The sequence below is a fragment of the Cajanus cajan genome, chromosome 7 (genome assembly GCF_000230855.2).
Source record: "Cajanus cajan strain Asha chromosome 7, NIPB_CcT2T_4, whole genome shotgun sequence".
Lineage (NCBI taxonomy): Eukaryota > Viridiplantae > Streptophyta > Magnoliopsida > Fabales > Fabaceae > Cajanus > Cajanus cajan.
Window position 1 is genome coordinate 843,961 of NC_138523.1, and position 144,179 is coordinate 988,139.

Below are 144,179 nucleotides of genomic sequence, written 5' to 3' on the forward strand. Positions count from 1 at the left end.
TTAGTATTTAGTGGGCTTTAGGAGATTAGGTGATTTAGGTGCTGTGAACAACAGCTGCAAATTTGGGTGCAAAGGGTTTGTCAATTTGATGGGTTCTATGGATAACGGAAGGAACTGAAGGAAGAAATAACTGGTTTTGTTGAAGCAATTTTTAATGCTGTTTGTCATGAATACTAGATCTGACTAAATTAGTAAAATTCCTGATGTTTTTTTTTTTTCTTTCTTTCTCCCTTGAGATGTACTAACATTATTGTTATACATTTATAGATGTGTTTTCAGTGAACAGACAACCAACTGCAGGCTACCAAGATAATGTTCAAGGTCATTTTCCACATAATGGATTTTCCTCTTGGCCTGTCCATTCTCCCCCAGGTGCTTTACCAATGTTGCATCCATATCCAGTGCAAGGGATACCCTACTATCAGACTTATCCAGGAAACAGCCCATTTATGCAGCCCATTCGTTCACCTATGGAGGACTCCAGACTAAATGCTGGTCAAAATATGGGACATAGAAGGCACTCCATGGACAATGGACAAAATACCGAATTCGAAACTCGGGATGAATTGGATATGGAGAGGGAGGGTTCACAGACTGTAGAACGACGGAAGAAGTCTGGCCGAACAGGCAGGCAGAAGTCTGGCATGGTGGTCATTCGGAACATCAATTACATAACAAAGACAGAACATACTTCTGGAAGTGGATCATGTTCAGATTATTCCTCTGAAACTGATGAAGATAAAGATGCTCAGGAATCTGTCAAGACCTCAAAAAGAAGAGAATCCAGTAACAAATCTTTTAAAAGATTGAATTCATCTGAAAAGGAAGTAACAGAATGTGGGAGAGATGCTGATGGAGGACAATGGCTAGCATTCCAAAATTGTTTATTGAAAGGTGTAGATGAAGATAGAAAGGCCATCGACCAGGGCCAGTTTGATCATGTGAGAAGGAAAAAACAGGTTGCAGGCAATGATCCTATAGATTTTACTGAGCGGAATATGCATGAAGTTCAAGGAGGTGGAGCTACAGATGTGCATAGCATTAGCAAGGGATTGTCCCGCATGCCTAGGTCATCCAATGATGATTTCTTATTGTCTAGAAGGTCAGGACAATCTGTTAATGCTAGGTCTGTGGATGATGTGCAGTCTTTAGAAATAGATGGAAGGATTGGTGGTTATAGGAGGGGGGCCAATGATGATTTCGTCATTCTTAAACAAGATAGTCAGTGTGGTAATTTACAACATTCCTCAGATGTAGCAGCTGTCAATGGGCAAGGTTATTCAAGCAATAAATTGGAAAGGAAGTTGTTTCACGACATGAATGATGACTCCTATATAGTTGAAAGTAGGTCAGTCAGAGTCAGTGATTCAGGAAATCTTGAGAGAAATGCTATTGACATGGACTCGGAGTTCCCAAAGGTGCATAGGAACGAAGAAAAAACTTCCAATTATCAGCCACATGAGTTGAGCTTGATGCCTGAACGAGGAGCAGAAAAGGGGTTAATGTTTTATGACCCTGCGTTAGATTATGAAATGCAGGCTCAGGCTGGAGGCAGTGCTTCACAAGATAAAAAGAGCAAGGGTCACATGAAACCAGGGTCTAAGATGTTGGATAAAGATCTGAAATCAAAACCTACTCCAAATAGTTCTGATAGTAAAAAATCTGTTGGGCCTATAAGGAGAGGAAAGACTAGTAAACTGAGTCCATTGGATGAAGCACGGGCACGTGCTGAAAGACTACGGAACTACAAAGTTGATCTCCAGAAAATTAAGAAGGAGAAGGTAATCTATGTTCATATTCCCCTAGCTACACCCTTTTCCGTTTCATGTTTATGTTGCATATGCTTAACATAAAATTGAAGTAAACTTAACATTATTTTTATTTTGTTTACATTTAGATTAATGAAAGATTCATGTTTTCAAGGTCATTCACCTGTTTTACAAATCTATTTATTTCTTCTCTTTTATTTATAATAACTAGGAAGACGAAGAGATGAAACGCCTCAATGCTTTAAAGATGGAGAGGCAAAAGAGAATTGCTGCCAGGAGTAATTCAATTGCTACCAAGTCACCCATTCCATCACAGCTAACCAAGAAACAGATTCCAACGAAACTTACGCCCAGCCCTTATAAAGGATCAAAATTTAGTGATTCAGAGCCAGGTTCATCCTCACCCTTCCCAAGATTTCCCATCAGAACTGCTGTTGGATCCAGTGATTCTTCAAAAGTCAAAAAAATCAGCAGATTGAATACTGGAAGCCATTCAGTTACAAACAAATTAAGCCGATCAGCACCTTCTCTGCCTCAATTCAAGCGAGAGAAGAGCGATGGTACAGCTAATACTAAGGCACCAATGGCAAGACTTAGAAGATTGTCAGAACCTAAAATGAGTACCATTCGTCATACTTCCTCTACCTCCGTTAAACCACAAGGTGCTAGGACAAATTCAGTGACTAAAGCAGCTAATGAGACTGAGATCAGGAAGATTTCTGCTATTGTGAATCATGATAAAAGTATGACTGCAACTCTCCCCGAACTAAAAATCAATACATTCAAAGCAATTGACATCGTCCAAAACAGGTCATCTTTGAATACACCGAAGCTGAATGTTAACAAGTCCTCTTTGAATTCAGAAGGTACCTCACTGAAGAAAAATGAATTTGGAATTACGCCAAATGATGATGGAGATGACAATCCTATAATTGAGAAGACTGTTGTAATGCTTGAGCGTGAGAAACCTCGTGCCCCCAATATTAATGATAAGTCTAAAGAAAAAAAAGGGATACCAAAGAGACAGTATGACAGTGAGAAACTGATGGAGAAAACTGAGACTGTGTCGAGTTATGTTGCTTTTTGTGCACCAGTTTCAGTAGATATAGAAATCTCGGAGAACAAATCACATGTGAAACCCATATCGTCCAAGGTGTGTTTTCATAAATTTATTAATAATTAACTGTCATGACTGTAATCAGTATGCATAAAAGAATAAAAAGTGTGAACATGATCATGAATTATTTATGAACATTCTGCCTGTCTGATAGCTTATTATATTTTAAATAAATTAACACTAAATATGAAATGTTGCAATCAACTTGGCCTTCCAGTTTCATTTTATTGTGTAAGGCTTGAAACTGCAGCTAATATGTTTCCTATAATTTATGCTTGGTGAAGCACGAGCATGCACTGCCAACTTTACATCCGTATTGTAAATTGTGAAAGTATGGCATTATAACATAGCATCAAAAGCTGATACACATTCTTAAAATTTTGCTTTTCCACAAATTCTTATTTGTATTCCGACATTTTGTGGGGGAAGAGAAGTCTATGTTCAATTCTATGATTAGGAGAAATTTGCCAATATTTGACTTTTAATTTCAGGAATGATATTTTATTTTAGACCTGTAACTGAATGAGCAAGCAAATGTTAATCTGATTTGTTGTTATTGTCATGCACTCATACCTGTTGTTTGTGAATGAGTACCATTCGTTATACTTCCTGCGTTCTTTATCTGAATTCTACAAGCATGAGAGAAATTCTTATACATCAGTTAATTTTTTTTGTATATATTCTTCCAAAATCAGGTTAAAGCAAATGATACAGAGAAAGAACCTTCAAAATCGTCTAGCATTCATATTACTGAGGAAACATATCATACCACACATGCTCGAGTTTCTTCCTTGGAAGATCGTTGCACACGAAACTCTGAGTACAGTAAAGCACCTCCCACAAGCTTGGACAGTGCATCAATTGGTATGGAAACTTTTAAATCACGCGTGTCTGAATCCAGAAACTCAACACTTGAGAAGATTCCCGAGGTGATTGAGAAACCTCAGGTAAAGGAATCATCTAAAGGGTTGAAACGGCTGTTAAAGTTTGGAAGGAAGAGTCATGACTCGCCTACTGGTGGATGCAACATGGAATCAGATAATGCTAGTATTGACGGTTCTGAAGCAAATGATATTGGAACTAATGGTTCCTCTAATGAAGGTAACATGATCCTTAGGCAACAAACATATTACTATATCATATATTAGGAATTGCATTTCACTTCTTAGATATATGGTGCACTTTCACTTCTATATGACCTCATTTTTAAGATAATATTTTTGTTACTTGATACCATGACCCATGCAGCACTCAGCTGCAGTTCATACCAATTTAGTTTAAAGCTGAAAATGCCAAACACCACTTTGATGTGTCTTTCAAGGACTAAACTGTGAAGTCCAAACCCATTAGTTCAAAGCTGACAGTACCTAAATGTGTTCAGGAACCTTCCTCCCACAAAATTCAACATTGAGATGCACTCTCCTTTCCTTTCTCATTTTTAGTCCTTTAAAGGCCATAAAAAAGTGAAATATAGAACATTTTTGGTAACATCAAGCTATAGCTTTGAAGCTCCAAGATTAACATTCAGTATAGCATCTAGTAAAATAATTTTTTTGAATAATAATATAAAATAAAAGTATATGCTTAATGTATTCTCATGACATGTGCATTTACCTAAACTACATTGCATGAAGGTTAAGCCAACATCATTTCTGTTGCTGTCATGGATTGCCATATTGATCTGGTGTTGACTTTACTTGCACCAAACATTCAGAAAGGATTTGCTTTCTCAATATTAAAAACTGCAAGTTATTTGAGTTAGTAAAATGAACATAAATATCTAAGACTGAAAGAGAGTTAATCATTGCGTAAAAACACAGGTCTAGTAATTTGCATTTGGCATGTTTTCTGTTTTCATTTTCAGCGGATATATTTTTACTGACAATTACAAAAATGCCACATTGTTTTCATTTTGTTTTCTATTTTCTCAGATTGGCATAGGAAACGGTGAAAACATTTTATTTGTTTTCATCACCTCCATTGTTCTTGAAAACACTGAAAAAAAGTGAAAATTCTCAGTGGAAATATATTAACTGAAGATGAAAAAAAAAAAAAAACACAACCCAAACTGTTCTTTTTTAAAAAAAAAAGACATAATCATCTAGATATTTTACTAGAAAATTATAGCTTTTGCTTTGTCTCTTCATATATTTATCCTTGCTCCTTTTAATAAATGTCTTGTGAATATTATTGTCATGTGACAATTTGAAAGGTCAAACCATATTGAATTTGGATCTTGTTTAAATACAAGTTAGGAATATTTTTTAGAGCTTCTTTACTGAAAATAAAGAGTTATTTCCAACAGCAAAGTTCTCGAAAACATTTTTAAGTTTGTATTTAAACAAACTTTTTAATTGAACATGAGTGATAGACTCAAGCTAACCATCATATTGGGATTTGCTGTGTCTTAGTTCATACTCTGAAGAATTTAATCTCAAGAAATGAAGCTCCCTCAAACAGTGCAACTCCTCCGAAGTGTAAGCACTTGCTCAACTTAAAGTGAACATGAATAACTTCTACTTTATTTTATCATATATTCTGAATATGGACATGTTTAACATATCATTCTTATGCAGCTTCTCGCTCTTTCTCCTTGTTATCGCCGTTTCGAAGCAACAAAGGAAAAAAGATAATGATGGCATGACAGAACTTATGCTGTTTGAGGTTGACACAGTGACCATTTACTTGATTCTTTTCATTTTTTTCCTTTTATGGGGGGGGGCCTTAATGGTCCTGTGTTATGGTCTAGCTGAGAATAATTTGGTGTTGGAATGATCCACCTCTTAACCAGAAGCAATTTTAGGCCATCTTTTTGACAGCCCTTGAGTTTCAAACCCCTCACTTTTATTGGAAATCTGGATGGGGAGATAGATTCTGAATCCTTGAGGAATTGGTTGGTTCAGCAGATGGTAAATTGGTAATGTAAATTAAGCCCCTATATTTTTTGATGTTGGGAAAATCAATTATCATAAATGAAAAACAAACGGATCAATGTACATTTATTGTTGACTTTATTCTATTTTTTATATATCAGAATTGCAATAATAATAATCATATGATAATTCCTTCCTCACTAGGCCCACACTAATAGTTTACGGTTGTCATTAGTTTGGATATAAATTTGGATTACTTTATGTTTTAAAATTAATCAAGTTTAATTTTTTTATCTTGTCAAAATAAATTATTTTATTGACATTTAAAATAAACGGTTCTTAATTATTTTGAAAATATGAAGATCGCCACATTATGTGATCCAAGGGAATCATGAAACGTAATAGGTTTTTAAGTTATGCTAGTACATTTTTTTTAGTAACGTTATTATTAGGAATGATATGATATTCTTTTGTAAGCTTAAGACTTGTTTACTAATTGTTTTCAAAGGATTTTTTCAATTTTGCCTCTATTTTTATTTTTATCTTGAATTTTGTCCTTCTATTAGTCGGCTATTAATGTATCAACGTTGATTTGACACTACGGTGGATTGATGATGTAACTTTGAAAATGACGTGTGTAACTAAGAGCAAAATGTCTAGAACGTTATTATATCCTTTGAATTAGATTATGAATCGGTCTTCAAATAATTAAAATATTAATATTTTTAAATAAATTTATTATAAAATAATTATGTAATTTAATATTTTATTGTTTAAATCAATTTTTTAATAATTCGAAAAAAGTTTTGATATATTCATTCGAAAAATACAATATTTTTCAAATGTATAATATTTTGAAAGTATGGAGGCAAGATATATAGTTATTTAAAAGTATGAGACCAAAATGTGTAATATTTTAAAGTATGGAGGCAAGATATATAGTTCTTTGAATCTTGCCAAATTAATCTAACCTACAAGCACTACCACCCAAATTACCAAATTATGTTATTGTCAATTGTAAATTATCATTTGACTCTTTCCAATCCATTCCTACAACCCAAAGTGCAATTCCACAGCAAATAACATAAATTGTTTAACTCATAACATTCATTGAGTTCCTTGCATCGCAATCATAGTCATGAGACTCTGCGTTTTAATCTTTTCACATTCAATCCACAACTAGCCAAGTATTTAATACATAATTTTTCAAAAAAAATTCAAAATTCAGATGATAGAAGGAAAACTAAAAGTGGGAATAAGATTAAGAGTTGTTAACTAGGACATGTTGATATTTTTCAACATATGCTCGCCTATTTGGCTCTTTGACTAATGTGAGGTTATTTTGGAAATTATCAACCAAATTAATTTTTTTAAAATTTATTTTCATTTAGGAATACTCAACACTAGAAAACACATGTCAACATTGCACTTTTCATGTCACATAGATTTTTTTTATATAAAAAAGATATCTATCTTTTATGTATGTCATATGAAAGATACAATAATTTTCTGTGTTAATTAAATATACAATGACTTGCTTTGTCATCTATATAAAAAAAAGTGTTAATTGCGTGTAATAAACACAATACCTTGTTGCATTTTTTTTTTAACCTTTATCAGTAACATATTATTAATTTATTTTTTTATTTTTTATTTTTTATATATATATTTTTTTTTACATTTTTGACAAAGTATCACATTGTATCATTTGTTTTCATGCACACATGCCATGATACTTCATGATGGGTTGTTTAGTTGAATTATATTTTTCAAGAGGAGTATGATATCTTGTTATATATCACAAGTATTTTTATATTGATATGATAGTGTTTATTTTATGTTTAAATCTTGATTTATTTTTAGTAATTATCCAAAATGCTTCATACTAGTGAAAATTTTGTGGGTATGAACTCATATTCACCCTCTTATTATAACACTGTTGGACTTTATTTTTATTTTAACCTTTTTATGTCTCTAATGTATAATTGATTTCACAGTTATTGTTTCGGACTTCCATATTCTATTTTGAGAACATGAGAGGGAAAAAATAATTTTAAAACGCAGTTGTGTGACAAAATATCAAATATAGGGAATAGTCAACAATAGTGAGAGAGATAGAAATATGGAAATAGTCACATATCTAATATAAAATATCAAAAATTAAGTTGATTACATTTCTAACAAGTGAATAAACCGTTTTCAAACAAAAACAATACATACTTTTCTTCCTTTGATATTTTCCATTAACGTTTGTTGGTTTTTTTTTTTTCCCTCTAAACTGATGTCAACTATTTAAAATTTATATCCAAAGCCACCTACCATTTTAAAAGTGTGAAATAAGCATGACTTGATTGTAAATGGCATTGATCGTAGTATTCAAGATCAAGGTCCTTTAACATGACTTGATCCAAAGTTAATTGGGCTAGGTTTGAATTCTAATACGGATTTCTGATAATTTATAAATATACTTTTTTTCCTTTTTTTATTATCTTTTCATAAATATGCTTATATTTTAGCGTGTGTTTGAATTTCATTTTAGAACGTAATTTTTTCTTCTCTCCACGTTCAACAATGAATTTACACGGAAGCTATTATTTGTTCCTTTTACTCAAACGTGAAAATCCACGTTTGGAATCCAATACAAACACGCACTTAGTTTCATTGATTTTTATGGAACCACTTTTTTACTCACAACGTACCCCTTTCTCCCACCCTTTTTCTCTCTCTTGTCTCACTCCCTCCATCACTCATGTACCAAAAATTACTTTTTAAAACAAGTTCATAGAATAAAAATAATAAAAAAAATCAAAATTAAAAATTGACTAAAATTCAAGGACTAAAAATATATAGTTATTTCTTAACCAAATCGAATTCCAAAAAGAAAACAATACTTAATTAATATTGTCATCAACATATGGCATTGGCCAATAAGCTCGGTTATTATTTTTCCCTATTGAGTTTTGACAAAATGAAGGTACAAACACCTAGATAACCTAGTTGTATTGGACTCTTCACACTGTAAGGAGCAGTAGTATACTTAGATTTCACCAAGTGTGGTGGCATGAGCATGATTCACAAAGCATAAGGATACATCCTTATGGGGAGGAATATAATCAGTCAAAGCGAATGACTAAGCATGAAATGTTGCTTTTGCTCATCCTAATCATAGCTTCCTTTGCCAAGCACTCAGCTGCTTCTTGTGGATCCTCTATGTGTCTTATAAGATTCACAGCCTCTTGGTTCTTCATCACCTACAAACATATAATGAAATTTGATCCACTATTTTCCTTTTCATTATATTTAAGAAAGGGCAAATTAACAACACATTCTTAAATTATATGTAAAATTATTTAAATAAAAATAAAATAGCTCAATCTATTCCGGCTTGATGGACCAATGAGCTAGAGAAAATAAAATCCTTACAAAAATTAGGTCAAGTTTGATCGGCCCATTTATCACACTTAGTTCGATAGGTCAAACTTACCATTTGACAACTCTAATTTCTGTTAAGTTTAAAAAGGTACGGTTATGGTGTGAAATTTCAACAAAGAGGAATGTTTGTGTAATTAGCTCTTTAAAAAACCATTGTAATGACCTACTATTTGAAGTTACATATTATCATGTAGGACTTACCTCCCATATGCCATTGCTTGCTAAGATCAAAAATTCAGTATCAGAGTCGATCCTGTCACCTCCCAGCACAAGTTCTGAGCCTTTAGAATGCTTTGCACCTGTTTTATTGCCTGATTCACATGCTATCATGCGTGCTTTTGTGCAAATGCATAGAATCCATTATTAGATGTGTGAACCAAAAATATGGATGAGCAAAAGAAACAAAAATTGTGATACTTGTATTGTTGAAATCCCAATTGATTGCCGAATAAGAAAAAATAAGCTAGTGCAGTATAGCAATTTTTTGTTGTAATACTCAATTGGCTCTTTCAAATGAGTGTGTAGTCACTCTAATTATGAGAAAAAGATGTGAATAATTGATAATACCTGAAAAGAGTCTGCGATACCAATGTCTCTTGGCAGTTAGATTGTGTCTGCCACTGGTCTGATAAGCTACACCATTTCTGCACAGAACAGTTCTGTAATCTCCCATGTTGGCTATCACAAGGTTTTCTCCATTTATCACCATCACTGATGTTGAACCTATTCTGTATGTCTCCTCCTCTGGCTTGTATGCCTCTCTGATCTTTGTTCTTACACCTAAGTAAGCTCTCTTCATTGTTTCTTTGGTTTTTCTCCTCATATGACACTAAAATGTAATTGATACATCGGAAACACAAAAGAGACCACAAATATTAGTTGAACCTTTTTTAATAAATCTAAGATAAACTTTGATATAATCTTGAAATGTTAGTTTGAATCATATAAAACTAGCTTGAAAATTGAGGATTGACTCCCTCTTACAAACTCTATTTTAGTCATATTTTTAACTGATATGAGACTTAGATTTTTCCTTATAATTATCAAAGTGAAACTCTAATTTTGATCAGAAAATAACTAAAAAAGCGTTCATTATACAACATATAAGTTTTTTTTTACTTTTAATCTCTTCGACACAGTTTGTCACAAGAATTTTAATGGAAACACAATATAGTATAATCATCAATCATAACTCATAAGCATTATTGCTTTGGTTCAGCAAAATACAGAGTATACCGGAGAGAAGCAAACACAACATTGATTGATTACCTCTTTGAGCTTCTTGCCAAAGAAATGAGATTGCATGTACTTGGTAACTCCATCTCCAACTACAGCATCAAAGATTCCAAAGTACCACAGTTCTGTGTGATCCATTTGCTCCCTTTGTATCACAACTGAATCAAAGTCTGAGTCAACAGAACCACCTTTGATTACATGATGCTCCACCACATGATGACCATGTGATATTGGAAGCATCCATGAAGGCTTGGTTGCATTCCATTTGCTTCTCCTTCTACCAAAGAAAAATCGTTTCACCCGGAATGCCTGCTCATTTCAATGGAAAGATTAGTTGCTCACGTCAATTATTAATCATTCATATGAACAAGTAATTTAGCAATATCATGGTGAAGAAAATCTCAAAAGGGGCATCATCATTCTTTTCCTAGTAACATTTTTTTTTACACCCTTGCATGGTTTTAAATTGGATTCCGCAAGCACGACCAGAATTTAGAACCATGCACCCTTGTATTAGGCATATAAGATGAAACTCAGATAAGCATTTAGCAATGTAGTGGAGAAGAAAATCTCAAAAGGGGCATGATCATGACCATTTTTTTTATAATAATAGTAACATTTTCTTTACACCCTTGTATTAGGTTCATAAGACACAACTGAGATGTCCATTTATATGTTTCTCATGAATTTCAAAGAACCTGAATGTAACAATGGAATAGGGAGTTACCTTGAGCTTGATGTGAAAATCTCTTATTCCCATGTTTTTCTCAGACTAATAGATTAGACCCTTAGAGAATATGTGGCTTCTTTAGCAGATGCTGATCAGATACTACAAAATCACCATTTTGAGATAGAAAATTGATAGGATTCTATTGTTATGGCTTGGTGGCTGCATATTCAATAGAGGTGTTGAGTCAGGTAGAAGTAGCTGCTCAATTTTAAAAAATTAATTGGTTTTGATTATCCGTTAGGAGGAACTTTTGAATAAGAAGTAACCGTCATGCTCTACTTTTTTTAAGTTTTAAATTAACAAAAAAAAAAAAAGGATATCAATTTAAAGAATAAAATAAACTCCTTGGTCCCACAGCTACAAATGTACCCATTATTTTTTTCAATTATTTTTATATTTTGTGGTTAATGTATTTCAGTGTTTGTCTATGATATATTATATTAACTCCTTTTCAATTATTAAACAAATAGTATGAGAAAGTAAATACATATTTATTGTTAAAAGCAACGTAAATATATATATTTTTATTTTCATTTTATACGTATACATTTATTCAATTCATTACTAGTTATTTATTTTATACAAATGTTACAGAATGTGCGGATCAATTGATATGATGTAATTTCATTTTAATCAATGATCTTAAGTTTCAGTTTTGCTTTTTATAGTAATTATATCTAACTCAAACAAGTTGGTCTTATGGAGGTCATATACATATGGTTTTAGGTTATAAATCTTATAGATAAAAAAAAAAAAAACAAACAAACAAACAAGATTACCTTTTATAAAAAATATATATAATTTGTAAAAAAAATATTTATGTGGAATTTTTGTTGTTGTTATTTATAGGAATTATAATAAGAATAATATAATTTGAACGTAAAATTTTGCACATCCTACTTCTACCTCATCATTGTACCAACCTTAATAATTTATATGTATCTATATATGTTGCAAACAAACAAAAAAGAATATATCATTCATATATAATTTAACTTCAAAATAATACTAGTATCGTCTAACTATATATATATTTTTTTATGAGGGATAATCTCACACTTACTGAATGCGGTCAAAATAAATATATAAGTGAAAACAACTTTCACAATTATTTTTGTAAGATTGAGATAATAAAAATCTTTATTATTATTATTATTATTATTATTAATAAGTAGAATGTGTAAATGAGTGTTATAAATCCATGGACACCGAGTTTCATTAGTAATAAAAAAAGTAAGACTTATTGCTCAAACAAATGTTAACGTTAAGCTGTCAATTTTAAACACGTTTAAATACAGATTAAAAATATTTTTAAGAGCTTCTTAAATAAAAATAAAAAATATTTTCTAATAAAAGAACTCTTAAAAATTCTTCATTGAAATAAATATTTTATGACATTAGTGAAGTTACCTCAAAGAGTTAAGCAGAGTTGCTGATTGCGTACAAAAACAGTACTAGTTTAATGCTATTATTTAGATGCAACAATTAAACATCCATCAGCAGGTGCTCTCTTTCTTTTATTATGTTTGTTTTAATGCATGATGTAACTTCTTCTCAAACTTATCATGATTTATCTCTCTACCAAAAAAAAAAAAAAAAACTTATCATGATTTATCTATGCAGAAATTAGATATTAAAACCGTACCAAAGTTTTCGGATAATCCTCACTATATATTTCGACTTTTCCACATAATACAGTTGATTTAAATAAATTAATCAGACTAAATTGTTTTTTTACTTTTATTTTATTTATTATTTTTATTTTTATTTTAAAATATTCATTTTACCTCTCAATGTTCTAAATTTGGGATCAATTCGGTTATTTTGAGACGATAATTATTTTAGTTTTTAGATATGATTTAAAATTTATTTTTGACTAATTCAAGACTTTAAATTTGTCTCATTAAGGATTCATGTATTTGAAAAATATTGAATGTAATTAGAGTTCAAATAAAAAAATGTTACAATACGGTGAAAATTGCATAAAAGTAAGTTAAGGAGATAATTAAAAAAAATATAATTTCATACTATTTTCTAATTGCTCATGAAACATATTTTTTACATAATTTTTACTGTGTTTATAAATTTTTTGAATTTCAACATCAATTGAATTTTATAGTCTTTATATAGTTGAATTTAATGTTAATGTTACAAGTTTGACATATTGGATTAATAAAAAAAAGTGATTAAAAATTGTGTCACAAAATTAAAAATTGTTATTATTTTAAATGGATCAAATCAATCCAAATATAAAAAATATTTTAACATATAAAAAACAAATGAATCTAAAATATAAGATATTAAAAGATTAAAAATATAATTTAACCATAATTATATTATAAACTAGTAATTAATTTAGTCCATGTGTTTACTGAAATTTTATTTTATATAATTAATATTTATAATAAATAATTTTTGAAATATAAAAATATTATAACTTATATTTTTGATAAATAAATATTTTTTAACATATACTAGCTAGGGACAAGTCCAAGCATGCACAATCTAATTCAATCATTTTTGGTAATTTTTTTTAATGTTTTAGTCAAATCCAACTCATCTTGTTTAAACATATTCATGTGTGAATTAGGCAACAGATTTTAATTTTCAAATCTAATCTAATCTAACTCATACATATGAAACATTATTAAATTTATTATTATTATTATTATTATTATTAATATATATATATATATATATATATAATATTTTAAATTAAAAATATTGTAAAATTGTGAGTTTTGTTAATCATTGTGTTTTACCAATAATTATACGTTATGGTGTTCTAAGGTGTGGTGTTTAGAGATTTTAGGAGTTAAAGAACTTTTGAAGAGTCTTTAGATATTTTAAATGATTTCTTTGGACAAAGGTCTAGTTTGACCCTGAGAAATAAAGTATATAAGATTTCTTTTGATACTTAAGCCTCTTAAACTAATTTCTTAGAGAACCTAGAGAAATAAACTAAAGAGAAAAACTTTGGAATCCCAATTCTTCCTTTCTTCTTCCTAGACTCCCTAAAGGAATAGGAGATCATTGTTGATCAATAAAGTTGTGATTTGAAGTTGTTAAAGCTAAGGATTGGTGTTGGTGTGAAGCTCCTATTTTCTCTTCTTCTACCTCGGTTCGGTTTGACCTTGAGGTAAGGAAAGCTAGATCCTTGAATCTTGTTGGATTATTGGGTTCCTAGTGGATTGATTGTATGATTTAGATGTTAAATAGTTACAATTGTATTGTTGAATTGCATGATTCTAAATGTTGATAGTTGAACTCAATGTTTTTGGGTTTTAAAGAGAAAAACTTGGTGATTTGGAGAATTGTGGTTGCATGTTAGAATTCTTGTGCAAAATGGGTTGTTGCTAATCTATACAAGTGTTATCTTGCTTTGCATGTTGGTGATTTTCTGGATTTCAGGTGGTTTGAACTAAATTCATGAGTCTATAAGTGTAGAACTCATCATTGCACTAAACAAACCTTCATGGTGTCTAGCATGGCGCAAATCAAGGAGTCTCTATCTTGCTCACATTGGACGTATGACTAGTTACATCATATATGAGGAGAGAGAAAAGCTTTTGACTTAGTCACGTTGGGCATAATTTGAATGGTGTTAGGCGTGAGGTGGGAGAATTGGCTATGTCTGGTTTGGCATCGAGTATCAAAGGAGTGACGTTGAATGTGAGGAGAGAGATCCATCTCTATCTGGAATGGAGTTGAGTGTGGGCTTTTGCCATGCCAAGCGTGAAGCCTCAAAGGTTCCCTACGTGTTCCATTCTAGGTGTGGGTTGAGTCGTGTTGAGTGTGGATGAGGTAGAGAGCTCCTTGCTTCAATGGCTTCAAGCATAATATGTGGCATTGCGTGTGGTTTACTTTGGAAAATTCTAATTGTTTGATTGATGATATGATGAACATAAATAGGTTAGGTGAATCTATTACGTGTTGTATGGTGATAGAGGATTATTGGTTCTATATATTGATTTGGGATAATATATGTATGAATGATTATATAGTTGAATTGTTAATGTGTGATGCTGAAAATACTTTAAGCATGATATGTTGCATGATTGTTAACCTGTTGAAGTGTTGATCTTGAGAATACTATAGGCATTTAGGCATGTTGATTGACTTAGGACTAAAAGAGAGAGTATTTTTGAAAGCTAGATATCCAATAATGTGGGTATTGGTGTGATGTTCTATGAGTCGAGTTGTTGAAAAACCCTCCTTGAGTAGGTGTTATCTCTTGGGATGGATTGTTGAATCTCCTCTAAGTCTTTAGTTAATATTTGAGAAAGGTATGAAGTTGAGAGTTAAAACCCTTAACTAATTAATGGAGAGGTGTGTGGTATCGCGAGGATAGTTAGCAAGTTAAATCCATAGGTGACTTGGTTAATGCATTCCATGGTCATGGTACGCCCATCCCCAGTTATGTTACACTTGATTATGGTACTGAAATTTTCTAGTTTAAGTGACGATATATGAGAAATCATGTTATAGGGATTGGTATCCCAATTCGATTGTTGATTTAACAAGTGTAAAAAGATTGGTTGGTTCGATATGATTAAACCACTTAGATTGCTCACCTTGTTGTAGTAGATCTTCGTTGGTGAATGCGTGACGACGAATTAGTTGAGGTATTAGGCATATGATGTGGTGATTATTGATGTTCATATGTTGCTAGTTTTGGTCGTTGATGGCATGATTGTTGGTGTATTGATGAAATTATTGTTCCTTTGTAAGGTATTGGATGTCATGTAGAGGTGTTTTGTTGGGTTGATATGTTGTAGACCATGAGGTTCTTTATTGTTGGTTTACATGTTGGTGTTAGTGATTAGTATAGTCATCTTTATTTTTATACCTGTTGAATGAATATTCTTTTGATTCTACCTTATCCTTGCATGTTTCCTTATGGTTAAATTGAGATGATCATGTTTTAATGGAAGAAGGATAGGGTTATTCAGAGGCATTTTGTGATTTGTGAGACCATATTGATGGATGTTTTGCTATTGAGTTTGTTGGGTTACTCCAATGTAACTAGTTGTATAGTTTTTATTTGACCTGCAACCTAGGATTACTCTTTATAGCTTTTGGGTCATTGTATACACACACACAACACATATATAGTTGATCATGCAACCATTATGCATGTATGTATATATTGTTATTGTGACTTCTAGGAACTATTTATATGTTAATCTTAGGAAGTTAAATTCTTTTCCACTACTAGTCGTTGATTCCGTAAAGTGTAGTGATCATGGTAGATCATTACAACTATAAAAGTGTTTAATATATTAACTTAATCTCCAACTGTCTTTATGCCTTACACAACACATGGATACATAGAAAAAGAAACTCCTAATTTATTTTCCCATCAAGTCTCAAATTAGGGTTCATAATAATCGTCTTCTCTAGCTTGTTGCTCCCCACTGCCATTAACCAAAACGTTCATTTGATGTTCAGACCAAGCCAATAATTTTTATCATCCTCTACTTTTACGTCATCCTAAATCTTTTTCTTGGTAAAATGGAAAATAAAAATTTATTATGCCAACAATTTTTTTTTATCAATTTTAATTATTACAATAAAGTCATTTTTTCCATCTTTATATATATATATAACTTTCAAATAATTAATTTTTTACACAAAATATTTAAAGGTTTCAAACATATTTGAGATAAAAATGATTTGAAAGGTTAAGAAGTCAATTTTTTTATTAAAAGTGAAATTATGGGATATAAGATTAATCTCATTCATGATATTGTAATTTTCGTTGAAAAGTTGAAAACTTGTAAGTTAATTAATTGAATTGAATATTTGGTAAAATTAGTTGATAAACTAATTAATTAATGTAAAATGACATATTTACTTATTTAATAATGAGAATGAGAGAGTAAGATATAGAAAAATGATTTCTAAATTAAAATAAGTAAAAAAAGAATTTAAGTAAATTAATGAGAATTAAAAAAAGTTAAGAATTTATAAGTTATAAGTTACTTGAGTTAACTTTTGTCAATAAATTATAAGTTCATGATAAAATAGGCTCTCATAACAAACAAACTTATTTTTAATTAAATTAACTTTTAAATTAGTCAAATGAGCTTATCAGCTCATCAAATGTCTTATAAGACATACTCTAATACTCTCTTACTAATATTTTCTTTATTATTTATTGAATTTTTCAGATTTTGATGGATCCTAATCCTTTTATAAATCAAGAAAAACTTACTAAATGAGATGTGTAACATCTTAAATACACACCAAAATATGGGATATCAGAGACTATATATATAAAAGATTGTATAATACTACCACTAAAATGTCAAATCTAAAAAGATATATGATCAACAAGACTTGTGATTTTAATTAAAATTTAATCAATAATAAAAAGTGCATTAAAGCGACTATTGTTAACATTTTTTAAAATTAATTTTAGGCTAAAAACTTATTTTGGTCTCTTATAATAATTATTTTTTTCAATTTAGTCCCACTTTTATTTTTGGTCTCAATTTAGTCCCTAATAAATTAATTGGTTGTAATGTCGGACTTCTGTCCAAATTATTTAAACAGAGTTAACTGTTGGCCACGTGGATGCCACGTAGATACATAGGTGGATGCCCATTCCAAGTGCAAAATTAACACACCAATATAGTGCAACCAGAACGGGCTATTCTGGTTTCAGAACGGGTCGTTCTGGTTCTAGAATGCCAAACACAAACGGTCGATGATTATAGTTCACGGTTGTGAATCGTGCAAGAAAAAAGACCCAAGGTACAAAACATTTCAAACACTTGATTTGGTAATATTGTCAATGGGGATTGATAACTTCAATTACTAAACATTTGGGTTATATAGTGTATCATTAAGGACAATGCAGTGTATCACTAATGGTAGCAAGTTTTATTTCATTATTGGTCAAATTGGAGTGAACTACTTACTACCAAATTGATACTATATAGTCAAGGATGAAACGACACGGTATTTTCCCTTGAAGTCATTGACCGATGTACCCCAACAACAACAACCTGTTCTTGAGGATATACAACCTGAAGTAAAGGAAGAGGATACACAAGACCAACATTTTACCACACAACCACATGTACAGGTAGATAATGTTGATATCCTATCAACCATTCAGTGTTATATGATGGATAAGATGTATTATTGACACCTTCAGCGTTATCCAAATGATTTCCCTTCTTAGTAATTTCTTTGAATTTTTTTAGTATATGTTATGTTATGTTATGAATTTTTGTTTTCAATCTCTGAACCATATTTCTATCTTTGAATTTATGATATGTTATGAATTTTTATTTTCAATTCTTGAATCACATTGCGCCATTTTGTTGAACGTACGTATGTGGTTGGCATTTTAGAACGGCCCGTTCTGAATCCTGAACGGTCCGTTCTGGTTTTAGAACAGTCCGTTCTGGTTTTAGAACGGCCCGTTCTACTGCACTCGTGGTGTGTTAATTTTGCATATGGAACGGCTCGTTCCAAATTCAAAATTAACACACAACATGTGCAACCAGAACAGACCGTCTGGGTTCTGGTTTCAGAACGGACCGTTCTGGTTCCAGATGCATTAATGAAATTTGGCATCCACCTATGCATCTATATGGCATCCACGTGACATCCACGTGACCAACAGTTAACTCTATTTAAATAATTTGGACGGAAGTCTGACATTGCAACCAATTAATTTATTAGGAACCAAATTGAGACTCAAAATAAAAATGAGACTAAATTGAAATAAACAATTATTATAAGAGACTAAAATAGGTTTTTAGCCTTAATTTTAACTTATAAAAAATTTATTTTAGTGTTATTAGTGGATATTATTGTCATATAATATATTATTCTCTGTGAGCAAAATGGTACTTGATCCAGAAATCTTGTTTGGTTTGACGTGTTTATTCTTCTACCAACAATCACCGTATTTCGCGGATTGGTACAAAAAAATGCTGTCTCACCTAAAAGTGGCTCATTGGATACAATTTTAAAGTCACACCAAATATACAATTATATGTCTAATCAACTCTTATATAAACAAATATTATTAGTGAGAAAGTTTTTATAAACTTTTTTCGATAACAGAGTTTTTAAGGAGTCTTATAATTTTACATCTAATTCAATTTTTATTTATATAATTATTTATAAATTAAATTTTAATATTTTAAAATAAATTATCAATAAATATAAAATAATATTATGTTACAATATAAATTATTTATCATAAGTTTAAAATATAATTTATATATTTAAATATATAATTTATTTATATACATAATTTATTTTAAATTTTAATTATATATAATAAGCATTTTATATGTGCATTTTACATCATAAAGTTTTGAAGCAGTGGAGCAACCAGAACATCAATTTTTCGTGCCTTAGTGGTAAGCCTTAATATCAAGGATAGTCATAACAACCTTGTTTTTAATTTTATCTGACTCCTCAACGAATTAGTGTGATAGCTAACAAGAACCATTAATGCATTGTTTAGACAATAAAAAATAAAGTTTTCTTTTTATAGAAAACGTGTTAATTGTCAACACTTTTTTTACCATGATTTCTAAAGCAATATGTAACACCATAATTTTCTACACGCTATGGTTAAAGAATAAGAAAAACATAAAGTTTACACAAAAGTGTTCCCAAACTTATTTTACCATGATTTACAATATATATGCAACATGTAACGCCCTAAATTTCCGAGCTAGAAATTTTCAAGAATTATTTGAAATGTAGAGATGGACAAAGGATGACAAGACGAGAGCTTTATGTTATTTTAAAAGAATTTTCTGAGTTACGGATGAAATGTTAACAATTGCATGTTTGTCCCTCAACTTTTCTGTAATTATAAATTTATATTGTCTTTACCTATAATTTCATTGCTAGCGTTGTTGGCATGGAATCTGGGTTGGGGGATTAAAGTTTATTTAACGTACATCAGTTAGACATATTAATACAAAAGTTTAGTTCAGAGTATGAATGCTTAAAAAGTTACAAAAGTAATTAATATACTGCAATATTATATTAATATTAATTAATATATATCTTTTTTATCCCTACATTATTAGCAATAATGTGTGTCTTAGAAGGTGTGTTTTCATTTGAAGAAAAAAGAAGAAAGGGAGGGAGAGCTAGCTTGAGGAAGAAAAAAAAATCAAATAATACATTTTAAGGTGATTGAAGCATCTAAAACCCATCCTCTCCTCCTTCTTTGCTTTGTCCATCCATCTCTTTTTCCTGTTGAAGAATAACATATGGGGCTTTCATGATTTGATGTGTTTGTCAGATATTTGTCACTGAAATGGGTTTATATTACTTTGAGATCTCACTTGTCCTCGAAAGTAACTAGTTAGGAACATTGATATTGGGTCCTTTTTAATGTTATAGTGTTGTGTTGTGTTTGAAATGATAGAATACGGTGTTTATCATGAAAACCTTCAAGTATGAAAGAGAGATTCACACTAACTTGCTAGGTATTAGATTGCTAGTGTTTAAGCATTGAGAAATTATCTAGTTGTCTTGGATTACGTATTTATATTCTTGAGAAATCCCTAAGTGACATATTTAAGTTTTTTAATTTACAAAATAAAAAAAAATAATGATAACATATCATATGAAACCTAGACATTGAACCTAAAAGTACAAGTGCTCTCAAATTCTAGTATCAAAGCAATAACAGTTAATCATTAGGCTGGATAAAAATTAATGTAAATTTTGTACTTATTAAGATGCAGAAGAATTGATGTTTGATTCTAATCTAATACAACATTTGAATAGACAATGATATATATAAAAGTTATTCGAAGTGATAATATACAAATTTTATATAATCAAATGATATGTCAACCATATTATTTGTGATACAAGATTTATTTGTTGATAAATTTGTTTTGCATGATAAAGAATAATTTCGTTGTACTTACATTGCACTTAAATAAATAAATGAATTATTTGATATGTTAATATTATGTTTAATATGAACAAACATGACACTTATATCTATATTATAATTGACAAGTAAACAAGGGATGGCTCCCAAAAATTGGGACAACTTTCTGACGCGAGGTTTGTCTAGGAGATTTGTTTAATGATGTTAAAATTAAGGAATCATCATGATTCATATAGAAAATCAAAGGGCCATTTTTGCATTAATAATGAGCTCAAACCATAAGTAATGGCAATCTTACAATATTAGCATAATCATTCATAGAATTCAAATATACGGATTCATGTCATGAAATTGATATCTAGCGTCATTGAAAAAATTCTGAGAAAGTACTAAGACCTTGTATTATTATGATATAAACCTACTTATATAAAATCATTACTTTAAGAACTATTTAAGAGACTAAAGGATAGTTTCCTTTATAAAATACAACAAATTATTAAATGTTAGTGCGAAGCTTGTTTAAGTGTACATCAAATCAAATTCTGCAGCATAATGATCATGATCAGCAGTTACTGTTAGTTTCAAATAAGAATTCTTCAAAATGGATGGTTCAAAGACGTCAATTTAAAGGTTTTGACTCATTAACATGGAGATTAGCCTTTATCTTGAATTCAACTCACACAAGTTCATTCAATAATATGCTAAATTTTCTGTAATTCATTGTTGTGTTTGCATTCGTAAGTTCATTCAATGATTGTGAAAAATAGTGTAAGTTTAGCTTCCACTTCCTAATTTTAAAACAATTTGTGTATGTTTATGCTTGCTTAGTAAATACCACTTTGCTCTAAAATACTCTTGCATGTGGCGTGTTTTGGCTTCAGCACCTACAACATTTTAGCATAATTCAAATTTTTTCATTCATCTCAATTTTTTTTATCTATCAAACCTCTCCACTAGACCAACCTAGTAGTTGCATACATCTCAATATACACAAGTTACTTTCCATATTCACTGCCCAAACCAGTGGGGGCATGTTATGATTTCGCATTAACTAAGACAGTTCATAGCAAAGTCACTTTCAAAATATGCTAAATTCACTTTTCGAATTAAGATGCAAAAACCACAATCAATTTCCTTTTAACCATAACCAATTGTATAAAATCAAGATGATCCAGAATCAAATTTGAAAATGCTCCTCTTAAACTTAATTACAGAGTATGTCTTTGGTGTGTACCACAACAACGAATTGTACCAACCATCAATTGAAAAATGCATATAAAAATTTAAAAGGATTATAAAAAAAATATTAAAAAAATCAATCGAATCAGAAGACCATCATAATGAGAAAATTTAAAAAGCAGTTCCTGCTCACATTTGCATAATGCAGCTTAAGATTTTAACAAGATAATAAAAACCAATATTCAAATGTCTGCAAGCAAAAGCCAAAAAAGGACACCCGATATTCTAACAATGAAATTGGGAGAAGAACAGGCATCAATCCACTAACACAGAAGACCTCGAAATAAACATTCCTAGGATGTCTCTCAATGATACATAAAAAGTCATGAAATAACCAAAATGTACTAACTGAAAGAAAATTCATAACAAAATTTGAAAATTGCACATGATATCATGCCTAAGATGCGGTTTTCTTCAGCTTAGCAAGTTCTTGCCTAACAACAGATGCCCTCTGCAAAATTAAAAGTTTGTATTTTAGCTTAAACTCCAAAAATATTACTATGATATATCAACACAATAGAACATTAAACTATGATATATCACCAAATGCGAGAAGGGTAATACCAAAATTGAAAATTAAAAAAGAAAAAATATATATAGGCATGTAAATGAAACAAACCTTAATCTTTGCCAACATTATCTTGAACCTATCAAAATCATTGAGGGCTGCCCTCCTCTTCTGCACAATCAATTTTCTGCCCCAAGAACTCTTCTCCCACCTGTTCTTGACATCTGTTCAACAAAAAAAAAACAATGAACAAAAAGGAATGCTTCCAATAAAATAAAGATTTCTTCACAAAAACTTGTACCAACCAGCAGCCTCCATGGCTTGAATGAGGTCCTTCTTCTTGGGGACCCTCTTAATATCAATCTTAATGTCAGTGAGAGAGAGCCTCTTGAGGTTCACTTGGGATCTCACCATATCGGGAGCATCAACAAGAGCCTGTCAACATATCGTAGTAGAAAAATTATGATACACATTATCAACATCAAAGACCCATAGCTGTACCAAGCACATCCAACTTTTCAATAATGTGCACATCTCAGACACAGGCACATGTGTACAAATCCTTATGACCCAGTTTAAATACAACTAACCAAAACCACTAGCTTCACAAAAGAAACAAATCAAACAGAAAAAGAAAACCCAAAACCATCCATCATACTTATCAGCAAGATGGACAGCTCTAACTCCTCCAATGGAACTTTGTATTATTACTTGCACATTTGCACCAAGACCCAAAATTTGAATGATGCTACACAAACACAATTATACAATGCCTTATGAGTTACAGACCAATTAAAATACAACCAAGAACAGCTTAAAAAAAAGCAAAATAAAACATAAAATCATCCATCAAACTCATAAATAAGGTGGGCAACTATAATTCAAAAAGGTTAACTTGATAGAATTACATACCAAACCGATACCAATTGATCCAAAAACAAAAAAATATAACCACATATTAAATGAATACCAATACCCAAAATTTAGTTCTTTTTACACACATACAAATAATAACCTTATAACTCAATTAAAATACATCTAGCAGAACTTACAGCTTCAAGAAACCTAAACCCTAAAACCACAATGAAATCCACGACGACAATTTATCGACACCCAGATAGAAAAAAATCTAATTTTCTTGCTTCAACCTAACAGGAAATCAAAACAAACAAAAGGGCACGACACCACGAACCTAATCCAACGAAACGCAGCAAATCAGAAAAAGAAAACGAAAGGGGCATACTCTAGTTTGGTCAATGACATCGACAATGACCACGAGCCTCCCATACTCTTTGCCATAGTTGATCTGAGCAACCCTTCCAATCTCAACGAACCTCTTGAAAGGCTGCAACACAGATCAGAAAAGAAGGGGAAAAAAACAGAATTTTTCAGTTAGAACCAGAAAACCCAGATGCGGAAACGCATAAGAGTGAAAAAAGAGTAAAAGGGCTGATCAATGGGGACTCACCATTTTCGGGTACGGAGTTTCTGTGACTGCTGAAGAGGTTAAAAGAAGAGAGAAGTTTAGGAGTTAGGGTTTTTGTTGAAGTTGCAATTTTATAAAGAAAGGAACAGGTGTTGTGATGGGGAACACACATGGGCCAAACCATACTAGGGTCATATGCTTGTGTCGTAAAAGAATGTTGTGTTGGGTTTAGAATAAGCGGGTTATAGGGGAAGAAAGCCCAGCAGGCCCAAATCTTATATGTGAATTTAGTAAACAGTGTTTTTATAATGTTATAATTTTATAAATTTAAGTTTGATAATATATTTTATCAAATAATTTTTTTAATGAGTGATTCATTCTTGAAATAAAATGTAATTTACTAGTGTATATTAAACACGAATGACTATTTCATGAAAGTGTTTGTAAAATTTTCTTTGATGAAAATGTTTTTAGGTATATTTATTTGACTAGTATTTTAATTTGTATAATAAAAATATATAAATAAAATATCTCTTTTTAATCTTCACTTGTTTTTAGATAGTTATACCATGTTATTATATTTTTTTCACCAACATATTTCTTCAAGTTAAAATAGAAAAAAATGTATATAAAAAATAATTGTTTATTCTATCAATAATAACTATTCATTTATTTTGTAACTATTTTTTTAAGAGTATTTTACTCTTAACTAATTATACATATCTCACTTAATTCACATGTTGTAACTTTTACTATATCTTTTTTTTTTTAAATAAAATTTGTAGAGACATGAAATACCTCTATACTAATAATATAAAAATAAATATTTTATTTAAATATATATAAATTATATTAAAAAATTGTATAAATAAATATTTTCAAATGTGAACAATATTTTATTTATGATAAATAAATTATACTATAAAATAAGATTATTTTTAATTATTGATAATTTATTTTAAAAATATTAAAATTAAATTCATAAATAAATAGGGCAAACAAAATTGAAATAAAAAAAATATATATAAAGGAATTCCTAATACCCCTTCCATCAAATTAAAAAGTGGTGAGGAATTTTAGAAATTAAAAGAATTTGAAATTTTTGAAATATAAATTACTTTAATTCTAATTTTTATTATTATTTAAACATTTTTTTTTATCGGTAAATTGAAATTCCTTAAATTTTAATTTTTTAGTTTAGACATAATTTCACTATATTGATTTCTATCATGGTAAAATTGATTTTATATATATATATATATATATTGAAATTTTAAGATTCAATTTTATAAAAATAAATATTAGCCAAATTTTAAATATTTAATAATTTTAAACATTAATATCATATAATATTTTATAATCTTAAAAATATTTTTGAATATTCAATCATTAAGAGCTAGGAGAGAGAGATAAAAAGGTATATAGGTGAGATAAGAAATAAAAAAATATATATAGAAAATTTTAAATTCTTACTTTTTAAAAAAAAATTAAATTCTACAATTTTAAAGAATTTCACAAATGCTTTAATTTCAAATTCTTTGTAAATTATTCATCCAAACAAAATATTTAATCATAAGATATTTTAAATTTTATAAAAAAATAAATTACTCATTTAAATTTTTCATTCAAACACATTCTTAAAAAAAAATTCCTAAAATCCCTTCCATCAAATTAAAAAGTAGAAGATGAAAAATAACACACAAAACCAAAGAAAGAGAGAAATCAAGTGAGTAATCAATAAATTGAAAATGAAAATATAATTTAAACTAAAGATAAATGGATAATAAAAAAAATTCAATTAGGATTATTTAATTTAATTTTTTATCTCAAATTTTTTAAAATTACAATTCTAATATCTATGTTATTTGGTGGTCGATTAAAAAAAATTAATTTATAGTATTTTATAAAATAAAAATTTTATAAATCTTTACAAAATTTATAATCGCATGAAAAGAAAATCAAAATAAAGAATATCTTTATATAATTGTGTCACCAACTTGATTTTAACATGCATTTGATAATGAAAATAGAAAAAAAAAGTAGAATGAAATTGTAAAATCAATACCAGTTTATTCTTTTTTATTTGTTAAATATTTTTTTTTATTAAAAAATAATTTATAGAGGTAACACTATCGTTTATTCATAAATATTATATAAGTAAAAAAAATGAAATGTCATAGGGGCAATTGCTATTAGGACTGGGCAAAAGTTTTTTACCGATCCGAAATCGATTAAACTGACGCTCAAATTTGATGAAATTGATTGTTTCTCATTTATTTCAGGTTTTCCCAAGTGTAAATTTTAGGTTCAAACGAGTTTAGACAATTGGGCTCGGTGTTGGAATTTTCTCATCTGATATACTCGAACCCGACCACTCATCTTTTTCATCTTCATCTTCATATTTTTCATCGTTTATCGTCTTCATCTTCTTTATTGTATTCATCTTTTTCTACTTTTTCTTGTTCTTATTTTCTTTTCTTTTATTTCACTCGCAAACATCCTTTTCTCTACAACCTTTCCCTGCCATGGCCTTCGCCGCTGAGAAGCTCCTTGTTCCCTACTATGGTTGATGAGGGTGGTGATGTGAAGATCTAAAACTAAGCAATTTCCTCCAACGAAGTAGTGACGGAGACTAACGAAGGGCAATGATGGAGGGCGGCACGAGGTGTAAGAGGAAGCTTTTGAAATCGATGAACCCATCTATTTAACTCGCAACCCGCACGGATTAAACCCACCAAAAACTGAGACCTTCGTCAATTAGAGATGACTCTTGATTTTTCTTAATCGGTTTCGGGCGATTTTAAAGATTTTGGTCCGAAACTGGTCGTGGCCGACCAATGCTCAGGCCTAATTGCTACTACACTTGCGTGGCTATTAAATTTAGTTATAAAACAAAATATTTCTTTTTTAATTGTAATTTTGGTTAGAATTTTAAATTAATTTTATTTTTTAATTAAAAAGGTAAAAAAATACACTAAAAAGAAATTGTTACTAGTTTTTTTAGTAATCTTAATTTTTACATGTAACATAATGTAAATAATAATAATAATATAAATTTGTTAGCTTATTTCATTTATATAAACTAGTAGAAGAAAAAAAAACACTTTATACCTTTTAATTTTTGAAGGGTTTTAGAAGAAAATGGTTGTAAACATATATATTAAGATTTGAATAATGAGAGTGAAAAGTTTTTTTTTTTTATCATCAAGAGAGTATATTTTAAAGTTACATAATGTGTGGAAGAGTAAAAATGTCTAATAAAAAAAAATTGTTCCGATCTTAGAAGGTGACTAGGATTTTTTTTTCTCTAGCTTAACCACCAAAGACAGAGCATTCGAAAAGTATCTTTTGTGGTCTTAGGTCTAGGGTTCGAGATTTTATTATTACTTGTTCATGGGTCTTATAGATCCCAAAAATCTTGGGATTTTCTAAGGTAGTTTTAGTATTATGATATTTTGTTATTAAAGATAAGATTTTATTCCATATATGACTCTTTATATTAGATTTCTTCAAATATCCTTTTGGGGAGGTAGTGTTCATTAGGAGGTCGGCCTCCCCATGATCCTTAGGCATCCCCTCTTGACTCAGCTTTCATGTGTTCGGCCAAAGATCTCAACTAAGATCTCTCGGCAAAATCATCTCGAAATTTATCCGAGATGGTACACTTGCCCCCCAATCTTAAGCTTAAAAGGCGAAAGGGCTTGAGTAACGATTACAAAGCTTGACTTATTTGGTCATTTATTGATTTTGTTTAGGCATGTCTTTTCATATTATAACGAAAAAGATGTGCATGTATTGCAATGTCATTTTTGTAGAAAAGGTAATTGATCTTCTTGTCACATGGCATAATGTAAGCACAAAGTGAAGTGTGGAGCCCCCAAAATGTCAGTAGATGCGTCATTTCACGCGCACACTTATTGAAACTTCTCATGCGTGCCTCTTCACTCTTATAAATACCTTGATGTAGGGATGTTGCATTATTCATTTTCCTTATTCCCCTACACATTTTCTACTTCGATGAGCCAAAAGTTTGTATTTGGTTCTCGTTCTAGTGGTTTGCGATGGTCTTTTAGCGTGTCTTGTGATGGAGATGAGGATAACATTATTTGTGGACCTTATGTAGATAAAGAACCTGTGTGCATTAGCTTAGCCCTTAGGGTGAAAGTTTTACCTTTTGTTATGTGATTCTAATTGTCAAGCTTAAGGTTAGATGGCCCTTAACCGAATGTGAAAAGGGGGTACTTAGGGCATTAAATGTAGCATTAACCCAACTACACCTCAATAGCTAGTATTTTGTTAGATATTTTGAAATTTCGTGCCTTTGGCTTGACATTACCCCGATTGTGGACAATTTTTTCTACTTTTTTCAGTGTCATTCCAACAAACGAAGTAGTTAGGTTTTTATTAGTTGCAGGTCAAGGGATGTTATCTTTATGTCAATCATCTTATAAAGATTTCAAAAAATCATTTTTTCAAATTCGTTGCACGTTGGGCAACAAACATTTACTCGAGGGGTTTCCTCTTTATTAAAGTCAGAATCCAACATCGTATGGTAGTTTTGATTCCAAGAGGATTTCGGAGAATGACCAAGAGGATGTTAAAAAACTTGAGGAGCTCAAAACCATTTTCAACATAGCCAAACTACTAGATTTAGAAAATAGATCCAATGAACTAAAAGTTATATAGGTACTTAACATCTCTTTAACAAAAATCATTATTATTTTACTTATACAAGATATCGATATTTAACCCATCTTTACATGTTCTCCTAATCTCTTTTGTTTATTTGTTTTGTTGTAGAAAAAATGACGAGCAAATCCAAGCAAAAGTTGATGAAACTAAGGGAGCAACAAGAGGCTTCTAAGGCCATCGGTGTTGAGGGATTGGTTGTCGGGAAGGTTGGAGAAACCGGTTCCTCTCCTTTGCAAGGAAACAAGGTGGGCGAACCTTCTCATAATGAAAATGATAAGCCTATATCGATCATGAATTTGGATACAAGGATCGAGACAGAAGAACCCGAGGATGAAGTGGAGGTCCAATCTATTGAGAAGACCATAAGCATGTGCATTGGGAAAAACTAGGATCTCGTAGATCGCAACACCAAGCATGGTAAAGCCATATCCTTCTAGGATGAAAAATTTAACCACTCGGCCCATATCCGAGAGCCTAACTTGCTCAAAGGGGATAAAGATATCCTAGGGAAGATGAGGGTCTTCTCGATCGCCAAAGGTGTTAAATCCTTAACCAATCATCTCTTCGTTCTCCCCTTGATCAACGAGGATAAAATTTGTAGCATGGCTAGGGAGATCAAACTCCAAGGGAAAAAGATCACTACCCTAGAGGAGAGTTTGAGCAAAGAGAAAGCTAATTTAAAATGGGTTACCACTCAGAGAGACAATTTGATTGAAGGCCACCAAGGTTTTGATGAAGATAAGAGAGTTTGGGTAGCCGAGAAAGCAAGAATAGAGAAGAAGCTTGAAGAAACTCATCTCGCTCGAGACACAAATATTGATGCTACCCAAGTTTTTGAAAATGAGATCTTTTCATTAAAGCTTGAAATTGAAAAGTTATAGACCGGTCTCTAGGCCATTAAAATTAAGGCCATGAAAAAGTTTGTTGAAGGTGTTGACGTGGTCATGAATCAAATGAAGTCCTTTCATGCTGACATCAATGTCGGAAGCGTCAAATACTTCAAAAAGATCATTAATGGAAAGCTAGTAGATCCCTTAGAAGATGATTAGCCATTTGTGTAATGCCTCCCAATCGTTTAAGAAATAGTTTTTTTTGGCGTAGGAGAAGTTTTATCGTAGTCCCACGATGGCGCCAAAATGTTTCGATCCTGAAAGGTAACTAGGGCTTTTTTTCTCTCTAGCTTAGCCACTAGAGCCAAAGCATCCAAAAAGTATCTTTGGCCGTCTTAGGTTTAGGGTTTGAGATTTTATAGTTGCTTGTTCATAAGTCTTGTGGGCCTTGAAAATCTAAAGATTTTATAAGGTGGTTTTAGTATTATGATCTTTGGTTATTAAAGATAAGATTTTATTTCAGATACGACTCTTTATATCCTATTTTTTTCCAATACCCTTTTGGGGAGGTAGTGTACATTAGGAGGTTGGCCTCTTGGGTGCCCCCTCTCGGCTTGGCCTTCAACATGTTTAGCTAAAGATATCAACTAAGACCTCTCGAAAAAACTATTTTAGAATTTATTTGGAATGGAACAATATTATATGTACATATGTGTAAATATAGTAGAAGAAAAATTGTATGTTTGCATTTTGTTTTGAAAAATTGTACTTTGTATAAAATCACCTATTATGCTCAAATTCATGATCAATCTTATTTTGATAGGAGTAATTGATAATTAAATTTACATTATTACTTTTTATAATTTTATTTATTTTATCTTTTAATTTCTATAGTTTAGAATAGACTTTTTAATACATATATTCTTTTAATCTTTTTTAATTTCTATAGTTTAAGATATATATATTTTTAGTTTTAAATTTTCATGTTTTTAATTCTTTTATTTCCTTTAGTTAATTTTTTTTAACGTTGTTTGTTTTGTGTTGATATGATAGGGGTATTTAATTTTGTGAAGATATAAAAAATAGTCTCTCAATAATAAGCATGACATGTGAGGCACAAAAGAGGCACATAGAGAGACTAATTTAGAATAATTATAACAAGATAAATTTGACATTATACACAATTGAATTAATACCTTTGTCACATCAATATGATAACATTACAAAATAACATTAACGATAAGGATGAAAGTGATTAAAAAATTACAAGTATAAGGATTAGAAAATATTTATCTTAAATTATAAGAACTAAAAAAAGATTGAAAAAGACAAGTATAGGGACTAAATAGGTTTATTTTAAACTATCCGAACTAAAAAGTAAAGTAAGTGAAATTATAGGGATTAAAAAATATTTTTAACCTAAAATTTATTTATTTTCATAATTTAGTGTGAAAATAAAATATAAAATCCAAATTGTTTTAGTGTTGATGTAAAATTTTAGAAATCATGTTGCATATCATTTTTAACTAGTATTTTAGTATGGATATTTCACAAGTTAAATGTTTATTATATATAATTAAAATTTACAATAAAATATATATAAATAAATATTTTATTTGGATATATAAATTATATTTTAAATTTCTATATTTGTATAAATAAATATATTTTTAAATATATAAATTATATGTAAGATAAGTAATTTATATGACAACATAAGATTATTTTTAATTATTGATAATTTATTTTAAAAATATTAAAATTAATTCATAAAAAAATGTATGATAAAAAAAATTGAATTAAATAAGAAGTTAGAAATTTTTTTTAAAAAAGCTCCCATCGAATAATGGTCTTTAAAAATACTCTTGTACAAAATAATTATTTTCATTTAATAATAGATGTTGAAGGTTATTTTAATTCATGAATAAATATCATAAATAAAAAACTAAATTATATAAAAAGTTAACAAAAATTGCTACAAATACTTATGTAGAAAAATAACCCATAAAAACATTATTGCAAGATAGTTATTCGCTTTTTATATTTAAGAGTTGATATTTCTACTATAATATATCTAAACTTATCTCTCACACACATGATAATTTAGTATTAAATGACAATGTGAAAATTAAGAAGCATAGCTTATGATGTAATATCTGAAACTAATTATCATCATGAAATGAATAATAATGAGTAAGGCTTGAGTCAATTTGACAGGATATGGAGATGTTATAAACATTTGTAGCTTTTTTCTCTTTAGTTTACTGAGTTTGGATATCGAGTTCACTCACAGACTAACAAATCTTGTGATCATAATTTAGACAAGATCATAAATGATATTTCTCATCTCAAAGATTATTATTATTATACACCTTCATGTATTATTCAACAGATTTTAGTGAAATTGTATTAAGTATATTTTTATATATAAAAAATAATAATTTTAAATTAAAATTTTAAACAAATAAATATTTTTAATATATATAATTATATCATGTTTATAATTTTCAATAAATAAATATTTTGTAATCATATACATTATATTTTGAAGACTCTTTTAATGTAAGATGCAAAAAATTAATATCAAGTAATAAGATAAATTTTTTTATTAATATTTGTATCTTGAATTATACAGGTCTATTTCTATTTAACGATTTTTTATTTTTACAAATATACATATTTAACGTTAATAAAAAAGAATACGGAAATTTGTATTTTTAAAATTAAGCAACGAAGGAGGAAAAAAGAGAAAAACTTGGAATCCAATTCTCACATCTTAACTTGAAGTCCAACAACACCGTTGTCATTCAGATCACAGTCCCCTTGATTCCTGCTACCACATACTCTGTATGCACACCATCTCTTTCTTCCACTTCATAGATCAATGCATTTTTTTGTTGCTTGAGATAAATGGAATCAAAGTTTTGATTCTTTTGCAAAATTAGCAAATGGGTATTATATTCTTCTTTTTTCTGAACTCAGTTTCAGTTTCTGGGCTAGTCCATGCTACTTTCTACGCCAACGGAAAAGTTCTATTTTTAATTTTTTTATTATTATTACAGACCATAGTTCAGTGAAGTTGTCATCTTTTGACTAGGCATCATAAAGGGCATCTCATGTAGAAATCTAAGGCTTCAAACTCTTGTTCATTAAAATTTCCCAATCTCAGTGGGTAACATAGTATGTGCGTTAGAAAATCAATTTATGATGATTTCATAGGAGTTAGAACCACTAGTTGTAACCATAGTTTAAGCTTTTGATGTGTCATGAGTGCAATCAAGTTTAAATTTGCTGTTCCTAGAGTGATTCATTTGATTTATTTATTTATTTATTTTTGGATATTTCTCACAGTTAATTTTAATTTTTTTTATTTCTTCACTTTAGAAATTGTTCAATTGTTATAAGAAAAGTATAAAAAGGATAGATTGTTATGTATAATTTTAGTGACTTATGTATAGATTTGATCTCTGTTAAGCTGATGCAAATGTATTTGTTTCGTCTTATTCTTGTTATGTGCAGCAAAACCTGAAAATGGAGGGGACTGTCTTTGGTCCTGCACTGCAAGAACTTGAGCATGTAAAGTCTGAGCAAGGAGAAATTCTGACCAAGTCTTTCTTGGATGCGTGCAAGCACATATTGCCTGTAATAGGTGCGTGCTCTAGTCTAGGTTCCTTACCTTTTTTATTGGCACAAAGATAATGAAAGAAAGGAGGCTATGAATCTATTATGTTATTTGGATTTATTGTTGTAATAGGTTACCTTATTCTCGGCAAAAAAATGATAAAAGAAAAGAAGACTATGAACCTATAATGTTATCTGGAATTTGGACATTTTCCAATATTTCCTCCATTTCTTTTGTCTTTCTGTAATGGCAAGGAGCAATTTTTTTAAAAAAATATACAATGTGTCCAATGATATTACTTTCCTCTTTGAGAAATTTGTTTTTTAATGGTTAGGAGCAATTTTATTTTATTTGTTTCCTCCTTAGTATTATATTTGCTAAATCTTATTGAATTGTCCCCTCTGAGTCAGATAAGATGCATGAAAGTGTTTTTTTATTTTTTATTTTATTTTATTTTTTATAATTGACTTCTCTTAGAATTCATTCTCCTGTTTTTTTTTTGTTTAATCACAAAAATGTGAAAAATGTTTTTGATTGCATTTGATTTATCTTTCTTGGTCACTTAGATATCTATGTTTTAATTTGTAAGGATAAAATTCATTGAAAAGAGAACACATGTACAAAACAGAATGATCAAGGATGTTTCTAAATCAGAAACTTGTTTGTGTGTTAACAGTCGAGAAATGTAATTTTTATTTTAGAGTCTCTCCTACTGCAGCATGTGCAACAAAATAGATTGTGAACCTAAGCATTAAATGAATATTTATATCATGGTTGAAAAGAGCTAACACTTTTCTTATGGCAGATAAGTTTGGAGCTGCTATGGCTCTTGTTAAATCTGACATAGGTGGTAACATATCGGTATGTTTTTGCCAATTGTTGTATCTTACTCTTACTTGACTATACGCTTTGTCACATACTTTCTTTCAGCTTTGGATTTGTAATTCCTTTCTTCTTCTCGTAACCTGGTATTGTTATACCGCAATGTTTGGTTGTGATTCATTTTGTTTTAATTTGTGAGTTTCTACCTGACTTGGATTAGAAGTCTTCATTTTAACTTGTTTAACAATGATAGGTTTGTAAATTGCGTAAATTTTAATAATACCAGGATCATATACTATGTGTTCTAACTCTATTATATTGATTTTCACGGCAGAGATTGGAAACTATGTATTCCTCCAATCCATCCAGATTTAACTACTTGTACAGTTTGGTGCAAGTAGAAATTGAAACTAAAACAGCTAAATCATCATCCAGTTGTACCAATGGACTTCTTTGGCTGACAAGGTACTGAACATCATGCAGTTGCGTTTAACTGGTGTTTCATATTGGTATAACATTCCCAATCTGTTATTAACTTTTTCTATAATTTGTATTATGTATGGAATTAGAATGACAAACAGGATATATATTAGATAACTAAAAAACTATACATCTATACCAGAAGCGGATTTCTGGAAGAAGTCTCGTTAAAGTCATTTGGGGTGTGATTTCCAAATTTTGGATCATAGTGTGACATGAAACTTGCCATAATTAATAGAGATTATATAGAAACATTATTGTGTGTAATCATAATTCATGCCTATGTGGATGCAAGAATGTTTAACATTACAAAATGTGTCTTGGTACTCTTATGTAACTTAGTTGTAAATCAACAAATACCATGTCTGTCTCTTTCTTCTAAATGATCAAAAGCCAGAACTCATTTCTGAACTGTTTGGAATAAATGGTAAACTTAATTGTGGACAGAAGCTTTAGAATCATTGATTTCCGATTAAGTAAAACTGAACAGATGGAATGCAGATTCAACCAGACAAAAGCTAGAACAAGCTTTGAGGTGAAAATTGGAGGTCATTTCATACCACAAATTACATGGTTTAGGTACCTGGGTTCTTTTGCATAAAGGGATAGAAAAATAGAGGGAGATGTAAATTATCAGATTTAAAGTGGGTGGGTGAATTAGAGAAATGCTTTAGGTACTATTTGTAATCAAAAGTGCCTATCAAGTTTGTTGAAATTATGGGATTTAAGGTATGGAGGGAGGAAAAGGAGAGAAGAAAGGCAGTGAATAATATGCTCTTGATACTGTGATGTTTTACAAACTTCAATGTGATGATGTTGTTCATAAAACCTAAAGCACTAACCCTTATTTATACTAATCATGATCCTATGTAACTAAATAAGAAAACAAATGATGAGATCTTAAGAAATATGGCAACTAAGAAAATAGTTAAACTAGCCCTAAAGAGATAATCTCTAAGATACCCTAAAATATTTTAAGATACAATCTTGATATTATTAGATACTCTAAATAATTCTATGATACTCTATAGATATGATCAAGATATTATAGGATATTTTAATGCATTATAACAAATCTCTAGGCAATATAGTGTCAAAAAGAGCAGAAGTTGCTGAAATGAGAACATTGCTGCCTTGCTAGAGATGAGTGGACATACCAGAAAGGGTAAAATCACGAATGGATATATTAGGGAGAAAGTAGGGTAGCATATATTAGGCAAAATATGATAAAATTTTGCCAAGATTGTTTGACCATGTGAGAAATAGAGCAATAGAAGCTCTGATAAGAAGATCTGATCACATGAAGACCAATAGAAGCCCAATCAATAGAGGTTGAGAAAGACCAAAAAGGAACTCTAAGTGTAACCTTAAAAAGGATGTATATTTAGATGGCATTTTTGAAGTTGGATGTTGTCATAGTACAATGATGATCATGTTGCATAGCCCACATAGTAGGTAACAACTTGTGTTGTCATTGTATTTTTCTGCACTTGATGAATCATTTACACCTGCTTCAATTAGACTTCTTTTATTTCTTTTGAGATAATTATAAATCTTCAGCTAGTTTAGCTCATCTTTTGCAAGGTGTTGAGGCATATTTGCTGATCAGAGACCTTTGCTATTGATTATTTGTTCATACAATATTATTTATGATACATTTATTTCTGTACAATATAAAATCTCTAGAGCAATGGATTTCTTGGTGGCTTTGTTCCGAAACTTAATTGAGCATGAAGATTGGCCAATGTCACAAGCCTGTACAGATTCCTATAACAAGACTCTGAAGAAGTGGCATGGCTGGCTTGCTAGTACAAGCTTCAGTGTAATGTTCTTTATTATGCTTTGTTGATATGATCTTGAAAGCATTTTTTATAGAAACTCAGTTATTCAAGCCATGTAATATAATGTTGTTTCATATTGGGCTAAGTATGTGGAATGTGAATGACTGGCATTGAAATAGTAATCCTAGAAAATCCATCGAGTTTACCATTTGCATCATTGTGCTGCTATCAACTCTCTACTATCTTTGCTCTTGATCATATGAATGTAGCATGAGATATACATTTGACTACTTAAATTATTACTTTATTTGTGCTAATTTTTGGTATTTAGGCACGTAGCATAATATCGTGAATAAATGAGCATAATGATGTTGTGCGGTCATTCAAAGAATTTAAATACTGATGATATAATAAACCTACATCTTCTATTTTCTTCTAAGGGAGTAAGTGGCCCGAGTTGAGTCAAGTTTGGTATAATTTAAGACCCAACCGAGTGAAACATAGTAAGGTTGAGATGGATTAGGTTCTCTATTCTTGGTAAAGCAAACTGACTACCCGACCTTTATCAGGTTGGTTTGGGTTGAGTAATTGGGTTGACGGATAATAATATATGTGGAAATTTGAAAATGGAAGGGGAAGGGGAACAACAAACGAAATGACTGAAATGAAAATGAATGATAAGTTACTAAAATGCAAAAGAAAAGAGGGGAAGTGAAGGGTGGTTCATGGCTGCAATGGTGGGGAAACGGTGACAAGCATGAGGCTTGGACAGTTCGAAGAGCGGCAGCAGTTCAAAATTGATAGGGTTACGAGTCTTCATGAAAATGGTCTCTGGTCTGGCTGTAGGGTTACACATACTGATAAATGATTGAACTAAAATAATTATTATTTTATTAATTATTACCAATTATAATTAGATTAGCCAAAATAAACCCAAACTAGGGTTGGGTTGGGAACTCATTACCCATTATAATTGGGTTAGACTTAGCCAAAATAAACCCAGACCAGCACGATGAAATGTAGTTGTATTGGGTTGGGTTGACCAGGTTTGTGAGTTGATTTCGACCAGCTTACAGCCCTATTTTTTTTGCAATAATCTATTTAATCTTGATCAAAGCATTTAAATACCATGCAGTGTTACCTTTTCTGACTGTCTCTATCATTGTTCCCTTGTTTTGTGTTATTTTATTGGTTGAAAAGATAGTATAGTATATATAGTAGTATATGGAACTGAATAAGGTTTTGGGATGTATTAAATTTGAGCTACAGGTAGTCATGAAGCTTGCTCCTGACAGGAAGAAGTTCATGGATGTTATAGGAGGCACAGGTGATATCAATGCTGACATTGAGAAATTTTGTTCAAACTTTTCTCCTCTCCTTGAAGAGAATCACAAGTTTCTGGTAAGAACTAAGATGTCTTGGATCATTTTTATGCTTAATGATCATTGTTTAATGACATTGATTTGAATGAGCTGGAATGTGGCATTGTCAATGTGGGTTGAGCCATATTCTGGTAGCAATATATATGAAATTAAAAGCATTCAAATATAGTTTCATTGTTAAATAGTTTTGAAAACTGGATCAGACCAACTGGTTCAATAAGCCGGTACAATCGGATTGAGAACCAGTGTGAACCAATTACGAGACTAGTGAAAACCAATTTAGAAAATCGGTTTGGATTGATATTATTCAAAACAATATATATTTTTAAATTTATTTAAAATATTTTTATGATAAATAAAAAACATATTTAGTAAGGATTACAAATTGGAATAAATTATTTTATTAATTATTTTTACTAATTTTCTTTTAAAGATATAATTTAGTCTTCTGTATTAATTTACAATTTTTGATATCTTGATATTTTTGAATTTTATCTTATATTAATTTGACATTTTTTTACTCTAGATGTAAATTTGCATTGTTAATAAACATTGTTATATTAATTAAAATTTAAAATTAAATAGTATATTTGAACTTTACATGTATTTTGAATGTTAAGAACTTGTAAAATGTTTTTTTTTTATTTTAATTTTAGTGTTATAAAATTATTATTTATATATATTTAATATTGTTTTATGTATTATTTAAATATCATTATTATTTTATTAATACCCGTCGATCCATTGAACTTTAAACAAGTGTCTTGATTGGTTCATCAATTCATTGATCAATCTGATTTAAAAACATCGATTGTTTTAGCTTATTCTAATTATAACCCTTGTCAATTGATTCCATGAGGAAAATACTTCTATGATAGTTTAAGAAGTATATATGTTACTTGGTAATGACAATAGGTGAAATCAATACTCAATTTACTAAATAACTATAGAAAATTGCAAAAAAAGTAAAATGAGTGACTAATAGTGTGTAGGAGCCAGCATTTACAATTAGATGATCTTGATTTTTCAACATTGATTTTGGCTAAAATTGAGTTTGAAGTTAAGTGATTTATATTTGAAAAGTTGGTATAAGAGTTTCAATCAATGCAACAGGTAGCTTAAATTTTCTTTTTTCACTTTCAGTCGAACAGACTTATAATCATGTTTAGTTGGAAAAACTAAACATGATCTTTTGAATGCTTTGTTGAACATAGCTTAAATGATTCTGAAAGACATTTGCTCTTTGAGAGTACAAGCAAGAAGAGAAAACAAAATAATGATAATATGGAGAACAGCAAAAAATATGGTTGATGATCATATAAAATGTAAAGAGAATGATGTTAGTTGGTTACAGAAAGTAAAAGGTTTATTTGGGAAAGACAACAATCTTATTCTTAGTGGAAGTCATCAATATTAACAGTGTTAAATTATAGTTTTTTTACACTCGAACTCAATAAACATGTTTTGTACAGGCTCGTTTTGGCTTGGATGATATGAAGGCATCATAAATGACATTCATGGTCAAAACTGATGAGTGACTCTTGCATGCTCACCCTCATTTCTTGTTGACTTTGTAAACCTTGTCATCTAGCATGATAAATAAGCATCCACTTTTGTACCGCTAAGTACTCTAATCATAGTCTTTCTTTGTGATATCAAAATTTGTTACCATATATTACGAGGTTAAGACTAATGACTTTTTCTGCAATACCATGTAGAATATCTTGGCCATTATGTAATTGGCTAGAACCAAACTTATTCAACTTTGGCTCAGCATATGACCGTGATTATATAATTTTTTTACATTCAATTATAATATTTATAACAACTGTTTATGAAATAGAGTGATAAAAATTGTCACCTACATTTGAGTCAAATCAAATTGCACTTTCCAGAAATTTGGATTTTTTTCATGTAGTATGATCCCAACATTTTTGTTCAGGATATTGTTCATGATAATTTGATTGGTATGAAGCTATGCTGTGTGACAATTGCACGGACATGCATGCTGAAAATTTTACGCAATGAAATATTTTCATATAAAAGAAAATTGATTGTATGTGATGAAATTTTAGTAAGTGAAATCAATGATTTTATGCGAACTCATTTACAAAGTTGTATCATTTAATTATTTAGTTAGCTAAATTATATATTTTTTATTTTATTTGTTAAACTCATTTTAGTCCTTTATCTTTTAAATTATTCATTTTAATTATTTATTTCTTAAATTCAAACTAATTTAATCATTTTGAAATAATAATTGTTTTCAATTTTAAGACATAATTTTGAATTTTTTTTATTAATTTAAAACTTAAAATTTGTTTTATTAGATTCATTTATATGTGAAAATAATTGAATAAAATTGAAGTTCAAACAAAAATAATGACAAACATGGTAAAAATTACATAAAATAAGTCTAAAGGGAAATTAAAATTTTTAAAAAAATATATAATTTCATACTATTTTTTATTGTTTATATAACTTATTTTTCAATATATATATATATATATATATATATATATATATTGGATTCAAACGTCAATTGAATTTTATAATTTTTCTATAGTTGAATTTAATGCTACAAGCTTCATGTATTGAATCGGTCAAAAATTGATTTAAAATTGCATTACAAAATTAAAAAATATTTTTTAAGAGGACCAAATTGATCCAAATATAAAATATAAAAGATCAAAATGAACATTTTAACGAATAAAGGACTGAAATGAATCTAAAAAATAAGACAAATAATAAAAATATAATTTCACCTATTTATTTTAACTTTATTCTTTTCCTCTCCAACTATTATTTGTTTTAGGCATTTATGTTAGTTTTTTTTTTTTTTTTTTATAAAAATGCTTGTATAGATTAATATTGCTATAAAAAATGAAAACACAAGATTCCCTAAAGAGGGAGGCAATAATAATTATAATACTATTTTTTAATAGGCTTAATTGTATTTGTATCCTTTTAAATATTATAATTGTGTGATTTTGACTCGTCAAGTTTTAATTGAGCAATTTTAATCCTTCAAGTATTGCAATTGTACGATTTTAGTCCTTCAACTTAAGTATCGTAATTATATAATTGTTGACCCATTTAAGTTACATATACTATAATTTTCATTCATGTATTAGATGATATATATTTATTATTATTAAATTAATAATACATTTAATTTAAATAGGTAACAAATTATATAATTAAGATACTTGAGTGACTAAAATCACTCAATTGTGATCGATACTTGAGTGATTAAAATTGTTTAACTAAAATTTGAGAGGCCAAAATTGCACAATTGTAATACTTGAGAGATTAAAATTGTTCAATTGAAATTTGAGAGACCAAAATTGCACAATTGATACGTCGCACTAAAAAAATTCTTTTTATATTATATATATATATATATATATATTTTATGAGTATGGTATTGGTATAAATTCATTATCAAAATTAATCTCCATTAAAGATCGTGAATACACACAAAATAGATATTTCGCTTCCAACATAATTTATTTCATATTTAAATACCAAAATTCAAACTTTGGATAACTTGATTAAGAAACCTAAATTACTATCACTTGTACAAACCAATCATTACAAGAAATGTTATACACAAAAAGTGAAATAAAAAAGTATTACTATAGATACAATATATGTATAAATCTATTTGTCATATAATTACACATAATTTTAATATTGATTTTGAGTGAGATTTAACAATATATATTGTATGTCACTATAGTCTATATCTACAATTTTTAACAGTATACCAACATATATTGCATCTATAATGTAAATAAATGTAATTTTAATAACAAATATTATGTTATTGTAGGGTGTCACTATATATAACAATTTTTTTTGTAGTGAATGCTTTATCATAACTTTTAATAATGAGTAATCTCTAAATTATTATTTATTTTCAAATTTTGTTCATGTTATATTTTTTCTGAATCACAATCACTTATATTATTAAAATAAGAGTTAATCACCTATACACTGTCAGTGTAAAGATTTTTTACATTGACAACCAATTATATTTTTTAATTGTGTCATGTCATTGTTAAAAGAATTTATTTATAGTGACATGACACAATTAAAAGATATAATTGATTGTCAGTGTAAAAAAACTTTACACCGACAGTGTATAGGTGATTAACTCTTAAAATAATTAGGTTCAAGCTTTTTTTCACCCCAAAACTTCACTTACTTGTATTCTTAACTTAATTCTTTTCAAATTTTATGCTTCACATTGACATTTACTCTTTCTCAAATCTTATATCATTAAAATAATAAGTTTCAAGTTTTTTTTCCCTAAAACTTCACTTACTAATATTCTTAACTTAAATCTTTTCAAATTTTATGTTTCACATCGGCATTTACTCTTAATACTCCTCACTTAGTTAAATTACAGTATATTATTTGGTCAATAATTTAATTATTTAGTTTACTCTTCTCTAAAGAATGACACTAGTTATTCTTAATTTTTATTTTTAAATTTTTTTATTTAAATTATTTCAATTAATATTGAATATTTTTTATGATTTTAATTAAAAAAATTTCAAGTCAATCCCACCTAGTCGGATAAAGCTTTGTTTTTGTTGTAATTTATAATTTTTTTAATTTTACTTGACTTAGTTGTATATACATTTCTTATAATTTTGAATATTTTTTTGTATTTTCTTTTTAATTTTTAAAAATTTAAAAATTTGTACAGTCATTAAATTAGATACTTAATTAACAATATATAATGGTGTTCAAAAGTATTTCTCTAAAAAAAACATTGGGAGCATCATGGAGGAGTGTTTTGAGGGCTGTTGATCGACACGGGGATTCATTTTTATCAAAATTTTCTTCATTTTTATGTGATTTCTTTTCTTTTTCAAATAGGGTTTTGACGAATACATGAATTTGGTTCTTAATGATGCTGAGGAAAGGGTCTCCATTTCATTTTATTTTTCTTTAAAAAGTAGACGTCAAATTTACAATTTCCTTTCTTTTGTGAGGTCATGGATAGACACATGATGTTTGTTGAAAGATATTATTCTTAAATAAATATAAGTATTTTTAAGAATTAATTTTTAATGTTTGATTAGGAGATATTTTAGTTTAAAAAAAAAACCCACCCAACTCAGTTTTGGTAACAAATAATTATACATACATGTTTTTCTATAATATTAATTAGTTCAATGGCATATACATACAAAACATACAAATAATCATGAACTTTTTTATCCGAATTTTAAGAATGCAAAGCTTCCAACCCAACAATTCTCTTATTAATAGAACTGGTTTAGCTTTTGTATGGTTGACCAATAAATTATGATTTCTGAACCTTGTTTGTCGTGGTTTCAATAATTAGAAAAGAATCCAAATATAGGGTTTGTACCTACATATGTGGAAATTGAGCTAAAAATACGTTGAGCTAGTGGTGGATCAAAACCACTGCTCTCTTTGTTTTCACTTTTGAGATTTTTCCCCACCCTGAAGACTCCCTCTTCTTGGTTGGTTTTTTCTCCTACACAACCAGCCAAGAACCATGCACATTCTTTTCTCTGCATAACTTCTCTCTCCCACCTTCCCATCTTCACATGCATGCATGCATGTCTTCTTCACTGCTACATGCTTCAGCTTTTCTGGTTTCATCATTAACTATAGAGGGCTTATAATTATATATTAATTTGTTCTCAAGGTAGCCAGGTAGGTGCTTTCTTCTAACCCTTTCTCTCACTTCTCATTTTCCCTGTTGGAATTAGTGCTTGCAAACAATGGAAATTCGAAAGAAATTAAACATCCACAATATTTGTTCTTTTTCTTTTAATACAAATGTTTTATTCATCATTTAGATTTCAAATTTGTTTATTATAATAAAATAAAATAAAAAATAGAAAGGAAAGTTAAACATTTAAGTTTTTTTTAATTGTTTGTTAGCTTATTGCCTGCCTTATTCCATTTGGAGTTGGTAGTTTGGTCTGCGTGATTTCTAATTGATTAATTTACGATGCATTAAAATTAAACTTTTTGAGTTTTTTTTTAATGGTTTAGTCATTACTATGTAATGGGGTCATCAAATGATTAATTGGTACAGTGAAGATTTCTTATTTGATCATCTGGCTTACTTTTTCTTTTCCTCTTCTTTTTCTCCTGAAGATCTTAGTTGATTTCATTGAAGATTGATGCACCAGCACTAGCACCATTGGTGTAAATGTCGACCAAGGTGAAAGGCCTCCTTAAAGGACTTAAACACATATCCCAACAAATATTCGGTAAGTGCAATTAATCTCCATTCTCATAAAGAAATTAAAAATGAAAAGTACATTTTCTATTTGACCCCAAGAAAGTAAATTTTATTCAACATTTAGATTCTATTTTTTCCTTCAAAGAGTATATGTTTAAAGAGAAGGACACTCATTTTCCTTTTAGAGCAGAGGAGGAAAATGGGAGGTAGAGAACTGATGGAAGAAAACAATTTTATGTAGAATTTTGATTTGGCGTTTATTGATATATTGATAGTTTTCTAGTTTTGTTGCGTCTTTTCCTTGATGATGAGAATTGTTCAAGGGATCACAAATACAAGCATTCAAAGATTATTTTTCATGACTTTAATTGATAAATGTATTTAAGAGTTTTTCACTTTATTATTGATAGCAGATTAATTTGATGTTTTCTGAGTTGTTGTAAATCCCATTGCGAGGATAAAAGAAAGATTAATTTGATGTTTGATGGCACTAGTTAAAAAATGTGAAACTACATGCTACTAATTTTGCTCTAATTATCTCTAATTTGAATAAAGAAAACATTGAAAAGCCTGTTTTGCGCTTATTGTTAGTTTAAATATAGTTACAATTTGAAAGGTTCAAGTTACAAATTGTAACTGTGTACATTATTTTGCAGATGAGAAAGAAGAAGAATTTCAAATTGGGTTACCAACTGATGTGAAACATGTGGCACATATTGGATCAGATGATCCATCAGCAAATGCACCAAGCTGGGTACTATTCTCATTCTCTCTCTATCATATATTTTACTTAGCCGATAACTGTTCCTCAAGAAACATTAGTTTGTGAGCAATGTGAAAACTTATGCAGATGACAGAGTACAAAGGAGGAAAAGAACCCCCATCAGGAAACGCTAAAGAAGGTTTGCACATATTTCTCTACAAAGCATATAAATTGCTTGCTTTTAGGATTTTCAATTTCATTATATCAATTTCAACTCCTATACTTAATCAGAAATTGCTTGCTTTTAACATTTTCAAATTCATTATATAATTTTAATTCCTATACATTAAACACAAACATTTATTTTAACTAAAGTATTTTTAAAAATTTCTTTTCAATGAAATAATTTGTAAAAATTTATTAATTTTTTATTCAATTCAATTCAATTTTATTTAAATTATAAGTTAAATATTAACATTTTAAAATAAATTATCAATACTTAAAATAAGATTTTTGTTATAATTCAAATTATTTTTATAAATTTTAAATATAATTTATAGATTTTAAAAAATTATATATATATATATTAATATATTATAAATTTTAATTATATCTATACTTGTTAATAAGGGAATTAGAATATGTAATCATTTTATATCTTTACTTTTGAGTGAATCATTATATTTTTCATATATATATTTTTATTTATATTTTATCTAAATAACTATCCATAATTTTCTAATATTATATTTATGTGTAATTATTAAAGACACGAAATACTTTGACTCATTTAGTTGAAAAGGGATCTGTTTACTTCAAGAATAAGTCTACTTAAACTTACTCCGTTCAATAACTTATATTTTACATCAATAACTCATGTTCTACATCAACTTTCATTAATTTAACAGTTCAATTTAAAATTTTTAATATATAAATTAAATCTGTAAATTTTTAAAAAATTTAAAACGTATTTAAAGCTTACTCGTGGAGTAAACAGATTCGTTTAGTCTAGTTATATAAATAAAGATGTGGCATTTCACATGTTAAGATATTAATTAAATTAAATTTCAGGCGAGAACGATTCATCACAAAACTCGAAAGGTACGAAATCTCGGCACCTGCTTCCGAAGTCTCGGCACCATTCATCGGAGTCGGAATCGAACGGGACGAAGCAAAGGACGACGCGGCGCCACCAGCGGTCGTCGGACCCCACGGCGGACTCCTCGAGCCAGGAATCCTCGACGGGCGGTTCCCGGCACCGGCGGCACCGGCGGGGGTCGAACCACGGGTCGAGCCACGGGTCAAGCCACGGCAGCGACACGGCGTCGCAGGAGATGCCGCCGAGCGGCGCGAGACCCCGAAGGAAGTCAAAGAACTCTGAAGACAAGCCCTCGTCTCGTCGATCCTCGAAAGGAGACTCCTTAAGTGATATTTCCGTTTCAGATTTTGGGTCTGAGTCTGGGCGTGGGCCCGACTCCGGCATCGCGGCCCAATAGGGTTTTAATTGGAGTGTTTGAGTGAGAGAATATGCTATTCGCCTTTGAAAAGCTTTAGGGAGGGAGACATGGGAAAATAAATTGTTTACTATTTTGCAAGTTGTAAATTATTACAGTTTTTTGATGCAATCCTTTTATTATTTATCTATGTTTGAAGGCCTCACCACCCTCACTTCCTGTCTTTGCCTTCTCATCTTGTATTCAGATGCTTTTTCTTATTCCAATTTCAATAATATTCATTAGTTATTTGCTTTTACCATATTAATCCTTGCCTCATCTTTATGTAAATATTTAAACAATATACTACCATGCCTCCTCCTATATTTTTTTTTAAATATAAAATAAATTGAACAATTAAACCCTAAACTCTACAAAATAAATTTTGTAGAGTTTTAGCATATGCACCCCAAGGGTTGGTCATCTCAAATAGTTGCTCTAAGGTGGATGTGTTGTGCAACCCTTGGACATTGTCATAACTAAGTACAAAATGAGACCATGGAATATTTGACATATAAGCCATGTGGTGCATATTACTCCCATAATAAGGAGGCATTTGGCAATGGGTGGTGATTTGCCATGGTTGAGTATGAGCTCCTTCATATAAGGATCAAGTCCAAAAATTCCCATATTAAATTATTTTTCCATCTTTGAAAACAGTCTTTCATGCTTGTGAGCATTTTGGTGCCCCCCATAGCTTGACATGTTGAGAATTTCTTATTGCAAAACTTGCAGGACAATTGGTGTTTCTTAGAAATAATCAATTGATTATTAGCGTTTTCATTTAGTTTTTGAGCAAAAATCGGTGAATCCTTATGTTTGATCAATGATTTGCAAATGAAATCAGAAGAGGATCCATCAACCATTTTGTTATATATTATCCAAACTTGACAACTTTGAATCTTCAACATCAGTGAAAGATGCCTCTTCAATCTTACACTTGAGTTTCCTAATCTCAACATCCTTATCAGAGAGTTTTTCGACATTATTGTGATAACCACCTCCAAAGAATGTGTATATTTGCTAAAAATTGTTGTATAGTTACGTGACGTTGAATAAGGGGTATTTTTTTTATGAGAAAATTAAATATTACGTATTTCATAAAAGGAAATATAATTGGGATAGCTGCATAACGTAACCTTGTATATAGTAACAAACTTATTCATAAAGGAAAAAAGATAGAATTCAACATTTAAATTTTCCGAACATGTATAGGGGTCCCATATGCTTAGCACCAAGGTAAAGAAGAACAAAGTGTTAGCCTCCGCAAGGATATGAAGCTTCGTGTAGTAGCTGAGTCAAGTTCTTCAAGCTAATGTGAAGATGGTGATATACTGATATCACCAAACACTTTGATGATCTCTCAATTGAAGAATTAATTATGACTTTGAAATCATAGTGACATTCTAGTACACCATTATGATGTAATAGTCATGATAGTTTCATTTTGATGTAGTCTCTAAAAGAGGTAACATTTGATATTGACTAATTTTTCAGAGGTGAACATCTTCTTCATCATTTGATGAGCTTTGCAGGTTTCTTGTTTTTTCTTCTCCTTGGAACTCACGATTCTAAACTATACTTGAATTTGCTTATTTTGAGTTTATTTACTAAAATACTTAGTAGGAATATTAATTTAAATATTGTTTCATCATTCTTATGATTTGCATATCTAAGTGTTTATCATAATTAAAATCATTGGTCAGTTTTGGATTTAAAAATTTCTATGCTAAGCATTAGAGTTAAACGTGTTTGGTTGTGTCAAGTGCCACTTGACAAAAAGGTTTTATGATCACGGATGCCAGGTGATAATGAGTCTCACTAAGTGTTGTCACCATAATGAGCAAGAATGCGTTAAGTATGAAGGTAACAAAGAGTTACTCTTTCTCTTAGTGTCTATGGTGTTAAGTGTGGGATGTTCCACACTAAATGTAAGTCCCTTGAACATATAAGTGTGATATTGAATAATTAGTAGTGAGAATTGAGCCTTACCCTTAGGACTATAACCAAGACATGAGAATAAATGTGATTTGAGATCTCAGTATTGAAATTTGGGACATGAGTTATAAGTGATGAGAATGATGTGAATTATATATATATATGAACATACTTGTATGAAACACACACTATATGCATAAAAACTGAATTTTGAAGTAACTCATCAAATAGAATTTAGGGATCATAGGAGTGAATCCTATGTTAGAGTTTACATCAAGAATCTTTGGATTTGGACCCTAGGTCTACTAGGTATGAAATCTCCATTTAGCTAAAATACATAATAACATTAATTTAAAAAATATTTTATTGCAATCAATCAATTATTTTTTTCTTAACCCTAAACCTAAAATTAATTAATTAAATTAATTTATTGTTTAATTACTTCCTGACTTGATTTGATTTTTAAATTATTTACATAAACTATTAACAAATTAATTTAATTTTTTAAAATCTTTCTAACAATACAATAATAATAGGTTTAAATATGTTATTTGTCTCTCAAGTACAATAATTATGTGATTTTAGTTTTTCAAATTTTAATTGAGCAATTTTAGTTTCTCAATTTAAGTATTCTAATATTGTGATTTTAATTTCAAGTATCACAATTATACAAATTTTTACATATTTAAGTTATATGTATTAGTAATTTTAGTAATAATATATATACATACACACACACATACATATATATATATATATGTATATATATATGTGTATATATATATATCATTTAATACATGAATAAAAAATTATAATATATATAACTTAAATATGTCAAAAATTATATAATTGTAACACCTGAAAAATTAAAATTGTTCAAATAAAAGTTAAAAAATTAAAATTGTAATTGTAATACTAGAGGAGTCTAAAACACAATTAAACTATAATGGCAATATATAATAAAGATAATTTTGACTTGAGTTTTTAAAATAATATTGTTTAAATTATGTAAATAATTGGTTTTTATATTAAATTAAAAATATGAAATGTTTGAAAATAATATTTATTGAATGACATTAGTATTTCTTTATTGCTTCCGATTTGTGAAATAATAAAAAAATTGAGAATAAAAACAAAATCATATCTATGTTTCCATGTATAGAAGAATATATATATATATATATATATATATATATATATATATATATATATTAAAAAGTAAATCCCGATACTTTATATTTCAATTTTTTAGAATCTATTGAATAATCACACAAACATGTTCCAAAAAAAATTATATGAAAACAACAGGTTGATGCACAATATAATAAAATCAAATAAAAGAGGCACTAATATTGTTGTAAAACTTTTCTATTAAAAAATATTTTGAATTTTTTTTTGAAAATTCACTAAAATTTGTATGTTATATCAATCAAAGAATGAATTAAAACAGAAGGTTAAATCAATTAAACCAAATAAAATAATTTAATTGGCTCTCATAAATATGTTAAAATTATTATATATATATATATATATATATATATATATATATATATAAAGATATTATAAATCATATAATTATTTTTTTAATGATTTGGATTTAGAGTAACTCTTTTCAACTTACACATGTGTTATTTTTTTTTGTTTTTCCTGGAGTATCCACCGCAGATAGCGGTGACTAATCTCCTTACTACGTTGGAGACACCTCAAAGGGTGGGATAACTGGCCTCAAGATTTAACGCAGCTGCATACACAAGGTAGGATTCGAAGCCCTAACTTTGTTTAAGCGTGAATCAACCTCTACCGCTGAACCACACGCCTGGAGTTTACACATGTGTTATTTGATTCTTTTCAAAATAAAATATATAAATAAATATAAAAGGATTATGGTTTGAGATATTCACGTAAGAAATTGTTACTTATCAAATCAAATTAACTTCAAAAATTAAAATTAAGAAGTATGTTTGAAAGAATAAATTAAGGGATCTAACTTACTTAATTGAGTAGATTGGGTATATGTTATAGACTCTTTTAATACTCATATTTAATTTTCATAGATAAAAATATATTTAAAAGAAATAAAAAATATATTTTTTAAAACAATGATAATTATTCCTATTCACATGTCATAACTAAAATTTTATGAATAATTGTTTAGTGTGTGAAAATTTTTTAAAAAAAATTTTCAAAGGAGAAGTTTTTGAAGCTTTTCTTTGATAAGAGAGTTTTTAGAATTCTTTTTAGTCTCTTTGTCTATTTTAATTTATAATTATTTTTAAATTAAAATTAAAAGTTATCAATAATTAAAAAAATTCTTTTACTATAATATAATTTTTTCTCAAATACAAAATATTATTTACATGTTTAAAAAATTTACTTATATAAATTTTAAATTAATATAATTTATATATATATATATATATTAAAATATAATATTATTTATACGTAGAATTTATTAGAAATTCTTATTTATACATAATAAACATTTAGCCTATACTTTACACGGACTATAATACTAGTTATAAAATTAAATACTCACTCAATTTTTTTAAACTTCTTTCCTCTCAATATTTTATTTCAAAAAACATGTGTGTCTCTTTTCCTTAATTCATCACAAATTTAAAATATAAATTACATATTTAAAATCATTTATTAATTATGAATTTTAATTATAATTTATCTTATTTATTAAAAATTAAGCTTAAATATATTTTTAGTCTTTCAAATTTAAGGTAAATTTATTTTTAATCTCTCAAATTTAAAATTATTTTTTTAGTCATTTTTTCAAAAATCCTATTTAACCTCTCATGTTACTTATAACATATTTAAAAATGACAAATTAAAATAGTTATGCAATATTATTTAAGTTTAATATGATATTTTATTAACAAGGATATTCATAGGTAGACTTTATGTGACAATATTTAACAAATTTTTAAACAAAATTTGTGTATAAAAATTAAAATAATTTTTTTGAAATTGTAAAGACTAAAAAGATTAGTTTCAACTTTGAGAAATAAAAAAAAAATTTAACTTAGAAGAATTAAAAATATATTTAAATTTAAATTTTTTTATTTATTATAAATTTAAATTATATAAAACAAAATATTTATCCTTTATATTTCACATATTGAATTCCTAGTCATTTATCAAATGCAACTTGTTTCCTTCTTTCATAATAATAAATAATAAATAGCTTTTTAACACAAAACTTATTATTTTTACGTTAGCGTAAAAAAAAGTACCTCATGCTTTCGGGTGTTTTGTTTTAAAAACGAAAATAAATGATAAAATAATAAAAATTAAATATATGTGACTGTTTAATTCTCATAGAGTATGGATAATTTTTAGTAATTATTTAGCAAGTGTATGAAACTTGAAAAATAAATTTACAAAAATTTAGAGAAAAAATATATAAAAATTAAATAAAAAATATAAAAAACAAAGATATTTCTTATATTAAAAAAAATGTCAACAAAATATATATATTAAAACTCGATATATCACTTTTATTAATAATATAAATATAAAAAAAATAAAAATTTATAAGAAAATAGAGAAAAAAGCATTAATAAGAGAAGAAAGATATAAAGTAATTCCCGGTTGAAGAATTTGAAAAATGAAAAGCCGAGTGATTTCCCGCTTATATGCATCCACTGATTCTACTCACCTCAGTCAAACCCTTTCCCCATCGCCAAATTTCTTCCTTTTCCATTAATTAATCCCTCAGCCATGTCCACTCGCCGCGCCGCCGGAGACGACGGCGCCACCCTCCGTCCCCGTCCCCTCTCCGCCTCTCGCAGGTTCCCCTCTCCCTCCCTCTCTCTCCAAAAAGAAAACTCCAACCCTCGCCGCCCCACCCTCCCTCGCGGCCGCAGCTCCAGCCCCTCCGATCTCCCCCGCTCCCGCCCCTCCCTCGACCGCTCCTCCTCCCACAAGCCCACCCACGACCCCACCCCTAAACCTAAGCCCAAGCCCAAGCCCAAACCCACCGCCCCAAACCCCAAACCTTCCACCACCACCAGGTCCACCATCAACAATTCCCAAGACACCACAACCACAACCACAACCAACGCCAAATACCCTAGCAAACTTCACGAGAAGCTTGCTTTCCTCGAAGGCAAAGTCAAGAGAATCGCTTCCGACATAAAGAAGACAAAGGAGATGCTCGACCTCAACAACCCCGACGCCTCCAAGCTCATTCTCTCCGACATTCAGGACAAGATCTCCGGCATCGAGAAGGCCATGGTCCATGTCGTTCCAAACCAAAACGACGCCGTTGTCGAAGCCGTCCAGAGCGAGCCCTTGCTCAAAGGTCTCAAATTGAACACTCATGAACTCGAGGCGCGTTTGTTCCCTCACCAGAAACTGCTCCGAGATCGGGTGGTGGGCAAGGAAAACGACAAGGACTCTGCGCTGGAAGCTAAGGTGTTGAGTCCGGTTGATGATAACTCGGTTGCGGTTCAGTTCTTGGCTTTGATTGATAAGGAGAATGCAGGGGGAGAAGTGAAGGAAAAGGGTGGTGGGAGTGGTGCTTTGAGTGAAAGGAAGTGTGGCATTGATGAGCTGCTTGAGGCGGATGAGAAGCTTGAGGAGTTTGATGATGATCAGGAGAATAAGGAAGGGGCGGCTATTGAGGAGGAGATGGATGAGGCTTTTAATTTCAGGCTCAAAGGGATTGGTGACAAGGTTGCCTCCAGCGGGTGGTTCGTGTCCGAAGGCGAGGCCGTCCTCCTTGCTCACCATGATGGTTCTTGCACCTATTATGATATTGCCAATTGTGAGGTATGTGTTCTTAGTTTAATTGTAGTTGAATTGTGGTGTGGTGTTAATGATGTTGACTATGAGTCTGTTTGGATGTAAGTTAGAAGTATTTATGAGAGCTTCTCTATTGAAAATAAAGAGTATTTCAAATAAAGAAGTTCTCAAAAGTGCTTTTAAGCTTGTATCCAAACGGTCTCTGTCTTAATGTAGGTGGTTCATGTGATGGATGATTCTGATCTTATGTTTTGTTCTTCATTTAGTTTTGTGCTTAATTAGATTTAAGTGGTATGATGTGGAATTATGAATGTTTTCCATGAAGAGGAATGTGAGTTGATATGAATGGTCTTCTTAAAATGTTAACAAGTGTCATTATTTGGTTTTCCCAAGTTCATTTTTGATTTGAATGTAGATAGTTGAATATGGAGGTAGGTCATTGATGAGATGGTTGTTTATCATCTCTTTATATTGTGCTATCAATTTGTTGTGTGTCGATTCAGTTTATTTTGGAAGGATGAGATGCTTTGACATTATTTATTTTGGAAGTGCTTTTGAGAAAAAAGTAATTTGTTTTTTCATGTAAAGGTTTCCAAACCGGTGCAAAGAAGCTAAGGCATGACATGAATGTTTAGTTTACCATTAAAAGGAATGATAATTGATATTTGAAATTGATGCAAGAATGAAAAAGCAATTTCTTGCTGAAAGTTTGTTTTTCCTTCAGGAAAAATGTCTTTTGATTTGCATATAAATAGTGCTGAATATTGAGATGGCTGATTCTTTTGATGGTTAATTATCTTCGTGTAATATGTTGTTACCCGTTTAGATTTAAGTGATATGATGCGAATGTTCTCCATAAGGCATAGTAATGGTTCATATGGATGTTCTCCATAAATGTCAGTGAGTGTCATTAATTTTTTTCTCATCAAAATCTTCTTTTGATTTGAATGTAGATAGTGATGAATATGAGAAAGGTCATTCATATGATTATTGATTACCATTTTGTAAGAATAGTATTTTAATTTTTGAGGGCCTTCTAAAGAGATTTTGAAAAGAAATAAAAGCATTTTTTTCAGTTATAAAAGTTCTTCAAAAGGTGCAAAGTAGCCGAGGCATGATATGGCATAGATGTTTTCCTTGAAAAGGTAATAATAGTTCATATTTGGAATCGGTAAAAGAATGAAGAAGCATTTTCGAGCTGAAAATTTGTTTTTCCTTCAGGAGAACAGCGTCTTTTGATTTACATATAAATAATGCTGAATGTTAAGGTAGCGGATTCTTTTGATGGTTAATTATCTTCGTTTATCCGTTTAGATTTAAGTGATATGATCTGAATGTTCTCCATAAAACATGTAATGGTACATATGGATGTTCTCCAGTGAGTGTCATTAATTTTTGTTTCATTAAAATCTTCTTTTGATTTGAATGTAGATAGTGATGAATACTGAGAAAGGTCATTCATAAGATTATTGATTATTTTTGTAAGAACATTAGTTTATTTTTTGAGGGCTTCCTAAAGAGATTTTGAAAATAAAAGAAAAGCCTCGTTTTTTAGTTAAAAAAAGGTCTTCATAAGGTGAAAAGTTGCCGAGGCATGTTATGGCATAGACGTTTTCTATGAAAAGGTAATAATAGTTCATATTTGGAATTGATAAAAGAATGAAGAAGCATTTTCGAGCTGAAAGTTGGTTTTTCCTTCAGGAGTTTTTTTTTGTTTTTTGATTTACATAAAAATAGTGCAGAATATTGAGGTAGCGGTCTCTGTTGATGGTTAAATATATTCGTTTTATAAGTAGTTACCTATTTAGATTTAAGTTAGATTTTAGATATGATATGAATATTCTCCATTAAACGTAATAATGGATATTCTCCATAAATGGCTCTAAGTGTCATTATTTTTTGTCTCATCAAGATCTTTTGATTAGAATTGTATATAATAATGAATACTGAGAAAGGTTTCATAAGATTGTTGATATTATTTTCTAATAGTAGTTTATTTTCTGAGTGCCTACTAAAGAGATTTTGAAAAAAAAATAGTTAAAAAAAGTTTTCGAAAGTTGCAAAGTAGCCAGGGCATGATATGACAAAGATGTTTTCCATGAAAAAGTAATAATAGTTCATATGTGACAAACAGAAGCATTTTTGCGGCTGACAATTCATCATTCTTCCAGGAAAAAGTTGTATATATGCCTCCTCCAGAAGTTTCACCTAATACATGGAGAGATTGTTGGGTGATTCGTGCCCCTGGTGCAGATGGTTGCTCTGGAAGGTTTGTTGTAGCTGCATCAGCTGGGAATACTATGGATTCAGGGTTTTGCTCGTGGGATTTTTACACCAAGGAAGTGCGAGCTTTACACGTTGATAATGGAACAACCACCTCAAGAACTGCACTTAGACCCTTGCCTAACAACATTGTGCAAAGAAGAAATTCCACATCTAGCATTGTGGCTGCAGAAGCCAAGCAGTGGTGTTATAGGCCCTGTGGACCTCTTATCATCTCTACTGCCAGCTCACAGAGAGCTGTGAAAGTTTTTGATGTTCGTGATGGAGAACAAATCATGAAATGGGATGTTCAGAAGCCTGTTCTAGCAATGGATTATTCCAGCCCTTTGCAATGGAGGAACAGAGGGAAAGTAGTGGTAGCTGAAGCTGAATCTATTTCTTTGTGGGATGTGAACTCACTTAACCCTCAAGCACTGCTCTCTGTTCCTTCAGGTGGTCGAAAAGTTTCTGCTCTCCATGTGAGCAACAGTGATGCAGAATTGGGTGGAGGGGTTAGGAAAAGGTGAGTTTGGTTTTAACCTTAACTTCTTGCTTATAGTCTTTACCAAACATGTTCTGTTTCTGCATTTCACGGTTTTCCTCTTAACAGCTTGGTGGCATGGTGCCGTATTTTTTATTCAGTAAAACTATATCTAAATTACTTACTGTAATCATTCTATCTGCTAACAGCTGAAACCCATGTATCTGTACTCTTATTGTAGTTATCTTGTCATCATAGGAAAGCTCCTGGCCCAATATTACCATTTCATCTCATTATTTATTAAGAATCTGGAAAGGACCAAACTTAGGACAAATTCATTGTGTCCTAGCTGTCAAGTTCTCCAATCAAATAATGATATGTGGATAGTTTTTAAAAATTCTGCAACATGCATTTAGTGAAAGTTATTCAACATTGGAAAGAACATTGACTAGTCTTCATGTAATTGGATAACTAGGGGCAGGAATATAAAGAGCTTGATAATTTTCTTTAGTGCTTTGAGATTCATGCATTTTTAGTTCACTATTATCTTAACCCTACTTGTAACCTGGTTTAGAAATATAATAATGCAGAGTAAGCTCATCAGAGGCTGAAGGAAACGATGGTGTGTTCTGCACCTCAGATTCTATTAATGTCTTGGACTTTCGCCAGCCATCTGGTGTAGGCCTTAGGATATCAAAACATGGTGTCAATGTACAATCTGTTTTCTCTCGTGGGGATTCTATTTTCCTTGGATGCTCCAGCTCAAGTTCAATGGGAAAGAAGCAACCCTCATCACTGCTGCAACAATTTTCACTCCGCAGACAAGGCCTATTTGCCACCTATGCTCTTCCAGACTCCAATGCACACTCGCATCATGCAGCAATCTCCCAAGTTTGGGGTAATTCTGACTTTGTCATGGGTGTTAGTGGCCTAGGGCTATTTGTGTTTGATGCACTAAAAGATGATGCACTAAGGGTTCTCAACATGGATTACTCCAATGCTCAAAGTTCTAGAGAAGTTATTGGCCCAGATGACATGTATTGGCCTTCCTTTGATTATCTAGGATCTCGTGCTCTTCTGATATCAAGGGATCGACCAGCTATGTGGAGGCATTTAATAGCTTGATAGTTATGATTTTCTAGTAACTGCAAGCTTTACTTGTGTACAATTACGAAACAGGAATTTGCTTATGGCTTAAGGATGTTTTGCTGCTTTTGTTTTTACTTGGTATGCTTTTTAAGGACTTTAGTTTTGTTGTTCATTAGAGGAGACCATGTTAGATGTGGATGCTTGGTGTTAGTATTTTATGCAATAGCCTCATACTTTTCCAGGGTGACCGCTTGTTACTGAACAGTCTGCTAAAGCTGAAAGGAATATATATTTATGCCAACTCACTGTTCTCTGATTCTGTACATTGTCATATTCAATCTATTTCGAAATAAAATGATCACCCGAAAAACTTCGGTTACATCCGTAATAGCAAATGTAATTCTGACTTTACATTTGACTTGTCAGATGCATACTAAATGAGCTTAATTTGTGTGCGTGTGTTGTGAAAGTGATTTTTCACCAGGGTGAAACCTTTAAACTTGTTACATCTTCGTAGTTAATTTAATTTGATTACCAAAATATACCATTATCAACTTGATATTGTGTTTTCCAAAGGATCAGTGCGCGGGGTTTGACACTTATCTGTGTGTGAATAGTGTTTTTTCAGTCGGGTGAAACTTTAAAATTGTTACATAATCACATAAAATGTAGATCGATTGATATCCTTATTTTTAAAATAGGATGATATCAATATTTGAGTTTTGTATTACAAATTTTCAATGTATAGAGAGCTCACATTATACTCCTTTTTATAAATATATCTGTACAACAATTTAATACAAAATAGAAATTCCATCATAACCAACTTAACTTCACATCAGGACTTTAGACTCAAAAATATGTTAGGCCAACTAGGATATGTGCGTGTAGAAAGGTGTTGATGTTCAGAAAGAATTTGTGCTTCAGAAAAATAAAGAAAAATACATGCACCTTTAAATTCTATTGTAATGTGTAATATCAAAAATACCACAAATCGCTAAACGAATATATCGTCTGAATCTATTGTAATTAAACTTAGATACAAATTGAACATATAAAAAGAGATAAAAAGTGATTTACTTTAATGGCGGCAGTAAGACAAACATTGATCAACACAGGATGCAGGTACTTACAGACATCGATGTTGAGGAAAGATTTAGAAAAAAACATGACAATGTAAATAGACGAAAACCATTTAGAAAAAGTTGGTGCTTTGGTTGAGGGTGTTGTTAATGACAGCTGTGACAGTAGGGATGATACATTTTTATAATATTGTTTTATGCACTTACATGAAAAAATATAGAATTATTTGTTTTAGAAACTAAACACGTGGTTCACTATTTTTTAATTACAATTTACAAAATATTCAATACAAGACTTACAAATTGGTTATTAAAACCATTTCAACAGAACAGAAATAGATGACAAAAGAGGAGAAAATAATTCTTTTTCTTCTTCTTTTGCTGCTTAGAATGTTGATCTAGAACGTGATGAAATCCAAAGGCTGAGCCAATTCATTGGACAAAATGGCATCTGTTACGCATTTTCTTTTGGGCATTACAATTGGTTTCTGCTGATACTTCAAAATTGGTATCCAATGTGTAGTGAGGGATGTCACGTTCAAAATTTAGATAAAGTTTCTTAGTTGCAGCCGGTAATATTCTCAATTGAAGTTTTATAACTTCAATTGAGAATAACACCAACCGCATCTAAAACCTGTAACTAATAAGTTTTATCCAATTTGGACTTATTCCCTTTGCGCTATTGTCTACTCTTTAACTGTGAGAACACCCTCAGCTGTCTGAGTCTATCTCACAAAATGGTAGTGGAACTGCCTTCACTGCCCGGAAATGACCTACGTTGTTTATATGCTCATTCTCCAACCTTTTCAAAAAAAGTTGTTTAGTTCATAAAAACAAAGATTAAAAGTATAAAGTTTTAAGAAGATACATAATTTAAAGTTTAAACATAATTCCAAAACCCTTATGTTCGAGTAGTTTAGAGTTCTATTATTGCTTCTCTCATTTTCTAGTTACGGTATTATTGGCTATAAGCTTTCCGTTAGTTTGCACCTAACTTAGCCTTGTGGGATGATTTGGTTGTTTACAACTACAAGTACCAACAGATTGTCACTTTAGATGTGATATTAGAACAACACATCTTATATTATAGTCGTGAGCAAACAAAATTGTTACTAAAAACATAAAAATTAGATTTTTTCCCCCTCCTTTCTTCCGGAGTGATCTCACGTGTAAGATAAATATAATGATGTATATAACTGAAAATACAAGTCAATTTTATTAAATTAATTTAGATTCATAATTTACTTCTTAAAACGTAATATTATAGTCTACCTTAATGATATTATTATTAGATCTATTAAATTATTTGTTATCGAATAATTATTAAACTATTTACATATCTTTAGTTCTTAATATAAGAAATATGTATTAAATATCTCATATCGATAAATGAAATGACTATAATAATATATATAAATAAAAAATGATATTCATTTTATATACTAGTTTTATGAAAATTAAGTTAAATTCGTAATTTACTATTGTAAGATCTTTTGTTTTATTCTTTAATTAGAAATGTGGTTTTAATTTAATAACTCATGTAATAAAACTTTGCAATAAAAATCAACATAGGTTAACGAAATAAATTTTCAATTTTGATTATGATTAGAAAACAACATTAAAAAAGAAACACTTAAAAAAGGAATTGTACTTAAGTTATTTTCATCATAAAAATGAATGAAGACATTTTAAGCTCTTGTAAAAAGTTTAGAATGTACCTGTAGAAATTCCAATGTCCTCGTCGAATAACCTCTAGTGAAGCCAACAAAAAGTCTAGTAGCCTTGTTTGAACAGGTCCCACTTTGAAATGCATGATAGTCTCCACCCAAGCCACTCTCAGTACAACATTCAATGCCTGAAAGGTGAAATGAAATCCAACACCCTTTATGATTAAAAGACTAACTTATGATTGTAATTAATATTCATATTGCAAAGATGTTATTAAAAGATAACTTACAATAGACATGTAGTATATGCTTTTATTCTTTAGAATTAGATCATCTCTGAGCCATGTGTTTTTGGAGTTGGGTTTGAAAAACCCCCAGTCCTTGACAAAATCCCAATACAATTGATAAGCTGTGGCAACCACAGAAGTGGTCAAGACTATAGCAAACCATAGATTGTTATCTTGTCTGCTATATGTGACTCTAGCTCCTGCTGCAACCATTGCTGAAACATACTTCCCCATGTTAGCCAAATGGTTAACATCACCATCATCAAACCATCTTCTTGCACACTGGTAATGTCATTCAAGTAGCATGTGTTAGTTGGAAACATATAAAAAAATATTCTTATAGCAAATATGTTATATCCCTAATTCCAGAAGCAGTTGATTAATTTAATAGGTTGCTGTGTCAATAAAGAATCTAAATTACCAAGCAGCACAAAAATCATACCTGCAATGCACGCCACCAATATGGCAAAAATGAGATGAGATATGTTATTTCTACATATAGCCTTCCAGAATGGCAGGCCTCAGGGTGGGGTGACTTGAATGCTCTAGCAAAAATGTGACAACCTGTTGTTTCCAAATGCCTTAGCAATGGAATCTGCAACCAATAATACAATTTAGAGTGTGTTTGGATAATATTATTTTTAGACTTTTGGTTGTTTGTGAAATAAACTGGTTGTCTAAGACAACAATTGAAATTTGAAAATGGTTTTTTTTTTTCATTTAAAAAAGTTATTTTTAGAATTTTAAAGTTTGAAACTTATGACTACTTTTTAAAAATTTTTTTATCAAAAAACTTATTTACTACATAAAAATTGATATTTTGATGTACTTAAACGAAATTAAATGTCTCAAAAATCATTTTTCAGCAATTTTACCTTAACAAAAATTTATTCTTGTTATAATCAATTATAATAACGAGTAATGTCGATTATGATGCATATTGAGAAGCAACGGGAAACTAAATAAACTTGTAGAATATATAATAAGGTCACCTGACTAGTTAGTTGGTCAGCCATAAAAAAGTCTACCAGCAGAACCTGTAGGAATATAATAGTAAATTAAATTAAACGATGAAAACCTCAATTTGTACATGGCTACATGCAATTTGGCACATCAATGTATCCAACATGTTCCAATATATGGAAGAAGTTTACCTTATAAAATGGAGAGCAAGCTATGTTACGAATAACACGAATGAAGCAGAAACGAGTAGGGCGATAAAAAATGTCAAATGGGCAAATGAGAAGACCAACAAAGAACTGAAAAATAGCAGTTCATAATTAGCCAAAGATTTAACTTGAACACTATAAATTCTACCAGAAATGTTAACAATACTCTTTCTAACACTCTCTTTATTATAGTTTTAAATTTGTTAAAAATCACAAATTTTATAAATATTACATTTCTTTTGATAAGTCTTTCTCTTAATTTAGTGGTAGGATTCATCAAAATTTATGAATTTCAACTAACAGTAGAGAAAATATTAGTAATTAAGAAAGCGTCACTAGAATATTTCTTGACTCTATTCTAAACCACTTTCTGGAATTTCAAGCAAACCAAGTTATTTTATCTTTGAAGTAACATGGATAAGTAATAATCATTTGATTTGACTAACCATAAAAATAATTCCAGGAATGGCATCAACTTGGACAGGAGAAAAACCTGCAGCCCTTAGGAGCAGGTGTATCACCATTGCCCCAAACACAGTTGTCATTAGGGTAGTGCACATCAAAAATGCATCTCTGTGTTTCAGTGCTGTGCTTGGTGAGAATTCAAATATGAAATTATGGTTGATTCTTGTACTCTTCCACATGTACAGGTTGCATCCATACATAAACAAGTGTAGGCTTAACAACGCAAACACACTGCAACAAAATTATTGTAACCATTAGTATTTAGTGCAGCTATAGCATATATAGGTGTTTTTGTTTTACATTCTACAGCTTTGATGTTTAAGTCAGTTTGCATTTATGTGCAGTTTAATGTTTTTTGATTACAAAAGTGAGTTAGAAAAGATGAGTATAGCTGAAACTAAAACAGGAAAACTTTATTTATATATATATATATATATATATATATATATATATATATATTAAAATTTGTGTCATGTACATCATATATATTCATTTTATATAGCTAAAATTTATAATAAATAAATAAATTTAAATATATAAATTATATTATAATTAAAATTTGTAATAAATAAATATTTTAACATATAAATTAAATTTTAGGCTTATAATAAATAATTTATACTGTGATATAAAGTTATTTTGAATTAATGATAAATTTTTAAAATATTAGAATTTAAATTAAAAATAAAATAATAAATTAAAAGAGATAAGAGACTCAAAGAATTATAAAAAGGTTTCCACCGAAGCAAATTCCAAGCATTCATTAAAGAATTTTTTTTTTAAATTGTTCAAGATAACTAATCCAATTTATATATAGAAAATGGATACGTGTTAGAAATTGACAGTTCATATTACAAATCTTTATGTTTAAATAGAAGGAAGTAGGATGTTGAATAGTCTTGATTAAAATAGTATTCATAAAAGTCATTTTTGAAGTACATTAAAATTGGAAGCATGCAATGTAGCACCTGGAAACAGGGTAGACAACATCCATATAAGCTGGCTCTGTACTTGGAGAGAATATACCACACAAATGAGCCAAGATTACGTATACACAAAACAAAGATACAGAACATCCTGTAGACAACCCTGTAGAGGAAGTAACATAGAAGCATCAATCAAATGTTAACATAAGGGGAAAATAAAATTGATTCCAAAATAAATAAATAACTAAATAATTGACCTAAAAGCTTAGTGGGTTCACCACACTTAGTGGCCACTGGCTGGTTGCAATACATGAAAATTTGGCTCATGTGGTAACATCATATAATGCATTATTATGAAGTGATGCAGCTATCATTAGGCATAAAATATGATGAGATTATTTTATGGTATTTGTTTGATGGAATATTTTATGAGGGTTATTTTTATAAGGTTATTACACAAATATACTTCACAATGATGAGATATTGTTCGTTTTGGGCCTTAGCCCTCACGGTTTTGCTTTTGGTCATTACCCAAAAGGCCTCTCAATAACCTTCATACAACGGAATCTGTCTTTATATAACACATTATATGTTATGAGTTATGGGATTATTGGTTGTCACCGAATTCAACCTGCGACTCTGATACTATTGATGGGGTTATTTTATGGTATTTGTCTGAGGGGATATTTTATGAGGATTATTTTTATAAGGTTATTGCACAAACATACTCCACAATAATGAGATATTATCCGCTTTGGGCCTTAGCCCTCACGGTTTTGCTTTTGGTCATTACCCAAAAAGCCTCTCAATCATTAAAATATGTTTGTATTATATAAATTGTTATTTATTGTCTTATTTTATCGATGTGTGACTTGTTTGTATCTCAATAAAATATTATATGGTTTTGACTTTTGAACACAGTTAGGAAATAAGTGGATACTATAATGAACAATCTTTCCTTTCTGTTATATATTTATATGAATTTGATTAGGCGTGACTTTTTTATATTGACACCCACTCAAAAATTATTGGAGAAAATGTTAGTATCATATTAGCAAGAGACATATAAAGTCCAAATAAAGAAGGATAATTTTGATAGAGTAAACTGAATTTGTAAAATTGAGTTATATTTAAATTACATTCTAAGATAGTATATATGAAAGCTTATATCATATTTATTAAAAATGGTTATCAATTATTTATTTACCAAACTAATATTACATGGTGTGAAAGAGTGTATTAGAAAAACTCTTTCAAGTTTCATATTAATTAGAGATAAAATTAAAATAAAATATAATAATTTTCATCTTACAAATTAATTTGTTAGAATTAAGTTAGGTTTAAATTCACATTTAATATAATATCAAAATCTATCTTTTTTATTAAAAAAATCACTCACTATTTATTCAGTTTCAAACTACTCACATTTATTCATATTCCAAGATAAATCATTAAAATAAATAACTAATATGCCATACTAATGATACATTGTAATTAGTTGATAGTGTAAAATTCCTTTAAATATTAAGAGTGCATAACTATTAAACTCTTATAATTTAATTATCTTAAAAAATCTTCTAAGGTACATCTTAATTAAGTGTGAGTTTCTTTTATAATAAGAGAAAATAAATTATGTAAAATAATTTTACATTATTATCCGATTGCAAATTATTATATATGACACATTTGTTGATTTTTATAATAAATAGCTAAAAAATACTCATGATAAATTATAATTAATTGATAATATAAAAAATATTTTACATTGTCATTGCATAGTGAATAAACTCTTACAATAATATTCTTAAAAATCATATAATATTGACCATATTTATTTGATGTATTGTGTAAAAATATTTAGACTAAACAATGGATGATAATTAAACTTTATTTACATTTTAGGAGTTAGGAAGAGAGAGAAAAGAGCATTACCAACAAGGAAGGTGATCATATGAGAAGCTTTTGGCTGTTGGGGTCTTAGAAACTTCATTGCCTTTTTCCTATCATTGTTTGCGAAGTGCGTTGTGAATATGGATTCCACTTCGTCCATTAGTCTAACAACCTTTAGTCAAAATATTATATTGGATGTATATAATTAACCACCAATTATTAGAAAGCCATGTAGTGTAATGTAACCCATTCTCCTCACCAAGAATACACATTAGAGAAGGATCAAATCAAAACTATGGAAATTTGAATATACATGTTTGTTTCTTTTTCACTCTTGGATTTAAGGGCATACCTTATCAGAACTAATGAAATGGGATCTCTTCACTTCTTTTAAATAATTTACGGAGGCTTTTTGACAAGATACCTGATCAAATGGCAACAAAATTTCATTTTCATATCAAAAAATGAAAATGCTAAGCTAAAATTATAAATACTTTGTGATAGATAAATTATTATATTACGTATCAATTATCAAAGAGGTGAATTAAGTAGTTTAATGGATCGTCATAAACACGAAAATAATGCCGAGTGCTACTTGAATTGGCATCATTGAGACATGCAAAATTTGAGTAGAGGATAAAAATCTCTTAGTTTTCAATTAATTAGAAATCATTTTATATATGTTTTTAAAAATATTATAAATTTAATACGTGACAACCTGCGATTAAATAATATTGTTAGAAAACTTTACACTATTAATTAGGTATTCTAATTAAATTCTAAATTTATTAGGTAACATGACAATTTTAATAAATATTGCTAGATGCATGTCTAAGACATTTTTTATTACACTAAAAGTACGTTTAAATCAAACTATAAACAAATATTAGCAATATTTAGCTTTCATTGTATTATCTATAAATAAAATAACTTCGACTTACTGTGTTTTATATAAATGAAAAATACTAAATATGCTCAATGTGAGTACTTATATTTATAACTCTATTTGAGCTAACTATGAACAAACAAGGTTCTTCCTTTAATTTTTTTTTTCATATTGAAAAGGAGTCATGACTTTGAGCTAAAAATGAAAAATGGAAAATGTTTTAAAATGGACAATGCTAATATAATATATAGAAGCACAATCCCTTTGTGGTCCTGAAGAGTCCAGAATGCCATATTTGATTAAAAAAAATGTCCTCTAGCTAATAAATGATTGTTTAAGAGCTACACACCTGTCTCATGCCCACACATGCATGCCAACAAATTATGTTAAGTTGATATATTTGGCCAAACACTAACACTGTTTATGAATTAAAATTCTAATACATAGGAGTGCCCCAATAACTACAAAGAGTAAGCAGTAACTGCTTTTGTGTGAGTCGTCACATATTTTGTTTGGAAATTAGGTTTACCTTTTTTGATTTTTACTTTTAATCTTTTATATTTAAATAGGAAATTTTAAAACTTCTCACTCTTATTAATAAAAAAAACTATTCACTCACTAATTTACATGATTACCTTTTTTCAAATCTTAATTTTTTTTTCTATAATTATAACCTATTAATAAATATAGAAAAATAAATAAATATAAAGAGGTATGAGAGTGTCTCCTTTCTTACCAGTGTTTCTAACGACTTTCATGTCAGAAAAATAGCCCACAATTACAAGTTGGTTTGAAATGTGATGAATTATGTAACTAATAAGTCTGAATTGTAATGTACTTCCATTTATCTTTAATTTATTCTTGCCATAATAACTACGTTGAGTACGACCAATCGACCATAGACAAGTACTAACACCTAAAAGATTTATGCTTACATACACAAAAATGTAACCGAACAAGGAACAAAAAAAGAAAAGAAAAAAAGACATATCCCAAATTCCTCAATGTACTGTTGCATCATGTTTCATATATATAATGTGATCATGCATTTGTAGGCGAAGATATAATATTATTTGAAGCCATATACCTTGTCAAATTTCTTGAGTATCTTTGAGAATGCTACCATATTTAATGAGCTGCAAAGAAGATAGAATTAATATGTGGTTAGAAATTATTTATCAGTCATAAAAAAGGGTATTGTAGACTGTAGTAGGGTATGGCCTATGTAACCTTCCATCCAATGAAAACATGCATAATATATTACGTAAAGGAATGAAAAATCCAGCGTTGTGACCAATTAAAAAATGAAATTGATACGTAATAATTCTTTCACACGAAGAGAGTTTCTTATTCTAATTACATTTTATAGCATGTCATTGGTCTCTTCATGCATCATCTATGTCATGTAAAGTTGTCTCGACTAGTCCCACAAAAGAAGCATGGCTTTTATGCACTTTCCCCCCCTCTTTTTTCTACCCACGTATGTTATTGATTTTAAAAGCACTTAACAAAGGATTCCTCAAAGTATAATATAGATATTAGAAATATGATGATAATAATGATATTAATAATAAATAAATAAGTTGGAAAGGATTTCAAATTTTGTATGGGAAGTGAAATAATTAACAAAAAGGTTAAATTATAAACTTGAAAAGAAAGATCTCCAATTTGGATCACTTCTCTATTATTTTGAAGCATGCATGATTGGATTAATTAATTAGGGTGGCAGTTCACATTTGCCTTAGATCCCTATAGAAACGTCTTGGCCCATATAACCCAGCTATCACACCAACCTCCCTTTGCTATATCTATCCACAATCTTTTTCTTACGTGCTGTAGTGAAACTCCATGCAACTACACATTCGATTAGCCTCATTATTCATTAATATAGTCTTTATCCTTCTTCATCCTAATTCTTTCCTATGTTTTCCTTATAATAATAAAAAGTTGTTGGTTTGAGCAATATTAAACTCAATTTTTTTAAAAATAAATTAGATTTAATTCAATTTTACAAAACTTATTTATAAGTTGATGATTATTTTTTATTTATTATATGCATTAAATCAACTATATTACTAATTAATGTGAGATCTCTTTAATATTTGTTAAGTAAGGTTTTAAATCTAAGTCTTGTAGATAAAAAATATAATTAATAGAAGAGATCATACACTAAATACAATCAATCAAGATTTCCAGAAAATATTAGTTATTGAAAAAATTAATAAATACTTTATATCAATAACATGATTATTAAAAAAATATCACTACATATGATAACATGATATAATAATAATAATAATAATAATAAATGAATGTAATTAAATAAATAATAACCTGTAAGTTTTGAGAAGGCCAAGACCTTTATAAAGCTCTACAAATGCACTTCTAATCATCTTCTCAGCACATTGAATTTTTCTCTTGTTAATGTACTCTCTTCCATACCCTGGTTTTATTGGACTATTCACTAAATCCTCCCACAACATGGAAGTAACAGCCGTTGGTGTGGTGGCTGGAATATCGATTCTTATTGCCATCTGAGGCTTCCCCTTCTTTGTCTTTACCCTCATTGCTGAATTCACAAAACTTAGACCATTTCTTTCCAACGTTGAAATTACTTCATCCATTTCTGAACTATCATCATTCGATTCTCCAATACTCTCTGCACAAATAATTACATATTACACGGATGAATACTTACACATATATAATGTAATATTTTATAAATTATTATTGTGGATAATTAATTATTTTTATGATTCTACGTACTGTGCACTATATATATGTTAGCTGTTAAATTGAATAGATGGTGAAAAAAAAATTAAAAACTTACATGCACTAAGGATAAATAATAGATCTTAGTATCCTGAGAGGAAAATATTGTCTAATTTTTATAAGAAATCTTCAAGTTCTATGACTAATTAATAACTAACGTGGCACGTGCACATATCTTAACAATTTTTTCTTCTACTTTTATTACTCAATTAATTGAAGCTTTGCTTGTTTTTCCAATTCATGAGTAATTTTAAATATAACAATAAGAGTATAAACAAAAGAACTGACCTGAGTAATTTGAACCCTGGCCAGGAGAATGAGGAAAAATTCCGGTATTAGAAGGCTTTGGCGACGGATTTTTCCTGCGACGGTCACTAAGAACTTGTTTAAGGTCTAACAATATGTTAAGTTGTTTGTTCAACATTTCTCCTCTCTCAACAAACTCACTCTCTTTCTTCTTGTAGAATTGGTTCACCTTGTTAAGCTCTCCATCAAGCTCTGCAAAAAACACTTGCATTTCATCTTCTTCAGAAAACAACTCAGCCAACTCAGTTTCATACACTTCTTCACACTCCTCCGTTGTTTTCCTCTTCACCTGTAATAGTAATATATATTATAGAAAAAACCACAACAACAATAACAAAAATTGAACTTAAATTCTTGTATATCTATCTCTTTCTCTTAGTCACTAGATTGATTCTAGTAGTTTAGGGTAATGATATATGAATATCAACGTGATGTATAAATTCAATTGACACCTTCCAATTATCATTATTATTATTTTTTTTTACACTTCATATCAGTTATCATATTTATACTTCTTAAATTTTCTTAGCTCTCCACGTCTGAGGATATATGCGTGCATCTATGATTTTTCATTAATGATCTTGTAGTTTATATTTTGCTCTAGGGTGCACAAAGGTTTCGTGATGGGTATGTGTGCAATAGTGTTTCCACTATCGGCATGTCCGTTTTCACCTTGATTTCGTGAGAGAATGAGAAACTCTCGAAAGCAAAAGCAGAAAAGGGTTTCAGAAAAAAAAGCCACTAAACTTGCTTTTTAGCCTTTAATGCCGTTCTCACATTCTCCACTTCATCCTTTTTACTAATATTTTATTGACTCCATTAACATATATAAAGAATTTATTTTTTTTATATTAATATACATGAAATATTAATCAACTTTATTGATAAGTAATTTCTGAGAAAAAAAAACTTAACTGATATAATCAAATTCATTTAGTATTACAATGATATTATTTGAATATGGAATATATTGAATTTCAATAGTTTATATATGATAAATATATAAAAAGATTAATAATACATTTTTCATAACGTTTATTATTATAATTTATCTTTTAGTTATTTCATGAATAAGTCATTTTTAAAGGGCGCGTATCCGGCACTTCATATATAATAATTAATAATAATTAATTAACGGGTTACTGATATCCTTTCAAATAACATAACTATTAACTTCAATATAATTAATATATCAAAACTTTAGCTGTGAAAATATTTTTAATCTCATGCATATTATTTAGCTGTAAAAATATATTGACATTCCTATACATCAAATACTCCAATATTTTGTGTCATATATTTATATTTATTTATATGTTATCTATTGATGAGTTTACTTATTTCATATGACCATAAAGTAGTAGATTTTGATGTGCAACCAATAGACCAGTGGCTAATAGATTTTCATATGTCATCGCATTACGTTTTCGTGGTTCATATTAACCCGAACTAATGACGTGATGGCTGTTACACAAAGTAAAATTAATTTCAAACCCTTGGTCAGAAACAAGCGACTTAAATTATGTTAATTAAAATCATCACAAAGTACCAGCTAGCAAGCTTAGCTTGTTATAAGATTGGAAGAGAAACCAAATGACTTACGAGCGTCGGAGACATTACGTTGTCCGAAAATTAACTATCGAAGTCATATTTTTTATTCTGCCACATGGTCGTCTTCAATTAAATTGATAAAAAATAGTTATTAATAAAATTGGTTAATACTTCTCACTAATAAATTATAAAAAAAAATTAAAAGATACAAACAAATGTTTTAGACATGCCCCTAGAACTTATATTTTTCCGGAACCACCAAAAGAATGAGCTGAAAAGGAACAAACCAGAACGTACGTACAAACTTTATTAACTATATATAAAATAATGATCTTATAACACACTAGTTTAATTACCTGAATTATGTCTTGTATGTTGTTGTTGTCTGAAATGTGTAACTTTTTGGTTATGAAGCGTAGAGAATCAATAAAGGAGCGACCAAAGGTCTCTTGTGGGGGTTGTGATTGGTTGGAAACTCTTGTGAGTTTGATTCTCTTTACGTGTTTCTTGAGCTGCCTGTAGTTGACGAAGGCCTCTTTCCATTCTGGTATCAGTTGAGCTTCGAGCTCCTTTGAAAATTTCACCATTTTTGGGTTTGGTTTTGTTTGGTGTGTGTGTGTGGTGAAGGGAGAAAGGAGGAGAAGAAAAGAAGGAGAGTTACATAAAGCGGGGTATCATGAAATTGAGAATGTGATCATAATGTGATCATGGGGTTTTATAAGAGAAGAAGCCGTGCGGACAACTTCAAGAAATGCTTACATAGCTTTTTCAATGCTTTAATATTTAGTGTTTCCCTTTACGAGAAGGATGTAGGATCGATTAATAAACCAAAAATTCATTTTATTATTATTTATTTATTTATTGTACCTGTCTGAGGGTACACTTGTAATTTCCTGGTGGGTAGAGGGCCGAACGAGAGCTTCAGGTGGATGCTTCAGAGGGGAGAGGTACCTGCAAAAGGCACTCCGACGCTCAAGTCAGGACAAACACGATTCTCAGGAGTAATAATTGAACAGTGATATACCTCGTTACGTGTGACCTATTTATAATACCTGACATGGGTCTGAGCATGGTGAGCCTTCTCTGACATTTACCAAATTAGGTAATACGATGTTAATCGGCAGGTTATGCCTTAATTGTACGTTGTCCCTTGTTAATCATGATTGTCATTCTAATTATTCTCTCTGTTGACCTTTGGCCGAGCCGATACGGAACGGCCGAGACGTTGTCTTTGGCGTCTGGCCGAGCCGATAGGGGAAGGGTACGGTTCTCGGTCCCTTGCCGAGCCGAAGTGATATCTGAGCTGCGTCAATATCTAATAGGACATGACGTGCCGGTCCACGTGGCCGATCCACGTAGCCGATAGGGTCCTTCCGGTACACAAGCCCCCCAGCCTTGAGGAGTGTAACGACGTAAAGGGTAAAATTGACTTTGTAGGTGTGACGGTTGAGTTTGAGTGTGGAATTATAACCGTTGGGCATTAATCGTGGGAACGTGAAGGGTTATAACCGTTAAGCATTAATGTGGGGAACGTGAAGGGTTATAACCGTTGAACATTTAAACGTGGGATTTGAAAAGGCGTGGCTTGTGGATCGTTGGATCAAGTTGATCCAACGGTTCGCAGGGATGTGACGGTTGGTGTGTGGCTCCTGGAAGTATTATAAATAGGCATGGTGGGGACCAAACCTTACGTGTTTACTTAACTGTGACTTGCATTTGCTCCGAGCCGACATAGAGATCAAGCTTGAGTGCTAGTTACCAACCGAGGCCGACTGCAGTTTAAGGTACGTTTCGATGGCTGATTTTGATATAGATGTAGAGGATAGGGTTTCTCAGGCTGGCTCCACTGGGAATACTGGAGCGGGTTCTGCCGATGTGGGTTTGCGTGAGCCTTCTCACCAAAAGGGTGCTTCGGATTCGGCATCGTAGAAGTCAGCTAGTTTAGAAATTATTGAAGGGTTCGAGCAATCACAAAGTGTAGAAGAGGCTTCTTCTCTCGAGATGATTGAGGGTCGGCCGAGTACTCGCCGCGTCGGCCCGGCCTCGCGTCAGTTCGGCCCTATAGAAGTTCCTGGCTATAGATGGGTACATGGAGAGGTAGGCAGTGTATTTTCGCGGTATACTGATAAGGGCTCGATCGCATTGCTGTTCGACGCGGAGAACTTTGTTACTCTTATGGAGAGTGAGGTGCCATCCGGTTTCTTTTTCGAACCATGCCAGAATGACGGGTCATGGGAATCAGATTTTGTTTTTCTTGGTCGAGAGAAGTGTAAATATAACTTCTTTTTTGTATATGATTACTTGTTTCGGGATTTGGGAGTGACACTCCCTTTTGACAAGTTTTTTTATGGGTGTGCTCCGTTTGCTCAACGTAGCGCCGACACAGTTGCATCCGAACAGTTGGGCCACGATGCAAGGGTTTCGGCAATTGTGCCTAGCACTTGGTATCGAGCCGACTCCCCATCTGTTCTTATATTTCTACTCTTCTTGACTGACGAAGAAGGCAAAATGGCTATCGTTGGTTCGGACAGAGCATTGCTTGCTTCAGCCGTTCACGACCTTCTACAAAGGGTTCAAAGTAGGGTTCTTTAAGGTAATGATTCGGCCCAGTACCGGCAACAAGTACTTCTTTGATGACGAGGGAAAGGCTTTTTTCCCTTTGTATTGGACTCGGGCGCCTAGGAAGTACGATGAGGTGTCGAAGTCCAAGATGTCTTCTGCGGAGAGGGCCGACTTGACGGTGTTGGAGAAGCTGCCTCGGCCATTGCCATGCCGAGATCTTGTTCGGCTTATGAAATCAGCACAACCTCTTGACGATTTAATTGGTATAACATCTGTCTTTTGTATGAATTCCTGCGTTGCCATTGATTTTGACTAATGTTTGTGCAGGGATCATGACGAGCTATGGAGACGATGACTTGGACATCCACAACTTGATACAAGGCCGAGCTTCGACGCCGGCGCCGACTGCGCATGGGGATAATCGGGCTCCGACCCGTGAAACGACTCGGCCCCAACCGAAAGTTGAAGGACAAGGTCGTTCAGGATGCCCACAAGGTGAGGGTGGCGAAGAGGAAGGCCGAGGAGGCGAGAGCCGAGGCCAAAGCAAGGAGGCAAAAACAACAAGTGTTGCCTGTGCTTATGCCTCCGTAAGGGCTGGTGAGTCCGAACTTTCTGGCCTCCAATGTTAGCGCCCAAGACTACTTGAGTCAAGATCTGACTTTGGAGGTTGGGCAAAACATGATGGGTCAGATGAGCGCGGCCCACAAATGGACCTTCTTCTGCGAGTTCCAAGCTCGCTCCTTGGCTTTGGCTTAGAGTCTTATGATGCAGGCGAACACCGAGGTCGAGGAGCTGCGTCGGAAGCTTCTTGACGTGCAGGAGGCTTTGGCTGCGTTGTCCTTGGCCCAGGGGCATAGCAAGAAGTGTGAGGCCGAGATGGACCGCCAGGGCCGCCTGAACGATGACCTGACTTTGCAGGTGCAAAGGTTGGAGAACCGACTGAAGGCCGAGGCCGAAAAGTCAGCTAAGCTGGAGAGTGACTTGGAGGCCAAGAAGAAAGCTTTCGGCGCATATAGGGAGAGAGCTAGGAGCAAGGTTCTCTCTCAGCATGAGGCCGACTTTGCTCAGGCGGCACGCCAGGCCCGACATTTTGGAAGCCTCCCGTCCGACTTTCAATTCAATATGTCGATGGATTTCTATCAGGGGAATTATGTGAACTTGACACAAATTCCCCCTAATGAACATCCTGATACTGAAGCGCCAATTTGTCACCCGGCCGAGCCGACTGGGGGCGTGGAGACGGTCGCCGAAGAGGAAGAGGCACCGGTTCAAGGAGAGCCCGAAGCGTAGTCTTTTTTGGCTTTTGATTTTGGGTGTGTTGGATTTGTAAGTGGGCCGATAGAGCCCTTTGAATGAACTCCTGTATTTCCTGGCCGATAAGGCTTGTTTTAATGCAATTTACTTGTTTCAAATTGTATTCCGTATTTCGGTAATAATATTGATTTAAACCGCGCCGAATGAATAGTTAGAAGTTGAGTTAACGCGTAGATTAAAAATTAAGTCGCGTCCTTAGCCGAGAGACTTCTCGGGAGGGAAGACTTAATAATTGAAATAAAAACCACATCCTTGGCCGAGAGACATCTCAGGAGGGAAGACTTAATAATTGAAATAAAAGTCACATCCTTGGTCGAGAGATGTCTCGGGAGGGAAGACTTAATAATTGAAATAAAAGTCACATCCTTGGCCGAGAGACGTCTCAGGAGGGAAGACTTAATAATTGAAATAAAAGCCACATCCTTGGCCGAGAGACATCTCGGGAGGGAAGACTTAGCAAATTTTGCAGAGATGTAAAACAAGTCATAGATACTTGAATTGTCTTGTCATTGATGAATGGATGCCTCGTTAAAAACCTTGCCGGCCAAAAACCTCTTTTCACAATTTTTTAAGAGGAAAAAAGACCAGTTCAAGGAAAAGAGTGCATCGTAAGATATTTACATATGTACATTCGTTAAATTCTAACTGTAATAGGTCTTCAGATGAGTAGAATTCCATGTCCGAGGGATGACCTTGCCAGATAACTCTTCTAATTTATACGCGCCGTTATTGAGAGCGTGTCGGATCCGGAATGGGTCGTCCCAATTTGCTGCCAACTTTCCTTCAATCGGGTTGCGCCGTGCCGAGCTGGTTGCCCTCCAAACGAGATCACCTTCTTGGAAGTTCCTTGGTTTCAAATTGGAATTAACTCGCCGAGTCATTCGCTGTCTACACGCCTTGGCTACGATTTGTGCTTTCTCTCGGACTTCATCTAAGACGTCCAGCTCGGCTCGGATTGCATCATCGTTAGACTCTTCGTGGAAGTGCTTCCGTCGGAATGAAGGTTCGCCCACTTCAACCGATATCATAGCGTCCGTGCCGTATGCCAATCGGAACGGAGTCTCTTTGGTGCTTGATTGGGGCGTGCATCTATATGCCCAGAGAACATCGGGGAGCTCTTCGGTCCAGACTCCTTTAGCCGTGCCGAGCCGTTTCTTCAACTCGGTGAGGATAACTTTGTTAGCAGCTTCAGCCTGACCATTGGACTTTGGATGTTCGACAGACGTGAACCGATGTCGGATGCCAAGGTTTTCGAGGAAATTGTTGAATTTCTTATCCGCAAATTGAAGCCCATTATCGGAGATGATTGCATATGGGATGCCGAACCGGGTGATGATATTTTTCCATACGAATTTTTGGATATTGGCAGCCGTTATAGTTGCAAGCGGTTCGGCTTCTATCCACTTGGTAAAATAGTCCACAGCTACTACCAAGAATTTGCATTGGCCTTTGGCGAGTGGGAATGGGCCGAGAATGTCGATACCCCATAGAGCAAACGGCCAAGGGGCACTGACCGAGTGAAGCTGCTCGGCCGAAGTGTGTATTAGGTTGCCGTGTTGTTGGCATTGCATGCATTTCTTCACATACTCGACACAATCGATTTTCAAGGTCGACCAGTAATAGCCGGCCCTCAGCACTTTAGCAGCTAGTGTTCTTCCACCTAAGTGGGATCCGTAGATTCCTTCGTGAATTTCTCGTATGACATAGTCGGCTTGCTGCTGGTCGATGCATTTCGACAAGGGTGTGGAGAACCCTCGTCGGTATAATTCTCCGGCCACCACGGAATAGCGTGCCGCTTGGGTTCGGATCTTCTTAGCTTCGATCGGATTGGCCGGTTCGGAACCGTTAACAATGTAGTTTGTGATGTTGGTCATCCACGAACTTGAAGGTTCTTCAACCGGCATGCACTCTTGTGGAATACTTGACGTAGGTAGTTCCAAGTGGATGATTGACCGGAGCTGTCCTGGTTTTCGACTACTAGCCAGTCGAGCTAACTGGTCGACTCTTTCATTGTTACAACGTGGCGTGTGTCGAACTTGTACGTCATGAAATTTTTCCTTCATCCCTTTGAATAGATGGTAATACTTCAACAGGTTCACGTCCTTGACTTGAAAGTTATCATTGACCTGTTCGGCCACTACTTTCGAGTCGATCCAGCACACGATTTTTGTGGCTCCCATCTCGGTAGCTAACCTCATGCCGGCAAGCAAAGCTTCATATTCTGCTTGATTTTTTGACGTTTTGAAGCTGAAGCGTAGTGATTGCTCAAGGGTAATACCAGATGGGCTTTCCAGGATTATGCCGGCACCACTTCCTTGCTGATTGGACGATCCGTCGACATGCATGGTCCAAGCATTATCTTCAAAGTGGCCAAGTGGCGATAATTCGTTGATGAAGTCGGCCAGGCTTTGAGCTTTGATGGCCCCTCGAGGTTCAAAACGGATGTCAAACTCGGACAACTTAATTGACCAGGCCATCATTCGGCTAGCCAGTTCTGGCTTTCGCAGCACTTTGGCGATCGGACAATCTGTTCGGACCACCACAGTGTGACTCTGGAAGCATTGCCGAAGGCGCCTAGCTGCGTATATAAGTCCCAACGCTACCTTCTCCAACAGTTGGTATCGGCGTTTGGCATCTTGAAGCACTCGGCTATTGAAGTATACGGGTTGTTGTTGGCCGTCTTGTTCTTGTATCATGCCAGCGCTTATGGCTTCGCCCGAAACCGCCAAGTACAATATTACTTCTCGGCCGGGTGTCGGTTTGGCCAGCACATGCGGAGTGCCGAGCCGTTCCTTGAAGATTTGAAAAGATGATTCACACTCATCTGTCCATTGAAATCGACTTGCCTTTTTCAGAAGACTGAGAATCGGCTTGGAGGTTTCGGCCATACATGGTAGGAAACGAGACAACGCTGTCAGTCGGTCGACTAACTTTTGGACCTCTTTCAAATTTGATGGGCTTCTTATATCGATGATAGCTTGACATTTATCTGGGTTAACTTCGATGCCTCGGCTTGATAGCATGAAGCCTAGGAACTTGCTGCCCGATACGCCGAACACACATTTATCCGGGTTGAGTCTCATCTGGTGCTTCCGAAGTGCATGGAAAACTTCGTCTAGGTCGACGACATGAGAACGTGTGTCGGCCGATTTTACCACCATGTCATCTACATAAACTTCCATATTCTTCCCGATTTGATCGCCGAAGATCTTGTCCATAAGCCGTTGATATGTGGCCTCGACATTTTTCAGGCCAAAAGGCATCACTTGGTAACAATAGTTGGCGAATTCCATGACGAACGTCGTTTTGTCCTCGTCTCGGGGGTGCATACGGATTTGATTATAACCCAAGTACGCGTCGAGAAAGGTTAAGAACTTATGGTCAGCCGTGCCATCAACCAATCGGTCTATGTTCGGCAACGGGTAGGCATCCTTGGGGCATGCCTTGTTCAAGTCTGTGTAATCGGTGCACATTCGCCACTTGTCGTTTGACTTTTTGACCATGACAACGTTGGCCAACCAGATTGTGCACTGGATTTCTCGAATGAATCCCGCTTCCAAGAGCTTGGATGCCTCTGCTTCAACCGCCTTTTTCCTTTCTTCTCCCATCTTTCTTTTTCGTTGGGCGACCGGTTTCACCTCTCGGAACACTGAGATTTTGTGGCATAAAATGTTGGGGTCGATACCTGGCATATCGGCCGCCCGCCACGCAAAGAGGTCTTTGTTTTTCCTAACGACATGTCCGATTTCGCGTTTCTCCGTTTCGGACAGGTTAGAACCCAGATAGGTCATGTGTAGGTCAGTCGGCCCGATAACAATTGGTTGTCAGTCATCAATCGGCTCGACCCTCTCGTCCTGCTCCATTCGAGGGTCAAGGTCCACAATTGTTTCAAGCTCTTGCGCTACCATGTGTACACGTTTCACTCCGCGCGGCTCGGTTGTTTCAAGGAGGGGAAGCTGCAGACTAGCAAAATAACACTCCCTAGCTGCTTTCTGATCGGTGTGGACCGTGATGATTCGGCCGAACTCCGATGGGAATTTCATGGCTAAGTGTGGAGTCAACATGATAGCACCTAGCTTGTTGAGGGAGGGCCTTCCGAGGAGGATGTTGTATGACGTGTTGGCGTGCACAACCACGTACTTGACTGGGATGTCTCGAGCTTCGGCTCCGTTGAAGCAGAAGCGAGTGGATAACTTGATACACCCTTTGGTTTGGACACGTTCACCAGAGAATCCAACCAAGGGCTCATTGTAAGGGATCAACTCGGCCTCCGGTATGCCGAGTTGTTTAAAGGTATTCTAGTAAAGGATATCGGCCGAGCTTCCCTGATCGACCAAAGTCTTCCAGACAATGCAGTTGTGGATCTCGACGCTAATGACCATGGGGTCGTCTTGATCAGGATCGATACCTTTAAAATCAGCCTCGGTGAATGTGATGGCGGGCAACCTTCGCTGAGTGCGTTCAACCGAGTGTACAGCTCGGACGGCTCGCAGGTGTCTTTTCTGGGCTGAAGAGGTGGAACCGTCGCCTGAGAATCCATCGGCAATGGTGTTGATGATTCTTCGGGGTTGGGTGGCTGGCTCGTCTTCCTTTCGGCCCCTCGACCGGCTTTGCTCCCTGTAAGGACGCCTGTCGGATCTGTCTCGGTCAGGCTGTTCTCTACGATGCCGACGATCATCGTGTTGGGGAGAGCGAGGTCGATCGATGAAACGTTGAAGCTGCCCTTGTTTGATTAAGTCCTCAATCTTATCTTTTAGAGCTGCGCATTCTTTAGTCGAGTGACCCCGGTTGCGATGATATTTACAGGACTTGCTTGTGTTGGCACGCGGAGGGGTCGAGGCTCGTTTTGGCACTGCCAGGACCTCCGAAGCTAGTGCCTGGTCCAATACAGCCGATCGACTGGTATTGAGCAGAGTGTAATGAGAATACCTAGGTCCGCGAATAGGTTTGTCTCTTGGGACGAGGTCCTTAGGGCGGCTTCGGTAAGAGCTTTCGGCCGGCTTCTCGACTTTGGCTGCTACCTCTGCCCTGGCCTGATTGCGGAATTCCGCAAGCTCCTCCATCTGCATATATTTGTCGACGCGGCGTCACAAATCATCCATGTCAGACGGGGGTTTTTTGCAGATACTGTTAGCAAATGGTCTCGGCTTCAAAGCTGTAGTCAAATGATGAAGGGCGACGGCCGGATTCATGTCTCGGATTTCAAGAGCCGCTTTGTTGAATCGGCTCATGAAGGTCCGAAGGGATTCCTTCTTCTCTTGTTTTATGCTCACCAGCGCGAGGGAGGTTAGCTGATGAGGTCAGCTGGTAGCAAACTGGATGGTAAACTGGGAAGCCAAAGTATTGAAGGAGTCGATTGAGTTGGCCGGGAGCCGTGTGAACCAGCTCAACGCCCGACCCTTCAACGAAGTTGGGAAGATTCGGCATAAAGCGGCGTCATCAGTGGTGCTGAGAGTGACCTGGGTGAGGAAAACGTCGACGTGCTCGTCGGGGTCGGTGGTTCCGTCATACTTATCTAATGGAAGGGACTTCCAGTGGTCCAAGAGGGAGGATTGCATGATATTCGAGGTGAAAGTGTGTCGGTGTGCTCCGGCCGGTGGAGCGTACACGGGTCGGCCGGTTACTTGGGCAGCCGATCCGTGGTTTCCCAGGGCGACGACAGAAGTGTGAGGGAGAGAAGTATGATGTCCGAGTGAGTGGAACGACCCCTGTGTGTGAGTCGGCTCGGAGGGTCTCCACGTGGGATCCTTGTTTTTGTTTTTCAGGGCGGCATTCTCTTCTCTTAGGGCGGCCATCTCACGAGCGTCTTGCTCTCGTTGTTGCTTCATGGCGGCCATTTCCGCCTTCATTTGCCGTACCACCTCGGCCATGTTAGTCTCGTCCACCGTCTCGGCATTGTCTGCCTCGGATCGGTGGTCATCTTCGGATCGGTGGTCTTCAGTGTTGGTTCTCCTTGTCTTTGCCATGATGCTTGTCTCTCCAAACAGTGCTCAGTCCGTCTTCTTCGAAAGCTATCGGTTCGGCCCCACGGTGGGCGCCAAAATGTACCTGTCTGAGGGTACACTCGTAATCTCCTGGTGGGTAAAGGGCCGAACGAGAGCTTTAGGTGGATGCTTCAGAGGGGGGAGGTACCTGCGAAAGGCACTCTGACGCTCAAGTCAGGACAAACACGATTCTCAAGAGTAATAATTGAACAGTGACATACCTCGTTACGTGTGACCTATTTATAATACCTGACATGGGCCTGAGCATGGTGGGCCTTCTCTGACATTTACCAAATTAGGTAATACGATGTTAATCGGCAGGTTATGCCTTAATTGTACGTTGTCCCTTGTTAATCATGATTGTCATTCTAATTATTCTCTCTGTTGACCTTTGGCCGAGCCGGTACGGAACGGTCGAGACGTTGTCTTCGACGTCTGGCCGAGCCGATAGGGGAAGGGTACGGTTCTTGGTCCCTTGCCGAGCTGAAGTGATATCTGAGCTGCGTCAATATCTGATAGGACATGATGTGCCGGTCCACGTGGCCGATAGGGTCCTTCCGGTACATTTATTTTATAGACATAGTCTACACATACTATCTAAAAGTTGATAATTAAAGACTAATTTAAATTTTTTGATATGATTTTTGTTAGTTAAATATTATTTAATTAATAAGAATTTATTCTAATATCAAGTCGATCTCCTATATCTTAAAACAAACTTTACAATATAGAAAAAGACTATGATGTGATGGTGGCAAAGGTGGTAGTGATGGGAAGGAGGCGTGGTGAATGTAGAGATGATGGAATTAATGACAATAATATAGAAAAAAATTACAATGTTGGAGGTACGTAATTTTTTAATTTAGACCATTTATTTTAATAAAAAATTGTTATTAGTTGTTATTTTCATATTAGTCGGTATTTACATACACACACAGATATAGACATAAACACACACACATACAAACACGACATTGTCAAAGACACATACACAAACACAAACACATGCACAAACACAAACACAAACACAAACACATACATATAGATACAGACTCACACACATAGACACATACAAAAACATAAACACAGACAAAGACACACGCACACACGCGCGCGCACACACAAAATTTAATTCTAACAATATATTTTTACACAAAAGTTAATTTGTTTTTTAAATTAATAAACAATATAATTTCACACACACAAGTTAATTTTCACTCTTAAATAAACTTACTTTTTTAAAACTAATAAACAATATACTTATACACACAAGTTAATTTTAACTCTTAAATAAACTTATTTTTTTAAATTAATAAACAATATATTTTTACACACACAAGTTAATTTTAACAATATATTTTTACACACACAAATTAATTTTAACAATATATTTTTACACACATACAAAAGTTAATTTTAACTCTTAAATAAACTTATTTTTTTAAATTAATAAACAATATATTTTTACACACACACAAAAAAAAAAGCAGTTAATTTTAACTCTTAAATAAACTTATTTCTTTTAGAAGTTCCATAAAAAAGTATATCCAAATAGATTTTTATTAATTTTTATAATAATTATTTTAAAATTTATATTCATGATAATTTCTAATTAGTAAACATTATATATTTTTTTTTCATACTAATTAACAACGCATAAAAGTTAAACTCATGAATATAAAGTTTTGTTACTTTTATATAGATGATCTTGTGACCATTAAATATCTTTTAACTCTAATCATTTATGTATTATTAAGCTAGATTTACTCTTCTCGTTCATAAACACTTTTTCTACGATATGCTTCATCTTAAATCAAGATTCTATTTATAATTTGTTTTATTTGAAATTATATTTATAAAAACACGTGTGAAAATTAAATATTATTTTAAGGGAGTTAAATTAATTTATTTTCATAATCTCTACGCCCTTGAAAAAGGATAAATTTTTACATGGTCATGACTATATCCAATTTTTTTTTATATAAGAGATACTCAACCTGTGTATACATGAAGTTCATATATACTATAACATATATAGCTAACAAAGAGTAATGAAGCTAAACACCTTTATGAAAACATATTTTTGTTCGAATAGCGCTAACAAAACTAGCACTAGGATTCGACCTTTCATTATGAAGTTTGTTTTGGACTTCTTATGGGGCCTGCCATGCGGTCAACGATAACTATTTAACTACCGCTAGGGGTGGGCAAAATGAACTGAACTGAACTGAACTTATAAAAACTATACTGAACTTAAAAATAGTTCTTATGAACTGAACTAAACTAAAGATTAGTTCAGACTAACTGAACTGAACTATTTTTTTGTGTCATTGAACTGAACTGAACTATATTATAAAAACTTGAACTGAACTGCAGTTTAAACTGCACTGAACTGTTATGATATTTTGAATTGAACAATTTTGACTCATTGATCTATCAAAATAAGACACATTTACCAATATTACTTTATTTTCCATTTTATTTAAATTTTTCAAAAAATATATATATATATAATTAAGTCAAACAAACTCATTGAATTTTAAGTCTAAAAATAAGTAGTCCAACATAGCTCAATTGATCCGTTAGATTCGACAAAATTGATACAATTTTTTTTGGATCACTTTTTTTTTTTTAAGTTTTGGTTATTAGACTATCGAGTTAATCCATTAAGACATAACATGTTAGACACATTTAATTTTTATCCTTTTATAAAAATAGTTCAATTTTTATAATTCAGTTCAGTTTTATAGTTCAATACAGTTAACTATCCAACAGTTCAGTTCAGTTCAGTTTTTTTTTTAAACAGTTCAGTTCAATTTTTTTACAAACAGTTCAGTTTTTTATAGTACAGTACAGTTCAGTTCACCATCAGTTCAGTTCAGTTCAGTTTTTTTGGCCCACCCCTAACTACCGCTTTATGAGGCATTGTACGTAGTTGACAAAATTAGATCGAAGGTGATTGGTGAAAAATTTCAACTAGTTTTAATAATGTGCTTCCATTTTTTTTTAATATTTATTTATTTATTTTTATAGATTTCAAAACTTCAAAAATAAACTTCAAATGGTAAAGATTGTTGAACTTATCATAAATGAAAGTTCTTAAAGAAAAGTATCTTCAAGAAAGAAAATTAAAATTTGTGAAAGAGAGAAAACTCAAAGTATATCTCATATGATCTCAAAAGTGACATCCAAGTTACAAGGAATACCTATATAGAGTTTGGTAGCTTGTAGTATAAGTTAAACTAACCAAAGTTAAAAATAATTTAGGTTAAGTTAACTTGAACTCAATTAATCAAGTATAACCCATTTGGCCAACCAAGCTTTAAGTGTCACTATCGTAGATCTAGAATGACAAATGAGAATTTGCCATGTGGCAAGACAAGAAAAGTATGACTCATATCTCCATTATAGATCTAAAAGAACTAGGTTAAAATCTTAATTTGATCCCTTATAATATTTTTTTGTTTCAATTTACTCCCACTTTAATTTTTTGTTTCAATTTGGTCCCTAATAATTTAAATTAGTACAATGTCAGACTTCCGTCCAAATTATTTAAACGGAGTTAATTGTTGGCCACGTGGATGCATATGTGGATGCCAAATTTCTTTAATGCACTTGGAACCAGAACGACCCGTTCTCAAACTAGAATGACCCGTTCTGATTTTAGAACGGGCCGTTCTAGTTCCAGAATGCCAAACTCAAACGGTCGATGATTATAGTTCAAGCCCATGATTTTAAATCACGGTTGTGAATCGTGCAAGGAAAAAACCCCAAGGTACAAAGTATTTCAAACACTGGATTTGGTAATATTGTCAATGAGGATTGATAACTTCAATTGCTAAACATTTGAGCTATACAGTATATCATTAAGGATAATGCAGTGTATCACTAAGGATAATGATGACAAGTTTTATTTCATTGTTAGTCAAACTGGAGTGAACCACTTACTATCAAATTGACACTATACAGTCAAGGATGAAACAACATGATATTTTTTCTTGAAGTCATTGACTGATTTACCCCAATAACAACAACCTGATCTTGAGGAGGTACAACTTGAAATAGAGGAAGAGGACACACAGGACCAACATTTCACAACACAACCACATGTACAGGTAGATAATGCTGATATCCTATCATCCATTCAGTGTTATATGGTGGATAAGATGTACTATTGGCACCTTCAGCGTTATCTAGATGATTTCCTTTCTCAGTAATTTCTTTGAACTTTCTTAGTATATGTTATGAATTTTTGTTTTCAGTCTCTGAACCATATTTCTGTCTTTGAATTTATGTTATGTTATGAATTTTTATTTTCAATTTTTGAACCACATTGCGGCATTTTGTTGAATGCATGTATGTGGTTGGCGTTCTGGAACAGCCCGTTCTGAATCCAGAACGGTCCGTTCTAAAACTAGAATGGGACATTCTGGTATCAGAACGGCCCGTTCTGCTGCACTTGTGGTGTGTTAATTTTTGCATTTGGAACGGCCCGTTCCAGATGTAAAATTAACACACAACATGTGCAACCATAATGGGCCGTTCTGGTTTTAGAACGGGCCGTTCTGGTTTTATAATGAGCTGTTCTAGTTCTAGATGCTTTAAAAAAATTTGGCATCCACCTATGCATCCACGTGGCATCCACGTGGCCAACAGTTAACTCCGTTTAAATAATTTGGACGGAAGTCCGATATTGCACTAATTTAAATTATTAGGGACCAAATTGAAACCAAAATTTAAAGTGAGACTAACTTAAAACAAAAAAATATTATAAGGGACCAAATTAAGGTTTTAACCAAAGAACTAATAGAAGCTTGTCAGGTGGCATGACATGTTAGGTGTGATTAGAAAAGACCATTTGACATGTTGGCCATTCAGATGGGCTTGAATATGTTGTCCCTTCCATGCCTTGGGTGTCTAAACCACTTGCATAAGCAAATGGACATCAAGCATGGACTAAGGCTAAATGTTCTTGGCCCATTCAAGTCCAATAAGTCCAAAATGACCTTTACTAGTTGCATTCTTCCTAAACTACTATTTACACCCACAGAATAAAACAAATACAAGGATGATAATTTCTTTACTACTTGACCAAAATACAAGGTCAAAAATAAAGAAAAATATTTACAAGAAAAAATATACATAAGAGAAAATGGACTAAATAATAAGTTTATAGCTTAATAAAAATTTAGGCCTTCTACTTGTATCTCGAGCTCACTCTTTTTGTATCCTCTTTAACATTACCCTTGTGATAGGTCTTGCGCTAGGCAATAGGTCATTATCCCTCCACTCTTCAAAAGGATTTCTCTTTAAATTTGTAGGCTCTTCCTCTATATCATCACTTGCAAAAAGAGTTAGATCACAAACATTAAATGTAGTACTTGCTCTATAATCAACAAGAAGATCTAGCCTATATGCATTATTGTTGATTCTTTTTAAGATTTGAAAGAAAGCATCTCCTCTAGGGTTGAGTTTGGACTTCCTTTGATTTTGAAATCGATCATTTCTTAAATAAAGCCAAAGTCAATCCTTTTCTTAAAAGATTACCTATTTTCTCCCATTGTTGTTGTATTTAACATACTTTGCAATTTGTTGTTCTATTTGGTGTTTAACCCTCTTATATAACTTTTTTTTTTATTTACAAAATCTACCCTAAATACTCTATCTTTATGTAAGAAAGAAGTAGTATTAGGGAGAGGTATTAAATCCGAAGGAGTAAGAGAATTAAAACCATATATAACTTCAAAAAGAGAGATTGTTTAGTATTTTATGAACCACGTTGTTATATGCAAATTCTATGTGAAGCGAATACTCATCCCAAGACTTTCAGTTGCCTTTAAGAATTATCCTTAACATAGTAGATAAAGATCTTTTTACTACTTTTGTTTGTCTATCAGTTTTTGGGTGATAGGTAATATAGAAACCAAGTTTAGTTCCTAGTCTTCCCTATAAAGATCTCTAGAAATGACTATGGAACTTAATATCTCTATCAAACACCATTATCTTAGAAAAACCATGCAACCTAACTATAAATACTTTTGCATTGAAGCAATTGAGCATGTAGGTGGTATTTGGATTTTTTGGCAGCCAAGGATAGATATTTTACTATTGAGGAAGTCTATTATTTCCTTTAGGCTATCATGGTTAAGATATCTAAGCATTCAAAATCATGGCTTTGAAAAACTATGCATGCAAATCTGCATCAACATCTTCGACTAGCCTTGTGTGAGTATTTGACCTTTATAAAATCTTCTAACTTTCTCCCATGGGTACTAATTGGTGACTTTAATGAAGTGTGCAAATCTTTAGAAGTCTATGGGGGATGATTCTCTCTAGCGGAAACAACATTTCTATAATATGATTGATGATTGTCACTTTCTAGATTTGGGTGCAACCAAAAATAAATTTAAATGGATCCATAGATAAACCAAAACCTTCATTAGTAAAAGACTGGATAGAGCTCTCATCAATCATGCATGGAGAATGGCTTTTCTATTAGCCTTTGCTGAAGTACTTTATTAGATTTACTCTGATCATTGTCCAATTTTAATCAGGTTCGGGGAGTTTTGGATTCCTTTAAAAATCATTTATTTCACTTTTAGGTAGCTTGGGCTACACATGATGGTTTTGAAAGGCTTGTTCAAAATGCTTGGTCTAGAGGATCCTTAAATGTTAGTCAATGTTTGAAAGAAGTTTAGAAAAATACACTCCAATTTCATAAAATAGTGTTTGGGAGTATCTTTCAAAGAAAGAAACATGTTGAAGCAAGACTCAAGGAGGTCCATAAGTCTTTTGAAATAAGGGAGACATAGAGTCTCATTCTCTTGGAAAAGTATTTTTACAAGGAATATGAGGATAGCCTATTACAAGAGGAATTTCTTTGGTATTAGAAGTCTAAAGAGTAGTGGGTTAAGTTTGGGGTAAAAATACAAAATTATTTTATGCTCAAACCTTGATCTAAAGAAAGAGAAACAAAATTCATGGACTTTTTTTTTGATGATGGAACTTGGCATACCAACCTCAAGAAGTTGAGATTGGAGGCAACCAAGTATTTTTAATCTATTTACTCTTTGAATTGTGTGTCTACTTCTACCTCTTTTACAATATGATATATTCCACATCTCAATTTGGATGATTGCAATGCCTCATTAGCTTTGGTTGACATGGATGAGGTTGTGAAAGCTATATTGAGGATGTAATCCTTTAAGGCCCAGGATTGGAAGGCTTTCATCCTTAATTTCTTTTACAAATAGTACTAACTAATGGTTGGTAACAATCTTTGGAAGTTAGTGAAAGATGATTTTTAGGATGGTTATGTTGATCATAGCCTATTAAAGACCACAATTGTTCTTACTCTGAAACTAGATCACTCAACCCATTTAAAAGAATTTTGCCCTATTAGTTTATGTAATATAGCCTATAAAGTGGTGTCTAAAGTCTTTATGGATAAACTAAATCCATTCCCACCAGAGTTAATAGGATATTTTCAAGGGAGTTCCATTCCAAGCAAGGGCACTATGGATCTAGTTTAGATATAGCTTCACACTAGCTAGGGGATTAAGATATAGTATACTTTATCACCTTATCTATTTGTTCTATGTATGGAGAGGTTGGCCTTGCAAATCCATGAACTTAATTTTGTTAATAGTTGGAGATCCATTTCCCTTTCACGAGGTAGGTCTTCCTTATCATATCTCCTTTTTGCTGACGATTTTCTTTTGTAGGGTTGACAAAGAGTAGGTGTGTGTAGTGGAAGCCATTCTCACCACATTTAGCATAACATCTGGTCTACGAATGAACTTGTAGAAATCAATATTCATTTGTTCTTATAGGATGGATAGGGTCATTTGTAGAAATTTAGAGAATATCTTAGGCATCAAAGTGTGCACTGTTGTTAGGAAAGTACTTGGTCAAACATCATTTTATGGGAAGGCCTAAGAAGCATGATTTCACACATATTTTTTAGAAGATTCAAAGTCGTATCTCGTCTCGAAAAAGTCACATTATGAATTGTACGGGCAAAGTTTGTTTGGTTAAAAAAGTTGTTAACTCTTTTCCTATTTACTTTATGCACCCTAATGGATTTCATTGAGTATCTATGATATGATTGATAGACTTTGTTAATATTTTATTTGGTCCAAGGATGTGGTGTGGAATATGACTTCTTGGAAGGAACTCATTAAATCCAAGGAATATTTTGGAATAACAATTTAAGATTCGAAGCTACTAATATATCCTTGTTGAGAAAATCCATTTGGCAGTTACTAAAGGGAGTTGGAAAACCATGGGCGCAAGTTATTCAACACAAATACCTGGGTTTTGAGTCTACTATAGTAGCCAAACCTACTTAAGAGACATCATATACATGGTTGAGTATTCTTAAAGCTCTATCCCATTTCTATGATGAATTTAAGCCCAAGTTAAAGGTAGAAAATTCTTTAGTTTTCTTTTCTAACTAGTTGGACTTAAGCTCTGTTGCATGAGTTGTTCCCTTTATCAATATTTTGGATACTCAATTGACTGTCAAGGATTTATGGTTGGATGGGAATTAGAACCTGTTAGGATCACTCGAAGACCAGGTAACTCGAAAAGCACATTCAGGAGTTTCAGGAAGTATCAAAAGCTCAAGCTGTCCGTATTCAAAATACAGTCGAAAAAATGAGTCGAATCAAACCGAGAAGTGCTCGAAAGATGGAAATTACTGAAGGTTTCCAAGTAGTGAGTAGTTATCTCAGAACGGTTAACGAAAAATGGATCGAAGTGGAAAGAAAAAGAGTGGAACGAGCGGTTACGAGAGGTTACATTCTAAAACCACCTATTGAGCATAGTGGATGGCGGTTACCTTTCCATGACGCACATGCACTAAAATTAACCACCTTCATTTGACTCTATAAACACGAAGAAATATGTACTTTCAAGAGGTCGGAAATTTCATACTCACATTTCTGTAAGCACTCTCTGCCTGCGCATATGGCTTTCGTGCACGCATCTGCTGGGTATCAATTTCTTGACCACTTTTCTTTACTTTTTAGGAGTAGAATTAGCGTAGTTTTCTTAGTTTATCTCGTTTAAACCCACGTAGTTGTATTACTTCAGCATTGTAATTCTGGAACGTTATGTAAGTTGAACCATGGTTTGTATTTGCAAATATCTCAATTATTCATCCTGTTCATCTTTACATTTATATATCTGGAAATTATTGCTTGTTAATTATTGAAGAATCTTTAGAAACAAGTAATCACTAAATCTTCCTACTACTCCTCTTCTCGTTTTATAAGACTAAAACTCAGAAACATCACATATCTAAATTGAAACGTTTTTCGTGCTAGTCTAAATAAAAAGAGCCCATAAAACTTAATTCCACTGTAAACAAATTGGCACGCCCAGTGGGACCCGTTTAATTTAGAACATAATTGGACTAGTTTTGGGTATGTATGTTGCATGAGACTTAGGAGTGGAAGAACAATGTCTACGTCTAATAGAGAAACAGGCACTAACAACAATAATCACGTAGATGTAGAACAAGCAAATTCTAATCCTGATAATGTGACTAATGTAACCAGGGGGGCAACGTCTTCATCCCCTGTGTTACTCGAAAACACAGCTAGGCAAACAAATGTTACTCAGGAACTAGCGAATGTCACTAGAGAGTATCCCTGGGGTATGCCACAGAATTGGCGAAATACTCAACCTGTGCATGTCGAAATGCCAATACCGCTAATAGGACCCAATTCACAAATGCATGTATCCCCACATGGTTATAATCCTGGGCCGAATGGCATGGGTTTTGTTATGCAAGACCCGTATCAGCATATAGGAACAAGTCAGGAGGGTTCTTTGATTCGACCAGGGAGTTATATACCTACGGGTATTAGTAACCAAGCCATGATGGCTCTTCGACAACAAATGGACCACAGTAATCATGACATGGTCAATTTGCTGTCAACACAAATGCATAATATTATGACTCCTCTGTATGAATTGATAAATAAAATTGGAGATAAATTAGGTGAGGGGTCACCTTCGAGAGCCATGAGTGGAAATCTGAATGAGATGGAAAATCCTGGGGGGCATGAGAATTTTCACCGGAACGTAGTTCGACCTAATAAAAACCCACAAGATGACTTAGACCAAATGGTAGAGAGGATACTCAATAGACATGGATTCGATATAGGTCGAAATGAACGTCCATATTTTGTGTCAGCCTTCCCTGATTATATCACACAGGTAGAACTACCCCGTGGAGTAAAAGTCCCAAAATTATCGAAATTCGCGGGAGAATTAACTGAGTCAACAGTGGAACATATAGCTAGGTACGGGGTTGAATGTGGGGATTTAGCAAATAATGAATATTTGAAAATGAAATATTTCCCTAGTTCATTAACCAAACATGCTTTTACATGGTTTACCACTTTGCCTCCTAATTCGATACATACTTGGGTACAGTTAGAGGGTAGTTTTCATGAGCATTTCTTTAGAGAAGAAACGAAGGTTAGTATAGTCGATCTAATGAACATTAAAAGACAAAATAATGAAACGTTAGATGACTATTTAAATAGGTTCAGGCAATTGAAATCTCGATGCTATACTAATATACCTGAACATGAATTAGTTAGAATTGCAGCAACAGGATTAGATTTTTTGATACGCAAGAAATTAGTAAATGGACAATTGAGGGACATGGCCCAACTTGCTGAGAAGGTGAGAAGGATCGAACAAATTAAATGGGAAAAAGAAAGTAGCGTATTTAGAAAATTCTGATTTTAGTGAAGATTCTAACTGTGAAGCTTCGAGTGAAGATTTTGAGATTAATTTAGCAGAACTACGTCCCGGACCTACATACCAGTGTCAAATGCTAAAACCAGGGGGTAATATGGAAGGGAATTCGAATAAGAAATACAGTTTTGATATAACCAAAGCAGAAAAAATATTTGACATCTTATTAAAAGATAAGCAAATTATTCTTCCAGAAAATCACAAGATTCCACCATTCGAGCAAAGAAAAGGAAAGAAGTTCTGTAAACACCATAACATGTATGGCCACTGGACTAATAATTGTGTACGTTTCAGGGATTTGATCGAAAAGGCGATTACTGATGGTCGTCTTACATTCGAAGGAAAAGACATGAAAGTTGACACAGACCCATTCGCTGCTCATACTGGATATGCCGAACCAGTCTCTATGGGGGTCAACATGGTGGATGTTACTGTGGAAGAGGGTGAAAACATCGAGCCTATCTCTGATGAGAAACTCGAAGAGTTAATGGAGGATCTTGCCAAGGAGCAAGAACTCATTTACCCAAAGGAAAGAGTCGAGAAATCATACAATAAGAGAGTCAAAGCACGTAGTTTTCGAGTTGGTGACTTGGTGTTAAAAGTGATTCTTCCCATGGATCAAAAAGTCTCGACACTTTGGGAAGTGGTCTCCTAATTGGGAAGGTCCCTTTATAATCGAGCAAGCATATTCGAAAAATGCATACGTGATTAAAGAAATCGATTCGAATGTGAACAAAGTTATAAATGGAAAATATTTGAAACACTTTCATGAGAGAGCAGAATGTTAAATAGTTGTTCGTTACAAGCCAAAGAGAAATTCAAAAAATCAAGATTGAAAAATCTAATTATTACAAAGCTTGGACTTGAAATCTTTAAAAGCCTTATAAGCCTCATCCAAGCTTTGCCTTCGAGCAACACATTGACTCTCCAGATGTTTCTTGTGCTCCAAAGTTTTGGCCAGTCTCGAAGAGATAACCTTGCTTTCTTCTTTTAAGTTCTTCTGACGTTGCACAACGTCTTGACTTTGAGTCTTCAAAGCGGCCTGTTTCGAGCGAAGAGTATTCAACTCATGCTGCAAGGCTTCAATGGACGCTGTGCAATCTACTTCTTCCTGTTGTAACTTCTTTAAAACAAGGATCATCTCCTCAGTAGCTTTCCGAACGGAGATTAGATCTTCGCGGAGCTCTTCGAGTTTAGCACGATCTCCCTCGCTTTCAACTTCAATCTGAGCCACTTCCTGGAAAGTGGTAGCCCACTTCGATCGAAGATCTGAGGCAAGAGTATAAGACTGAGTAAACTCTTGTAGCTCGATATGGATTGCAAGAGGAAGGTCAGAGAAGGCAAGCAAGTCTTCGACCATCTGCTCGACTTCGACTTTGAAGGTTGGTTCTAGGAGGGCTTGATCCAAGTCCCAACTACAAAAATGAAGGCTGGTGAAAAGATGAACATGTTGAGATGCCCCAGGAACAAGAGGTATATCTCTCGACATTTCTCGAGAAGAGTCAATGTGGATGATTTCGACATCCTATGATGAGCAAATATCTAGAAAAATCAAGAAAGAAGGAAAGGTGATCGAAATCAAAATAAAAATACCTTGGGAACCGACTTCATCGCATCCTTAAGAAGTTTCTCACTGGAAGGCTTTTGAGTTTTCTTGGAAGAAGGGATCACTAGTTTTCCCTTCCCTTTATCTGGCTTTTTTGTGGTCGAAACCTAAGATGGGAAGACACATCTTTATAGTCAAGTTGGTTTCCATGCTGATACTCGAAATAACAAATAACAGAATACTGAGGCAAGTTTACTTACAGTTTTGGTGCTGCCCGAGTCCACTTTTTGTTTTTTCAAGGTTCCAATACTCTGAAATTTAAGGATCGAGATAGGTTTTCATCGAAGAAATATAAAGTCACTATTTGAAGCCATTCGATGAGGATTCAAAAATAACTCTCGATAGGAATTCAAATCTCTCTGGGTAGTGTTGAGATTTCCGTTGAAGTACTTTTATTTATAATTATAGATTAAGTTACTTCCCTCAACGGACTCAAACACGGCAAGTGTACCGGCCGTACAAGTAGTAAAAATATCGTATCCACAGGGATTAGAAGGTAATATAAGCATTTATTGACTATTCGTAACTAAAGAATAATTCCAATTTCATAGTTTGTGCAGTGAATGCAAAGTTGTGACTATTGGAATGAAAGCTGTAAATAAATATTGTTTTATGAGTGGAAAAGGTAAGGAATGGTATTGTGGTATTGTGAGGTTGTGGGGGTCAGATTTCACCGAATGTAACACTAATGTATCCTTAATCTCTTGTTACATTCATTGTTCAGTCAACCATAAATTTACTCAGACCTAATTCCTTAGAGAAAGAGCCTAGGTGCAAAATATTGAATATCAATCCCTTGAGTACTCAATACCTCCACCTGCATTACTGGTTAGGGTTTTAAGACTACTAATGGGTCAAGCCCTATCCCTAGATACAATTCCCACTAGGCATATGTTCAAAACTAGTTTCAAGGATATTTTCCAATACTCAATGAAACCTTAAATCATGCAAAGGGTGATCAAGCCAAAGCAAGCATTAAGCATAGAATCATACACAACAAGGAATGAAACAAAACATATATATCATTAAACACAAAGGGATTACAATAGAGTTTGTTGGTTACATCAAAACCCCAATACAATGGATAGAACCTCTCAAAACAAAGAGGGGAAAACTAAAATAGAGATGGAAGAGGAAAGGAAGAACCGAAGGAAAGACCCACACACGAACGGCTTCAAGCTCCGAGAATCCCTTCTACAGCTCCCAAAACGCGCCCAATGTGTGAATGAGGGAGAAAACCCTCGAAATTTTCCTTTTATGCAGCCCGAGGAGACAGATTAGGGTTATTGCGCCCGGCGCGTTACACTTCGCGCCCGGCGCGGGCTTCCCTGATGCTCAATGTGCTCTCGGCCTTGAATTGCGCCCGGCGCAATTATAAATTGCGCCCGGCGCGAGGTTCCCAAAGGCTGAGAGTATTCTATTTTATGCCCGCCCGGCGAGATTAATACGGCGCCTGGCGCGGTTGCCTGCTCTGCTCCTTAATTCTTTTGTTTTCCACTCCTTTAACCCTTTTTTTCCTCAATTCTCTACTTGAATACCTGCATATACAAAAGAAACCAAAATGAGAACAATTATATGCAATGATACAAAGAATGGAAGAATTTGATCATTAAATCTTGTATAAGTCTCATCCAAAAAGAGGTAAAATTGAGACTTAACAACTCCCCCAAACTTAGAACCTTGCTTGTCCTCAAGCAAAAGGTAATTAATCAAGCAGATAACAAGCAATGCATGTGTGTCAAATTCCTTATTCTTGGTTCACTTACAATTTCATTTCACAAGCATGAACCTTAAACGAATTTTCAGCCACAATTATTGCAATGGAACATGACAATGTGCAAACAAAGGTTTCAAAAGAGATCAAAGAGCTGAGAAGAGTAATGACTATCTATGTATGCATCCTCACTAGGAAAATGTTTCTCTCTATGCGCACTAGTGTATCAGGGTGAGTGTTTCTCTCTAGTCTACTACTCACGCCACATAATTCAACTTTGCTCTTCGTTTCCAAATGAAACCAATGGTAATACACATGCAGGCACTTATCACAAGGGCTTTATTAAGGCAATTTAAGGTAATTAGGGTCAAGCATAGCGGTTTCATGGTTTTTCAAGGAATAAGGGTGCTATAGCTTAAGAGAGTACTTAAAATTTCTTCAATAATTTCTTTCTCCATACCCCAATGTATCATTTTAGCACAGGCCCTCGACCAATTCCAGCCATTAGCCTTTATATGATGCATCTGTACACTTTTGCATCTTATTTCAAATAATTTTTTTTTTTTTTTTTTTTTTTTTTTTTTTTTTTTTTTTACTGACCACATACTTCTTCTTTCTCAAATTTCTTCATTCTTCAACTCCCCCAAACTTATTTGATGTCATCAATATACTCTCTTAACCAAAACAAGGATTTAAGGTTAATTTTTTTCAAAGTTGGGATAAGTGGAAGGTTGAGTGTTTAAGCTTAGGAAGATATGGGTCAAAAGAAAAATAAATATGGCTTTTTGGCTTAGATGGTTATCAAAATATAGAAATGCCTTGATCATGTAAATACACTACACTAGCAAACCACCCGGGAAACTCAAGCAAAGTCTATCATGCAACATAAGTGTAGTTTCTCTCATCAGTATTTAGGCTCAGACCTCACTCGGTTGGCATCCACAGATTATCACACTCAGCTCAGTCTATGATCAACATTGAAACCCGTATGCAACTAATCATGAACTAAAGCTCTAATATGACTTGAAAATGTCTAAAGTACACACACCATAAACATTAAGCAAACCTCAATCCAAAATTGATCACATACAAAACAAGTATTCAACAAGATTAAAAACCATGCTCTAGCAGGATATTCAAAAAGATGTACCAACCAGAGTAATCCAAAAACAATTAAAATACTGAAAATAACAACAGAAAAATAAATTGCAAACAGAGGTGAACTAAGGTGAGCTTCATCTATTTCCATCAAATTTGGTCATCTTCCTCAGTAAGTGCTCAACCGCATCTGCATCAGCAGCTCCACTCCCCCACATTTAGAAGCCTGGTCCCCAGGCCAACCAGTATATGCCTGCAAGTCCTAGTAACCAGAAGTTGTGAAAGAGTATAATCATGAAGATCATGGTGAGCATAGTGTACAATGATGACCATACAATTATATCAAAAATGAAGAACAACCTTAGACCAAAATTAACCACAAAGAAACATGCTTGAAAACAGAGAAATATAGGTTCAGGAGAGTGCTCGCGCCGGGCGCAGCACAAACTCGCGCCGGGCGCCATATCAGTAAAAGGCCAACGAGGTTCAAATTCTGATACCGCGCCGGGCGCAGCACAAACTCGCGCCGGGCGTGGTACTCTGAAATGGTTACATTTTGCCTAAATTTGCTTTGAAGGGAGCATTGTAACCAACCAGAACCAGAATTACCTCATATCTCACACTCCAAACAAAGTATAGCCTATATTTACTCATTTCAAACATGATTCACACACTTAACAAATAACACAAACAATACATAACACAAACAACATATAACACAAAACATATTTACATATAAACAAACAAGTCACAAATAGCTATAAATACTCAATTTGCCATTCTAATCCCCGGCAACGGCGCCAAAAACTTGTTGAGATTTCCGTTGAAGTACTTTTATTTATAATTATAGATTAAGTTACTTCCCTCAACGGACTCAAACACGGCAAGTGTACCGGCCGTACAAGTAGTAAAAATATCGTATCCACAGGGATTAGAAGGTAATATAAGCATTTATTGACTATTCGTAACTAAAGAATAATTCCAATTTCATAGTTTGTGCAGTGAATGCAAAGTTGTGACTATTGGAATGAAAGCTGTAAATAAATATTGTTTTATGAGTGGAAAAGGTAAGGAATGGTATTGTGGTATTGTGAGGTTGTGGGGGTCAGATTTCACCGAATGTAACACTAATGTATCCTTAATCTCTTGTTACATTCATTGTTCAGTCAACCATAAATTTACTCAGACCTAATTCCTTAGAGAAAGAGCCTAGGTGCAAAATATTGAATATCAATCCCTTGAGTACTCAATACCTCCACCTGCATTACTGGTTAGGGTTTTAAGACTACTAATGGGTCAAGCCCTATCCCTAGATACAATTCCCACTAGGCATATGTTCAAAACTAGTTTCAAGGATATTTTCCAATACTCAATGAAACCTTAAATCATGCAAAGGGTGATCAAGCCAAAGCAAGCATTAAGCATAGAATCATACACAACAAGGAATGAAACAAAACATATATATCATTAAACACAAAGGGATTACAATAGAGTTTGTTGGTTACATCAAAACCCCAATACAATGGATAGAACCTCTCAAAACAAAGAGGGGAAAACTAAAATAGAGATGGAAGAGGAAAGGAAGAACCGAAGGAAAGACCCACACACGAACGGCTTCAAGCTCCGAGAATCCCTTCTACAGCTCCCAAAACGCGCCCAATGTGTGAATGAGGGAGAAAACCCTCGAAATTTTCCTTTTATGCAGCCCGAGGAGACAGATTAGGGTTATTGCGCCCGGCGCGTTACACTTCGCGCCCGGCGCGGGCTTCCCTGATGCTCAATGTGCTCTCGGCCTTGAATTGCGCCCGGCGCAATTATAAATTGCGCCCGGCGCGAGGTTCCCAAAGGCTGAGAGTATTCTATTTTATGCCCGCCCGGCGAGATTAATACGGCGCCTGGCGCGGTTGCCTGCTCTGCTCCTTAATTCTTTTGTTTTCCACTCCTTTAACCCTTTTTTTCCTCAATTCTCTACTTGAATACCTGCATATACAAAAGAAACCAAAATGAGAACAATTATATGCAATGATACAAAGAATGGAAGAATTTGATCATTAAATCTTGTATAAGTCTCATCCAAAAAGAGGTAAAATTGAGACTTAACAACTCCCCCAAACTTAGAACCTTGCTTGTCCTCAAGCAAAAGGTAATTAATCAAGCAGATAACAAGCAATGCATGTGTGTCAAATTCCTTATTCTTGGTTCACTTACAATTTCATTTCACAAGCATGAACCTTAAACGAATTTTCAGCCACAATTATTGCAATGGAACATGACAATGTGCAAACAAAGGTTTCAAAAGAGATCAAAGAGCTGAGAAGAGTAATGACTATCTATGTATGCATCCTCACTAGGAAAATGTTTCTCTCTATGCGCACTAGTGTATCAGGGTGAGTGTTTCTCTCTAGTCTACTACTCACGCCACATAATTCAACTTTGCTCTTCGTTTCCAAATGAAACCAATGGTAATACACATGCAGGCACTTATCACAAGGGCTTTATTAAGGCAATTTAAGGTAATTAGGGTCAAGCATAGCGGTTTCATGGTTTTTCAAGGAATAAGGGTGCTATAGCTTAAGAGAGTACTTAAAATTTCTTCAATAATTTCTTTCTCCATACCCCAATGTATCATTTTAGCACAGGCCCTCGACCAATTCCAGCCATTAGCCTTTATATGATGCATCTGTACACTTTTGCATCTTATTTCAAATAATTTTTTTTTTTTTTTTTTTTTTTTTTTTTTTTTTTTTTTTACTGACCACATACTTCTTCTTTCTCAAATTTCTTCATTCTTCAACTCCCCCAAACTTATTTGATGTCATCAATATACTCTCTTAACCAAAACAAGGATTTAAGGTTAATTTTTTTCAAAGTTGGGATAAGTGGAAGGTTGAGTGTTTAAGCTTAGGAAGATATGGGTCAAAAGAAAAATAAATATGGCTTTTTGGCTTAGATGGTTATCAAAATATAGAAATGCCTTGATCATGTAAATACACTACACTAGCAAACCACCCGGGAAACTCAAGCAAAGTCTATCATGCAACATAAGTGTAGTTTCTCTCATCAGTATTTAGGCTCAGACCTCACTCGGTTGGCATCCACAGATTATCACACTCAGCTCAGTCTATGATCAACATTGAAACCCGTATGCAACTAATCATGAACTAAAGCTCTAATATGACTTGAAAATGTCTAAAGTACACACACCATAAACATTAAGCAAACCTCAATCCAAAATTGATCACATACAAAACAAGTATTCAACAAGATTAAAAACCATGCTCTAGCAGGATATTCAAAAAGATGTACCAACCAGAGTAATCCAAAAACAATTAAAATACTGAAAATAACAACAGAAAAATAAATTGCAAACAGAGGTGAACTAAGGTGAGCTTCATCTATTTCCATCAAATTTGGTCATCTTCCTCAGTAAGTGCTCAACCGCATCTGCATCAGCAGCTCCACTCCCCCACATTTAGAAGCCTGGTCCCCAGGCCAACCAGTATATGCCTGCAAGTCCTAGTAACCAGAAGTTGTGAAAGAGTATAATCATGAAGATCATGGTGAGCATAGTGTACAATGATGACCATACAATTATATCAAAAATGAAGAACAACCTTAGACCAAAATTAACCACAAAGAAACATGCTTGAAAACAGAGAAATATAGGTTCAGGAGAGTGCTCGCGCCGGGCGCAGCACAAACTCGCGCCGGGCGCCATATCAGTAAAAGGCCAACGAGGTTCAAATTCTGATACCGCGCCGGGCGCAGCACAAACTCGCGCCGGGCGTGGTACTCTGAAATGGTTACATTTTGCCTAAATTTGCTTTGAAGGGAGCATTGTAACCAACCAGAACCAGAATTACCTCATATCTCACACTCCAAACAAAGTATAGCCTATATTTACTCATTTCAAACATGATTCACACACTTAACAAATAACACAAACAATACATAACACAAACAACATATAACACAAAACATATTTACATATAAACAAACAAGTCACAAATAGCTATAAATACTCAATTTGCCATTCTAATCCCCGGCAACGGCGCCAAAAACTTGTTGAGATTTCCGTTGAAGTACTTTTATTTATAATTATAGATTAAGTTACTTCCCTCAACGGACTCAAACACGGCAAGTGTACCGGCCGTACAAGTAGTAAAAATATCGTATCCACAGGGATTAGAAGGTAATATAAGCATTTATTGACTATTCGTAACTAAAGAATAATTCCAATTTCATAGTTTGTGCAGTGAATGCAAAGTTGTGACTATTGGAATGAAAGCTGTAAATAAATATTGTTTTATGAGTGGAAAAGGTAAGGAATGGTATTGTGGTATTGTGAGGTTGTGGGGGTCAGATTTCACCGAATGTAACACTAATGTATCCTTAATCTCTTGTTACATTCATTGTTCAGTCAACCATAAATTTACTCAGACCTAATTCCTTAGAGAAAGAGCCTAGGTGCAAAATATTGAATATCAATCCCTTGAGTACTCAATACCTCCACCTGCATTACTGGTTAGGGTTTTAAGACTACTAATGGGTCAAGCCCTATCCCTAGATACAATTCCCACTAGGCATATGTTCAAAACTAGTTTCAAGGATATTTTCCAATACTCAATGAAACCTTAAATCATGCAAAGGGTGATCAAGCCAAAGCAAGCATTAAGCATAGAATCATACACAACAAGGAATGAAACAAAACATATATATCATTAAACACAAAGGGATTACAATAGAGTTTGTTGGTTACATCAAAACCCCAATACAATGGATAGAACCTCTCAAAACAAAGAGGGGAAAACTAAAATAGAGATGGAAGAGGAAAGGAAGAACCGAAGGAAAGACCCACACACGAACGGCTTCAAGCTCCGAGAATCCCTTCTACAGCTCCCAAAACGCGCCCAATGTGTGAATGAGGGAGAAAACCCTCGAAATTTTCCTTTTATGCAGCCCGAGGAGACAGATTAGGGTTATTGCGCCCGGCGCGTTACACTTCGCGCCCGGCGCGGGCTTCCCTGATGCTCAATGTGCTCTCGGCCTTGAATTGCGCCCGGCGCAATTATAAATTGCGCCCGGCGCGAGGTTCCCAAAGGCTGAGAGTATTCTATTTTATGCCCGCCCGGCGAGATTAATACGGCGCCTGGCGCGGTTGCCTGCTCTGCTCCTTAATTCTTTTGTTTTCCACTCCTTTAACCCTTTTTTCCCTCAATTCTCTACTTGAATACCTGCATATACAAAAGAAACCAAAATGAGAACAATTATATGCAATGATACAAAGAATGGAAGAATTTGATCATTAAATCTTGTATAAGTCTCATCCAAAAAGAGGTAAAATTGAGACTTAACAGGTAGTATGTGCATCAAGATTGAATTCCTAGGGGGGCATTTGTTAGGATCACTCGAAGACCAGGTAACTCGAAAAGCACATTCAGGAGTTTCAGGAAGTATCAAAAGCTCAAGTTGTCCGTATTCAAAATACAGTCGAAAAAATGAGTCGAATCAAACCGAGAAGTGCTCGAAAGATGGAAATTACTGAAGGTTTCCAAGTAGTGAGTAGTTATCTCAGAACGGTTAACGAAAAATGGATCGAAGTGGAAAGAAAAAGAGTGGAACGAGCGGTTACGAGAGGTTACATTCTAAAACCACCTATTGAGCATAGTGGATGGCGGTTACCTTTCCATGACGCACATGCACTAAAATTAACCACCTTCATTTGACTCTATAAACACGAAGAAATATGTACTTTCAAGAGGTCGGAAATTTCATACTCACATTTCTGTAAGCACTCTCTGCCTGCGCATATGGCTTTCGTGCACGCATCTGCTGGGTATCAATTTCTTGACCACTTTTCTTTACTTTTTAGGAGTAGAATTAGCGTAGTTTTCTTAGTTTATCTCGTTTAAACCCACGTAGTTGTATTACTTCAGCATTGTAATTCTGGAACGTTATGTAAGTTGAACCATGGTTTGTATTTGCAAATATCTCAATTATTCATCCTGTTCATCTTTACATTTATACATCTGGAAATTATTGCTTGTTAATTATTGAAGAATCTTTAGAAACAAGTAATCACTAAATCTTCCTACTACTCCTCTTCTCGTTTTATAAGACTAAAACTCAGAAACATCACATATCTAAATTGAAACGTTTTTCGTGCTAGTCTAAATAAAAAGAGCCCATAAAACTTAATTCCACCGTAAACAGAACCTAAATCATATGTTTACTATCCAAATGATGTGCGTAGTAGGATTCTCAACACAACTATTCCTCGTGCTTTTGTCATGGAGAATGGATTTGTGTGATTAAGTGATAAATCTGACTCGTATTCAGCAAAACTTGGTTATCTATGGTTACTAAAATTGGAGAATTGTTATCCAAATGCAATCTGGAAGAGGATATGGGTTGCACCATTTCTTGAGAAACTGTTTTATCTTTTGGCAAATCGTGCATGATGCTTTATCAACTAATTTGAAAAGGTTTAAATGTCAGATTTTTGACTTGAGTAATTGCTCTCACTATTCAACACTTATCGAGGATGTTCTCCATATATGTTATGGGATTGTCTCCATTCTCATTAATTATGGACTCAAATTTGGATCTTCCTAATCTCTTCTAACTACTAAAAGTATCTTATTTTGGGTCAACATGATCTTGTCTCATAGGAATGTGCAATTGTTAACCTCAATCTCATAGTGGGCTTGACTTTGGCGAAATAATTTCTTTAATGATAAAAGATTAGAGCGGTTTCTTATGTTTGTAAGAGGATTTAGGAGTCATCCTTGGATTTCAACTTCTTTAGCAGGATCTCATGGTCTTTTTCCTCAACTTCTTGGTGTGTGTCATAATTCCCATTCATCAAGATTAATGTGAATGGGGGTTATCTTTCTCATTGTGATAACATGGATATTGATGGGATTTTATGTGATGTTGCTGGGAGGCAAATTGTTGGTTTCTCCAAGAATATAGGACAATGGGATCATGTGCTTTGAGTGCTTAGCTATAAAGTATGGACTTCTTATTGCAAGGGATCATAACTTTTATAAGGTAGCTTGTGAATCGAACAATTTGACTTTAGTTAATATTTTGAAATGCTGGCTTATCAAGGAGGTGAATGTACATGCTTATAGAGATATATTGTTTGAAATCAAGGATATCTTGATGATAGAGTAGGAGTGCACACTCATCTATTCTCCATCGGAGGCGAATGTTATCGCACATACTCTAACTGATTGGAGCTCACATTTCTGGAATAGGGATCAAACATGATTTATTCCTCATGATGGTGTTCTAGTTGCATGTAGGGGGGATATTATTTGCTTGTTATTTCTTAAGTTTTGTTTCTTTTTTTCTTTGCCTTTAATTTTCTACTAGTCAACAAAAATCTATCCATAATTTTAGAAAAATATATCAACAATATTAAATATAAAGTAGAAAGTGTGATATATTATTTACTTATTTCCATTTTTTTAGTGTGAACTTTCACAAATGTTAACATAAAATCATAATTAAGGATTACTTTTAACTTTCCTATTTGCCTTTATTTCAATTTTTTTAAATTCTCTTTCTACTTTTTAAATCATGACTTACCATACTGTGTTGAAATCTCAAAATCAAATCATAAAACTTCACATCTTTGTTGCAAATTTTTTGTATGTGTCATCACTATCAATCTATTTTTTTGTTGTGTAGAATGTAGTGATCTCTAAGGATAATAGTCATGTTTGAATGAATGTTCAATCATTTTTTTTTACCAAATGTGCTTACAATTTTAAATTTAAAAATTGTAATCACAAGTAATATTTAAATAATTATTAGGATATTATTTTTTCACTTCACTCGAGACACCAAAAATCTCAAGATCGATCCTACTTGAAGTGATTGGATGGCAAATCACATTAAGGAAGAGGGGGCGCTGCTAGTGAGGATGGTGGTATGGATTGCTAAGGAAGAGACATCGCCAATAAGTAGGGAATGTAGAGCAAGATTAGCGACGGATAATATATCCTATGCGGAAGGTGTACCATAATAATGTAAAATTAAGATTAATTTAAAGTTTAAAAATTATGATCCATTGTTGACCACCTTATCTCCCTAACCTGCATCCATATAAATTTGCAAATTTATCTTATCTCCCTTTTATCAAATGATTTTCAATTAATGTCCACTTAAAACATGATTTGCATTGCACGAAAGAGATAAAAGTTGTCCGATTGCAAAACCTAACCTATGGTGCCTCCTCAAGTTGCAAAATGTCAATGATTCATTAAAACATAGTTAAACACTATTACAAAAGCTGATTGTCAAAAAAAAAAAAAGAAAAACTATTACTAAAGCTTCAAGATCCAAATATGAAAGGTTTATAACACTTTGACAAGATCCAAATGTGGAAGTTTTATTTTATAACTTTTTGCAAAGATCCAAATGTACACTAAAAAGTTTGTATTCCAAGTTCCAACCCTGAAACATTTTACTTTCGTTCGTTTCCTTAATAGTGGAGACTCGAAAAGGGCTAATACTTTTTTAGTGTGCAGAGGTATCTACTCAGAATATTCCCAATTAAAAAATAATTATTTCAACTTAATTGAGGTAGGGAAAAGCTCTTACCTCATCGATCTACAAGAGTGATAAGTTGTGGAACCAAATGCATGACACCCAATTATTGCTTCTGCTAGCTCATCTTCCACAATCCATAATTAAGAGCCCCCAACTTGCCCTCTGCTTCGTATTATAGAGATATTGGTACTTTTTGTTTTCCTTTTTTCAAATTTTTTCCCCCTGGGATTGAACAATTGAAAAGCCTAATGCAATTAATTAACTTTCATCATTTATCTTTAACAGAGTTTTCATTTTTTTTTTCATATTGAACGTAGGCAATGACAATCTTAATAATGTTCCTTTACCTTAATTTGACGTAGACATCCCTCATATTTAAAAACAATCGTTGCTCTTTCTATGTCAATGATTAATCTTAAACGTATCATAAAAAATGTTATATATAATAATATAAAAAAATGTCATTACATGTATAAAATATGTAAACATATATTTATTTGACATATATAATTATATATAATTTTAATGTTAATTTTAAATGAAGTTTAATCATATATTCTTTATGTTACTATAACTTTTATTTTTCAATAAAAGGTTTAACGCATTAAACATTATTATAAAATTAAGGCACCCTAACAAGATTAGTACTTTAAAGTCTATTGATCCTCTGCAACACTCTATATATATATATATAAGAGGAAATAGTAAAAATAACATGGAGAAATTATACTAAAATTCATGTAAGAATCAATAAAAATCAAGGAATGACACAATAATAATAATAAAAAACTGCCAAATCAAAGAAGACAGAATAAGCCATCATTTATAAAAAAAATCTTATGCTTTAAAGAAAAAATCTTATGTTTTAAACCCTAAACCCTAAACATGTATAAATATGATAATGAAAAAAATGTATATACAAAATAAAGTGAGAGACAATATTGTCATCTATCACATATTTCAAGGAACAATTTAGATGTATCACCATATATAACTATATTTATATATATTTTTTAATAATATATTAATATCTATTGTATTATTGTATAATAATAAAAATAATTTTACGTGACAATTTTTATATTATTATAGGATAGGTGTGATAATGTTTTTGATTTTGCATTTCATATGATATCTCGTATTAGAACAGTGCCAACCTGTAACGATTATCTCACAGCCAAAGCAGGTTTTGGAATTCGGAATTCCTTATCCTTGGTTTTAAAGTTATTTTGTGTTTAATTTGAACACAGCTAATTAAAAGAGTTTCTTGACAGTTTTAAAGATTGGTCGCAAGTTTCAACCATATCCTGCCTACTATTTTCATCGTAATCTTGTAGGAATTGGCTACTGATACGTACGTAAACACCTACTTGAACACGTGCATGCATATACACTTACTATATTAATGCATTATTACTATATTATGCAATTTTACATTTCATATTAATTTAATAATTAAATTACTCCTTTAATCTCTCATTTTTCTCGATTAGTTTAATTTAGTCTTTCTCTATTAATTAAAAGATTTAATTTAGTTTCTTAATTTTAAAAATAGTGCAATATAATCATTTTCGTCCATTGAAACTAATAATATTTATCTTTTTTACACGTGATGATAATATATATATATATATATATATATATATATATATATATATATATATATATATATATCTTCTTTTTATTATAGCACATGTATAAAAAAAAAGTTAACATGTCTCAATTAAAAAAGAACTACATTGTTAACGGATGTTTGTTTTGGGGACTGCATGCAGGGTTGAATCTTATTCTTACACAAGTTGAACCAATCTTTGTTGGATAGGATAAAGGATCGATCCTGCATAGTGTGTCCATTTCATATCTTGATAGTATTAAAATTTTTTATTTATACAATTTTTTATTCTTAGTTAATTTAGTGTAATGGTAATTAAAGTATTTTTTTTTTTAACGAAAATGAGGTTGAAACTTCTAAATAAATAAAAAATTACTTTTATATATTATAAGAAATGTCACATACAATAATATATAAAATATCACTATAAATATAATATATGTAAGTATAAATTTATTTAATATATAATTACACATAATTTTAAAATTAATTTTTAATGAGATTCAATAATATATATTATCTGTCATTATAGTCTATATTAACAATTTTTAATATACCAATATATATTATATATAATATATATATATATATATAAATAATTTTTAATAATAAATATTATATTATAAGGTGTGTGGGGGTATATATGACAACTTTTTTGTAGTGTTACTTATGGAAGACTTCTATTCATTTTTGTAATTTTATTTTTCTTAAAAATAATTATTTATTAATTTTAATTAAATATGTTGTCTCTTAGTTTATCATTTCTTACCAAATTAAGTCTAAAAAAATGTTATATATAAATATTAAAAAAAACCTCATTTAAAGTTTACTCTAGATAACAAATATGTTAGGCCACCCCTCTATCTTGATGTGTTGAATGAAGTTTAATTAAACGATGAAGCTGCCAAAATCCATAGCAAGGACTAAATTATTCTTTCGAAACAGTAAAGGTAAGCATTCATTATCCCTTGCCAATTTCTAAAGCTTCTTCAAGTGCTTTCAAATTATTGGCTGATTTCAGCCCAATCATGGTTTTGAACAAGACAAGAATAACACTTATTGCTTCGTATATTGGCGGGGAAACGCTTAAGCACAAACCCATATCTATATATAATAATACCAATGGAAAAGATAAATGTATAATATGTAGGAATCTGTAATGATGTGTGGAATCTGAAGTGAAAACATCTATACAATAAAACAAAAAATAAAACTATTAAAACTGACTCGGCATTCCTGTGAATGCTTGGAAGAAGAAAAACTTCTTCCTATGCAAGAGTTTCACCTTCTATTTTGGTCAATAAACTTTTAGTGTTGTTAGTTTTATACGTAATTTATTACTACATGATCTTATCTGATCTCTCTTTAGTCATCATTATATTGAGTGTATATATTTTATAGATCTCAACTTTCTAAAATATCAAGCATTTGAATAATAATTTAATAAGAATGTATTAACGTACGGTATAAAAAAAAGTATACTACCATGAAATAGTGTATTTTCATATATATATAATTATTAATTTTAAAAATAAAATAATTATTTTAAAACCATACTTAGAAGGATTAATAATTAAATAACATAAAAATCTTTACATTATTAATGTATTTGTTTGAGTAGTGATTACATAGTATTTCACAAAAGGTCAACTATAGTATAGCTACTATGATTGTAAGGGCAAGATATTGATAGTCATCTTCAAATACTCCAAAACTTAGGTCAATATGAATATGAACATATAAGTAAAGAGTGAATCAGTGAATCATACATGATGCACGAGGACCTTTAAATAGCAAGTGGAATGAAAAAGATCATATTAGTTTGTTATAATGCATATTATGTCATGTGTGATGAGATTGCTCATAATGTGATGAGGATGGTTAAGGCATGACAAAGTCGATCATAAAGCAACTCATGGAAGATATATATTAAAATTAATATCTTTAAAATTTGTTTACATTAAAATAAAATCAAACATAATATGATTTATTTAATTGATAGAGAAGAGAGTAATGTTATCAACCCTGTTATATATTTTTTAGTCTTAATTTGTCCTTAAAAGTATGCGAGACAGTGAATTAACTACATGAGACAGTGAATTAACTACATCATAAAAGTCACGTTAGCTTTTTTTTTCTTCATGTGTTTTCTCTCAACAAAATTTGCGGTGTATTTCACACTATCTCAATTTGGTTCGAGATTACTGCATGGGTATTATTATAAGGTTTTATAAAATTTTGATAATCCTAATTCACTCTAGACAGCAAAACTCTCAATTATCTATTTAAATCAATCACATATTTTAAATTCAAACTCAAACTACTAATTTAAGTTATAACAACTCGTATAAGTTAATCAACACGCTAGTTGGTTATTGAACAATAATATAAATAAGTTTTAAACTATGGCATATGTTACTTCTTCAAATAATATATTAACTAAATTATTTAACACATTACAAAAAAAAGCTAAATTATTTATGAAATTAAATCAGTGTGATTTGGAAAACCACGTGTCCAGATTCCCCAGCAGAATCTCCTTGGCCTAGTCTGTAAATGCAAATAGGAACTTGGCGAATCTAGAGTGGAGAGGATCTTGGACTATTGTGGAGTTGTTCTGCACAGTGCAGGTGACAAAGAACGTGGTTTTAGTGGGACTATAAAATTGTGGAGCCAATTTATACACTAATAATTCTGAATTTTAGTGTGGATGATGTTAGCTACAAGGATGGCCAAAATTATGTTGCTCCCACTAATACACGATATCCCTTATAAAATACATTTCTTTGAGTTAATGGGATTGCACAGGAATGACCTTTGGTGAATGCCAAGTTTAATTGATTTCAATGGAAAAAAAAAAAGAGGCTTAATTCGTGGGTGGAGTGGGGGACACTACTGACTGCAAACCGTTTCAGATTAAGGACATTAATGGCCCTTAAGGCTCGCCTTAGTATACAGTCAATGGCCTAAAGTCTGTGTTTATATATGTAAATAGATTATCTGACATTTCTTAACATATTTTGTAGGATATTTGAGATTATCTGACATATATATTCTGGAATTTGAAGGATAATCTCATTATCATGGGCACCAGGATTTGGAAAGGAGAAATTGTACTTTAGAAAATATCTGATTTGTTGAGGGTGTTTTGATATCAGTAACTGTACGTCCACAGTTTGGGGGCAAGTAGGATGAGAGGCACTAAGATAAGGTTCATGAACAATACTTATAATTTCCTTTCCACAGTTTGGGGGCAAGTTGGATGAGAGGCGCTAATTAAGATAAGGTTCATGAGCTAGTATATATGTTATAAAAACTGTCAATTTTTTTATTAATAAAAAACATTATAAATGACAATAACAAGATTCATACCTAAAATCTTATATATATTATCATAATTTTTTACCATTTAGCATAAAAACTATGTAGAATCTCTGTCATGTGCTTAAAGAACTTAATAAGTTAATTATACTAATCACTTGTGCCAGACTATGTGGGTTCATGCAGAATCTTAATATATTTCATTCATAATGTATAACCTATATAACAGCAAGAATATAATCTCTCGTAACTGATAAAGAATTAATATTACTTTCCCTCCATACGCCTTATATATCAGCACTAATGGTAACCCTAAGTCAATGTTGCAATGAACACTAAGATTTGGAAAGCAGAAAGTTGAGAATCTTTTGTAACAGTATATATGTTTGGAAAATCTGATTTGCTAAGGGTGTTATGATTTCAGAAAGTGTCCTCAGTATGGGAAGAAGGATAAGAGGCACTACTGGGATAAAGTTCACCAACAATGTCTATAATTAATTTCCTTCACATGCATTGTGCTTTATCTAGAAATTAAATAAACAAACTAGCACTAAAAAATGTTTATATTTTCTAAGCAAATATTAATTTTTTTAATTATATTATTAACGTGAAATATTCATATATTTTATCTTAACTAATTTTTATCAAGAAATTTGTCTAATTCACCTTTTGTGGATTTTTTCTCTTAGTCACATTTTCCCCATCTATAAAACTTAAACATGATCTTTATATAAGGAAATTAAATCTAATACTATTCATACTAACAACTTATTAGTTCAAATAGAAACGTTGATGTTATAATTTTTTTTTTCATTTAATTGTACGCTAGTAGTGTTTAATTTATTATGTATTTGAGCTATTTATTTCATTCATATATATTTTTAATTATAATTAATTTATTACTTTACTTAATTAGATCATAAGTTAAATGTTGTAATTAACTCTTATCAATTCTTTAATTTGTAAATTTAGAGCTAGCTTAATTAAGCTTATTTATTTGACCCCAAAAGGTTCATCCATTTGGTCTTGTTTTTTCCTCTCATTTATGATAAGATGGCTCTGTCCTTTCATAAGAGTCACGGTACGACTTTCACACTTATGTCTTGCTTAATTTACTAATTTTAAGATAAGATCAACTTTACTTTAAACTAAGGTATATATATATATATATATATATATATATATATATATATATATATATATATATATATCCAATTAATTAGTACATATATATAACTCCTTCTTAGTGCTCACTTTCAACAGTGGAGCAGATAATTAATTGTCAATCTGTATAGCAATAACAGATCCTCTCTCCATAGGTCACATTTTCAATCAAATGTACTTTAATAATCAAAACAATATAATGCAATCCACTAAGCAATTCATTACGTTCCCTCTTCCTCTTTTCTTTTCTCTCAAATTAAAAACCATTTCTATTTATAATTATTTTTTAACTTGAATAATTTATTACAAGCTATAACTCTAATAAATTCTTTACAGAAGAGAAAAAATGTTTCTTCATCGTGTTTAATCCATTATCTGATCAATGGTCATTAATTGGCTAGCAGATCAAAATGGTGGCAAGCAAATTAGACATGTCATGGAACTGGGTTAGATAAAATGGCATTTGATTATATATATGTATATATACGTACACCCTTTTCTTATTTTTTTTTTTCTCATATCGTTTCTTGTATACTAAAGATGATATATATACCACGTGCTTTGTAAAATTGCACGCATGCAATATTATATTAATGCAGTTGACGTATATCTGTATAAAACGTTACTGCTAGTGCTAGGTAATGTTTGAATATATGATGCTTCAAATTGGACACGCAAATGCATATATAGCAGCTTAAGACTGATGAATGACAGTATGACCAGATTAGCATTATATGCATGCGTCAAAATAGAGACAGCGCTGAATTGTTTTTTCCTTAGTGTTGTCATGCATAAAGGTCACTGGGTGCCAGCCAAAGTGGGAGCTAGCCTGCTTAATTATTCTTCCCAAATCCTTCTCCTACTTTATATGCCTACATGTCATGCTTTAAATTACGCTTGCAATCGTGATTGTGATTGCGGTTGTGATTATTATGATTGTTGTGATTTATATTTATATTAAATATAAATAAATAATTTTATAATAATAAACATTAATTAGATTTTTTTCTTATTTTTTATTCTAAATTCTTTTATGCTTTTTTCTAAAATGTATCATGTATCTTTTAACACTTTAATCAATTATCATTAGTTATCATCTTCTGTTTTTTAACATTATATGTGATCAAATTTATTAAATTAGAAGATTAAAATTTGAATTTATGTATATTTTTTGATAAAAAAAAAAAAAAGTTGAATAAAAGGATGTAATAGATCTATTGTATTACAGAATTTTCATCAATTTAAAATCAAACTGTAATTATGGGTCATTGTAGTTCCAGAAAGTACCGTAACAAATTTTGCATACAGCAATTTAAAACCATATGCTATCCGTAAATGGCAGAATAACACGTATTTTTAGTGTAATCTGATGATGATTCCCATTTAACTAGCTAGATAAGTTAATGCTATCAGAGATTCGATTGAATGAGTAAAATTAAATATGATATCCTTATTAGATTTAAGTTCTATAAATAAATAAATAAAAGTTAAAAAAACTAAGTGGATAGTAGTTAAATGACATAATTATAAAAAAATAATTAAGTTACAATCAGCATAAATAGTTTATGGTATGCAAATCTAATAATTCTATTCTGAATGTAATATTTAGTTAGAGTATATATATATATATGATAATACTTTTTTGTAATACTATTTTTTTTCATATCTGTCTACTAGATCAATTATCTTATCTCGCAGTTTTCTCTTTTCATATCTTATATCCTTTTATTGTATAAAAATGTTATATAAATATACAATTTTCTTAATTGAATTCTTATTTGCTTTCTAGCTTATTCTTATTGTTGAAGTTGTAAACATGATACCATCAAATTGAACTTAATTCAATGATCAAATATAAATCTTGAAATTGTTTATTCCATTAGGCCGAAGAAAGTTAGTTCGAGAGGCAAGATTAAAAGGTGTTGATAAAAAAATATCTTAGATTCATATCCTTCTAGATAGGTAGCATTTTGTTATCACATAAATGGTAACTTGTAAAACGGTCAACAGAATTTTCTTTGTTTCTCTTTCCAAATTCCGGATTCGAAAGAATAATAACACTAAAAAATATTGTCATAGTAATACACACTTCATAATGATACAATATGTTAAAAATTAGTTTTATTTATACAATAAAAATAATATATGTTAGTATATTATTAAAAAATATAGATATAAACTATAGTGACACATAAAATATATTGTTAAATCTCATTTAAAGTTAATACTAAAATTATATATATCTATATGTCAAATAAAAATATATACCCATATATATTATACTTATAATGACACTTTTTATATGTCATTATATATACATTTGTTGTAGTGTAATTATTTTGGTCCAAATTAAATGATAATTGGATCTGCTACTTATTACATTTTTACACTCTACTGATTGGGATTGAATATTGTTCTATGTTTAAATAGATAGAAAGATTATATATATATTTTTTTAAAAAAAAGTAATTGTAGAAGGAAATGATATTAGTTATTCTCATAATTTAACTATTAAAAATAAAATTTAATGTAATGTTACTTGATGAATTCTTTTTTATTTCATTAAGTATCCTTATTTTTCTTCCACCAATTTGAGATATATAATAATTTATTGATTATTAATTCACCATTATCAAGTTTATCCTATTTTGCACGACCATTTTAAAATTTAATTAAGAAAGATTTAAAAATAAAATAATATTGCTAAATAATTAGTGTTGTAATCATGCATCTTAAAAAAGAACACACACACATACATATATATATATATATATATATATATATATATATATATATATATATATATATATATATTCATGATTAATAATCGGGATTATATTTATGAAATAATAATTAAGGGATTAAAAATTAGGAAAAATATTATAAAATAAAATATTAAATCAAAATACATTATCTCCATGTCTATATACTTGATACGGTTTGATAATATTCTAATATTTAAATTCAAATTTAGATTGTCAGACAATTTAGTTTAGGGGCTGGGTTTGTATAACATCAATTAATTTCTCAAAACTTCCTTTCAGTTTAACTGTTTTAACAATTTCATTTCTTCTTCATGATTTTCTTAATATGAATTGTCTTTTGGAAAATTAGATATTCCTATAAAAGAAAGTATTATAATCAATCATGATTAAAAATAATTAGTAATTTGAGAGGCCGGTAAAATTGACAATCAAAATTCGAATTCCACTAAATTAGGATTGTGAGAATTAGAGACAATTGAAGTTTAAACCCTAAATTGTCTTATTTCTTGAATACTCTTCGCTAGTTCTCAAAATTGAGGTAATCACTACAATAAAATGGACTTTTAGTGATATTTAATATGATTTTTAGTGGCAATAAAAATTGCTACAAATTTTTTTACCGGCATTTCACATATTAGCTATTGTATGGGCGTCGTTAAAATATTTACCGGCAAATGCTGGTAAAGACCCTCATAATGGTCGGGAAAAGTGTATAACTTTTTTTGTCATTTGTTACTAGCATTTAAAATTGTCGTTAAAAGTTTAAGAAAAGATTTATAATACTCTTTAATTATCTTATTTCTAGTCGATGTAAGACTTGTAAGATGAGTACAAATATTCTTTAGTTACCTTATTTCTAATTGATGTGGGACTTAGAAGATGAAGGTTATCTTCTAAGTATATATATTTTTAATTTTTTTAATTATCTTATCTCCTAAATACCAACTTAGAATAGTAAGTTATAGGTCTAACTCAACCTTATAAAACATACTTGTAAGGTGAGAGTTATCATTCACTTATATATTCTTTAATTATTTTATTTCTAGTCGATGTGGGACTTAAGTTTTTTCTAACAAATAATTGTTGCTAATAATAAATTTTGATGTAATGTAAATACATTTTTAGTGACCATTATATAATAGTCATTAATATTTTTATTAAATAATAAAATAGAGGCAATTAATTTATTGCTATTAAATAATTATCGGTAATACCAAATTTTGTTGTAGTGAATATAATTTTTCCACCGAAAATTGGTTGATTATATAATATACTTCTCATTTTAAATTCTTGTCAATATGGATGGATCACTCGGACCGTCATAGGATTGTTAATTAAGCATGGAATACATTGGTTGTGGGTTGTCCCATGTATATTTTGAAGCAAAAATTGAAGTTTGCTAAAATGGCCCTTTAAGTCTTGGAATGAGGAGGTTTTTGGGATGTTCACTTCAAGGTTGCCTATGCAAAGTCAACTCTAAAAGACATTCAACTATGTATGGGGGATGATCCTAGTTCAAGTAACCTTTTAGACTTGGAAACTAAAGCACAATTATAATTTCAACATGTATTAGATGTAGAAGAAACTTTTAGGAAGGAGAAAGCTCGTCTGAACTGATTCTCTAATTGAAATTGAAATACATATTTTTTTCACAATATGGTGAAATAGAAGGACATCAAAATACATGAGTTTTTTTTTTTTCAAGAAAGGGGAGCAATTATATTAGATTGCCCAAAGAACATTCAAAATCATGTGTTGCAGTATTACTTTTCTTTGTATGCTTTTGAGACTAGCTACTTTGGTAATGCTTTGATTCAAACTGTGGTGCCATCGTTAATTATGAAGGCTGATAATATTATGCTTACTAATATACTTATGTTTCTCTACAACTTTCATGTATAATATTGGTCGAAATCCATGGTTAATACATTGAACATGTGGATTAGAAATTTTATTTGGTCGGGTGATACTTTAGTGCACAAACCAGTTACAGTAACTTGGAAGCATGTTTGTAGGCCACTTAAGGAGGGGAGGGTTGGGCATAAGATCCTTAAATAAAGCAACTACTCTAAAGCTTGTTTGAGGTTTTTTGCATTCAGATTATTAGTGGGCTTTGTTCATACATGCTAGATTTTTGAAGCAATGTACTCTTATGTTAGGCTATATAAATATCATTCTATTGGCCTTCCTTATCGCGACATTGGTTGTCTATCAATGACAATACTGGATGGATTATTGATAACGGGAAGGATGTCAATTTTAGATTGATTCATGGTGCCTAGACACATTTATTGCTAATACTCTTGCCATTCATGTTGGGTTACAATGTCATGTACGTGCATTGGTTTCTTGTTTTGTTCAACACTTTGTTTGAATTATTCCATAGTTAATTCTTGTGAAAAAAAACACACACTAGAAGGAGGGGTTAAATAGTATGTATCAAAAACTCACATGTTTGTGTAGTGAAAATAAAATGACTTATCAGACAAAGCACTGGAGAAAATTTAGATGAAGTACCATAGATTTTTATACTGATTTGTTTCAATCATTCGAAATACGTCCAATTCTCAATCTAACTAGATTAAATTCCACTAACTTTCACAAAGTTACAAGTAGTCTTTTATCAAGTCACTTCTGGCTCAATCCTAAATAGTCTTTTACTTGTCTCTTCAAGCAACTACCCAAGTATTTTTTGAACAACAAGCCTCTCTAGGCTTAGCTCCAAGTATTCCTTCAACCAAACCTCTCTAGCTAGGCTTAACACTAAGCATTCTTTCACACAAGTCTCTTCAAGCTCAATACTAAATATTCTTTCACGCAAATCTCTCCGAGCTTAACCCTTATAACAAGGTAATAAATGATTATAGAATTGTTTTGTCTCTTTTAGACATGATGTAATCAACAAGGAAAACACATGTAATCTACAAAGAAATATATACAAGATTTACAATAGAATGCTTTTTTGTAATTTTCTGTGCTGTGTATTTTTGTATGTTTCTCTATACAAATTTCTCAATGTATATTGCTTTTATCGCTTCTGTTCTATATGTGTCACTCTTCTTTTGTTGTTTGAAGACTTGATCCTTTTATAGTAGCTTTAGAGAAGATGATTGTTAATTACGACAACTTTGAGTTGAACAATTATAATTTGCTTCACGAGTTGCTTCATCTGTTTTCTTTGTTGATCCTAGAGATTATCGTTGATACATTTAATACAAGCATTAAATGCCTTTAAGTAAAACGTGTATCTCTTATTTGATATAATAGACTACTTATCATCATTTCCTTCTAAAATGAGCATGGTAGAAGTTATGTCAGCGTAGAGTAGTTAAAGTCAACGTAGAGTAGTTTTTTGTAGAGCCTTTACCATGATATCCATGATTTTACTTTTTGCTTCTAACAATATTTTGTATTTTTCTTCTTTAACAGATTTTGAGAGTTCTAAAGTTTATTTCTTGTTCGATCTATTAAGGAATAAAACATTTAATGAAATTTAACGTTAGGTTCATCTGGAAGTATATCTTTAATACATAGAGATAGACTGTATGCTTTATTTGATTTTCTTCATCTTACAGATGATATATATATATATATATATATATATATATATATATATATATATATATATTTTCACATTTTGTTTGATATAGTATATCTTTGTAGATATTTAATTTTTCTTAGAAAGAAAATCTTTCGTTTGTTATCATTAAAACTTGAGGATTCAAAATTGTCTTTTGACTTAACAATCCTTAACAGACTTCATGTTTTGAGTTATGCCTTGTCACATATCTTTGTACCCCTTGTGGACATGAAAACACTCAGATTGTTTCTTAGGACATTCATGACAAATGGCGGCATTGTCTGTCACTTTTTTCACATATGCTTTTATTTCATTCCCATATTTATAAGGGGGAAATCAATGTGCACTCAAATTAGTTGGTTTTGGTTTAAAGCATGAGATTCTTTATAAGTGGTGGCCTATTCTACCTTCTTATGTTTGGGAGGTTTTTTTTTTTTTTTTTTTTTTCTCTCGTGATCGTTGTGGTTTACCTTCTTTTCATTTTTGTTGATTCTTATATGATTTTGGTATAGTACTCCCATGTTGTAACATCCCAAATTTTATTTAATGAAAAGAAATATTTTTTATGTATTTATTATGTGAATAAGTATTTTATTTATGTATTTTACTATTTACGTATACGTATTTTACTATTTATGTATACATATTTTTTACTATTTATGTATACGTATTTTACTATTTACGAATACGTATTTATGAATAGTATTTTACTATTCATATGAATAGTAATTTTGAAAAAAACGTAAGCGCTTACGCAAAACTCAAATTATTTGGATGAATAGTATTTTACTATTCATGAATAGTAATTATATTATTATTTTAATGAATAGTATTTTACTATGCAATTGCACAGTGAAGGGGCGGCTGAAACGTGGGCTGCGGATTCTTTCCGTTTCAAAATTTTAATTAATTTGAATATAATAATGAATAGTGCATAGTGCATAGTAATTTATAATATTATTTTAATGAATAGTGCATAGTGCATAGTAACTTCAAAAATTCTATAAATAGAGGCCTAAGGTTTTGAAAATTTAGAATTCTAGAGAGAAGGAAATTCTGGAGAAATAGAGAGAGAAAGTAAGAGAGAGAGAAGGAGAAAGAAAAGGAGGTTCTGCTCTAGTGCCTTGTTTAAGGAGAAAGAGGAAGAGATTCTGCCCTAATTCCGATTCCTTTTAAGGAAAGATAGAGAGGAGGAGATTCTGCCCAAATTTCTGTAAACCCAGGTAAGGGGGGAGTGGGAAACCTTGCTTGGGGGTGTAGAAATAATTGTTAAATAGTCTGTTTGTTGGATTGGCTCCCGATCCCTTGCCTGTTGTTTATTTCTTTGAATATGTATTATTGATGTGTTTTGTTTTATATCTTATTTATTTACATATTAGAATCTGTTATTTGAATGGAAGGCTAAGCCTCCTAAGTATTTATAAATTTGTAATCTATTATTTAAATGGAAGGCTGAGCCTCCTTATTATCTTATATTACCTTTTAAGCTTCCTACTTTACTTAAAAGATCTTAATATATTATTATTGAAAAAATATGATACCTAAGCAACCTCTGGACTGTTGGATTGTTGGACTGTTGGACTATTGGACTGTTTGGACTGTTGGACTGTTTGGACTGTTGGACTATTGGACTATTAAATTGGATTATTGAAATAATTCTTAATTATGAAATATGAATATGATATGTGTAACATGCTAAAGGTTGAGTCTGTGAATGTATGACATGCATCATATGCACATATTACTCCAGGTGTGCCGCTGAGGCCGCATACCCACGACTAACAAGGTGTACCTTTGGGTCACCCACGATATGCTAACGAGGTGTATGAACACCAATGATAGGTGTACCTTAGGGTCACCGACAATTGTATAGGTGTGCCTTCGGGTCACCAGTGATGAATTCTGCAACTTCCGTATGGCGCCACATGCATACATTAGTGAGTCAAGTCAAGAAAATCATTATACATAAGCATATATGTGAGATTGATTATATATGTGAATTATATTGCGTGTGTGTGTGCTATTTAACTTTTATTTCTATATCTGCAACTGAGTGAGAAGTTTCTCACTCCCTTGTCATTTTTGTGTATATTTAAATTATGATGCAGATAATTAGCATGAGGCTGAGGATGTTGGTGGTGAAGCTTAGGCTTCTGTTTGGGTTTCGCTCTGATAGGATGTGACATCGGGATTAGCTAGACTTATTGTTAAATTATTATTTTTTTTCTTTTGTAATTTTTATGTTATTTATGTTGAAAGTGTGTATTTTTGTCATATTATAATTTTACTAAAAGATTATAAGTTAATTCCTAACTAGGAGGCTCTGCCACCTTTACTGGGATTAATCTATAATCTTTATTTTATTATTTCTTGACAATTTGATACTTACAGTTAAAAATTATGAATGTGCATCTTTTACCCAATGATACTTGAGATAATTATTTTATATTAGACTAAGAAAGAATTTATATATAGATGGTTTATATCTATTGTAATTATGTTGGGGTAGAGGGTGTCACATTTAGTGGTATCAGAGCAAGTCGATTTTATCAACCGTGTGTGTTATGTGCTTATCATGACTCTGTTGTGTACTCTGACTATGTCTTGTTTGTTGTGTACTATGATGATGATGTTCGTCCTGTGTTGATATTGTTGAGTTTGAGATTGTTAAGTTAGTTTGTAATCAGAGGAATGATAATCATGATAGTGTTAGCCAACTCGAATTATTAGAACCTTGGATGGGAGGTGATATATTGAGTGTACTAAGAGTTTATGATTGGTGAAATTTCTGACATCTATAGTTGTAGCAGGTTGAATCTAAAGGTGGTTGTCTCTTTGGTGAGAGATCGAAATGATGTTAATTCCCTTAAGTGTTATTATTGGTATGTTAATTATTTATGGTTTAGGTAGCATGTGAGTTGTTTTGATTGAGAAAAGTAAGGAGAGACTTGAATGAGAAATTAAGTAGTGAATTTGGAAAAAGTTGAGGTATTTTGTGGCATTAGATATATTGATACATTATTGCTATTTGGTGTCGAAAATATTTTCATTATAGTTTGTTATGATAGTATGAGTATTATATCGACAAAATTTATATTTTGAGGTCTTTATGAAGAATATGGCTTTAGATATTATCTTTTCAATAGAACTAGGATAAGATGAAACAAAAATCTAGAACTTCAAGTTATGACTGCCTTGGTGATTAGAAATTTAGTAAGCATTGAATTTATTAGTGGTGATATTTGAATCTTTAGCTAAAGAGATGATCTCTTGGAAATCTTATGTCTTCATAAAGAGTTGTAGCTTATTCACTTAACTTTCGTTTGAGATAGGTTTGAAATCACTTGGATGAATACAACTCGGTTTGTCAGGTAGATATATGCTATCATGATATTTTGAGTTGTTAGGCATAAAAAATAGATTTAAACTAGATTGTCTAAGTATGAATTTGGATTGTATGAGGTGAGTATTTTAGACCATGAAATTTCTTGCGGAGGAAGATCTACTTAAGTTGTGCTTAAGTGAGAAATACTTGAGTCAATTAGTAAAATCAGGAGTCTTGTTTGATAGTTTATATGAAAATTCAGTGAGTAATTTTTTTTTTTTTTTAACAGCTGTTCATGGTTTAAACTGCTCTTACTATAAAAATTGCTTTTGCCTTCGTTTCTTTGGTTATTAAGATGTTTCAGTTCACTAGGTTGTTTCTTGCCTACCCTTGGAATCAACCGTAAGGATAATCTATATCAGGAATTCTTGAACCTGTGTATATTTTTTAACTACCCAAATCATTTCGTTGCTTACTTCTTTGAATTACTTACTATTACCTTTGATTGAATTGACTAGAAAGGAGTTACATTAGTATGGGATAACAATTGAGGAAGTAGTTTTCAAACTCTTAAGGAAAGATTGACTAGTGTTAATATTACTAGATTTTAGTAAGATTATTGTGATATATAAATATGTCTCTGAAAATAGGTTTAGGAAGAATATTGTGGCAAGAAGAAAAGATAGTAGCTTATGTTTCTAAGAAATTGAAAATTCATGAGAGAAATTACCTTACCCATAACCTTGTTAGCGACTTTGTCATTTATATAAAGATTTGGAGACACTAACTATATGATTCTATGGTTGAGGTATTTAGTGATCATAAGAACCTTAAATATATTTTGACCAAAGGGGTTGAATACGAGATAAAAGAAATAGTTCAAATTTCTTAAGGAGTAAAATTTTGATCTTATTATTTGGCTAAAGCCATTGTGGTGATTGATGTTTTGAGGAAATCTTTATCTTTCATTATGATTAGAGAGATGAATCTTTTTGGCTTAAATTAGAAATTTAAGTTTGGATTATAAGGTTACTTCTAGTATTGTGAGATTAAGTATGAATAGCGAATGGATTGTTGAAGAAAATTATAGGAGCATAATTAGTTGATTTATTTTGGTAACAAGTTATAAGGCTATAGGTTAAGGTGATGGATATGATTATGACTTGGGTGAAGATGAAATGGTGAAACTTGGGAACTGATATGGATACCGAGTGTACATTATGCTTAGGTACCTGATCTTTAGAATTGATCATAGAAGAGTTTGAATTGGTTGTAGATAGAGTAGTAAATTAGTGATCTGATATGTGTATCTAATGCTTAGGTGTTGATGTTGTGGCAAATATCTGGATTACCATGATAACCAAATTATTATTTTGATGATTTAAGGATTGAATTTGATTGCAGAATTTAGAAACTTATGCTTGATGTGTAAGATTACCCTAGTAGCATTGAATTATTTATGTTGGAAGTAACTATCAGATTAATAGATAAGATTAGAGGAACTAGGAGTTAGATCCTTTATTAGTGACCCAAATAAGCAAGAGATTAGAAAGGACACATTTGGATGTTTAGTTATAAAACTTGAAAGGACATAAGAGTACTCTTAACATTTATTTAGGAGTTACTAAAATGTATCAGAGTGGCGCAAGGGAAGCGTGATGGTCTAATATGGAAAGCAAAGTAAAGAACTTGAATCAAGGTATGGAGAGTGAGTTTAAATTTGGAGTGGATGGAGTTTTGAGATTTAAGGATAAGTTGTACATCAACAAGGTAGTGATGTTGCATAAGAATTAGAAGTAAGAATGCAAAGAATTTACCATTGCAAAAATTTCGGGGACGAAATTTCTAAAAGGAGGGGAGAATTGTAACATCCCAAATTTTATTTAATGAAAAGAAATATTTTTTATGTATTTATTATGTGAATAAGTATTTTATTTATGTATTTTACTATTTACGTATACGTATTTTACTATTTATGTATACATATTTTTTACTATTTATGTATACGTATTTTACTATTTACGAATACGTATTTATGAATAGTATTTTACTATTCATATGAATAGTAATTTTGAAAAAACGTAAGCGCTTACGCAAAACTCAAATTATTTGGATGAATAGTATTTTACTATTCATGAATAGTAATTATATTATTATTTTAATGAATAGTATTTTACTATGCAATTGCACAGTGAAGGGGCGGCTGAAACGTGGGCTGCGGATTCTTTCCGTTTCAAAATTTTAATTAATTTGAATATAATAATGAATAGTGCATAGTGCATAGTAATTTATAATATTATTTTAATGAATAGTGCATAGTGCATAGTAACTTCAAAAATTCTATAAATAGAGGCCTAAGGTTTTGAAAATTTAGAATTCTAGAGAGAAGGAAATTCTGGAGAAATAGAGAGAGAAAGTAAGAGAGAGAGAAGGAGAAAGAAAAGGAGGTTCTGCTCTAGTGCCTTGTTTAAGGAGAAAGAGGAAGAGATTCTGCCCTAATTCCGATTCCTTTTAAGGAAAGATAGAGAGGAGGAGATTCTGCCCAAATTTCTGTAAACCCAGGTAAGGGGGGAGTGGGAAACCTTGCTTGGGGGTGTAGAAATAATTGTTAAATAGTCTGTTTGTTGGATTGGCTCCCGATCCCTTGCCTGTTGTTTATTTCTTTGAATATGTATTATTGATGTGTTTTGTTTTATATCTTATTTATTTACATATTAGAATCTGTTATTTGAATGGAAGGCTAAGCCTCCTAAGTATTTATAAATTTGTAATCTATTATTTAAATGGAAGGCTGAGCCTCCTTATTATCTTATATTACCTTTTAAGCTTCCTACTTTACTTAAAAGATCTTAATATATTATTATTGAAAAAATATGATACCTAAGCAACCTCTGGACTGTTGGATTGTTGGACTGTTGGACTATTGGACTGTTTGGACTGTTGGACTGTTTGGACTGTTGGACTATTGGACTATTAAATTGGATTATTGAAATAATTCTTAATTATGAAATATGAATATGATATGTGTAACATGCTAAAGGTTGAGTCTGTGAATGTATGACATGCATCATATGCACATATTACTCCAGGTGTGCCGCTGAGGCCGCATACCCACGACTAACAAGGTGTACCTTTGGGTCACCCACGATATGCTAACGAGGTGTATGAACACCAATGATAGGTGTACCTTAGGGTCACCGACAATTGTATAGGTGTGCCTTCGGGTCACCAGTGATGAATTCTGCAACTTCCGTATGGCGCCACATGCATACATTAGTGAGTCAAGTCAAGAAAATCATTATACATAAGCATATATGTGAGATTGATTATATATGTGAATTATATTGCGTGTGTGTGTGCTATTTAACTTTTATTTCTATATCTGCAACTGAGTGAGAAGTTTCTCACTCCCTTGTCATTTTTGTGTATATTTAAATTATGATGCAGATAATTAGCATGAGGCTGAGGATGTTGGTGGTGAAGCTTAGGCTTCTGTTTGGGTTTCGCTCTGATAGGATGTGACATCGGGATTAGCTAGACTTATTGTTAAATTATTATTTTTTTTCTTTTGTAATTTTTATGTTATTTATGTTGAAAGTGTGTATTTTTGTCATATTATAATTTTACTAAAAGATTATAAGTTAATTCCTAACTAGGAGGCTCTGCCACCTTTACTGGGATTAATCTATAATCTTTATTTTATTATTTCTTGACAATTTGATACTTACAGTTAAAAATTATGAATGTGCATCTTTTACCCAATGATACTTGAGATAATTATTTTATATTAGACTAAGAAAGAATTTATATATAGATGGTTTATATCTATTGTAATTATGTTGGGGTAGAGGGTGTCACACATGTTATTGTTACTATTTTTTCTTTTTTAATGTGCTATAAATGATTGATAGACTTTAGAATGTCAACCTTGTTGGAATGCCTTAGTTCTATAGTGATGCTTAGCATACTAAACCTTTTATTGAAGAAGAAATTACTTCGATTAGTTTTTAGGTTTGACAATTGATTCTTTAAAATAAAAAGGTTTGACAATTGATCTCTCTCTTTGTTATTCTTACAATAGGGTTCACTTGTTCTTAAACAAATTTTTAGTGCAACATTTGACAATTGAAAGTTGACTCTTTAGTGTTGTTAGAATCAAACCAATGATTATATTGGTTAAAATACTGAATACATGAGTCATTGATTAAATTTGTATGTCACTGGAAAGAGTTTTGATATATGTGATGTTATTAATTTTTATTTGTATCATTATTTTACATTTTAATATTAAAATTATTATGTTTTCAATTTAGTCTTATAATAATTATATTATTTTTTGCCTTTAATTTTACAAAAAAGATTCAAATTGAAGAAATTGTATCCATGTCGTGAAGAAATTTTAAGAAAAACACATAATGAGGTTGAATTTGGAGCAAATTCCCAAGACATGATTGAGTACCGCATTGGTGATGCATTTATGGTGCACTTAAATGAACAGTAAGGGCAAGAATTTGGATGTCACCTGGTAAAATCCTAGAAAGAAATAATGTTTAACTTTGCTCATCACAAAGATGGAATATAACCAAAAATAGGACGGTTTCGCCGAGAATAATTGTAGGGCTTTAATGTTGATCGTAAAAGAACATACAAAATCTTTTGATCAAACCACATACAACATCCTTTGATAAAAAAACTGCACCCTTTAGGGAGTTGCTAAAGATTGAGGGGTTTCAATACATTCTTTTCTGTAAACTTATAAAAATTAAAAAAAATTACTTTAATTATAAAATAAATAATCCAAATTATATTTATAAAATGAAAATAAGATAAAATTATAGAGATTAAAATTATAAGATTTCAATAATGTTATAAAACATTAAAAAAATTAATAAATAATAAAAATAAAAAATTATTAAAATTACAATATAGAAATTCAAAAATTTAAGACAAAAGACAAAAATATATTTAAAAAATTATTAAAATTAAAATATAGAAATTTAAAAATTATAAGTGAAAAGACAAAAAATATACTTAAAAAATTATTATAATTAAACTATTTAAATATATATTAATATTATTACAAATAAAATTAGAATATATAAAATAAAAATAAAATGACTAATTAATTTAAAAATTTAAAGAATAAAATATCATAAATATTATTTAAATAAATTATCAAAAATATAAAATATAAAATAAAATTATAATTACAACTGTACCGGTACCCTCCCAAATAATATGGGTACTGTAGAATTTTTCTTTTGTTTTAGCATAACAGAATATCTATGGTAATCATACAATTAATTTCATGCACGTAAGTGTTAACGTGAACCGAACAAATGACATGTATATTGACTGCAGAAATCATATCCTTCATTAGATGATAACAGAATTACAATTTGTAAGGATAACGAAATAGATTCAGATGACTACACTACACTAGACTATGCTACGCTACGCTATGCTATGCTACACTAAAAAGGAAAAAAGAAAGGTGGTCAAGAAACCGTACCCAGCTATTCTTGTATGCACGTTAGCCTTATGCGCAGGCGAGGAGTGCGTGTGAGGTGTTGTAGGTGTGTGATTTTTGACCCTTTGCTACGAGCATGGCACTTCAATTTATAGAGATTTGGGAAAGATAATTGTATTTGACGTGCTCCGAAAACGCATAACTGCTCTAAACTTCCATATCGTGACTCATTTTTGGGCACGTCTTTTGATAACTCCTAGAACCGTTCAAAACTTCTCCAAACCGCGCTGCAGTCTTTGACACTTATCCCATGATTTACTTCAACCGCTCTTAAATCGTATCTCCTTTAAGTTCTTAATTCTGAGAGGTTGCGAAGTATGCTCGTGTACATCCGGATCCTTGGGATTTCGAGTGGGCAACGAAAAGTATACTTGAATATTTCCTGATTTTTCTCGTACTTTCAGAGATTGCGAAGCTGTGAGCCTCTTTCATGAGCAACATCTTTCCTGGTTTAAGGATTTCGAGAGTTTCACGAAAAACATTTTTGCATATTTCCTGATTCTCTTCAGGCTCTGTATGTCTCCTCTTCAGGAACTTTTTTGCCATTTTTCGATCACCCAAAATTTCGAGTACCCCTGTATTTCGAGTAACACCGAACTCATTTATTGATACTAACACTTTGATAAAAAAAATCATGTCCCTTGATCAAAAAATTTGCACCCACGCTTAGAACTTCTTTGGCCATGAAGAATATATTTTAGGGTTTTAATGTAAAAGACCTTTGATCGGAAAATCACTTAAAACATCTTTTGACTTAAAAATCACATAAAAAATCATGTACAACACCTTTGATCAAAAAATTGAACCCTCGACAAATCCAACAATTTTAAATCAATAATTATTATTTTTATTTTAAAACATAATAAACAAGGAGTTATACATAAATAATGTAGAATTTCAATAAAAATGAAAATTATTTAAAATGTTGATATAACTTCATTAAATGACGTGTATTTATTTTATTGCTACATCTAAGAACTCTCTAAAAGTACAGTAACAACTCTAAATAAATTTTATGAAAGTACAATAACCCCTCAATTTACAGTGTGATGGTAAATATTAAAAAAATTAAATAACTTTATTATGAAAAGTATAGAAATTTATAATTTTTTATAATTTAATTTGTTAATAAAATAATTTGTTTATAAATACTAGTAGACAGTAGCAGAACTTTGACAAAAAATTTGAGAATGCCAAATTATTATTTTTATATATGTAAAATTATAAATTAAAATTTTTATTAATTAAAAAATAGTAGAATTTCTTTTTTTATTCAATTTTTTTTGTTTTATTACAATTAATAATATGATAATATAAATATATATATATATATATATAAATATATATATATATATATATATAAATTAGGAAAGTTTGGGGGAGCCGTGGCTCCCCCTGTCATGCTTAAGGTCCGCCGATTAATTAGGAGAAAGTGTTAGGAAAAAGACATATATTTGGACCTTAAACATAATACTAATTTAATCAACATATATTTGGACCTTTAAGAAAGTTTTGGAGAGTCGTACTTCATCTTTATAATTAACATTTATTGATTCGATTAGTATTATGGTTGATCCTCGTGCTTGAAAGTCTTGAATTTGAATTTTGAATTAGATAAAAATATTAATTTTTTATTAAAAATAATAAATATAATAATTTAATAAATATAAAGATGAAGATCGTTATAAAAAAAAATACATGTTTATATATTAGAATGAATAAATTATAAGAATAAAAACAACTTTAAAAACAAGAACTGGGATGAGAAGGGCCAATGTGATTTTTATTTACATATCTCGCGATCCATATATAGTAAGAAATATCTCTCACTGAATTATGTGCAAAATTAAATAATTTATGCATTAATTAAAAAGTTAGATAACATAATTACGTTTTTCAATTTCATCTAAAATAATATATATTTTTTTATTATTCTTTATTAACACTTGATATTAAGAAAAAAAAATAATTAAAAGTAGAATCACAGTTAATAAAATAAATATAATAGATAATAATATTAAATAAGATAAAATTAATTAAAATTTATTTATATTTAAACCATTCATAATTGTTTTTTACTTATTTTTAATTGGGAAGGAAGTATGCGGCAAATGAAACCTTTGCAAATGCCATTAAAGAACTGCATTGGTAATTAGCCTCATTATCTCAAAATGTAACAAATTTATTTGTGGATGACACAGATAAGATGTTCCTTTAATCATTTCAATCAGTTAAGAGGCTGCTAAGAAATGTAATGGTCAACCCAACCACCCAATTAATTAGGAGTAAGTGTTAGGAAAAAGAAAGAACAAATCAATCAATGTATGTTGGAACCATAAGTTTGGTTTAACAGTGAAGGCAATGGTGAATATATAAAGATTCAAGTTCAATATTTTATCGTTATTATAATTTTCAAAAATACAAAATATTATCTCTAAATAATTTATTTTTCATTTATATAAAACTCAATTCATATTATCACATATATTAATTTTTTTAAACTAAAAATATATCTAATTAAAATGTATTATCTTAATTTAATAAAATTTATTAATTATAAACATGTATTTTATCTGATTACGAGAAAGAGAAATATTAAGTAGGAAAGAAAAATAGTATGTTACACACATTCTAGTTAGTTAGGAAATATGAGTATTAATTAGAAAAAGATGTAGTACAAGGATAGTTTTAGAACTAAAAAAATATATAAACAGGACAAACTTATTGTTATTAATTAAATTAATTATTTTTTTAATCTCAATGAAATAAGTAATTGAGTTGGCTAAATTATATTTTTGGTCATTAATCTTATTTTTTTAGATTTATTTTGATCATTTATTTTTTAGAATATTCATTTTGATCTTTTATGTAATAAATTTAGGTGAATTTAGTTATTTTAAATTCTTTTTTATCGATTTAAAACTTGAAATTTTTCTCATAAGATTTACTATTGAATGCACTTAAAGTTTAAACAAAATGTGTTATAAATATGGTAAAACTAAAAATTTTCAAAATAATATAATTTTATATTATTTTCTAATTGTTTATGTAATATAATTTTCACACGATTTTTACTATGCTTGTATCTTTTTAGATTATAACGTCAATTTTATTTCATAATTTTCATATAAGTGAATTTAATATTATAAATTTCAAGTCTTGAATCAATTAAAAAATAATTAAAATCATGTTGAAAAATTAAAAATGATCATTATTTTAAAAGGATCAAATTGATTCAAATAAAAAAGATAAAGAATGAAAATAAATATTTTAATAGATACATGACTAAAATATATCTAAAAATATAATTTAACTAATTAAATTTTATGTATAAAAGAAAAATTATTATTACTGTTGTTATTGTTGTAGTTGTTGTTATTATTATTAGATTTGAGAAGTTTGAATGAGCAGCCATGATAAGTACAATAATTAGATCCAAAACCATATCTTCCTCTTTGGATTTTGGTTGTTCATAACTATTATCACACCAAAATATCTACTTCTCAAACGAAAAAGACGTTTGATGGTCCATCATCTCACTCCTCATAAACAATTGAAGCATGTCTCGTTTCACTTTTATAGCCAACTTGTTTAAGCATAAAGATCCGAGTTAAGAAGTCCAATGCAAACAGACTTGTCTTAAAAACAAGCCTTAAGCGTGTGGTTCAGCAGTAGGAGTTGATCCACGTTTAAGCAAGGTCAGGGATTCAAATCCTTCCTTGTGTATGCAGTCGCGTTAAATCTTGAGGCTAACTATCCCACCCTTTGAGGTGCTTCCCTCGTAGCGAGGAGATTAGTCACTGCTATTGGCGGTGAATACTCCAGGAACGAACCTAAAAAAAAACAAGCCTTAAAGTCCATCAAAACCGAGTTATATCTAGGAGGCAATTTCAGCCAAGGATATTTATCCGTTTACATAGTTCGATAAAATTGATAATTTAAATTAAACAAATCAATTAAATTAGTTTAAATTTTGTTTTTTAATCAGATCGAATTCAAATTCGATCCAAATCAAATAAATATGATCTTGGTTTGTAGAATGAATTTGCATTTAACAAATTCAATAATTTGGTAATTAAAATAATTAAAATTATTAACACATTAATATTAGTTACATAATTCACTTCAAGAATTTGGTTTATATTTTAGAGATTACCTTAATTTTAAATGTTGGACTAATTTAATTTTAAATATTGGACTATTTTAATATTATATTTTTCTATATTACTCTTTTATTTATATTCGATGTTATTTATATTCTTTTAATAGTGAGATGTGTTCTCATTTGAGATTGGTCTAATGACAATCTCTCTGATGAGATTGGTGAGCCTTCTCTAGTTCGCAGGTTGGTCGCTCCAAGATAAGAGTAATACCTGCAAAAGAGACTTCAATGTTTAAGTTAGTCTTTGTAGATGTGAGTGTCTCATATTTATAATGCACGTACCTTGATGTTGATTAGGGTTTTTCTCCTTATGCTGATATCTTAGTTTGTTGAGATAAGATTGTGCACTTATCCTTTTATCTTGTTAGTTGGGGAATGGTCAATCTTTTGATCGATGTAGTGAGGTGACTTGAGGGATAACATGGTCATTATAAGTTGATGTGACTTTCTGATGTCATTGTCTCCTGATCGAGCTTGTTTACTTGGTCGAGCTTGGCTGAGTTTACTAACTTGGCCAGGTTGGTACAAGATGTATTTAAATTTGAGATAAAATAATATATTTTTATGTTTTTCTAAAAATAGAAATTTGACATAATTTTTCATTACTAATATCAATTAATCTGGAAGAACCAATTTATTGTCAATCAATTTGATTTAGTTCAGATTGCACAATAAAATTTGGAAAATTTGATCAAAATTAAATTAATCAAAATTGGTTTGGAATTTATTTTACTTCAAATATGAATCAAACCAATTCATGAACTTCCTTAATCTCAACCATGAACCTACCTCCATTTGGTTCATGGTGAAGAAGTTAACTAATAACTTTTATAAATGTGGTTCAATCATAAACCAATTATTTTAAATTGTAAATATATATTTATTAAAAAAACAAATGAACATTTCAGATTTAAGATTAATTTTCTTGTGATAATTTTTTTATTATTGTATTAATTTTAGTTCTTGTGATCTTGATTTTTCATTTAACGTCATGCACATTGAATTGGAGTTTGGTGACGTTGAAGCGAGGGAGGGTTTCATGGGAGTAGTTGTAGGAGAGGCAAGCAATAGTGACAACAAGGTGAAGGTCCTTAAGTTATTCATGAGGGAGAGGAAGAAGCACTCGTCAAAGGAGTTGGGATGGGAGGGGAACTTGGACCTAAGGACGTGGCAATAGAGCTTGAGGGTTTCAAGGTCAAAAAAAGAGTTGTAGATGGAGAAAATGTGACACATGGTCTTGGTGAGGTTGAAGGCGAGGATTCTAAGGGTCTTTTCCTCTTTGGTGGGGAGGGTCGTCGTGGAAGAAAGTTTAGTTGGTACACCCTATTGATAACCATACATGCATAATAGTTTACTTAGCTCACCTAGCCACCAACATAATATGAATTAAGATATTCCATAATTAAAGGATCATCCTTCTGTTATACATAATATTATGACTTGTTGTGCCTTTTATGTACACAAAGACCCATTTCACTACTTTCCATTGCCGCTTACTTGACTTGGACATGAACTTATAAACTTGACTTACAATATGTGCCAAATATGGTCTAGTACTAACCACAACATACATCAAATAACCAACTACATAGTCTACACTAGCATTAAGAACCTTTGACATGTACTCCACTTTCAATTCTGACTTTGGACACTAATACATAAAAAGTTTGCAGAGATTTTCTAATGGGTTATTCATTGACTTAACATTGATCATATCGAATTTTTCCAAAACCTTCTCAATGTAGTTTTGTGAAGAAAGCCATAGCCTCTTAGAACTCTTGTCTAGGAGACTTGTCGTGTTGTGCATGAAGATCCACTTCACCACTTCCTATTGTCACTTACTTGGCTTGCACATGAACTTATAGAATTGACTTATGACATGTGCCTAATATGGTCTAGTAAAAGCCACAACATACATCAAATAACCAACTACAATGACACAGAGAACCTTTGACATGTACTCCACTTCCTTATCTGTCTTTAGGCACTATTACATAAAAAGTTTGAAGTGATTTTCTAATAGATTATTCACTGACTTAGCATTTGTCATTCCAAATCTATCTAGAACTTTTGACTTAACATTTTCTTTTAGAACTTTTGTCCCTGTGTGTATCCATCCAAAAAGTCTTTTTGGCAAGACCTAAGTCCTTCATGTCAAACTCGTTGTCCAACATGGTTTTCAACTCATTAACATCACACACTCATATATTAACATCACACAAATGGTTAATAACAATCAACATATCATCAACATAAAGCAGAAAAAAATAAAAGTACCATCACCAGGATCTTCACATAAACACACTAGTTATATTCACGATGCTTATAACCAATTCAAAGCATATAGGAATCAAACTAGTTGTACCATTGTTTTGGCGATTGTTTTAACTTGTACAAAGACAATTTTACTTTATAATCCAACTGACTTGTCTAGTTTCACTGAATCCCTTTGGCTACTCTATATAAAAAAAATTTCTATAGATCACCATGAAGAAAAGTTGTCTTCATATCCATATGCTCCAAATGCATATCCTAGATGACTATTAAGGTTAATACTACCTTGATAGAAGTACGTCTCATGACTGGAGAAAAAAATCTCGTTATAATCAATCACCTTCTATTTTGAACACCCCTTTGTTACTAAATGAGCCTTGCACTCTTGCCTTTCTTTTTCCAATATTGGAGGCATGCTCTTATAGATCCATTTCACCTAGAGGCTCGTTTCCCTCAAGAAGTTCAACTAAGTCTTGTGTTTTGTAATTATGCGAAGATCCCATCTCTACATCATGACACCTATATATCTATCTTTTTCTTTACCTTTTATAGCATCTTGAAAGAAAGATATCATAAGCTAGTACAAAGTAGAAAATAAATGACGTCTTCAAATCCATATTAAGTGAGTGTCTAGCTTAATTGTGCAGTGTTCTTTATCTTTGGTAAAAGTATATTGCTTTTGTTCACTTGAATTATCAAGGTCAAGTGTTGGTGCATGTTCAAGTGTTGGACTATAATTTTTTCCCCTCTCAAAGTTCATTGACAATTTCTCAATGCTCATTTAAACCACCTTGAAGCTAGGGCAACTTTGTCTATCACGAGCATTGACACATTGGTTTGACCTATTTGCTTTAATGTAGATTGATCGTCAAAGATTGTGTCTTTGTTGATCATCACCTTCTTTTAATCTAGATCCCAAAATTTGAAACATTTCACACCTTTCGCATAATCTATAAAATTGCACCTTTCCAACTTGGATCAAGTTTATATCTTTCAATATTAGATATAGGCACAATAGTAGGGTACCAAAAAATTCTTAAATATCAAAATCAATCAGGTTACTTGTTCAAACCTTCATATATGCATAGGTTTACTCTATGTGTGTGATTCAATAGGTTCTCACTTAATAAACAATGATATTTAATTTCATTACATTAAATATTATAGACAAATATATGCATCTAGCAATGCATCATTACCGTCCAATGAAAGAGAATAAGCCAGTAATCCAATTTTAACCTTTCTGCAACCATAATTATCATAGAGTAATCTATTCATTCGTTCATGTCTTTAATTGAATACGAGACATAATAGTGTCATTCTTGTTAATTCTACTTATATGTTTCTTGATGCCCAAGTAAAATTCAAATACGAATAAGCCCAATATCCAAATTGACTCATTCTTGTATGAGCATACATATTTCACGTCTCACTTTATCGAGAAGCCCAAAACACATGCAAGAAGGACAAATCTTCTTTACATCTCTCACATGATTCATTGTAGGTCCAATTAACTAACTTTATAATCATCCCGATACAGATAATGTTTAATAACATCAAAGTCTACAACTCCTACATGCAAGAATTGTAGTGACTTTAAGTCAAAGGACTATTTTACTATGATCACCATGAGAAATACTTATGACACTTGCATAATGTATTATGAAGTCTTCTCATTGATAATGGGTTCATCCAATATAAATATCTACTTTCAATTTTATACATGTATGTTTAGCTTGTTGTCTCCATATCTATAACTTGTGAAATATGATCATCATTCAATTCATACAACAGTCTTAATATATTATTGTTGTCCTATTTAACAATAATACTCTTACAGATACTTTAAGAATAACATTTTTTTAGTAAAAAAATATCATAATTAAATTAAGGACATTATTATGTTTAATTAAAACATTGACATTAAGAATTAAATAATAAATGGTAAAATGTCATGTACATTAACTATCATATATCCAGATAAAATGTCACACATGACACAAACATTAACATTAACGGAGATATTCAATTAACTAGACTAACTTGTTTAGTAAAATGTCCACCGATTTCAAAGCCTAATTAGTTGGTGATTTACTCATTTCTTTTCTGTTAAAAAGATTCAAACTTCGAATGTAGGGACGAAAATATGCTTCAGAGCTTCCAGATCAGATGAGGGCCAGAATTTTTCTTTTTCTTTCTTTTTTTGGCACTAAAGGTATCATCATTAAGAAGGTTCATTTCCACTGTTCTAGGTGGAACCAATCGAGTTGTAGAGTGCACAATTCATTGAAAGGCTCTCATTTGAGTGGGGAACTTTGAAAAAAATTAATGTTTTAGACTAATAAGCAAATGCCATGGCTGCTCAATCTTGTTAGTGGAATTTGTATAAAATAGTGACAGAGACATTACCACTAGACCAAACCAAACATGCCATATAATGCCATAAAATATAAAAAAGGAGTGGGGTTAAGAAAAAGAAAGAAAAGTACTATATTGAGATCTTTGGCCAATTTTTATTTGTTGAATTACTAAAATCTAACTTTCTCTGAACCTAACTCCAACTTCTGATACATGCTCCCTCCAGGGATTAACCACAAAAAAATTAAATAATTTCTTAGCTATATAATATATGTGATCCAAAACATTCCATGAATTGGAAAGTTCCTCCAATAATTTGATGTGGAATTGGCTGATGTCATGAAAATTATCAACTACCTTATAATTTGTTAGTACACCGATGAGACACTAAACCCCACTAAGGAGTTTACAGTGAGAGCATTCAAATAATGACATCAGATAAAGTTATTACATATGAATTGCTCCAATCAATTAATTTGTATGGAAATGTCAACGAGATTCATATAATGGGACACTACCAAGAGCTTTCAAAGAACATACATTAACAGTTCTTCTTCTGTAGATTATCCAACTAAGACTAGTTCTACGGTCTGGTTCTTCCTAATTCATATGTAGTGGCTTATCATGTGGGAGTTTCATTATGATGCTGGGCTTCAAAGTCATCATGGACTTGATACTATTGACACCACCATGACGTGAATTTCATCATGAGACCTTCATAGATTACCGTGACCATACATTATTAAGTAGATAATTAACAACGTTATCAGGCTAGGTTTTTTCCTTATCAAAGATATTTCTGGAGACTAATTCCGCGCTCGCAATAATAGTACTACAGCTAATTCGAAAAGTTTTCTTATTCAGTGGAGATCGAACACAGAATTTTTTATTATATGAATCATCTCAGCAATGTTAGAGTGTAATGTGTCTATGTCAATCCTTCGAATTTATTCATACCAGTATATATTAGGGTTGTGTTATTTTTAGTTGGTTGAGTTTTTATTAGTATAATGAAAGTGGATAAATACAACAAAGTCTTGATTTTACCATTTCATTTCGCACCATTTTAGAACAAGAAATAGTCTATAATCAAAGTTGTATTTTTGTAATTTCATCATTTCCTTTCTAAATTCACAAAGTGAAAAAATAATATATATATATATATATATATATATATATATATATATATATATATGAGGGATTTCTTTATTCTAAGAATAAGTTTACCTAGACTTATTTCGTTCAATAATTCATGTTCTACATCAAATTTTAACGATTTAATGTATAGCTTACAAATTTTATAAAAATTTTAAAATCATTTGATACTTTATTTCATTAATTCAAATTGACGGATAATCATAAAATTATTTTTAAAAAATTGAATTAATGAAACGAAATATTAATAATTTTTAATTTTTTTTTTTAAATTTGCAGACTTAACCTATGTATTAAGAACTTTAATTTCAACGGTTGGATTGTTGAGATTTGATGTAAAACATGAGTTATTGAACGGAGTAAATTTAAATAAACTTAGTAAATAAATCTCTCCTCATATATATATATATAATTATTGATATAAACATGTAATTCAGATTTCGAGATTGCGAAGAGTAATGGATCTGCCCTGCATATATTCTTGCTTGATTATGATGATTAAGATGATAACATTACTGTTCATAAAATGACAACTACATTTGGAAAAGTATATTCTCATAAATAAAGCAGTGTTGGTTGATCGGAAAATGTTCACGATGCCTCATATTGTAATTGTTGTAAGATTTATTTATCAGTTTGTGAGCTAAATTAAATGAATATAGTACCGTATTATCAGTACATATAAGACAAAATTAAGGTACAAAATCATAAATGTTTGTCATACTTTTTTAATTAAATTAAAATTTTACTTCAATAACAATGTGAAATTCTAATTTTAATTAAAGAATAATATTAAAAGTACATATAATATTTTTTTTGACACAAAAGTACGTATAATATAACACCTAAATTTCTCCTTATACATAAATAAATTTCGTATTCCTTATAATTATTTTAACATTGAAAAAGTTTTAAGCTAATTTTTTTTTATAAAGATGATTATGCAGACAATAGAGAATTTTCAAGTTTGGCCCATTATATCACTGCCAATATTTTCCAATGATTTTATTTTCAAGATTCCCATTAGACTGTGCGTTACAATATTATGTTCAAACATATTATTGTCAACATTTTTCCTTTTGGTTCAATTTTTTGTCTAATAAATACCTTATTTTTATTTTCTTTTAAATATTTAAACCTCTAGCATTTGAATTATTTTTTAAAGATCAAAATCAAATCAAGAGTTGCGATATCTATTTTTATTTATTGTAGAAAATATTAAAGCAGTCGAAATGAATAAAAATAAAGTTTTTTCTATATTTATCTTAATTTCTCATCATTAGACTGATTCTAGTGATTTAGTTGTAATGTCTAATTTATTCATAGTCGGGAACTTTATAGAATTATTTACCTTAATAATAAGAGGTCCTTCGCTTAAATATGTATATATCAGTTGCCCTTTTCCTTTTCTTTTTTTTTTTCTTTCAAGATTTGTATAACTGGAACTGATTGATCAATCATGCTTCTAAATTCTAACATGCCTTTAACTCATTTGGAGCATTTATATATAACTGGTATAAGAATTTGTCTTCCTTATTAGAACTCCCTTAATGTTGGAAACATACAAATCTAACATATTGACTCAACTTCCTTTTGAATCGTTGCTCTTTATTCATCGAAGCTTTTCTCCCTCTTAAATCATTATCTAGCTTTCAATTGGAGCATATGAACCCAAGTTACCAGGTATTCAATACTTGTACTACTAACTGCCAAACATGATTACTAGAAGCTTGGAAACAACAGCCACTGGCATTACCAAGACAAGTATTTGGAAATTATACTCTTCACCCGACCCACACTAATATTCTCAAATCCTTTACCCTTTTATGTATTATACTGATTTCTCCTTTCTTTCTATCAGCTAATAGCTGAATAATTTTCTCCATAAACACTTTTAAAAAATTTTAAAAAAAATCTATATTTTAAAATTAACTTTTCCACAATTAAAACTTAACTTTTAAAGAAACATAAGAAATTCTAGCCTGTGAATAAATTAATTTTAACTTTCCACTAAATACCCGTCTAAGTTACATCAAGAAAATGTAACACTAGGTGTCACTTAGTTGAATATTAGGTTCTAGAAAATATTCATATTGCTTGCTTACTGTCAATGCCATATTGTCATTGATCATTTTAATTATAAAATTTCTTATGAATGTTTGATTCAACTTATTTTAAAAAAAATAATCATGTTTTTATAAACTTCAAAAAAAATCCTTTAAAAAAGATTATTTCCTTCGATCCGATCTATTCTAGAGAAGCTCCTACCATCCAATCGCCTGTGCTCAATCTCTCTGAGCATGTGCAACCCTCACAAGATATCATCCAAGACTCGAAGTAACATAATTGTCAAGTAAACAGAAAATTTATAAATAAAAAAAATTAAAAAAAAAAAAAAAAAACGCTGTGTAATGTTATGGTGATTGAAGGTTAATATTCTTAACAAATATTGGGAAAAGTATGGCCCTGTAACCAACACCTAAAAATAACTACGATACAACAATCAGTTTGTAATGCAGCAGAACCTTGTACGTAGGAATATCACCTAAGAGCATGAGACCACCTGCTAAAAGTCTAACCACAGTTAAAACGAAACAATTTTTCATCATTGCCCAATTTGCAAAACAAATCTCCATCAGATAGTCTGTAGCTACAAACTTGATGTATGCTATACTGCATTTTTCTCAAATAGTCATTACTCAATTAAGCTGTTACCCACTCCAAATGTTAATACTAAATATCAGCAGCGTAAATCTGAGTTGAAAAACTGTCCCCAGTCGATTGATTGACCCATTCTTGCACAATCATGTAAATACCATGCTCAACATATAACCAAGAGTTACCACTTACTTTCAAATGCTCATTTTGTAAATCTTGCTTTGTATAGACTGAGATCAACGTACTCCACTGTCACCATTCTGCCATCAAAGCATCGTCCATGCAAACAATGTGCCGCTGAACAACAGGCTTCAGCCCTTCCATACTCCACAAAAATAGAACCCAGTTCAAATACATGACCATAAAGATCATTTTCCACATCCATGTCCTTCTGGGGACACACCAATTCTGAACTGGCATCTCGTTCAGAAAAGCCATCCTGAAATGCAGAAATTGTGTCTTTTGACTCCATATTGTCCCCCACCATCTTATTTTCTACATCCTCATCAATATCGTTAGCAACCATTTTATCATGAAATTCTGGCCCATCATCGGGTGTATCCTGTTGATCAGGACATTCTTGAATGATACTACAAGGTATGCTCCTACCGCCCACATCTTCAACTTCTGTCTCACTAACAATGTGTTCTCGACATGATTTATTGTCAAAAACTTCAGCATTTTCATCAAACTTAGCACTGCTACCACCATCAATTTTATCTCCTTCCAACTCTTTGTCATCATGGAATTCCTGCCCATTTGTTCCTTCAGATTTGGGGAAAGTAGCCTTGTCAGAAAAACTAGATTCTGTATTATTAGTAATACAGTTTCTGTCTTGAGAAACTTCAGAATCCACTTGGTCTATGACTTCACATTCTTTTAATTTGGTTGCTAAATTCTTGTCACTATTATGCTTGACTACATTAATTGATTTAACAGTCCCAAATCTGCAAGATAAAAAGTACTTCATACAATAAATGTTTATAAGTTATAAACTTCTAAATTGTGAATAATTCCAAAGGAAAAAATAAATACAAGCTTGATTTATGACCTTGCACATTCCAATCGTACATCATCCAAAATTTCTTCAATTCCCATGTCAGATAGAGACAAAATAGAGTCTGCTGCGAACTGTTCATGTTACACAAACAAAATTCAAAAAGTAATCATCAAAATATATAAAATCACTAACACTAATATTAAAAATAGAAACATCTATTTGACCCGAAGCATGTTGAGCAAGAGCCCAACCCAACAAAGATTTGAACAAGTCCAAAGCTCTTTTTCATATGAAAGACGACCAGGATCAAAATGTGGATTAAGTACAGGCAACTGGTCTGCTTGAAAATTGAAACTAAAAAACTGATTGAAATTGGATCAAGCCAAAGACCACAATCTAGAATGAATTAGGAACCCTTTTAGTGAATTGCTCTCTCAACTTCCCTCTGAATCAAGATGATTCAGATTCAATTATGAGAGGCAAGAACTCTAGTATATGCAGTATTTGCATTCGATCCATGGAATTCAAAATCTTCCTCTCCTACCCAATCTTCTAACACAGTTCCAAAACAGACCCTTCTCCCCACTTCTGTTATTTATTTCCCTCCTATTCACTGATTATTGTCTCAACTGCCTAACCGTCTATTTTGCTAGAACTGTGGTTAACAGTAACAGATGTTCTCTGATCTAATCCCTTACAGCCCCTCCATTCCTTCTAGACCTTCTTCATAGGAGGCCAAACAAAAACACATCATAATGCAATTTTCATTTTAACACTACAAGCATTAAAAATTGAACTCATATCAAATGAATCACTTTTTACCACAATTAAAATTCTTTTTACAGCTAACAGAGACACTTAAAAAAATAGAAAGGGAAAAAATGTCCACTGCAACTGAACGAAAATAATATAGCCAGTTAACCACATAAAAGCTAAATAAAAATTTTGTACCACATTTTTAATCTCTAGTACTTGTGTTGGCTTTCTGAGCAGTGACTTTGCATGGTCTGGAATCCCATAAGTTGGTGGTTCACCACCATTTTCCTGGAATATTTTTGTTCTTAAGAAAAAAATTGTGGATATAATTCAAAGGCAATCTGGGAATCATGTCCAAGAATCGAATAAGACTACAGGGTTGAGTAAATGGTGAAATTACCGAGGGTGATGCATCAGGCATAGCCTGAACAACTGTTAGTACTTCCCCTCCCAGCTTCATACCATTTAAACCCGCACAAGCTTTGATTGTAACAGAGTGGTCCACATACTGACACAATTTGCTAAAATCAGTGTTCAATAAAACAAAAAAGGAGACTACAACAGGAGAAAGAAAATAATACAAGTACCAAAACCCAACAAGAGTAAATAACAGTACACATATTGGCTTTCAGATTTTATTTTTTTCCATCTTAGAATTGAAAAGGATACTAAGAAGAAAAAATAACAGCTTTTGCAAGAGTTCATAACATAAGTTTTAGGAGAGAACCATAATATGCCCAAATTCATAAAAATTAATCAAATAACCAACCCATCAAGTTGTTTACATTTTGTACTTGAATTTAACTCTTTTAAAATGAGGGATGCACTTTAAAGGAAAAAGAGCTAAGTTATTGTTTAAGTCCACTAACTTGATTTTCTGATCAAATGTTATAACTCAGCACATTTTCCTTTATAGCACATTCCAAATTCTTAGCACATAATGGGCTTATCCTGCCAAAAGCCCACAAAATGGCTCAGCAAGTACTTTTTTCGAAGATGTGACAAACTAAGCTATACACATAAAATAAAACTACGAGAACATATGATAAACAAACCAAAAGCCAGCAGTTTAACTAAGTTAATTTTGATGAACTAGTTTGTCTGTTGGAATTACAAGGAATGATCAAATTGTTGATTTGTTTTCTCTAAAACCATTCAATTTGTTAAGAAAAAGGATCCACGAATCATCATCGTAATTGACAGAATCACTAAACTAGGGGAGAGAAAAGCTTCAAAAGGCAGAGACGTGGCTGTCTCTGCAGTGGAAGAAGATTTCTTACTCCAACACAACATTCCATCCCACCCTGGCAGGAGGAGTAAAAGTATTTCTTCTTTTCTTTGCATTGAATTTGTAAATACATTGATGAAAAGTACACAGCAGATAGAGGATTGTAGAAAATTTATATAGACAAAATTGAGAAGAAAAAAGTAATAAAAATGAAATCACAAAATACCTCACCAAAAACTCTCCATTTCTGATTTGTAATAGATAAGAATAAGAATTTACTAGTGGACCCATGAGCCATTTGGGCTTTGGTCAGATTGGTACATAGGCAGATAGGTGTAAATCAGACACTGCCATTGTACAAAAGATAAGAAAACTATTAAAAGATCAATAAGGAAGAAATGCAGCCTCACCTCGAGAAAAGCACATGATCCATTGACCTTGGTTTCAAAATGGTAAGCCTTCAAAGATCCAAACGCACCAGCAATCTCCATAAGCTAGAGAAGAAATTATAAAAAATATATAAGCCTTGATCACATGAAAGGTAATGCACATTTAGTAACTAGATGGAGCACCAAAAAACTAACTTAAAGATCACACAAAGTTCAATTTCAAAAAAGGACTGTATTTCTTAATAATTACCATCTCGGAAGAAAGATGATTCGAAATTCCACCAATGAAGATCTGCCACAACATAAAGATATAATCACTAGACAAACAATTAATTGAGCTAAGAATATAAAAGAAAGCATGTGATAATAATTAGCAAAGATAGTTGAATCACAATACCAAATAAAATTGACAACGTGTATGGGTTCCCTTACAAAGGTCAAAACCCAGAATACAGTTAAAGCTAGTAAGTCAAGAAACAATAACTGAACAGTCAACGTAACAGGCTAGAAGATCCTTCGAAGCCAAAAACAAGTTCTCCAAGAAATAGTACCAGGTTATTTTCTTGAAATGGCCCATGGTTACAAGTTTAACACAAGCAATAATTATAGCTAAAAAGCTAGACCAAGAAAGGATAAAGATATGAAATAAGCTCATTAGCTAAAAAAAAAAAATTAATTTAAACTAAAACAGTCAGATTAAGAAAAATGATCCCTTTAGCATTGAAGATATGTTCATTTTAAACATAAGTGATTAGCATGCAAAAACATGTCAAGAAAAAAGACATTTGTGAATGTGATACTCTAATAAATTAGGATGACGATAATAATAACAAGCCTTAACTTTTGGACTACGTGTGGTTTTGGTCCCCCAAGTGTTATTCAAGCCAATTAAGTCCCTCTATTAAGAAAATTTGGTTCCTTTATCAATTTTCTTTTACCTATAAAATCATCACACACTCATTTTCTACTCAATATGATCACAAGCTGAATCAATTAAATTGTTTTTAAACCTTGAACACAAAACTCATTAATGAACAAACCCAAATTAATAAAGAAATGTCTAACTTCTCCCTTTTCCAACCCTCATCTCAAATCCTAAAAAATCATTAGTTCACTAAATTTCTGACTTCTTAAACTAAAATTATTTCATGTCCCAACCCATCCCATCCCATCCCTTGCCCAGCCCTAGTAAGAAAATTTTGTAGAGTTCGGTGAAGCCGTAGACCCAAATTCAACAATATTCATTTTATTTATAACATGGAGCATCTTAGCTTAATTAGTCCAAAGTATATTCAAACGAGACAGACTAGCTGATGTTTTTCTCCAAAGCAGTTCCATGACAATGGGTTCATGAAATTTGTAATAAGCCTAAAGGGGGAGTTTATTGTTACCAGTATATCAGTACTCTACTGTCTTATCATCTTGCAATTTCTATCCCAACCATCCAACATGGGTATATATTAAAGCATACATGGGTCGTATTGCAGACTATTCACTTATCCTCCTCTATATGCTTCTCTTATAATAATTTTAAACAATTATATATCATTACATAAGAAATTAAATTAATATTTGAATATAATAAACTCGATCAAATATGTTTTGTATACATCTTTTACAGAATGCATACATAAACACATTTACCACAGTCAAACTTCACATTCCACTGAAACAGAATAATGAAGCCATGCAGAATGATTGTGTAAAGAGTTTGTGTGATTGAGTGATTCAACCATGCATATAAGAGAAAGGTGCAGGCTAAGTAGGAGTGTTCATCGGATCGGATTTACCTAACGAACCCGACAATGCAAACCCAACCAATTGAAATGGTTCATATCGGATTGGATATTGGTTCTTTTAACTTTAAATCCAAATCAAACTAATTATAATTGGTTTGGTTATTGGATTTATCTTTTCACCCAAACTAACCCGAACTAATCCAGTTGATTATTTTTAAATTTTTAGATTAATATATTTTAAACTAAAGCTTAAATTTTGCTTCAACTTTTATATTTTATTCTTTTTCATTTATTTAATTTTCTTATCAACGTATTAAATGTTATCAAATGACTCAATTTGGTTTGGTCATGTTTATTACGTAAATTTATTATATTTTAGGTAAAGAAATTAATGATTTATATAAAGTGATAACTATAAAAAAATTAAATATTTTAAAGAAAATAAATAATTAGTTATTATAAACTAGAGAATATTTCTATCTATATTAATATAAAATCAATAATAAGTGGAAATAAAAATTTGAAAAATATAATAATTATTTTTTAATCATGACCCAGTGGCCTGAATCAAACCAACCTGATTCTAATTGACTTGGTTGAGTTCAGATTGATCAAAAGAATTTTCAAATCTGAACCAAACCATAGTACCATACAATCAAATATAATTGGTTCAGATTTAATTTTACCCTAAACCTAAACCAATTCAAGCCGCATACACATATAAAAGTAAAATTATTGTTTTGCAGGCATACCTTGTGAGGTGAATCAATTACAACATCACTTATTGTGACAGCAGTATCATCCACTGCTCGCTCTGGTTCACCAGTCTGCATGAAAATAGCAATTGTCTGAAAACCTGCTACATGGATGATAACCACAATATACCTTAGAATAATAAAGCTAACAAAAGCATTAGCTTGCAATAATAATAACTTTTTGAGTCATAGAAGTAAGAAAAATTAAGATCAGTTGACATTAACCAAACTTTTTAGATAAAGAATGCGAGGAACACAAGTAACTGAACAAGCAAATGTGAAAACATAAAAGATCAGCCACCAATAGAAAATCCTGTGAACAACTTATATAAGAAATGAGCCAAATAAACTAAAATGAGTATCCGTCATCTAAGCAAGCACAATATTATACATTTAATTAAGGGAAGATATGGCTTTAGTTCCTATAATTTTGGTCAAACGTGATTAAGTTCCTTGTACTTTACTATTAATGCATTTGGTCCTCAAACTTTAAAAAATACATAGATTTAGTCCCTCTTAAAAAATAATGAATTCTTAAAGAAGAGGAACTTAATCCATGTGTTTTTTAGAGTTTGAGGACCAAGTTCATCAATATGGAAGTATAGGAAACATGGCCACGTTTGACTGAAAATACGGGTACTAAAAACACATTTTTCTGTTCAATTAATTTGTATTATTCTTTAGGGAAGCTGTTTCGTGTATACATACAATACATACATATCCTATGCTACATAAAAACCGCTTCTTCTTTCAGAGGTTAGAATCCAGAGAGGAACCCAAATATCAGAAACTGTCAAAGAACAGGATGCTTCTTTTTTTTTTTTTCCCAGGGGATTGAGGATAAAAGAAAAGGTAATTCAATTCAAGATGATTTTATCTTATAAATACTGCCAATTCACCAGTATTTACACATATCAAATCATAGAATATTATTCATAATCACATCAAATAATACCAAAAAACATAGCAAAAAAAAAAATATATCCCAAACAGTTAAATAT

The 144,179-nt window shown here is 31.7% G+C and overlaps 8 protein-coding genes and 1 long non-coding RNA gene across 15 annotated transcripts in view; 5 read left to right on the top strand and 4 right to left on the bottom strand.

Moving 5' to 3' along the window:
• The window catches only part of LOC109790040 (COP1-interacting protein 7), a 10,022-nt gene extending 4,063 nt beyond the window's left edge, over positions 1 to 5,959 (top strand). For all 3 annotated transcript variants that reach the window (XM_083059495.1, XM_083059496.1, XM_083059497.1), the window contains 5 exons: positions 268 to 1,781; positions 1,981 to 2,922; positions 3,582 to 3,987; positions 5,298 to 5,363; positions 5,463 to 5,959. In XM_083059495.1, coding sequence (XP_082915621.1) covers positions 268 to 1,781; positions 1,981 to 2,922; positions 3,582 to 3,987; positions 5,298 to 5,363; positions 5,463 to 5,530 — 2,996 coding nt within the window. In that variant the 3' untranslated portion in view covers positions 5,531 to 5,959. The remainder of the gene's footprint in view (positions 1 to 267; positions 1,782 to 1,980; positions 2,923 to 3,581; positions 3,988 to 5,297; positions 5,364 to 5,462) is intronic.
• Positions 5,960 to 8,566: 2,607 nt separating this feature from the next.
• On the bottom strand, positions 8,567 to 11,350 carry LOC109790045 (putative protein phosphatase 2C-like protein 44). Its single transcript, XM_020349137.3, has 5 exons — positions 11,155 to 11,350; positions 10,461 to 10,736; positions 9,759 to 10,020; positions 9,393 to 9,526; positions 8,567 to 9,010 (listed from the first exon to the last, which is right to left on the bottom strand). The coding sequence occupies exons 1-5, from the start codon at positions 11,185 to 11,187 to the stop codon at positions 8,873 to 8,875; spliced, it is 843 nt and encodes a 280-aa protein (XP_020204726.1). The 5' UTR covers positions 11,188 to 11,350; the 3' UTR covers positions 8,567 to 8,872.
• Positions 11,351 to 22,390: 11,040 nt separating this feature from the next.
• Positions 22,391 to 24,422, bottom strand: LOC109790041 (large ribosomal subunit protein eL14). The gene is made up of 5 exons (XM_020349131.3): positions 24,265 to 24,422; positions 24,040 to 24,141; positions 23,102 to 23,231; positions 22,908 to 23,020; positions 22,391 to 22,739 (listed from the first exon to the last, which is right to left on the bottom strand). The coding sequence occupies exons 1-5, from the start codon at positions 24,265 to 24,267 to the stop codon at positions 22,686 to 22,688; spliced, it is 402 nt and encodes a 133-aa protein (XP_020204720.1). The 5' UTR covers positions 24,268 to 24,422; the 3' UTR covers positions 22,391 to 22,685.
• Positions 24,423 to 32,437: 8,015 nt separating this feature from the next.
• Positions 32,438 to 39,594, top strand: GLTP1 (glycolipid transfer protein 1). Of its 3 annotated transcripts, none has more exons than XM_020349133.3 (7): positions 32,438 to 32,591; positions 33,264 to 33,393; positions 34,172 to 34,227; positions 34,523 to 34,653; positions 36,355 to 36,490; positions 37,719 to 37,850; positions 39,304 to 39,594. In XM_020349133.3, the coding sequence occupies exons 2-7, from the start codon at positions 33,276 to 33,278 to the stop codon at positions 39,337 to 39,339; spliced, it is 609 nt and encodes a 202-aa protein (XP_020204722.1). In that variant the 5' UTR covers positions 32,438 to 32,591; positions 33,264 to 33,275; the 3' UTR covers positions 39,340 to 39,594. The 3 variants fall into 3 exon arrangements, with proteins under 3 accessions (XP_020204722.1, XP_020204725.1, XP_020204723.1); XM_020349136.3 differs by having other exon boundaries at positions 32,503 to 32,696; XM_020349134.3 differs by lacking the exon at positions 32,438 to 32,591 and adding an exon at positions 32,769 to 32,924.
• Positions 39,595 to 43,390: 3,796 nt separating this feature from the next.
• LOC109790036 (uncharacterized) lies at positions 43,391 to 46,533 on the top strand. The gene is made up of 5 exons (XM_083060583.1): positions 43,391 to 43,531; positions 43,982 to 44,097; positions 44,726 to 44,823; positions 44,920 to 44,971; positions 45,844 to 46,533. The coding sequence occupies exons 2-5, from the start codon at positions 44,037 to 44,039 to the stop codon at positions 46,266 to 46,268; spliced, it is 636 nt and encodes a 211-aa protein (XP_082916709.1). The 5' UTR covers positions 43,391 to 43,531; positions 43,982 to 44,036; the 3' UTR covers positions 46,269 to 46,533.
• Positions 46,534 to 51,811: 5,278 nt separating this feature from the next.
• On the top strand, positions 51,812 to 57,107 carry LOC109790035 (Transducin/WD40 repeat-like superfamily protein). The gene is made up of 3 exons (XM_020349124.3): positions 51,812 to 52,985; positions 55,130 to 55,743; positions 56,292 to 57,107. The coding sequence occupies exons 1-3, from the start codon at positions 51,933 to 51,935 to the stop codon at positions 56,824 to 56,826; spliced, it is 2,202 nt and encodes a 733-aa protein (XP_020204713.1). The 5' UTR covers positions 51,812 to 51,932; the 3' UTR covers positions 56,827 to 57,107.
• A 973-nt stretch (positions 57,108 to 58,080) lies between these two features.
• Positions 58,081 to 70,541, bottom strand: LOC109807340 (phosphate transporter PHO1). Its single transcript, XM_083059448.1, has 14 exons — positions 70,148 to 70,541; positions 68,223 to 68,529; positions 67,497 to 67,821; positions 66,250 to 66,298; positions 64,629 to 64,700; positions 64,319 to 64,448; positions 62,429 to 62,549; positions 61,442 to 61,691; positions 60,981 to 61,085; positions 60,819 to 60,863; positions 60,269 to 60,421; positions 59,830 to 60,108; positions 59,591 to 59,727; positions 58,081 to 58,674 (listed from the first exon to the last, which is right to left on the bottom strand). The coding sequence occupies exons 1-14, from the start codon at positions 70,376 to 70,378 to the stop codon at positions 58,584 to 58,586; spliced, it is 2,295 nt and encodes a 764-aa protein (XP_082915574.1). The 5' UTR covers positions 70,379 to 70,541; the 3' UTR covers positions 58,081 to 58,583.
• Positions 70,542 to 116,370: 45,829 nt separating this feature from the next.
• Positions 116,371 to 122,941, top strand: LOC145949727 (uncharacterized). The gene is made up of 2 exons (XR_014428155.1): positions 116,371 to 121,736; positions 122,622 to 122,941. It is a non-coding gene; the product is annotated as an uncharacterized LOC145949727 (long non-coding RNA).
• A 14,099-nt stretch (positions 122,942 to 137,040) lies between these two features.
• Positions 137,041 to 144,179, bottom strand: part of LOC109806825 (RNA-binding (RRM/RBD/RNP motifs) family protein) — a 17,794-nt gene continuing 10,655 nt past the window's right edge. For all 3 annotated transcript variants that reach the window (XM_020369337.3, XM_020369338.3, XM_020369339.3), the window contains exons 4-10: positions 143,176 to 143,250; positions 140,935 to 140,976; positions 140,706 to 140,789; positions 139,468 to 139,575; positions 139,263 to 139,355; positions 138,363 to 138,442; positions 137,041 to 138,258 (exon numbers count right to left, since the gene is read on the bottom strand). In XM_020369337.3, the coding sequence (XP_020224926.1) occupies positions 137,514 to 138,258; positions 138,363 to 138,442; positions 139,263 to 139,355; positions 139,468 to 139,575; positions 140,706 to 140,789; positions 140,935 to 140,976; positions 143,176 to 143,250 (1,227 nt within the window). In that variant the 3' untranslated portion in view covers positions 137,041 to 137,513. The remainder of the gene's footprint in view (positions 138,259 to 138,362; positions 138,443 to 139,262; positions 139,356 to 139,467; positions 139,576 to 140,705; positions 140,790 to 140,934; positions 140,977 to 143,175; positions 143,251 to 144,179) is intronic.

Coding starts and splice junctions, on each gene's coding strand:
- GLTP1 (XM_020349133.3), top strand. CDS start 33,276: ATGGAGGGGACTGTCTTTGGTCCTGCACTGCAAGAACTTGAGCATGTA. Junction 33,394..34,171: donor GCACATATTGCCTGTAATAG/GTGCGTGCTCTA, acceptor TTCTTATGGCAG/ATAAGTTTGGAGCTGCTATG. Junction 34,654..36,354: donor GGACTTCTTTGGCTGACAAG/GTACTGAACATC, acceptor TAAAATCTCTAG/AGCAATGGATTTCTTGGTGG.
- LOC109807340 (XM_083059448.1), bottom strand. CDS start 70,378: ATGGTGAAATTTTCAAAGGAGCTCGAAGCTCAACTGATACCAGAATGG. Junction 64,449..64,628: donor ATTTCATTAGTTCTGATAAG/GTATGCCCTTAA, acceptor TTTTGACTAAAG/GTTGTTAGACTAATGGACGA. Junction 58,675..59,590: donor GGACATTGGAATTTCTACAG/GTACATTCTAAA, acceptor TTTTTTGAAAAG/GTTGGAGAATGAGCATATAA.
- LOC109790036 (XM_083060583.1), top strand. CDS start 44,037: ATGTCGACCAAGGTGAAAGGCCTCCTTAAAGGACTTAAACACATATCC. Junction 44,824..44,919: donor CAGCAAATGCACCAAGCTGG/GTACTATTCTCA, acceptor AAACTTATGCAG/ATGACAGAGTACAAAGGAGG. Junction 44,972..45,843: donor ATCAGGAAACGCTAAAGAAG/GTTTGCACATAT, acceptor ATTAAATTTCAG/GCGAGAACGATTCATCACAA.
- LOC109790035 (XM_020349124.3), top strand. CDS start 51,933: ATGTCCACTCGCCGCGCCGCCGGAGACGACGGCGCCACCCTCCGTCCC. Junction 52,986..55,129: donor ATGATATTGCCAATTGTGAG/GTATGTGTTCTT, acceptor TCATTCTTCCAG/GAAAAAGTTGTATATATGCC. Junction 55,744..56,291: donor GGTGGAGGGGTTAGGAAAAG/GTGAGTTTGGTT, acceptor ATAATAATGCAG/AGTAAGCTCATCAGAGGCTG.
- LOC109790041 (XM_020349131.3), bottom strand. Junction 23,232..24,039: donor ATGTCATTGACCAAACTAGA/GTATGCCCCTTT, acceptor ATATGTTGACAG/GCTCTTGTTGATGCTCCCGA. Junction 23,021..23,101: donor TCAAGCCATGGAGGCTGCTG/GTTGGTACAAGT, acceptor TTTGTTGAACAG/ATGTCAAGAACAGGTGGGAG.
- LOC109790045 (XM_020349137.3), bottom strand. CDS start 11,187: ATGGGAATAAGAGATTTTCACATCAAGCTCAAG. Junction 10,737..11,154: donor ATTTTCACATCAAGCTCAAG/GTAACTCCCTAT, acceptor TGAAATGAGCAG/GCATTCCGGGTGAAACGATT. Junction 9,011..9,392: donor CAAGCAATGGCATATGGGAG/GTAAGTCCTACA, acceptor ATATGTTTGTAG/GTGATGAAGAACCAAGAGGC.